This window comes from Brachycentrus maculatus, unplaced genomic scaffold (genome assembly GCF_059751285.1).
Source record: "Brachycentrus maculatus isolate JH-2025_06_01 unplaced genomic scaffold, ASM5975128v1 h1tg000104l, whole genome shotgun sequence".
Lineage (NCBI taxonomy): Eukaryota > Metazoa > Arthropoda > Insecta > Trichoptera > Brachycentridae > Brachycentrus > Brachycentrus maculatus.
The window spans coordinates 691,644-835,822 of record NW_028280858.1 but is presented as its reverse complement, the minus strand read 5'-3'; the positions used below and the strand labels follow the sequence as shown (position 1 = coordinate 835,822).

The following is a 144,179-nucleotide window of genomic DNA, read 5'->3' as shown; positions in this document are numbered from 1 at the left end:
TAATATTAACTATATATAAGCATATATAATATATATATAATATATATATATATATATATATATATATATATATATATATTATATATATATATATATAATTAACTGATATTTCAAGCATAGATGAAGTATATTACGCATTTGGAAGTCTGAGCAAAATATGAATAGTATGGTATTAACTTTATTGTATAAAATCACTTTAAATATTTTAAAATTAAAATTTTACTTAGTTTTGAAATTACCATAATATTTTGTGATAAAAAAGCGGTTAGCTTCGAAACCGGTAGACATTATAATTATGTTATAATAAAATATTTATAGTGATTTTAAAACAAAGTTAAATTTTTATTATAAAATGGAAAATCACAAAGTTAGTGCTTCAAATATAAATTATAATCTTTCTTTTCCAACTTGTTTTCAGATTCATAGGCTGAGTCAGCAGTTAGTGAATGATGAAGTAACTTTTACAGGGATGGGATTCTTCTCTGTCAATCGGAATTTCATGTTGGGTGTAAGTTGCAGATCTTCTTTATTATGTGCGTAGGAATTTACTCACTAAATAGTAATTAATTTTTGCTGCATATTTTTCTAGGTGGCTGGAGCTATTGCAACGTATGAAGTGGTCCTTTTACAATTTATGTAAATCTGTGTAATTTATGACACAATATTACTTCTGCATCAATGAGAAAATTCTTTCGTTGGTCTGTTTATTACTTATAAATATTTTGCAATGTAAATTTGTTGATAGTATCACGAAAACAAAAATTGAACAAATAAAATATAAAATCCATTGGACTCTTATCTATGATTTATTTCTTGTATTAATTAAGAATTTTGTATTGTAATCTTGAGTCACTGCTGACAATTCGTTGGCAGTTCTCGTCTGAACTTCGGGACGCGGCAGGACTTGGGAGGATGCAAGTGAGTTGGCGGCTGACAGAAAAGCCTGGAGACGGTTTGTGGACTCCATATACTCCACCGAGGGATATGGTTTTAATAATAATAAATAATAATCTTGAGTCACATTAATTATTGAACATTTGGTGGCATTTTATTGCTTTAAAAGACTATTGAATAAGAAGTATTGTTTAAATTTAAAATGATTTTATTCTGGCTTATTATAATATATACGAGTAATACTGTCAATTGCTATTCTTCTTTTCCTTTACTTTAGTAATTTCTATTTTTCCTGCATTTTCTTTTCCTTTTTGGTGTAATGTTCTTCACTCTGAGCTCTTTACGTACGTCATATGTACTTTATCAAATATTTCTCTCCTGTATTCATCTGAGCGCAAGACTGAAGAATTTTTGGAAATAAATGTATTTAAAACTGTTGACTAATAATTGTGGATAGTATTTGTAATAAAAATAATACATACAATACATATGATTACGTCAAAAATATTTTAGAAGAAAAAAATCGTTTAACCTTTTCCCTACCTACAGTCTTTTCACAATTATATTACCTCTAGTTTTTTTTATTAGTATTTATTTGGCAGTATATATAATTAAAAAAAACTGTATGTGAACAGACTGTATGTATTTTCTAAACATTGAAAATCGAAATGGAAAAATTTCCAGACTGGTCACAGCTTCTATAATTTATCTAGGAGGCACTGATGCTCAAGTCAAATAGGTACTGTAATATAAAAATATTTTATTACATCTTTAGTATCGCCTCATCTAATTTATTTAACCAAAATAATATTGCGTTCTATTTTCAAAGGCTTCTTTTCTACTGGGAATTCATTTATTTCTGAAGTCTTATTTTCTAGTAATGATTTTTTTATTGTTTTTAATTTTTTTATTGTTTTTATTTTATTATATAGAAATAGTAAATTTTTCTGAATAGTGAATGGTGTATTTATTTATTTTCGATCATGGCTTCCCAAAAAAAAGATAACATAAGCATTTCCAGCAAAAGTAAGTTGTTTTTAACATATATCAATATTACTTTCTTTATTAGATGAAGAAGAATATGTAACATGGGTACCTTCCATATTCTTCTTCATCTATGTTGAGATGTCAAAATGTAAGAATAACTCCTAAGAGGAGAAATTTATGACCCACGTAAAACATTTGGACATTTGGACCCATTTGGACATTTGGACATTTGGACCCATTTGGACACACGTAAAAATGTAGAGAATTACTTTATTGTCATTGATGTTCAATATAAAATGAGTCCTTGTTTGTTTGATACATTATTTTCAAATTGTTTATAACAAATTCCTTATTTTGACATTTATATACAGAACTGGAAATGAATAAATATTATCTGTATAAAAATCCATCTCGGGTAGAGCTGTTAACTACGTAGTGTAGTTAATTTTATCTTTTTTCAGTAATTTTTTCGTCAAGTTCACTTTCGGTAACATTATTATTTTTTTTGAACAATAACTGGTTGTAAAATGACTAGTCATTATAAATAAAAGCAGAGAGACGAAGTTAAAGTTATTTGACTTATTTTGCAAGAACAAAAACGCAATTCATTACACTCCCGATTTTCTGGGATGGATGCAGAAAAAATCCCGTATTTCCCGGTTAATCCGAAAATATAAAAAAAATTGTAAATAAACACAAATTTTAAACTGTGCTTATGTAATACCTTTTTGCTTAGTTCGACGCACGTGTTGACAGCGTGACACGACTAGATACAAGTAACCTGAAAATATATTTTTTTCACTGGAAAATGTTATTTTTTAAAGTATGATAACACAGTATTGTTTGGATTAGAGGTGGGTAAGACCCGATCATTTAGAATCGATTTTAACATTTAATAAAGAAATTAAAATGGAGTTCTACAAACTAAACGCCAAATCTGTGAATAGACATTAGTATCTCAGGTTTTCGCGGAACACATGCCGGGGATAGTTTTTGGAACCCTGCACTTAGGCGAGCACAAAAGATTTTGGAATTGAATGTTTCCATTTTCTAGTACAATTTTTTCCATTTACCAGCTTCTTATTGATTTTTAAAAATGTGTTTGATTTTTAGGTAGTTTGTTACCTCGACTTCTCCCCCGAAGCACTATCAGCAGTCGGGCTCGAGATGCGAGACACCACCTTCGGCCCAACAGTGACACGGCCACCAATTCCAAGCCTACTTCCAGTAAACCTGTAAAGTTTCCTCCTTTTTATAAACTACGCAGACTCCGACTTACGTAACCTGCGACTTATGAAAGCAGGGTGTTTCTAGAAACACCCAATACCTAGGTATAAGGGAGATATGCAAAATAATCCACACATCAAAGAATTATTTAAAGATTTCCTTTGTGTTCGTGAATTGACAAAAATCAATCGTTTCATCATCATTACTCGCCAATAATTTGATATTGATATGTTCACAAATATTGCTTACTTGCATTACAGCCACGCACATCCAATCATACAGGCTGTTGCATATATGAGTAGATCGCAAAGGTCCTTGTTGGGAAATTCGGGAATTCGATCAAGTTAAGACGTTACATCTGATGACATCTATATTAGCACTTATTCGCGCCTTTTGAAATGTAGACAGTTTCAGTATTTTAATCTCCCTTATTTATTTATAGATTTTAATAAGAATATTACCAATTGTCATGTGATCGTTTATATTAATACGTAAAGAGAACCTATTCGCGGATAAGTAAATTGCGAAAATCAACGGAAATTTCCAGAACTTGCCGAGATGAGGGTTTTACCGTCACGCGTCACTTCTGTGGATACGCAATACTTACTATTTGGATATTGGTTTCATCTTAGATATTCTTCATAACCATTCAGCATCAATGTTGAGCTTTTGCAAAAAAATGCATCACGCAACGGACCTATAAATAATCTTACATAATATGTAAGTCGGGGTTATTATTTACTAATTTTACTGGCGATACCTTGCCAACGCAATCTAACCTTTAAATTGTTTTTTTTTTCCTTAAATGTTATTTGTTTTTCTTCAAGATTACAACCATATTATGAATCTGATGCACCAACGTATCTCGGGACTAATGATAACCAGGTCATATGAAATAAAAAAATTAATACAGGAGTTTATTTTTTCAATAGTAAAATTAGGAAAATTCCTGTACTTTGATTTTGAAGATGCAACGAGAATTATAAAAATTAAAAGTTTATAAAATTTATGTATCTGTTTTTCAATCGTTTATACTATTTCAGAGGTTGCGATCCAGGGCTTCATCGGTTACCGAAGAAATGCCAAAATCTCCTTATGGATATAAAGAAGTATGAGTTCTACATCAAATTTATAGTTCTAACAACTTGATTTTGCTATATTATTTATTGGACTAGCCTAACTGAAATCCTGTCTATAAAATTATTACGAAAATAATTCATATTAATAACTACAATAATATAATTTTTGTCGGATTGTGGTCCCTTGATTGGTGTCGCGGACTCTTGAGTCAGAGTTTCTCGGTTCGAACCCACTCTACCACAATTTGATACCCCTTTCTTATAATGAGCCGCTTAGGCTCACAGAAATAGTATTAAGTTAAGCATTTTGTGTAAAATAATAAATTTAAAACTCAAACATTTATCTTTTAAATTAAAAAAAAACAGGTTGCGCGTAAACCGATTGAAAATGTTTAATAGTTTGTGTAGTTTATTCTTTAGGGGATTTTGGAGTAATCTTCGCTTTCTAGTAAAAAATAAAAATATTTCAGAAATCATTTAGTATTGAAGACGATCAGCCGAAGAAAAAAAACGCGGAAAGCAAACATGCTGCGTCACCTAAACCGCAAGAAAACGTAAATTACAGTATAAGTATGAACATATGCATTATCACAAAAAGTATTATAACATCAGGTTTAATTTCAATAAAATATTTGTTTGGTAATATTTTTTTTTTATTTTTCCGAGAAGCCAGCGCAGGCGGTGGAGATGAAGAGATAGTGTATTTGAATAAGAAGAGCGAATTTCAGGTGCTTAAAGAAGATCTTGTAGAGAGACAAGTATGTACTTTTAAATTATACCTTTAAATTTTATAATTCGGGATGAACATCGTATTTAAGACCAGTATCACCCCCCGCCATAATGACGGGAGCTCAACAAGCTGCTCTCCGGCGTGACCATCGCTCAGGGTGGCATCCTGCCCATCATCTTGGCCATGCTCCAGCCCAAGAAGACCGAGAAGACCGAGAAGAAGGCGCAATAATACGACGGCTCCACTTTCCCCCTTCAGACTTAGCTGATCAGATTTTTTTTAAATATATATTTTTTTATCTATTATCATTTTCTTATCATAATCCATATCTGCATAAGCGCCCTTGAGGTAGTGTTTTGCCGAAATGGCGCTATATAAATTATCCAACATTATTATTTGTATTAATATCTCGATATGTGCGCATATCGCTCACTCCTTTCAAGAACGTTATAAATCAAATTTCCTCAATTTTCAGTTTTGCATGTTTTCGGAATGCCCAGAAAATGTACTATGTCCCAGCAAAAGAGGCATATTTTTAACTTAATATTTACCCGCTACAGGGCAGAAAGTGTTGTTTTTGCATTTTGAAGAAAAGGTATTGTTTGATTATTTTTGAAGACATATATGTATACATATATATATATATATATATAAATATATATATATATATATATATATATATATATATATATATATATATATATATATATATATATATATATATATATATATATATATATATATATATATATATATATATATATATATATATATATATATATATATATATATATATATATATATATATATATATATATATATATATATATATATATATATATATATATATATATATATATATATATATGTCTTCATCTTCTTCATGAGCACTCTGACCTCTACTGCTGGATATAGGCCTCTTCCCCTTCTTTCCATCTCCTCCGGTCGGTTGCTGCTTGCAGCCAATTTTTACCCCCCACAGCGACGATGTCGTTGGACCATCTCTTTTGGATTCTTCCGACACGTCTTTTGTTCTCCCAAGGTCTCCATCGTAAAATTCTTGGGGTCCCTCTTGTGGGGTCCCTCTTGTGGGGTCTTGTCTTGCAATATGTCTTGGCCCTGTGTAAATGTACAATTTCTTACAGACCACTATACTCGGGGTGTATTCTTACCTGAAGGAACTTCACGGGAAAATGGTTATAAACGGTCGAGATGTGGACCACATGGAACCGGCCCCCACTATTCTAGACGTCTCCGGACTGGGAGCTTCCGAACTCAAAATGCTGACCACACGAATAGTTGGAGCTGGAGAAGATTTTTCGGGTTCTGTTGGTGGGTATTGTACTTATATTCTTTTGGTGTCTCCTATCTGACCATCTAGGCACTCGCATTTCAGTGACAGGAGCCGTAACGTACTTGGGTAGACGCTCGACTGCGAAACTGGTGTCGCGGATTCGGCTCCCGCCATTTGCGAAATGAATTAATAATATAATAATAAAACCCTTATCCGCATCCCAATGGTGCATAGGGCACTGCTTCATATGAACACAGTGTTATCTTGATCGTTTACACACGAAGGAAAGGTGATCAGCCCTCCGCTTCAGGTACCAGTACAGGGTAATATTGAATAAATATTACAGTGAAAAAATCACTTATATTTATTTGACCCCCCTGGGAATCGAACCCGGGACCTCCAGAACGGTAGCCGAGCGTGCTGACCATTACACTACAGAGGCGGACGAATTACAAGAAAGATTTCTTTTCTATTGGTCTGGCTGTTTGTGATGTATTTTTCAGATTTACATTCCTTATCCTTACTATCTTACCTGCAGACAAGCATCTAAAATAGACGCTTTACGGGTTATTGCTTTTTTTTTAAGTACTCGAAGTTTCTAGTTGCGTAGAGTAGGTGTTATACATCGTTCAGCGTTTGGAGCCATAGAGGAGTGCGGGTCTGACAATTGTTTGGTAGACTTTTCCTTTTATAATTTGCTACACATACTTACATTGATTGTAGATTATTTTTTCAAATGATAACGTTGAAAAAATATTTATAATTTGTTAAAATTAACAGGTGATGGTCTCGAAATGCCAAAGAAGATATCCGAAGTGCCCTCCCAATTACTCGGATTATGTCACGAGATATTGATAAAACGGGCCAGTATCATAGATCATTTGCAAGACGCGGGAAGTAAAAATGTAAAAACATTTGATTTTAAATATAATACTCTTAGAATTATTAATCATGATCGTCGTTTATTTGACAATTGCATTGCTCTTGCAATAGAAATAGAAATAACAAACTTAAACCCTTGATATTTTTATTTTTTCAAGGTATGCGATGAAATGCGCCTTTCTGTCAACATAAAAAATATTACAATACAAATATCATAGTGAAAATATTACAATAATAAACGAATCGTGTCAAAATGACCGAAATGTGTCGAGTTGAGGTCCTGTGGTTAGTGTCGCGGACTCTTGAGTCAGAGTTTTTCGGTTCGAACCCACATTACTACAATTTGATACCTATTTCTAATAATGAGCCGCTTAGGCTCACAGAAATAGTATGAAATTGAAGTATTTTTGTAAATAGTAAAAACAAAAATATTTCTTTAATACATAATAATAAAAATTATCATTAACACATTTGAAAAAATATATATGTAAAAGTACATATATATATATATATATATATATATATATATATATATATATATATATATATATATATATATATATATATATATATATATATATATATATATATATATATATATATATATATATATATATATATATATATATATATATATGCATAAGTATATTTTAAAATTTAATACTGATTTTTTTTGTCATTTTGCTATGATTCATTAACCCACTGTAATATTTTTTTTATTTTATTGTATATTACGTATCATAAATTAATTACAGATTGCTTTATACGCATAAAATTTTAAAAATGAGCACAAAGTACCGTTTTAACTACAAAAAGGCCTATGTGTCACACGTTTCAGAAGTATTATATTTGTTAAATAGTAATGATTATTAGCTTGATCATATATTTTAAATAACGCTTGTAGTCATTTAAAAATAGGCTTAAAAAATATATACGTAGATATAAATTTAATAATCTATTGGTTTGATTATATTGAAAGGAAATGGGTGAAGCAAATTTGGTCAATAAGATTCAAGAATGGAGAGCGGAGAGCGATGGCCTCCAGAGCCTTCTCGAGAATATCGAACAGCAAACTGAGAAAAATGCGGCGATGGTTTCTAACAAAGTATCACAATTACTTCATCAGGTAACGCACATATTTTTGTTTTTAAATATTTGATTGCCTGCGTGTTTTTGTATGTTATGAACAAATATATAGCAATTTTATTATCGCTGAATCATTGAATAAAAATGTATTAGTAAAAAATATGATAACGAAATTTTATATTTTGGAATATGGATGTATAAATATATGAATATGAATATGGAAATTTGATAGATTAGAATATGTATCATTGTCGTACATAATACACGCTTCCCAAGGCTCTAACTAATTTCTCCTTGCGATAGTTTTTGTTATCCCATTGGATAGAAATGTACATATTTGTGTGTGTATATATATATATATATATATATATATATATATATATATATATATATATATATATATATATATATATATATATATATATATATATATATATATATATATATATATATATATATATATATATATATATATATATATATATATATATATATATATATATATATATATATATATATATATATATATATATATATATATATATATATATATATATATATATATATATATATATATATATATATATATATATATATATATATATATATATATATATATATATATATATATATATATATATATATATATATATATATATATATATATATATATAATATATATATATATATATATATATATATATATATATATATATATATATATATATATATATATATATATATATATATATATATATATATATATATATATATATATATATATATATATATATATATATATATATATATATATATATATATATATATATATATATATATATATATATATATATATATATATATATATATATATATATATATATATATATATATATATATATATATATATATATATATATATATATATATATATATATATATATATATATATATATATATATATATATAAATATATATAAATATATATATATATATATATATATATATATATATATATATATATATATATATATATATATATATATATATATATATATATATATATATATATATATATATATATATAAATATATATTTATATTTATATATATATATATATATATATATATATATATATATATATATATATATATATATATATATATATATATATATATATATACACCCCTGGACAAAAAAATTTACGAGTCCTCAAAAAAACTAAAATTGACACATAATGAATTATTCTTGATATTTAATTAGTTTTTTTGTATTGTTTGACATATGTGATGACTACTCGTTACTTCAAGGTTAAAATAAAAGATCCTACTCATGAATTGTACTTGGAAATTGCCATTATATACCAGGTATCAGATTACCCGAACCTTAGAGACCCATAACGGTTCATTTATGGTCGAGTGTTTGTGATGAAATAATAAAAGACATGTTTTTTTTCAATTCATATTTAAGAAGTAGGTTCTAATCGCTTTATTTTAAATTAAGGTATTTTACATTAAAACATATTTATAACATTTAAAAATATTTAATACTTAGTGAATTCACCTTTATTTTTTATAACATGTAAAATTCTATTATTTAACGAAGCGTAAAGCGAATTTAAAATTTCTGAAGTTATTTCATCTTCCCAAACTTGAATCAAGTTTCTTTTTAATTCCTCAATGTTTTTTGATTTTTTTTCCGACTTTTTTCTTCATAATAGCCCATAAATTTTCTATCGGGCTCAAATCAGGACTATTCCCGGGCCACGTCATCGATTTTAAGCCAATTTTATCCTTGAATTCATTGATCTGTAAAAAAAAACCATAAATTATTTATCAAGTGGTCACAAAATGCATTAAAAAAATAAATATTTGTACTCACAGTGCGGGCTCTATGGCACGGCGCAGAATCGTCCTGAAAAATCGGGTCCGCGGTATACTGCGTAATGTCCTCGATTGTTGGAAAAAGATGGTTTTTCAACACTTTTTTGTACTGGATGGCATTCATCGTACCTTGTACAAAATTTAGAGGTCCCAAACCGTACGCTGTCATGCACCCCCAAATCATGACGTAGGGTGAATGTTTAACGGTTCGAGTGACGCACGACGGATGAAATCTTTCCCCAGGTTTTCGTCGAACTATCTTTATGCCGTCTGGACCAAAAAGGTTGAATTTTGATTCATCGGAGAAAATAACATTTTGCCAATCCTCCAAGGTCCAATTCTGGTGCTCCTTCGCCCAATCCAGTCTAGCCTTCAGCATTTTGTTCGTCAGTAATGGTTTCTTTGCGGGTCTTCGTGCTTGGAAACCATGCTCCAACAGCCGCCTGGACACTGTTTTTACTGAAAATGTTGATGTGCTGGTAGAATGCACCTCTGCGTGTATTTCAGATGCCGTTAAAAATCGATCGCGCATAACAATTTTTTTTTAAGCGATCATCTCGGGCAGATGTCACGCGCCCCCGTCCGCTTCCTTTTTTCCGTTCTATGGATCCAGTTTCTTGGAATTTTTTTAATAAAAACCTCACTGCACCTTCTGAATACCCAACTCGACGAGATATTTCACAATTAGATATGTTTTGTTACGACAATGTGATTATTTTGGATTTTATCGCAATCGACATTTTCTTTGCACTTTTCATGATTGTTGTGTTATGTTCACTCAAACGCGGGTAAAACAAGGCTGTTTGAGACATTTTTAAATATAAATATTGTACAAAGGTGACACATAGTGTCCTTAATTTATCGAACAAAAGAAAGAGGTATCGAAAAAGGATTTCTTAGAAAAAGAGTTAAGTAAAGTCAAGGCGTGCGGTAGCAGGTAAACTCGTAAATTTTTTTGTCCTGCGGTGTATATATATATATATATATATATATATATATATATATATATATATATATATATAATATATATATATATATATATATATATATATATATATATATATATATATATATATATATATATATATATATATATATATATATATATATATATATATATATTATATATATATATATGTATATAACAGCATTAGCCAGGACCACATCTTGTATCTTTGCAGCATTTTGCTGTCATTTTCATTTTGTTCTTAGGAGTTTTTTCGTTTGCATGTGGGATGACCGACATAAACTTATTAGTTTATAGCAAAAGCATTGGTGATATTCAATATGTTTTGTTACATCAGGCGATGGATACGAATTCCAAATACAACGAACTCAAAGAACAGCATGCCCATCTTAAGGAACAACTTGAGGCCACTGAAAAGAAGCTTTCAATCAGAAGTGCGATGGACACGGCGCCCAAGACCACATACCGGAGTGATGACCCTAAAAAGGTAAAATTACAAGGGATACTTTCTGCCATTTTGAATAACCCATTGCGTCATATTATAATTAACCAATTATATCTTCTTCTTCCTCTTCTGCTTAGTGTAGGCCTTGTTGCCTGTTTTTAAGAGGGATTAACCTCCTGCGATGTCGATTCCCGGCTGTCGATCCATCTTTTTGGTGGTCTACCTAGGAATCGTCTATCATGAGGTTGGCCGTACAGTGCAATGTCGCGAGTTTGGATGGTTCCATTCTCCTCACATGCGCATACAATTGTCGCTACGTTGCCTACCCCACCTAACGACATCTTCGATCTCGCATATTTCCCTTATCCCGTTGTTCCTTATTCTGTCTCGTAGACTATATAACCAATATATAATCGTCTAAATTAATTTTAGGGTGAATCAGACGGTATTGAGAGTTCGTCTAAAAAACAACACGATCTGGAGGTAAGGTCGCTTCGATCTCGAATACGTACTATGGAAAGGGAACTAAAAGATGCCGAAATGAAATTTAATCAGCAGGCATCTACCCACCAGAATTTAGATTCACAGGTTTGTCGTATTTCCTTTCTTGCGAACTTTTTGATATGGTAGTAGTGTGTTTTGGTGGCAACAGAAATAAGCATATTCGTTTTTATTGTAGAAAGATTTATTCCCGTTTTAGATAAAACAGCGCGAATTGCAACACGAGACTCGCTTGAGGCTGTTGCGGGACAACATGCGAACGACGGAACAAAACATGAACGATGTCGTGAAAGATAGAGATTCACTCCAAGACAAGTATGCTTTTTCAATAACTACTTTTTTCAAACAATATAAATCCCTAAACGTGTCTTAAATATATGATATTATAATATCTACATTACCTTATGTACATAGATACTGCGAAGTCATTGGGGTATTTTAAGTAATTTATCAGTTAGGATACAACTCTTTCCTTGACGATTGGAAACATTAAAATATTTGAAAATCAAACATTTGCAGTTTATATAAGCACTTTTAATCTATTTATATTTTTTAAATATATTGCATTCTTTCCGGTACCCTTTATAATAACCTAAAATAAAATGTATACCGACAAACAGGCCATGTCTTTGGGGGATCTTTTTTGTGTTTTTAATATTGAAAGCATTAACTTTGTGGATCATATTGATATATTATTTCGAGAAATAAAAATACTCTGTGTTCTGATCCACTCACATTTTTATTAACCAACTAGTTTCGGCAACAACCTGTTGCCCTCTTCAGGGTTACATTTATTACTAAATATTATATATATATATATATATATATATATATATATATATATATATATATATATATATATATATATATATATATATATATATATATAATATATATATATATATATATATCTATATATATATATATATATATATATATATATATATATATATATATATATATATATATATATATATATATATATATATATATATATATATATATATATATATATATATATATATATATATATATATATATATATATATATATATATAAGTATTTGTTTAGTAATAAATGTAACCCTGAAGAGGGCACAGGTTGTTGCCGAAACTAGTTGGTTAATAAAAATGTGAGTGGATCAGAACACAAAGTATTTTTATTTCTCGAAATAATAGATCTTTTTTGTATTAATATCTATTTCTATATTTGTAATTATATTTTATTGTGAAATACAATTTAAAAAAAAAATGGAACAAAAATCTACTAGATTTTTTCAAAATAAGGGTTTAAAGATAAATATGGCTCAAAAAGTTTCAAGCTAAGGGGGGGGGAGGGAATTTTGCGAAAACATGTTTCAAACATTTTAAAGTTTTCGGCAAGATTTGGGTTTTTCAGAAACTGCAAGGACCCTTCTTTACACGTAATATTTTTAGGGTTGTCTATCTCCCGACGCACCGGGATGAATAACAACCCTAATCTATTATAGATAATATTTATGGTAGACTCGAGTACTGTTTTTAACAGGGATTGGCCTCCTGCGACGTCGATTCCCAGCTATCGGCCCATCTCTTTGGTGGTCTGCCCGGGAGTCGTCTACCATGGGGTTGACCGTACAGTGCGATGTGGGGCAGTCTGGATGGTTCCATTCTCCTCAAATGCGCATAATACCATTGTCTTCTTCGTTGCCTTCCCCACGTAACGACATCTTCGATCTCGCATATTTCCCTGATCCTGGCATTTCTGATTCTATCTCGAAGACTCTTGCCTGTTATGCTTCTCAGAGTCTTCATTTCTGACACTCTAAGCGCGTTTTTTTTTTCCAGCGGTGTCTGCTCTACTTTCGATTCTATACGTCATGATGGGTCGGACACAGTATAAGTTCTCCATATGGTATATTCTCTGGCACATTTAATGTAAATATTGATATTTCTAGAGTAAATCAATTGACGAAAATAGTTGAAAGTGGAAAAAAGGAAGCAGAAAGCGTGTCGGAAAAAATGAAGCTCAGAATCGCTAAATTAGAAACAGAATTAGAGGAACAGAAACAGGAAAAAGCAAATGCCGCAAAGGAGTTTCATGAACAGAGCAAGGCGTTGGAAGTGAAGAGTCAAGTCATCTTAGATCTTGTCCGAACAAAGGGAATTAAAAAGCAAAGAAGTATGAACATTTTTCCTACTATGTTTGTTGTTTTGTCCGCCTCCGTAGTGTAATGGTCAGCACGCTCGGCTACCGTTCTGGAGGTCCCGGGTTCGATTCCCAAGGGGGGTAAAATAAATATAAGTGATTTTTTCACTATCATATTTATTCAATATTACCCTGGACTGGGTACCTGAAGCGGAGGGCTGATCACCTTTCCTTCATGTGTGAACCATCAAGATAAGCGTTTATATGACGCAGTGCCCTATGCACCATTGGGGTGCGGATAAGGGTTTTATTTTTATGTTTAAAAAATATATATTTTTCTCAATTATCAATTCCAGTGATCCCCTGATGAGACAAATGTTAAACTCTTCAGTTTTGTACAATATATGAAAAGAGCGTTTTTTTAATTAATTTTTTTCTTCTATCAGGTTGATTTCTCAAAATATTTATCTGAATTTCGACTTTGTCGAATTTAAAAGAAATATTGTAAAATATATTTTTTTAATGACGCTTATAATAAAATAAAAAAATAGTATTGTGAATTTCATATAATTTCGTTGATTGATTCGGCAGTTACTTTGTGGTAAAATCTATCCATTTTAATTAATGTTTTACTTTTATTTGAAAAATATGGTGTTTGAAAATGATGCGGAATGCGTCGAAACACGTGCCACAGTAGATTTTAAGAGATAGTGGCATTTACTAAGTAAAACATCAATTAAATTAAATTAAAAATTTCATATAAGTTGAGTTAACAGAACAATTTTGAATTCAAGGAACGATAACATAAAAATAGGGTGAAAATGAATTAAAACAGCAAGCCACTCAATACATGGTTGCTATGAGATGGTTTTAATGCATTAAAACTATTAATGAGTTCACATTTCTAAATAAAGTTGGAATTCGTCAATTCCTAAATCGATTTTCTCTTCGTTTTATTTATTTAATTTACTTATGTACTGTATTCTGTTGATTTCTAAAGACGAAGAAGAAATGGCAAAAGAATATGACCGCATGAGAAAGGTGCTGGTAGACACAGAAGCGGACTTGAGGGAGGCTAAACAAGAGAATGAAGATTACGAACGTCGATTTTCCGCACTATATGTTAGTATTGATTTCGATCTTATTTTTCCATTAAACAAACAACGTAAATGAGGTTGCCTTCGTGTATAAATAACATAATTTTAAATCAGGTTGCCTTTGGGTATAAATAACATGATTTTAAATCAACAGGAATCTAAGGAAAAGATCGAGATGGAGTTGAAAGCAAAAGAGACAATTATAAAGAACCTGGAACATGCACTTGGAACGCTAACGGAAGAGCTCAAAGAGAGGTATTGGTTTATAAATGTATTGGTTTTGGCCAGTTTTTTTTGCTAATTCTATTCACAATTATGTACGTTAATATTATATCCAATCGGAAAAAAAAAAAAAAAAAAAAAATATATATATATATATATATATATATATATATATATATATATATATATATATATATATATATATATATATATATATATATATATGTAGACATAAAAAATCATTCTTTTGTGTATAAAATTTCCGTTTGTCAAAAATGATTTACTTATAATACATAAATATGAAATTACAAATAATTTTAAACTTTTTAGCCAAGAAATTATACAACAGTTGAATCAAAAGAAATCAAATGAACATGAGGGTATGACAGCTCAAGAAAAGCAATTACAAGAGGTATTTAAAAATATAAATTGATTATTGTAATCTGATTATAGCATTGTTGTGATGGAAGAGTGATAATATAGATGTAGTGTTAAAAAATCTAAATAGAAAAAAAAATGTCCAGTGTATTAAAAATATTAACCAGTATGCATGCTTTACCCCTCATGCATTTCTAAAACTTAATTTTTGACATATCGCACACTTAGATTAAAAGAGTACGGGGACGGGACGTTGTGAGGAATTTGATGTTTTTAAATTGTATTTCAATTTTAAATGACTCTTACAGTCATTTCCACTAGTTAAAATGTAAAAACACAATTTAAAACCTTAACCCCTTTTAAAATTCCATAAGATACAGGGGTACCTAAGTCAACGTTGTAGGGGGGTTTACTGTTCTAATTAAGCAAGTAATTCGTATCAGAATGCGAGTATTTTGACTATTTGTCGAGAAGGGAATATGATCATTTAAGTTCCATATGTTGTAACTGTGAATGACAATTAGTGTGGGAATGAACGCCCTCGTTCTAAATAGAGGCTTTTCGATATTATTATATCGTGGGTTGTAATGGCAAAAAACTTTAACTCGAAAATATGTAAATTTGACTTAGTGATGCATATTATAAAGTTTTTAACGTTCTATAAACCAGCACAATACAATAAGTAGTTTGAAATGTTATATTTATGTTGTTTTACGAGTAAATTCAACATTAAGTTTATTAGCGAGTATTTTATTCAACCTAAAAGCTTTTAATAACAGGAATTATTCAAACAGCGATTTTAGAGTTAACGTTTTTTGCCAGTATACCCACGATGTATTTATCCTTGTGTAATTTTTTTACATTTCAGGCTAATAAACTGATTGTATTGAAAAATGAAGAGGCAAAAAGTTTACGAGCCGAAATCCTCAGCAATCAACAGGAGATGAAGGCACTCCACGACCAGCTGGTATTGATAAGGGCGCACCACAACAAATTCGAGTTTCGAAAGAGATCGTACGAAAGCTGGATCGGCACTCTAGAGCAGGAAGTGGCGTCCCTGAAAGCTGCGCAGAAAAGGTATTCCACAAAATGGTCGAACGACGTTATGTCCCAATTTAGCAGTGAATTTCCTCAACCGAACAAGTATCCTCGGAGGTTTGACGACGACGAACCTAAGATTGGCGACCCCTTTCATCCCAAGGAGGATATCTTCACTTCGGTCAGCGAGATAATGGAGCAGGAAAGGAATTTCCACAATCGGAGATACGACTTGAAGTATAATATGCCGAACGACATGTTTTCGAAGCCCAGCGGGTCTGTCGACCGTTCTCAAGTTCTGACCATCCTGCGACCGTACAGAAAGGTTCACCTAACCCCCGAAATGCGTCTACAGCCCATCAACTCTCTGATGTCCGGTTTCCAGAGACAATCATTTCTTTCCACCACCAAGGAAACTAAAACTGAAGACGTCTTCTTAATGTCCAAATTAAAGAATTACTCTAATAAAACGTGTTCGCACGGATATCATTTTTGAATTGGTATAATTTATCCTTTTTGTTATAACTCTTCGACAGAAATGACAAATCTGGTTACGAAGTATGTTAGGTTTAGTCATATTTGGTGTCGGTGATAATTGTTTTAGATAGCGTTACTTCTTCTGACGAATTGATGCCATTTTTCTTGTATTGATACAATTCATTTTCTAGTGAATAATAATAATAATGTGATTATACTTTATACAGTTTTCAAAATCTCACTATAAATTTATTTGACTTAGTTGTGGAAGAGAAAGTTATCCACGATCCAACCGGGTTTTATATTCATTATTACAAAGTGTATAATATCTACTTTATAGTATTGTAGATAAATTTCAATTTTTATGTCATTATTTTTACTGTGGATAACATCAATTTCCCGACAGTATGGATCAACAAACGATTTCAATATGCCATAAATCGTTAGAAAATAAATTTCACAATATTTCTAGTCAATAATCAATTATTGAACGGCTATGAATAACGACTAACGAATAATTTGTAAGATGTAGTAAAAATGCGCCAAAAATACGATTTCAAAGATCATATCGACGCTAACGTATGACGTACTAGTCGCATAATGAAATCTGACTCACGTCGCGTTAGTTTACAGAACGCAAACGTCTAGAACCGACGTGGATTAACCCTAGAATACTAAACGATCGTAAAAATTACGTCGGCAAAATAACGATTCCTGTAAAAAACAATATTCGCGTTTTTCCTGTGCCACCTGTTTCAGTACTTTCATTCTTCCGTGATCTCTAAAACCTAAAAAAAATCCTTTATCTTTTTTTTTATTATAAAAGATAAATATTTGTGTTTTTATAAAAATATTATCTAAAAAATATATATTATTTTACAAGAATACTTCAATTTCATAATATTTCTGTGAGCCTAAGTGGCTCATTTTTAGAAATAGGTGTCAAATTGTGGTAGAGTGGTTTCGAACCGAGAAACTCTGACTCAAGAGACGGGACCACAACCCGACAAGATTCTCAAATGATAAAAAGTTCTTGATTATCTTATTCATTCCTGTTATATTTCTACGTCGTATTTTTTACGCATGTTTAGTAACAACGTCACTCGTAGGATAGTTAATTAATCTAGGGTTAAATTGTTTTTTCTTTCTCTTGGAATACTTAAATTTTAGTCCTTCAAGATAGAATGGATCGAATCATCGAATATGAAACGTCAATTTAAAAAATGACTCGATGTATTTCCTTACTTTTTTCTTACAAATTGTCTTCTTACTTTATATGTGGCTTTGCGAAGAGATGGCAAGCTTTGCATCATCTGATCGCTAGAATAATCAATGACTTTTGAAAGATATGAAACTGAAAGAATTTATAGAACACATATCGCTCACTCCTTTCAAGAACGTCATAAATAAAAAATCGTCAATTTTTAGCTGTGCATGTTTTCAGGATGCCCAGAAAATGTACTATATCCCAGCAAAAGAGGCATATTTTTAACTTAATATTTACTCGCTACAGGGCAGAAAGTGTTGTTTTTGTATTTTGAAGAAAAGGTATTGTTTAATTATTTTTATAAATGTATTAAACATTTTTCAAATGGAGAAAAAACCTTCAGGTAAAAAGATCTGTTGCACTGTAAAAAGTTCAATAAGTGGCTTGATATTAATTTTTAATACATTGTATTATATTTTTAAACTTTAATAACGTTCTCCTGAAAAATCAAGTTTTTATTTTTATTTTTGACGTTCTTGAAAGGAGTGAGCGATCTGTGAGAATTTATTTCAAACATCAGTTTGCCAGAAAAATGTTGGCAATTTGTCGAAGCCCACGCAAGGTCATATATAAAATACTGTTATTGATAGTTTTTTTGTAAACTTATTGCAACAAAATAATAACAAATTTACTTGTGTGGGTTTCAGGAAATTTCTGTTTTTCTGAGGAAGCTGATATGTTTGAAGAAAGCGGCCCGTGGCATGGAATATTTTGGTCGTAATTCACGTAATTTTTTCCTTTTTAAAATACGATTTTATTACTTTATATTTATATTGCACACATTGGTGATTTTTGGAAAAACTTGTATTTGAAAATTATGTACTTAAGTTTGAAAAAATAAAAAGATAACCAAGAAAATATGTTTATTTTATTTGAATTTGAATAAAAAATTCCAAAGAAATGTAAGATTTAGTTAATAACACAAACTCCACGAAGATGTTGAAAATCAGAATAAATTGATTTAGAAAAAATATCAGACATTGATTCTCTACGAATGAAGTTTTTATTTTATTTTATTTTTGAATATTCTCTTTGAATTTCATAAATAATGAAAAACCAATAATTTCGATTACAATTTCATTTGCAAAATTTGCTTAAAGAAAAAAAAGTCATTGTATAATTATGTATATGCATTTTACGATACAAAAAGTTTCCTCTCTAATCAGTTCCCACTCTCAGTGCGAAATACTTGGAACAGGTACCGCTTTTCGGCGGAAACGATACAGTACAGGGAACATAGTTTAAAGTCATGATTTAAGCGAATCCTTCTGTTTACGCGCACTGACGTCACACTACGACGTCACAATATTAGTGTGTTTGTTTTGAATTTAAATGATTAATGAGAAAATAATAATACTACCGAATGTCTTGTCAAGAAAACACCCCATCGTGATAATTCAACAATAGGTACATAAAATCTACAAGTATTAAAACTATAATTAAATTTAATAAAGCTATAGTTTGCTGAATTTATATTTCAACATAAAAGTGCTATTAATTGCGTTTGGGCACCAATTATGATAGAAATCCTTACAGCACACTTGCGATTATCATCAATTCGAAAACTATTAATCTTTCAAGCGTAATTCGACACATAAATACTTAAAAAGCTATTAGAAATTGAGAAAATTATCAAAATGTTTAAGTTTTTGTTGTTTCAAAGAATTTACTTTTGATTGACATGCCAAGGGAAGATAATAAATAAATGGTGTATTATGAAATAAATAATAAATAATTGGTGTATTGGAAATTATGAAATAATAAATGAAAAAAACATGAGATAGTCAAATTTGAAATGATTTTTTTAAAGAACATTTTCCTTTTAAACCAACAGTAAAAAATATTTGTTCTGGGTCTAAAACACTGTTTCTATTGTAAATATATACAATTTCAATATTTTTTCTTCATATTTTGTGTAATTTACAGAAGAAAAAGGTATATTATGGTACCCCCTAATGGTTATAAAATATTTAAAAAATCAAAATGTACATATTCGCTAGTTCAAAAAAGTACCTTAATCAATTCAGGGATTGCTTTGAAATTTTGACACAACGTTCTATCCAATATGCGCGTGTATTTATTCACCTGTGACAGGTATTTTTCTATCTGTGATATTTAAAAAATATTATTAATAAAAACAGGTATGATCGAATTGGCAGCGCCATCTGTTAAAAAGTAGCAGCTGTACTAAAAAATGTTTAACAGCATGCTTCTTGACAGCTGCTTCCACTAAAATTTTTTATTCTTTTCGATTGCATGTATTGTTCGATTCTTCACTGCAGATTGAGGAAACACATGACAAAAATTAGACTTCATGATTTCCCGGTATGCAGAACGAAACGCCAATCCACATTCTATATAATTGTAACGCACTCGCTCGCAAACGAAGTCACATCCTTGGAGGACCTCTACTGGACTCCGAGAAGATGAAGCTCCTACCACCAAGACAGGTCGTGAGTTACATGACTCATGTAGGTCTTGGGAGTGAGCTGTGATACAGAGGGAGGTCACAATAGACCTAATATGGTCGCAGTGACATAAGGGATGCAAGATCCCTTGACCCCAAAATATTTTTTTGCATGTTTCATACATTTTAATATTTTCATTCCTTCACGAGCATTGTGAAATTAAATATATTAGAAATGTGTGATTTCTGTTTTATTTTTCACTTAACCACACTTAGTCACAGCTACGCATCGCCGGGTATAAGTAATATTAATGAGATTTATAAAAAAGACACATTGACATTTTTACCATCCGAAAAAAAATTGAGGCGTATAACATATAGGCATTGCTATCGTCCTAAATTCACTTGTAGGTGTATAAACGTCGCCCGTCGAAAGAGGTACATGAATATTTAAACGACCAATTAAAAATTAACCCTGATAAAATTTGTGTTAGCATATTTTTATATCATACATTTAAAAACAACAAGAAAATCAATTTTTTAAATGTTTCGGACGATGAACATAATAGTTTTCATCCATCATTATCACCTGTGGTTTTAAACAGAAACATCGCTCAAATATTTACTCCATTTTGAAAATATCATTATCGTTTTCCTTTTATCAACATTTCATTCAAATACACATTAACGATTATAAATATATTGAAATAATTATATATTTTTATGTTTTTAGCCTTGGGATTCTTAAAATGGATTTATTTAAAATTAAACAAAGAATTGTATCAGCTCTTGATAATAAGAAAAACGATATTAGTGACATCAATTTCAATAAAAACAAACTCAAATCGAACAGGTTTGGATATTAAAAAAAGGCTTACTTTAGAAAATAATAAAATACAACTAAGTAGACTCAAAAAATCTGTGTTTGATTTAAAATTAATACATAAGTGGATTCTACTTAGTCCAAAAATGCAAAAAAAAACGTAGGTACCTACTACAAAAAAATGTCCCTTACTGTGTTTTAAGTTTGGACAGCCGTATTGTCCTTGGAGAGGGACTTACACGAAATTGATTTATTTTTCATCATACACATAATTACAAATTACATATCGCTCACTCCTTTCAAGAACGTCATAAATCAAAAATTGTCTATTTTCAGTTGTGCATGTTTTCGGAATGCCCAGAAAATGTACTATATCCCAGCAAAAGCGGCATATTTTAAACTTAATATTTACCCGCATTTTGAAGAAAAGGTATTGTTTAATTATTTTTTTAAACATACTAAGTATTTTTCAAATGGAGAAAAAACCTTTAGGATTTACCTAAAAAGATCTGTTGCACAGTAAAAAGAAAAATTCTTGAAAGGAGTGAGCGATATGACAATGATGTGCCCTCACTGAGTTTTCACGTGCCGAGGATATTTACATTATTTACATCTTCTTCTTCTTGGTGTAGGCCTTGTGGCCTGTTTTTAAGAGAAATTAGCCTCCTGCAAATTTGATTCCCAGCTATCGATCCATCTCTTTGGTGGTCTGCCCGGGAGTCGTCTATCATGGGGTTGGCCGTACAGTGTGATGTGGGCGAGTCTGGATAATTCCATTCTCCTCACATGCGCAAACCATTGTCTCCTACGTTGCCTTCCCCACCTAACGACATCTCCGATCTCGCGTTTCCCTGATCCTGGCGTTTCTCATTCTATCTCTTGCCTGATATGCTTCTTAGAGTCTGCATTTCTGACACTCTAAGCGCGTTTTTTGTGCCAACGTTTTTTATTTACTTACTGTACTTAATTAAGGATAAAATACAATCCAGCTTTTTGTTTTTGTTTATTTTTTTTTTTTTATTACTCATGTTTGCATAATCGTTTTTTTTTTTAGTAGTTTTATTTGACGACGAATCTTGTGTTTTCGCAGGTCAATAATTTTGGTACAGGAAAAAAACGAGGAAATAAATCGGAATGGAACTATTTTATGGGACGGTAAGTACGATACGTATTTTATTTTATTATTTTTATTTATTTATGTGGTTATTTAACTTATTATCTTATTTATTTTTATGCCCAGACTTCCATATTCTTCTTCATCTATGTTGAGATATCAAAAATGTAAAAAATAACTCCTATGTGGAGATAATCCAGATTTGCGAAGTATTTGCACACACTCAAAATGTTTTGTATAATGATTGATGTACATATCGTAGTCGTACAGGAGAAAGTGACCAACTACCAAAACGTTAAATGTTTAGGAAAGTCAGAGTCACTTTTGCTTGCCAAAAAAATAAACCTCAATGCAATTAGTCATTTTTAACAAGTCCATATACTCGTATTATACTTCAAAGTTCAAAATGCTTTGGGATTTTTTTCAGGGCAATATTAAGCTAGTAAGATATCAAAGAGTCAATATTCATGTTTTTGTAAAAAATACACTTGGCCTCTTTCTCCTGTATGACTACGATATACAAATGAAAGCTTTTATTGTTTTTTGTTGAAAAATAATAGGGAAATAATGTAAACACCTTCGTGGCGTGTCTGCAATGCTGTTATAAAATTGTAACATTCGATTCCCGACCCGATAACTCGATTTTATTGTTACGATGACGTGTCATGATAAAATGACATTTTAATTCAGCTAGATGTTACACTTTTCAGAAGTTTGTCTTACAACGCAAGGAGTTCTCATCGATTTGTGCACTCCAGACAGTCATGGAAAAAATGAGGATTCTTTTCATAGAGCAATCGGACCGATTTTGGCTCTTGGCCAGTGTTTCGGGATCATGCCTGTTATTGGGGTCATGGGAGACGACGCGTCGTTTTTGAGGTCAGAAAAAAAAATTATTTTGTTCAAATTCACATGAAATTTCTGTTTTAAGTATTGGGGAAACTTGAGTACCAAAGTTTTTCGTTTTCTTTACTCAGAAATTTCTTCTATAATATTATATCGTGCTTAATGGAAATCCAAGGGGGTTCAAAAAGTAGTATTATCATCAGTATTAATTTTACGATAAATTCTTACTTAAGGAATAAAAATTAGTTTTATTTTGAATTATTATTAAGGCCCAATATACGATGAATTGTAACATAATTTTCTTCAAACTCAGGTAACATTTAACATAATTGATTTTTTCGCTTGAAACACCGTTTTTATACTGAAATAATAAGTTTTTCTTCGAAATAAATTTTGGAAATATAAGAGTTCTTAAAAAGTAAGGCGTTTAAAAAATACATAATTAAATTTATATAAATACATAAAAAAAAAAAATTACCATATATGTATATTTAAAAAAAATGGACACGAAGAGACGTGTGGCTCCTCGCGCAGCCGATCGCTTACTGAATTCTATATTTGCAAGTATGGCCTTAACTCTCAAAAATCAATGCATTATGGGTGTTCAATAATAGACATATGGGCAGAATGGTGAACGTTACACAAGTGTACAAAGTGATTTATCAAACCAACCAGTGCTAGGTCCGTAATCCTGAACATTCCCATTAATTTAAAGTATTACAAAATATACTTGGATGTAAAAAATATGTACCAAAATAAATATTTCAATGGGTTCCGGTCTAAAGGGTTTAACCTTCAAAATTACTTCTGCAGCAAAAAATGCCTATTTAATTTCAAATTATATTTCAGATTTCCAGATCATTAACTTTAATCTTTTAAATTACATAAGGACGCAATTTAAATGCAATAATTGTGTCGCCCACTTTCAAAATGCGCCAGATCCATGTAAGTCAATTTTACAAAAAATGCTAAATTCTCCGGGTAACATTTGTGTTTCAAAGATTTGTCTATCTTTAGATAAAATCTTATGAAATAGAGAGTTTTCCCAATTTTCACAATTTAAAAAAAAAAACACGAGACACAAGCCGATAGTGACATCATCTTAATTTTTGACCTATCCCCGCTCTCTGTTTGACCGATATGGGTCAGAAGGCAAGTTTCATAAATACAGCGGAATTTGAAATACAACGCTGTTTTTAAGTATTTTTATCAGGGTTTTCAAGCATATAAATATTTTAAACAATAAAACCCACAATTGGCATTCCAATAGAGTATTTATTTTAAAATCTTATAAAATTGGTTCTGGCGGATTTTGAAAGTAAGCGAAACAATTATCCGTTATTGAAATTCGTTTCTCACGCCGCGCGCCGTAATTTGCCATAATAATCTATCTCTTTTAGATCGGAAGCAGAGATATGCACTTGTGTCACTCGCATGATATTGTGTATAAATTATTATTTCTATCAAGAATTTCATTCATAGATGAAGATGTTTTGAAGAATATAAAAGTCTGTATTTTTTACGGGGCTTGCGACTTGTCATTATCTGGTTTGAGCAATCACTTTATACACTCTGTAATATTCACCACCTCCGCCTCCGTAGCGTAATAGTAAGCGTGTTAAGCTACCGTGCTGGAGGTCCCGGGTTCGATTTCCAGGGAGGGTGAAAATAAACATTAGTGATTTTATACTGTAATATTTATTTCATATTACCCTGGACTAGTCCCTGAAGTGCATGAGTGATCACCTTGCCTTCATATAAATAACGATCAAGACATCACTGTGTCAATACAATGCAGTGCCCTATGCACCATTGGGTACGATAAGGGTTAAAAGAAGAAGAAGAAATAATATTCACTAAATTATTTTACTAAATTTACCTAATTTAGGGATGTTGTTTTTATGCTTTCATCGTGAATAATAAAAATTTGGGCTCTCAAGAATTCGTGTAAATGATCAACTTAGAAGTTCTTAAATACTTAAATTTATATTTTTTATGTTTGAATTATATTGCAGATTCAAATGGAAAAGTTGGAGAATGGGGTACTGCGCAGTGTTTATGACTGGTGGAGCCTTTTTATCAATTCTCTCCTTCGTTTTCATGATACGCGTGGGATTCAGTGTCGATAACGCAGGTAATATAAAAATAATAAACACAAAAAATCTTAAACCCCACTCACACGTATTAATGTTTATAATAAATTCAGTGAAAAAAACAGTGGCTTTATTTTACAATATAACAATCCTAGGAGAGGGAGATTATAGATTGGAAGATATACAAATGTTACAATTTGCGACGCTAAAAACAAATAAATAAAGGGACGCCTTTTTACTAGAAATGACTATATCACTAGCTTGTCAGGTTAAAAATTATACAGCGATCAACTTGTCTAGCACAGTGTACCGCAAACATTTTCCTATTCAAGGTACACCTGTCAAATGAAGAATTTTGGAGGTACACTAAAGAAAAAAACGATGTTTATTTAATTTATTTATTATTAAAATTAATAAATTCTGAAAACATATGTAACATATGATGTTTGATGCGATTGTGAGGCTATTTAACTGAGCACAGGTGATAAAATTTGAGCAATCGTTGATAAGGCTGCTTTCACCTCTACGTTGATCGTCCGCAGGCGTTTTCTTTTTTATTTTATTTTTTTATTAGGCCCAGTCAGAGTCGAAATCCCAATTCGCACTTTTTTTTTTTTTGGAATCTGAGCCCACCATCCACCCGCAGCAGTTATAGAGTCCTGAGGGACTCTCTGTCAGCTGCACATAGAGGAAAATCTTCAAAATATTTCTGAAGAAATAAATATTGCTCTATTCAATTAATGAGGGGGAGGAGGAGGATGTACGGACAGAGGCCGACACTTCGTCCCCACCCCTCGGGATCCCCTCATTACCTCTTTTACTTTTAATAAAATAAAAACAATAAGAAAACAACAAAAAATAAAAATAACAAAATAATAAAATAATAACCAATTCGCACTCTCTTCGTGCAACAAACCGCCTCGCTCGTATAGCTTTCAGCTATTTGTAGGTGTGTTATTTTCACAAAACTAGACGTTTTTTTCCGCGGCACACTAACTAATCACCACGGTACACCAGTGTGCCGCGGCACACACTATGCGAAATCGTGGGTAGAATTGGTGAATGTTACACGTGTATAAAATAATCACTTAACCAAGCCGATGACGATCGTAATCCCTGTAAATGCCTAGACTTCCATATTCTTCTTCATCTATGTTGAGATGTCAAAAATGTAATTATTTGTGTTGCTGAATTATTTTCATTGTAAGAATCGCTTTGTATGCAAAAGCCTCCGTCAATTGTTATTTTTCCACTCAGCTGTATTCCATACTTTTCCTGAAAAAGTTAAGCTGAGCTGCTGAGTGGTTTTCCTGAACTTATGTTGCATTCTTTTACTTCTTAAAGTGAGTGTTCTTCAAGTATTTCAATATCCGTATTCAGAAATCCTGTTGAAATTTAACCGGGTTAGGAAAACTATCATGGGTAGAATTGGTGAATGTTACACGTGTGTAAAATGATCACTTAAACCAGCCTGTGACGGTTGTAAACCCCGTAAATGTCCAGACTTTCATATTCTTCTTCATTTTATGTCCACTATTTATTGTATATGCTTAAAAAAGGCACGACACGTCATTATTTTACATGTGTAATTTTTTTCAGGAATGCTAGTTTTCTACGGCAGCAGTTTCCTTGTCCAGGTTTTGTTCCTGCGTCTCTCCCTGCGGTGGGCAGAACTAGGGCGGGAGATAGCCAGGGTCGAAGGAATATCCGCCCAGACTCCGCGCCCTATCAAATTACATAACGATGAGTATTCTCTAAGAACGAGACTTAGGCTTCTTTCTTTTGTCATACTGTTCTCCGCATTAGGTTAGTTTAGTAAAAAGTAATGAATTTCATCTATATTAATAAATGTTTAATTGTATTCAACAGAAATAACTACTAACTAACCATCACGCTGCTTCGCTATAGGGGTAGGCAGAGAGAACAGAACGCCACACCACCCTGTCTCTGCAAACTTTATTCGCCTCTTACACATTCATGAATCTCTTCACACATACCCGCCGATTAATTCGACTCCTGACCTGACCACTTTCAAGCATTTGACATACGTGATTATGCCAAGTTTTTCTACGTCTTCCTCTGCTCCTTTTTCCTACTACATTTGCTTCGTAAATGTGTTTTACCATCCTTTCCTCATTCGTTCCACGTGTCCAAACCATCTTAACACACCTTTCTTAATTTTATCGATAATGTTTATCTCAGTTTTGCATTCCGTCATTATTTCACCATTCGAACATCCATTATACATCGTTTTGCCGCACATTCGTCTGAGAGATCGCATTTCGACTGCATTCAGTCTTTCATAATTTTTTTGTCAACTCTATGCTTCACTTTCATACATTAGGGTTGGGAATTTTGAATTATTTTTTTATTTTTAATTTTTTGTTTTTGATTTTTTTGGTATAAGTAGAAAATTCATTCCATTAGGTTCAGTGGTTCAGTCGTAATCGCCGAAACAAGTAACAAAGTAGACAGCATCTTTAAAAATATCCCAATGGATAGTTGATAATAACCCAATTGAGTTTTGTGTATTGACCATTATAAAAACAAAACATTTACAATTTTTTAAAACTAAAACACGTATTATTGCTCGAAATGATCTGTTTTAGTGGAGCACACGACATGCATACTGTCTGGGATCGCGAATGCCTACGGTTGTGACAAGATACACCCAGTTTTGGTTGGACATTATATTTCAGCTTTCCCCCAAGTATTCCTTTGGACCGATTACGCTCACTGGAAGGCCTTCATCCTTCAGGTATAAATTTAAATGATACATCTACCTTTATGCAACAAAAGTTCAGTAAAATTTGATTAATAAAGACATCTCAATATGGATCAAGAAGAATATGGAATTTTTTATCTACGTTTTACATAGTAAATACCACTATTTCTAAGTAAAACTTGAATAAAAAAGGATAGATTTTACCAAAATGTGACAGCCGAATCAATTAATGTACAGAATATGGAAGTCTGGGTATTTACAGGGCTTATGACCTATCATAGTTAAGTGATCACTCTACACACCTGTATTATTTACCATTCTACCCATAAAGTACCTTATGTAAAACAACGGTCACATTATAAGCTGGATAAAGTTTGCGAATCATGTTTTCAGGCGTCTGCTAGCATGGATCTTTGCATAAATCCAAATTAAAGGGTCTCTGCTAAATAAATGCTATCCCAAACCAACCATCGATGCTGCCGTGAACCCAGACATAAAGCGATATGAGATTTATGATATATGTATGAGTTTAAGTAGTGTCCATCGTGGGTCCCAAATTTAGGTAGTGTCCATCATGGGTTTGTTACAGGTGAATGTTACACGTGTGTAAAGTGATCACTTGACCAGCCTATGATATAGGTCATAAGCCCTGTAAATAAACAGACTTTCATATTCTTCTTCATCTATGTTGAGATGTGAACATGTTAAAAATAACTTGTAAGTGGAGAAACCCAGATTTGTGAATTTGATCCCACCCAAAAAAATCTGAATAAAAACTATCTCCAAATTACCTTTTAAGATTAGTGAAACTTGTGTTTTGCAGATTATGAACTTGTCAGCAACCTTCATTTGGAATTTCATGGATGTGTTTGTTATGCTAATCGGATTCGGGTTGGCAAATAGTTTTGAGAATCTCAATAAGATCTTGGACTCATCTTTAGGAAAGGTATGAACTATCATTTTGCAGATTTTCGAAAACTATGCAGTTTGAATTGACAAGAATTCGAGCATTTATTAAGTTTTCCCATGTATAACAAGAGTCCGCCTCCATAGTGTAATGGTCAGCACGCTCAGGTACCGTTCTAGAGGGCCCGGGTTCGATTCCCAGGGGGAAACAAATAAATATAGGTGATTTTTTCACTCTTATATTTATTCAACACTACCCTGGACTGGTACCTGAAGCGGAGGGCTGATCACCTTTCCTTCATGTGTTAACGAACAAGATAACACTCCGTTTATATGATGCAGTGCCCTATGCACCATTGGGGTGCGGATAAGGGTTTGAAAAAAAACATGTATTACAAGAAAATAATCTTTGAATTGGGTAAATTACAAATATATATTGGTTTTGTATATTTCGTACAGGAATATAAGCAGTACCTTATTTTAACAGAAAAAATAATGGCAGGAGCGAAAGTGACGGATAGGTAGGAATTATGGAAAAATCTTACAAACATTTCATGAAGGTCTGTGCTAAATAAAATGCTTATTCAACTTAACCATAGATGTGTCGAGAACTCGCACGGGAAAGAAGGCCCTATAAATACCTAGACTTCTTCTGTGGAAATATTAACATAGTGAAAAACGTGTCCCTTTCCAAGCACAAGAGCTTAGTCTCTTTATTGGAGAGAACAGCGTAATTAATTTTAAGATTGTAAAGTAGAGATGAGTAGAAATTTAATTTAATTTAAAAAAAAACTTGCAACCATATTAAATATATTTTCAAAAATTAAATAAAAAAGTGCGTATTTAACTATAAAAATAAAATAAAGCGTTTTCTTAGTTATCTTTCAGCGATAAAATATACAATTTTACGGCTTTGAGATTTGAATGAACGTAGCTGTTTATTGCAAGTTTCTTCATTTCTATAAATACATAGATTTCTTACATTGAAAGTTGTCACATCGCATTCCGCGGTCTGATACAAAAGCATCTTGCCTACTGACAGACCTCTTGCAAAGCATTTTTTTGTTTGTTTTGAAATAATTTGCGATAATTATAGGAAATGTGAAACAAAATTGTATTCCGATTTCATTGTGAATTTATATTTAAAAGCTTTCAATGTCATAGTTACTAGTTTTCTTACAGTCTGCATTAAAAACTTTGTGCTCGCCCCTGCATATATCCATGATCGTCAGAAGGGCTGAGAAGTAAATCAGATACTACACACTATCGAGGAAGGCAATTATTTTGAAACTCAACTTTTTTTAAATTACCTAATGTCAAAGTGACTCTGAAATCTAGCTACGGCTTATGCAACACCGTTTATCATGTCCCTACTCAGGCTTCAACTTTATAAGTTTCATAGCCTATGCCTACTCGGGAGTGGATTTGCTCTTTATGTTTAAAGTTACTATAATCAAATGTAATTCATGAGTGAAATTCTAGGCAAAAACCCTCGCTATCTAGGAACTCAACACCAACGTTTGAACATATCGATGTCAGATAAAACATTAATTGTTAGCAATGAAAAATAATAATGATAATGATTTTTAGGATTTCTCTGAGCACTTTTGGCGCGCTGCACGCAACGAGTATGCGCACTTATGTCAACTCGTAAAGAAGATAGACGAGGCGATCAACCAGATCATCCTCTTGTCTTTCACCCAGAATCTTTACATCATCTGCAGACAACTATTTCATATGCTGAAGTACGTCACCAATGTTAACAGAAATTATTAATCTTTCATACTTAAGGTCCAATATACGATTTATTGCAACTTAGTTTTCTGTCCGCTAGCAAAATTAGGAATTATAATTCATGATTTTAGACTTATTGGAGTATTAAGACTTTGATTAACACGGTGTTTAGGGAAGATTTCTTATGGGTAGGTAACTTCTTACGCAAGCTACAGAGGGCTACACTGGCTATATTGTATAGTAAATCATCTATACGATGCAGTGCTCTATGCACCATTAGGTGTGGATAAGGTTTAGAAATAACCTAAAATGTACTATACTTGTTAATCAGATATAATAGGAAATAATCACACATTTGATCAAAATAAAACACTCAATATGCCCACAACATTAGATTATTAGAAATGTATTAGAAATTAATTACACATTACAAATTAAGTTGACAAAAAGTCATGATTTATTTTTATATTGAAATATTATCTTTTCAGAGCCAGGAATGAAGTCGATCCGAATTCGTGTTGGTTGACCGAAGAGGGGTAAGTTAAAGGTTTAATCAAGAGCGATTAAAACGTCAAACTAGTCAGTTAACGTCTCCAATACAGTTTTATGACATTATCAGATTGACTGAATCCTTAATAGACGACCTTCTTCATTGATTGTATTTATTCCAGATTGCTGGCTGGTTTGATGGGAAGCATATACTTCGTATTCTCGTTCAGTTTCCTTGTGGTGCGCTTTTTGGCGGTGGCCATGTTTGTTTCCCGCCTGAATTGTGCCTCCCGGCAGCCCCTTGCCGCCCTTTTCTACGTTGCGCCGAGATTTTACAACATTGAGGTTAAAAAAATATATTGTTTTATTTTATTTCTTCTTCTCCGTCTTATTCTTCATTACTGAGGGTTGTGCCCCTTGTGGAAGAAATGCCTCTTCTCCAGTTATCCCTTGACTGTGCTGCACGTAGCGCTCCAACCACCGAGGTGCCTGCTGCTGCCTTAACTTAATTGATCCATCGTGTGGGGGATATTCCTCTCCTTCTCTTTCCCTCCAGGCTACCGATCACAACAGTTGTTCCAGGCTATCCTCACTGCCACGCGCAACGTGTCCAAAGAAATGGAGAATCCGTAACATTGGCCAGAGACAAGCCATCCAAGTGTAGTTCCTGGCGAATGAACTCGTTGGTACGTCGTTGTAACGTTACTTTATTTATTGAATATCAATAAAGAAATATGACAAGTATACTGGATGTAGACCCAATTAAAAATATTCATATTTAAAGGTGGACAAGAAATCTTTTAAAGTAAAGTTATTAATATTTTTATTTATTTATTAAATGATTCGGCAGTCAGTTTGGTAATATCTATCTTTATTTAATATATGTTTTACTTGGTGAATACTACTGTTTATTTAAATCGATTGTGACATGTGTTGCGATGCATTCCGCATCATTTGCATCAAACATTGTATACGTCATACGGTGTTTGAAAATAATGCGCAATGCATCGAAACACGTGTCATAATAGATTTTAAGAATAGTGGTATTTATCACGTTAAAATTAAATTTAAAAGAAATACATTTTAGTTCTTAGTACGTAAATATTGTGGATGTACAGGCAAAAAACGTTAACTCGAAAATAAGCAATTTTGACTTAATGATGCAGTATTATAAAGTTTTCAAAACTGGCAAAATACACATAGTATTTTGAAATATTATATATGTGTATGTGGTTTAAAACTAAATTCAACTTTAAGTTTAATAGCGAGTATTTTAATTAAGGCTCAAAGCTTTAAATATCAGGGATTATTCAAACAGGGATTTTAAAGTTAACATTTTTTGCCAGTATACCCACGGTAATTAATGTTTTAATAGTTATTATAACATAAATGTGGAATTGTTTAATTGGCTGTATTTTTATTAATGTAACTGTTTTTGATAATGTTTTTTACTGTTAATGTAACTATTTTTTATTATATACTTTTTAAAATGTAAAGCTGTACAATTCCCGAACAAATAAAATAAAATATTTAAAGCATTTCTTTTGAAATCAACGTTAAAATTGATAGTTTTTAAATTAGATTGACTTTTTGAAACCAGGTCCAAAGATTCATCGATAATGTGACAACAGAAACAGTCGCTCTCACCGGCCTGAATTGCTTCTATATAACCAGAAATCTGATACTAACAGTGAGTTTTTAACTTTTTTTTTTAAATGAGTAATTAATTAATCTCCGAATCTCCCAGCTGCTCTATTCTGATTAAATGTAATGGCCATTTTGGAAAAACCCAGACTGCATTTAGATTAACAAGTTACATAACTGACTTTTTGTTTCAATTACAGATAGCTGGAACTGTCGTGACGTATGAATTGGTGATGGTGCAGTTTTATATACCACACACGTGTTAACAACAACATCTTGTGTGAATCCTTTAGCATATCTGGGAATATATACAGCGACACATTCTACGAATATGATCTGATCTGCTGAATTACCACATTACAGGAGAGTGATATAGACGTCTTAGTACCTTTTTTAATACGAAAAATATTATATACAAATAGCTGGTATTAGAAACATGGCACAGTACCTTCAATAAATAATACAGCAGCTATTATGCGTTCTTATTTTTTTTCGAAATGATAATATGAATTTATTGAAATAAAAACGCTAAAATCCGCCATCGTCAACACAAACGAATTTAAACAAGAACATTTCAAATAAAAAAAAAATCTACTCAGCTTAATTAAAAAAAAATCCTTTAGATTAAAACAGAAGAATAATTTTGAACGATATCTTAAGAGACTTTAAGAGAGGATACTGCAACAAACAATATTAAAAGCTCACCTATTTCCGTTTTTTTAATGTTTTTTTTTGTATTTTTTGAAGATTTCTTTTCGCTGTCGTAAAGGTGAACGAAGCGTTTCCAAAATATCATTTGAAGTAGGTACTTAGTTCTCAAAAATTAACCTAAACAAAATAATAATAATTGCTAAATCCATATGTGAAAATATGTAGGTACTTGGTTTTAAATAAAAATTGCTTAATTAATATTAATATCATGGCTTATGTATCACCACTAAGTATTATTTAAACAAAACAAAAAATCGTTACAACATACATATATGTTTGATTCAAGAAAGTACCAAGTAAGACAGGCGCCGTGGAGTAGTTGGGTAGACGCTCGACTGCGAAACTGGCGTCGTTGGTTTGATTCCCACCAATTGCAAAATTACAAGCCTCTTAAAGTAGGGGCTATGCGGGTCATTCATTTATAAAGACTAATAAAAGTATTTTATAATTGCCTTATAATTTAAGCACATGGTATCCGCACATCACATTTTACGCACATTACATATGGTATCCAGATGTGAAATTATTCGTGTAGGCTCTAGTCTCTAAATAAAATGCTAATATTGATTAAAGAAATACCGACATTCATTACATTTCACATGTACTGAAAACATTGCTTTTACAGATTTACACAAATTTAGAATACACTGAACTCCCCATGTACTCGGTGGGTATGATCCACGTGATGCCGTGTAAAAAAGAATATTAAAATTATGTCAAATAAATAATAAAATAAAAATATGGTGGACAAGCTTACGTGTACATAATACTATCAAAAATAAAATTCATTCTTGTTTATTGCGTAATTATATGGAAACAGAACTGGCAAAGGAAGGATGAAAGCAGAGTGAACGCTGTTGAAATGTGCTCCCTCAGAAGAATGTATGGAAAAATCATTGTATGAAAGAATTAAAAACGAAGTTATAAGGAAAAAAGGTTAGGCTGAACAAGGAATAATTGAAAGGATTAGTAAGAGTTCTTTAAGGTGGTATGGACATGTGGAGCGAATGGACAGCGAGGAATGATTAAGAAAGTATAAGTGGCGAATGTGAGCTTGAGAATAGAACGTGAACGGCCGAAAAAGACTTGGCGCGATCAGACCAATCAAAACATAAAATCCGGTGGTATCAAAAGTCTACGTACAGATGTAAAGATGATGTCGGGATGTGAAGGAAGCTCGGGATGTGATGTCGGGAGTATATGTCAGGACAGAAGAGTGTGGCGTTCCATCCTCTCTGCCTACCCCTGGAGGGAAACGGCGTGATCGAAGTAGTAGTAGTAGTAGGTACATGATAAAGATCAAAGGTAACAAAATTATTTTCTATCACGACGAGTATAAGACAATACAGACGAACCAATTTCCGCATACTTCTCTGCGCATAGTAGGTACTGAGTAATAAGTTTATGCGAGGGATGTAGGATATTCCAAATTATTGTTACGCATTTTAATTTTTTTAATTTTTAATATGGTAACAAAAGTTTTTTTTATTTTTTTAAAAATTCATTCTTAACATATCGTTCACTCCTTTCAACAACGTCATATATCAAAAATCGTAAATTTTCAGTTATGCGTGTTTTTGGAATGCCCAGAAAATGTACTATATCCCAGCAAAAGCGGCATATTTTTAATTTAATATTTACCCGCTACAGGGCAGAAAGTGTTGTTTTTGCATTTTGAAGAAAAGGTATTGTTTAATTATTTTTTTAAATATACTAAATATTTTTCAAATGGATAAAAACCCTTCAAGTTTTAGTCAAAAAGATCTGTTGCACAGTATCAAGTTTTTTTGATATATGACGTTGTTAAAAGGAGTGAGCGATATCTACTTTTGAAATCTTAAGATTAGTAACGCAGTTCTCTCTAATAAAGAGACTAAGCTCTTGTGCTTGAAGAAGGACTTAGATTTATTTTTTATTTTTTACTATGCATTTTTAAATGAATGTTTGATTTTTTATCTTTTTCCACCGTATTATTTTGAATTCGTAAATAAAAAAAATCGTGTAAAAGTGAGTTCATTGTACACATAATATATCCGTCGTGCTGAAGATATACAATTTTCGATGGTAAATATTGATAAAACCTGAAATGGAAATTCCACTGCGCAAAATCTTGATCACACAAGAAAGAGTGTCAGCATTGTTTGTTATTTGAAATTTGGGTAACAGTGTACTTACAATAAAGTTATAATCAATGTCAATTTTTCAATATCGGATATAATTATAAGGAAATACCAGTTAATACAGGGTGGCTCAAAATTAATCACCCCATTGGACGACGTTATAATTTTTGCAAATGGCGTCGTACTTCAATAATATTTGACATTTGTGAACTAGACAGCTGCAGTATAAAAATTGATAAAACGTACACAAATGTATATGAACACTGGCGGCAGCCATTTGACGGATATCATATTTTTCACTTAACAGAAAAAAATTGTAATGGTTCAAATAAAGCTTTTCATTACTTAATTATTTTTTTTTAATAAAAAGGGTAATAAAAAACGAATTAAATGATTAATTTTGCCCCACCCTATTTTTATAATACACTACAACTGTCTAATTATACTAGTCCAACTCTACAATTTGTTTTTTTTATAACCCTTATCCGCACCTAATGGTGCATAGGGCACTGCATCAAATTGACGCAGTGTTATCTTGATCATTACTTACATGAAGGCAAGGTGATCACTCTTGCGCTTCAGGAACCAGTCCAGGGTAATATTAAATAAATATTACAGTGTTAAATCACTAATATTTATTTTCACATCCCCCCCTGAGAATCGAACCCGGGACCTCCAGCACGGTAGCTAAACACGCTGACCATTACACCACGGAGGCGGACAATTTGTAGTTCACAAATTTTAAATATGATTGATGTACGATGCCATTTGCAAAAATTATAACATCTTCCTATAGGTTGATAAATTGTGTGCCACCATGTATTAGGAAAAGTGGGTCTATTATGTAATAAAACTGTACATATTTCGCCCACTCCTTTCAAGAACGTCATAAATAAAAAAAAACTTGATTTTTCAGGAGACCGTTTTTAAAGTTTAAAAATATAATAAAATATTTTTAAAATATCTAGCCACTTATTGAACTTTTTACTACGCTTAAGGTAAAACCTGAAGATTTTTTCTCCATTTGAAAAATATTTAGTTTATTTCAAAAAATAATTAAACAATACCTTTTCTTCAAAATGCAAAAACAACACTTTCTGCCATGTAGCGGGTAAATATTAAGTTAAAAATATGCCTCTTTTTCTGGGATATAGTACATTTTCTGGGCATTCCGAAAATATGCTCAACTGAAAATTGACGATTTTTTATTAATGACGTTCTTGAAAGGAGTGAGCGATTTGTTTCTTGCATTAACTCTTCTTATAATATCTATCATTTCTCATTCTCAAAATAAAATCAGAAATTATTAAATATATAACGGTAAGGCAAACAGTTTATAAAGAGAATAATGAAACAGTGTGTCATAAGCCCCAAGATCCTCGATATAGACTTCAATGGCGTACATTGTATTATTATGTTTCCGACTTCGGAAGCATTTCCAGAAAAAAAGATAAGAGCAGACGTTGCAAAAGGAAATGACGTCACAATTTTTAAGTGAAAAACTAAATAAATACTGCCTGAGTCAAACATTTAGACTAATCTAGAATGGCTCCTAATATTTGCTTAAATGAGAGTTAAAAATATGTTTGTAGATATGAATGATATCAAATGGTTAAAAATAATATAAGTTAAAAAATCTACGTTTTTTGTTTATATTCAACTACCCACTTTGAATTTTTATCCACTTTTTCAAAATAAAAGGAAGCACAGTACCTATTTTGCTCATTTGATGTTCTACGCTTTACCATATCGCTCACTCCTTTCAAGAACGTCATAAATCAAAAAACTTGATTTTTCAGGAGAACGTTTTTAATGTTCAAAAATATAATACAATTTATTAAAAATATATATCAAGCCACTTATTGAAATTTTTACTGTGCAACAGATCTTTTTAGGTAAAACCTGAAGGTTTTTTCTCCACTTGAAAAATATTAAGTACATTTAAAAAATTATTAAACAATGCCTTATCTTCAAAAGGCAAAAACAACACTTTCTGCCCTGTAGCGGGTAAATATTAAGTTTAAAATATGCCTCTTTTGCTGGATATAGTACATTTTTTGGGCATTCCGAAAACATGCACAACTGAAAATTGACGATTTTTGATATATGACGTTCTTGAAAGGGGTGAGCGATATGTAAAAAAAAATATATGTTTGAGCGCTATTGTTTTTATACCTTTTTATACCATACTCATTCAAAATTGCTAGGTAGGGAGAGTAAATAATGATAGATAAATGAAGGTGCATATATGGTATGGTTATAAATTGATGTAAATTTTTTCACTTAATTAAAATTTTTAACATGCGAACGGTTTTTCGAGATTGTTTTCAGAAATGTAAGTGAAAAGTGAAAGCACTTTTTTCATGTCATATGTTCTTTAAACCTTATCTAATTTATTTTGTAATGTAACGTATAACGTTATTTATCATAATGTGTCAATATTGTAGACCAGTTATTTATTTCCACATACTTAGCTATTTGTGATTTAGTGAATATATCAGCACTTTCATAAATCACGATATATTATAGATATCTAAACTGAGATGAAAAAAATTATGAGAGGGGAACATGGAATATCAATAACTTATAAGGTCTACGGCATTGATACGCTGGTTTGACAGAATAAGTTTAGAGTTACGTACCGTTCATTCTTTAAAAATGGTATACATATAATTCTCGAAAAAAAAAATTAATTAATTTTTTTAACCGGTAGGGGGTTTGATAATGGACGATTTCAAAACGATCGTGAAACAAAAAGTATTCAAAACAATCTTCACCAATTTAACACACAAAAAAGGATTATGAAAATTCAACTTACCATAGTTCCATTATTGAAAATCACTAAAATGAAATCACTTTATACCATTTCATTTTATCTATTATTGCCAAACAAGTCGATGTCATAAAATAAGACATCTTAGTTGAAAAATTAACGTTAATATAAACTATTGCACAACATCAATACATTAAATCTCGACTCCAAGTTTATTAAAGTATAATAGAAGATAAACGTAGCAATCAACAATGCTTGTTTCAATGTTCTCCACGCACTGATAAAGGCAAAGCCTAACTAATTTATATAGATAAAGGTATGTCGGTGGCCCCAAGAAAAATTCTATTGCAACAATACTCCTACTGATTTGCTCAATTCCTTTTAAACAAAATACGTATTAAACAATATTTGTAAAAAATATTTTGAAAGGTGTAGGAATTAATTAGGGTTGCGTTTCATGGAGTTACTTTGAGAAAAGAGTGTCTTAAGGCTGAGATCTTAGTCGTTTTAATTCAGAACGCGAATGGCCGCGCTAGAGATCAGTGCGCAATTTTTTAGAACATATATTGTAATTTGACTTTTTTTTTAGAACATATGCTTCAGCATATTTTCAATTTTCAAATTAATTGCAGTTTTTTTAACTCTTTGCATTTTAATATCTCTTTTCTTTTCATAACCATATATTTATTTCGAACAAAATAAATTTCAAAACAAAAATGGTATTTTAAGAAAAAACGAGTGTCTTAAGGCTGAGATCTCAGTCGTTTAAAATCAAAACGCGAATGGCCGCGCTAGAGATCGGTGGTGCTTCCGTGCGCAAATTTTTAGAACGTATATTGTAATTTGACTTTTTTTAGAACATATGTTGATAATTTTTTTTTAACTCCTTGCCTTTCAATAGCTCTTTTCTTTTCAAAACCATATATTTATTTCGAACAAAATAATTTTCAATGCGAAAATGATATATTAAAAAAAATTAAATTACGTCAAATGTTACTTGATTCAAAGGAAATTTGGTCGAAATTTACCGTTATTATTAATTTGAAAATGTTTGAAATTTTACACTCTCATTTTTCGTTGCTGCCCGGTTTTCCTCGTAATCTCGTGATACATATCGCTCACTCCTTTCAAGAACGTCATAAATCAAAAATCATAAATTTTCAGCCGTATATGTTTTCGGAATGCCCAAAAAATGTACTATATCCCAGCAAAAGCGTCATCTTTTTAACTTAATATTTACCCGCTACAGGGCAAGAAAGTGTTGTTTTTGCATTTTGAAGAAAAGGTATTGTTTTTTTTATTTTTAAATATACTAAATATTTTTAAAATGAAGAAAAAACCTTCAGGTTTTACCTAAAAAGATCTGTTGCACAGTAAAAAGTTCAATAATAGGTTTGATATTTATTTTTAATACATTTTATTATATTTTTAAACATTAAAAACGTTCTCTTGAAAAATCAAGTAAGTGTCGGGTTGTGGTCCCGTGGTTAGTGTCTCGGACTCTTAAGTCAGAGTTTCTTGGTTCGAATCCACTCTACCATAATTTGATACCTATTTCTAATAATGAGCCGCTTACGCTCACAGAAATAGTATGACTAATAGAAAAACACATATATTTCTCTTTTTTAAAAAAAAAGTTATTTGATTTATGACGTTCTTGAAAGAAGTGAGCGATATGTGTATTTAAGGTTTAAAGAGATTCAAATTGCGTCATTAGAGAACTGGTATTTAATAAATACGCACCGACTATTTATTTACTCGGCGCCGAAAAGGAATAATATTAGGTATTCTGTATTGGTATAGTAGTACATATTATCGTACAAGTGAGCTTCGCTCTTCAGTGAGTATTTCCACGTCCTACGAATATGTCGTTCTTGTGTGTGATTTTTGCGTCTTTGTTGCTCATGTTCGGAGCTGTGAATGCTCAGGATAGAAAGGACGAAAGCAAATGGAGCGACATAGGATTTCCCGAGTCTTTCCCAGATGAATCTATGAGGCCTGCAGATGTAAGTAGTATTTTTTTTATATCACAATTTAAATACATTTTTCAAAATTAAACCTCACTCTAACAGATTCTTTCTCCGAGAACATACGTTACGAGAAAAAAATACGTTATTTTTATGGTGATTATACATATAGTATATAATTTTATACTACAATATAAACATTTATATATCGTCGTCATACAGGAGAAAGTGACCAAGTGCATGTTTTACAAAAACGTGATCATTGACTATTCGATATCTTACTAGCTTAATATTGCCCTGGAAAAAATTCAAAAGGATTTTAAACTTGGAAGTTTAATATACTGACTTGTTAAAAATGACTAACTGCATTGATATTTATTTTCTTGCCAAGCAAAAGTGACTTAAATGGCCCTCCTTAACATTTTACGTTTTGTTAGTTGGTCACTTTCTCCTGTACGACTGCGATATATACAGATGTATATATAATACATACAGGGGTTTTTTTCATGTAACACGGTGGAACGGCGTTTCGGCACCTTTTTAAACGGATTTTTAAAAAATATTTTAATTTTAATATCAGTTAGACCAAGCAATGTTTATGCCAACATAATTACAATATTTATTTATATAATTCGTCAGAATGATAAAATATGGTATTGCAATGAATATTTAAATGATATTTGAATATTTTTTTAGTAAAAAGCTTCGCATGAAGTGAGTTCCGAGACCTTTTTTTGTTTAAAAAAAGTACACATAAGTATATCGAAAGTGTTATAATATCACTTAATGTTCTAAAAATAACTGAACTGATTACGGTTTACTCAAAATTACTCACTACGTTAAAATAAATTATTTTGATATAATTTTTATTTTTATGGGGTTATCTTCCACTAAACTTAAAAAAAATCCTTTATGTACCTGTTAGTATTTTTTTATAAAAATACAGTGATGGTAAAGTAATGATGGTGATATAATGGTAACTTTGATTCTTTTTCTAAAGAATGTTTAATTAAAATTTGTAAATTAAATAACGAGTATGTACTGAAAAAAATCTTCTTGTGAGATTTTCGTATGAGACCGATATCGTTTATAAATGTAAGCATTTTATCAATTTAATTTTTCTACAGGAAATTTTATGATAAAATGCAACTTTAGAAAACGAGTTTTGTACCATTTAAATGTAAATTGCACGGCACAAAATATGATATTCTCTCGTTTTTATATATTTTTTATCTCGTTATGCCTTGGTAATTTATTAGTTCGTACTCTTACGCGTACTTATCATAAGATTTTACTGGCTAATAACATTCCGACTGCATACCTACTAATTTTATGCCAATATTATACTAACAAATGACCAAGTATATTATTATTACAGTTGTGTCGACTACTGACTAGTCGGTCATTTTTAAGCCTTTTTATAATCGGCTTTTCTGACTGTTTTCTAAAGGATATTCTAATGAAGAAAAAAGAAATTATATAATTTTTTGACATCTCATGAAAGATGAAGAAGAATATGAAGTCTGGGCATTTACGGGGCTGACGACCGTTATGGGCTGGTTTAAGTGATCATTTTACACACGTGTAACATTCACTTATTCTACTGATTGACAACCACAACATTGATTGACAACATCTATATATATATATATATATATATATATATATATATATATATATATATATATATATATATATAAATATATATATATATATATATATATATATATATATATATATATATATATATATATATATATATATATATATATATATATATATATATATATATATATATACATATATATATATATATATATATATATATATATATATATATATATATATATATATATATATATATATATACAATATATATGTATATATAGTTCAATTTCAGCTTTCAGCTTTTTCTTGAGCAGAAACTCTTTCATTTGTATGTGAGAATGTCCGAATTCTGGATTAAAATCACATACATGAGAAACGCCAGAAAATATCATTTCATTTTTATTATTTTACCTTAAAATTTGATATAATCTTCCTTCTTTTACTACAACGTTTGGTGAATTCGACCGAAAAATATTTAATTTTAACAATTAATAAATGGGATAATTTAATATATTAATAATAATTTAATAATAAAATAACGTACATCTCCGTGGTGTAATGGTCAGCGTGTTTAGCTACCATGCTGGATGTCCCAGGTTCGATTCCCAGGGAGGTAAAAATGAATATGAATGATTTTACATTCTAATATTTATATAATATTACCCTGGACTGGTCCCTGAAGCGCAGAAGTAATCAACTTGCCTTCATGTAAGTAACGATCGTAATAACACTGCGTCAATACGATGCTGTGTCCTATGCCCCATTAGGTGTGGATAAGGGTTAGAAGAAATTAATTAATAATAAATTTTGTTAATGTTTTACAGCGCAGGGATCCGTTGTATATGCCTACCCGATGTGCAGAGAACGAGATCCTATATCCTGGAAATCATCTCGGGGAATGGGCTTGTGATTGTAGACCGGGTAAGAAAAATCCACATTATCATAACAATATGGAAAAGATGAAAAAGAATATGGAAGTCTAGGCTTTTGCGGGGTTGACGACCGTCATAGGCTGGTTTAAGTGATCACTTAACACGTGTAACATTCACCAATTCTGCCCATGATTGACAACCCCACTATAATATACGTACCTACGCTATAAGATCTATATTTGTGGAGGTCCTCGCCAAAACGTTACATTTCCATTATAAATGATTTTTAGTGGTCAGGAATTCTAGCTTGTAAAATTGTTACGTTTTGGTGCTATTTAATGATTTCATTTCGATAGATATCTCTAGTGAAGCTCTAGTGATTCAAGAATAAGGTTTCTAAATTGGTTCATATATATATATATATATATATATATATATATGTATATATATATATATATATATATATATATATATATATATATATATATATATATATAAATATATATATATATATATATATATATATATATATATATATATATATATATATATATATATATATATATATATATATATATATTTATTTATAGATCTTTTAAGAATTTGAGGAGAGTGGTTGTCAATAATGGGTAGAATTGGTGAATGTTACACATGTGAGTTACATTCACCAATTCACTTAAACCAGCCTTTGACGGTCGTCAGCCCCGTAAATGCCCAGACTTCCATATTCTTCTTCATCTTTGATGAGATGTCAAAATAAAATATGATTTCATTTTGGTTTACCACAGGATTGGTCACGTTTTGTCGCAACTTTAATTAAGATTTCGATAGAATACAGTAAACAGAACAGATTTGCATTTGTGCAATATTGGAAATGTACATTTTTGGTGAGAACCTCCACATACATGGTCCGATTTCGAAACATTGTACTCGAATCACTAGAATTTCACTAGAGACATCTCTTGGTAAGATGAAAGAAAGAATGCCAAGACTTCTCCATTTATGTTGAGATGTCAAAAAATAATATGAAAAATAACTCCTATAATTAGAGATAATCCAGATTTGCGAACAAGTATTTGGACACACTCAAAATGGTGTAAATATGGAAAAGAACTAGAAATAAAAATTCATTTAAAAAAATATATTTCGTTTATATTAAATACATTAAATTAATATTAATAAATAACTGAGGAGTAAAAATTCGATAATGGTAAAGGAAGACCGAGGAAAACTTAGCATGTTCAAATATTACAAACAAAAGAATATAAATATTACGAATAAAGCTGTACAACCTGCTTCCATTATTTATAAAGTTATTAAAAACAGAAACTAAATATAAAAGTTCTATTATAGTGGATAATGGAAGTGGGTAGATCTGAAATATATCGCTTCTTTCAGCCATGTCATACATATTCGATTGCATAAACAATTTTCTTACATATTTTATTTAATAAATAAATTTCGTAAAGCACGGGAAAAGTCTAAAATATGAAAAATGGGAAAACTCACTATGGCATATTAATGTAATTTTTATTTTTGTATATGATGAAATATAAAACACACAAAATAAAAATAAAACAATAATAATTACAAAAATAAAAATAAACTCAATCACTCACAAACATAAACAACAAATAATTAGTCTCTCTCCAAGCACAAAAGCTTTGTCTGTTTTTTGGAGAGAACAGTATAACTATAAATTTTAAAATTGTCAAAAGTTGAAATGTCTAGCAAAAGAATTAAATTAAACAAAAATCTTATTCAATAAATAAAAACTATATTTAATAAATAAAAAATAAATTTAATACAAAACATTGTTTAGTAAAACTATTAATTATATTTTTCAGGCTACCTCTATCATCCCGTTGAAGACAAGTGTTTCGCGAGCCATGAGCAAGGTCCTTGCGATCCCGGCTACTACCTAGTTCGTCCTCCAGGAAAAGTCATACCAGTGTGTAGACGTAACGGTTGCTCGAGACTAAATCAGTCGAAAGTCCCGCTATCAAAAAACGGGATGTGCGTCACGCTGGGCAGACCGTGTAACAGGAATACCAAGATGGTGTACGGAGTCAACGCTACCACCTTACTGGTGGAGTGCCTAAATCCGCCACCAGACAGATTCAAAATTCTCAACAATTATTACGATTTCAGTAATACGGGTTTGCCCTTGCGAAGGGCAACTCGAAGCCTCGACAAATCTGGGCGAATAAGCTTTGGAGTGCCTGCCAACAGGCACCGAAATACCAGGGTAACAGAATACCAGGGTGGAGTAGTCTGAAACGGACTGCCAAATATGCAACGTGGACTGCAATTTGGACTGCAATTCGCAATACTGCAACGCTAGAAATTAATTTAAAAAATCAAAGAGAGTCAGTTGGTGAAGATAAAATAGATTTTGTCCACTAGACCAGTGTACCGCAAACTTTTTCTGTTCAAGGTACACCTGTCAAATTAAGAAATTTCAGAGATACGCCAAAGAAAAAAAAAACAAGTAAGTATATTGAATACTGATTTATTATCAAAAAATAATGCGAAAATATATAATAAGATGACAAAGTTTATCTTGTTAAAATATCTTGTTAAAATATCTTCACAAAACTACACTTTTTTCCGCGGCAACTAATCACCACGGTACTCCAGTGTGCCGCGGCACACACTCCGGAACATTGTACTAGACAGAAGCTAGAAGGTGCTTCTACGTTTAGTCTAAGGCTAGTTTTGTTCAGAAGCCGATAGGGAAAGCAGATATTAACCGGATGAGGGTAGGAAACAGGAGGTGAAGACTGGCCTAGTATCTTTTCATATGGAGTTTTCGGTCAAGGTCAAATTTTAACAGGACTTGTGAATACGGGTAATGTGCTTCTTATGACTAAATGCTCTTTGACGAATTGTATCTGGACTGGACGAGTCTACACATTTTTTTATAATTGTTCAAATGTTGCACTGTCATAATATATTTTTTCTTCCATTACCTTGAAAAATAAAAAAAATGCATCTTAATCTCTCGAATTTTCAAACGTACTAAACTCAGAACAAGATTTCTCGAGAAAAACTACACTTTCAAACAACTTTTTATTTTCTCTATGAAGTTAAGGAAATTTACATAATTTTCAATGATACAAGTTGATTGAAATAAATCATTCTGTACTATTTAGACTCATTGATTTATTAATTTGTTTGCCATTTATTTTATAATGAAAAGATTTTCCGGGTGAGATATACGAGTAGATTTTTTTTTTGGTTCGAGTAGAAGTCAACATGAGGTTTTAAACAGAGAAATACGCAACATAAACACGATGAAACTTTTGACTGATTCCTAGTTGTTTAAAAAAATCGATATGCTATATATGTGGAGTATATTAAAAGAAATCAATCAATAAAATAAGGAAACAAAACCTACAAGTTTCTATCAGTCTACATTTGTATACGAAGTGCATTTTGTTACGTAAATAACAGAATTTTGTATTTATATATTTATTTTAAGATGAAATGAAATATACGTGTTATAATATGATATTAATTAATTAATATTACAAATTAATTCATTAATATCATGCTCATTATTAATACGTAAAAGATTATTATCTATTTTAATAAAAATGTACCAAGATATTTTAATTGATATTTTAAACATAGAATTCGATGAATATGGTCTTACTACCTGTCATTAACTGGTATACGTGATTTACTTTATATACAATGTATTCACAATTCTATACATGATTGACAACCATACTACTTAAATTTTGCAAATGCTTCGTACAATTCATCTTTACTCGAAATATTAGTAAAAATATCTTGATATAAATTACTGCGGAGAAAATCCAGGATTTGTGATCAAAACTGTGGACGCACTCAAAATATTGTGAACTAAAATGTATATGTTAGTTCGTCCAAAAATTTAAATCTATAGTTGTTCAACGATTGCTTTGAATTTTTGATACAACATTGACTTTATATAATTATATAAATAAAAAAAATATTTTTAATCTGTTGAAAATCTCCTAAAGATTATTTTTATTTTATTTTTAAATGCCTCCAGTCGTTTACGAGTGATTTTGTGATTCTTAGATTTTAAATATTTTCGTCGCCTCATTGTGTGCACTGTGCAATCAAACATATTAGAAATGTTTGCCTTCTATTTTATTTATTTTTCATTTAACCAGACCGAGCCACATCAACGCGTGATAAAGACAAATAACCTTTATAAAAACTAAACAAGCATTATAAACTGTGCCTTCGGGACGGAAAAACCCAGTGAGAATACATTATTGTAAATTTAAAATTGTGATTTTTTATTTTATTTTTTTAAATATGATACATATTCATTTCATATATACATTTATTATGTGTATGACGCTTTTTATAAAATCAAAAATATGTAAATTACCATAATAATAGCATATAGGTAGGTAGGTATACAAATAAAATATTTATTTTGCCAGCATTTTATTGTATTAATAAAATCCCAAGTGCATGTTTGATTCGAAAAATGTCACCTCGAAGTCCCATGACAATTTATTATACACAGGAAAAAACACATTATGGAAAATACACACATTAATTAGAATAACTTTATCAAGACTTATGTTTTATACGATATACTTATATTTTTATAAATAAACTAAATGAATACCATATAAGTATAACATGTTGTGACATGTTATTCAGGTTACACCGTAGACTAGGTTATAAAGGTGGCACAAAATTAATGACCCTATCGGAAGATGTTATAATATTTTTAAATGGCATCGTATGTTAATCACATTTGATATTAATTTTTAACTAGACAGCTGCAGTACACAAACAGATTGATAAAAAAACGGTCACAAATCAATACTGGCGGCACCCACTTGACAGATATCATCTTTTACACTTTACAAAAAAAAATAGGTCCAAATAATAATTTCCATCACTCGAAACCATTTTTTTATTTAGCAAAGAAGTTATTTAAAAACAAAATTGGACGATTTTGCGCCACCCAGAATCTGTTTGTATACTACAGCTGTCTAGTTCACAAATCGGTCACTCCTTTCAACAACGTCATATATCAAAAAACTTGATTTTTCAGGAGATCGTTTTAAAAGTTTAAGGATATAATAAAATGTATTGAATATAAATATGAAGCCAGTTATAGAATTTTCACTGTGCAACAAATCTTTTTAGGTAAAACCTGAAGATTTTGTCTCCATTTGAAAAATATTTAGTATATTTAAAAAAATAATTAAACAATACCTTTTCTTCAAAATGCAAAAACCACACTTTCTGCCCTGTAGCGGGTAGATATTAAGTTAAAAGTATGCCGCTTTTGCTGGGATATAGTACATTTTCTGGGCATTCCGAAAACATGCACAACTGAAAATTGACGATTTTTGATTTATGACGTTGAAAGAAGTGATTTATTAAGTGCCACCCGGTAGAAATAATTCACCATTATGGTTAAAATATATTTTTCAATGACAAAAATCTTTAATTATTTCAATCATAAATTTTTAAACATACAATGAATATATTAATTAGTACTTTGAAGAATCTCGACCTGTTGGTACGTGAAAATGTACGTCAAATAACAGGTAAAAATAGTCACGAATCTTTCTATAACATTTTTTAGATTCTTGGAAATTTATTCATTAGAGTATTCTCGTAATATGTACAAAAGTGTTCAGTACGACATATAACGATGCTAAGTGGACAAAATTGTTATATGTATACATATTTGAAATCGTGAACTGCAAATATGTTTAATTTTTATTGATAATTTTCTTAATATCAATATTATTTATAATATCGGACACTGGATTTTTCACCCTACGGATGAGATGTCAATTTTAAAGGTATCTCAACTTGATGACACATGTATCTTCTTCCATTTTTCTTATGAAAGAAGATGGAAGTCTGAGCATACCAGTGCTAATGTGTAAGTGCTTATTCTCAGACTTCATCTTCTTTCATAAAAAAGGAAGAACGATACATATTTCATATCAAGTTCATATTCTTCTCTGTCTTATTCATCATTACTGAGGATTGTGACCGTTGTGGAAGCAATGACTTTTTCTCCAGTTATCCCTTGACTGCGCTGCACGTAGCGCTCCAAGCACCGAGGTGCCTGCTGCTGCCTTAACTTGATCGGTCCATCGTGTGGGATATTCCTCTCTCTCTCCTCCCCTCCAGGCTACTGATCACAACCAGTCGTTCAGGCTATCCTCATTGCGACGCGCAACTTGTTCAAAGAACTGAAGAATACGTCATGTACAGACATTGGCCAGAGTCTAGCCATCCAAGTGTAAATCCTGACAAATGGACTCGTTAATGCATCTCGCTATCCAAGAAACTAAGAGCATGTGCCTCCAACATAACATTTCGAAACGCTCAATTTTTACTCTTTTCTGCTGTTTTTATGGTCCACGAGAAAATGGAATGGACCAAACTCCTGACAAGCTTTATCTCTTACACCAAGTTGAGACACCTTTAAATAAGATAATTTTCTCTCAGGCTATTACATTGCTATTGATGGAATTTCCACAGGTGTCGTTGAGGGTGATATTAGCAGAAACAGAGGGGAGGGGGCTGTTGAATTGTAGCACCACCAGCTCGTAGGTGACGACTGTGCCAGCGATCTAAAACAGGTTTATTGTGTGAGTTAGCTCATTCATATTTTTAATTGCCCCGCTTCAAGGCTGCTAGAGAACTAGTTCATGCGTATATCGCTCACTCCTTTCAAGAACGTCATAAATCAAAAATCGTCAAATTTCAGTTGTGCATGCTTTTGGAATGCCCAGAAAATGTGCTATATACTAGCAAAGAGGCATATTTTTAACATAATATTTACTCGCTACAGGACAGAAAGTGTTGTTTTTGCATTTTGAAGAAAATGTATTGTTTAATTATTTTTTTAAATATATTAAATATTTTTCAAATGGAAAAAAAAATCTTCAGGTTTTACCTAAAAGATCTGTTGCACAGTAAAAAGTTCAATAAGTGGATTGATATTCATTTTTAATACATTGTATTATATTTTTAATCTTTAAAAACGTTCTCTTGAAAAATCTAGTATTTTGATTTGTGACGTTCTTGAAAGGAGTGAGCGATATGTCAACGTGCATACTGCATATCGCTCATTTGGAGCAACAATGACATAATAATACTTTGTTTGAAAAACAATTTAAATATTTCAAAATGTGCGGAAAGACTATTTACATCGGGAGAAACATGGACAGAATTGATTTTGTGGTGAAATGCTGCGAGGTGGCGCGAGTTGACACTCGACTATGACTCGCGTTTGAATCAATTCCACCACTATGACTAGTAGAATTTATTCAAATGGCGCCATTTCTGTTGTCAACAACATCTGAATTGCATCTCCTGTTATATTTCTACAAGTGAAATTACGCCAATGTTGCACCAAATGAGCGATATGTCGTCTTACTTACTGTTAGTATCAGACCTCGTGTGATTGAAAAAAACTTAAGTCCGGTAAGGGCCACGGTGTCCGATGTTACATGATCTAGAAACCTTTTCACCTAGAACAGCATATGAAGATAAGAACAAAACAGATATAAGAATTAATTAGTATTCTATCAGATCCAACGGATGATATATCAATATTATAGGTGATGATTATAGATACGTTTATAAAATAAAACTCCATCTTTGTTTTCAACCAATTTTATTTTGGTACTTTTTTCCAACCGTTTTCTATGAATATTTCTCAACATTAAGTTTAATACATATCCAACCCTGAATATGACCAGGTGCTTGTCGAAACCAGTGGAAAAAAGTAACAAATATAAAAGTGGTTAAAAACAATGTTGGAGTTTTTTTTAAGTTTAAAAATATGTGCCACAAAGCATCAGCAAAAAATATTCAAGGAACAAAAAATATTTAAGAGTATATAGATAGATAGTGGTTACACACTGTCATAAATAACATAACGTAATAAATGTCTTACCACAAAGTTAATGCTTAAAAAAATTAAAATAATATGAATTGAATTGCTTTAAATCATGTTTTAGTCCACAAAACAAATAGTCAGTTTATTTTTTTATATCTCTAGTGAAGTTCTAGTGATTCAAGAACAAGGTTTCTAAATTGGTTCATATATACATAGAACTTCCAAGAATTTGAGTAGTGCGGTTGTCAATAATGGGTAGAATTGGTGAATGTTACACGTGTGTAAAGTGATCACTTAAACCAGCCTATGACGGTCGTCAGCCCCGTAAATGCCCAGACTTCCATATTCTTCTTCATCTTTGATGAGATGTCAAAAAATAATATGAAAATAATTCCTGTAATTGGAGATAATCCAGATTTTGTGAACAAGTATTTGGACACACTCAAAATGTTGAATAGTCTGTTTAATACTAAAAAATATAAATATATATTTTTTTATAACCCTTATCCGCACCTAATGGTGCATAGGGTACTGCATCTAATTGACGCAGTGTTATCTTGATCATTACTTACATGAAGGCAAGGTGATCACTCTTGCGCTTTAGGAACCAGTCAAGGGTAATATTAAATAAATATTACAGTGTTAAATTGCTAATATTTATTTTCACCTCCCCCCCCTGGGAATCGAACCTGGGACCTCCAGCACGGTAGCTAAACACACTGACCATTACAACGCGGAGGCGGACACGGAGGTGAAAAAATATATACAGTTGTATATTTACAATGTGTAAATAAATACATACGTAATTCTTTTCTAAATTATTCAAGACACTGAATAATTCATCCTATGGATAATTTATCAATATATTGTAATTTATAGGAGTCTCTAATTGAGAGGAAGTATCTATCGAGCAATATAACTTCACAAATTCCAGATCTATAAAAAATTACAAGTTGCATAGCAAAGAAATCCAAAAACAGTGTATGTGTGCATCATCATGTGTGCAAAAAATAATACTACTACTATGTACTACTACTACTACCATCACGCCGTTTCCCCGCAGGGGTAGGCAGAGAGGATGGAACGCCACACTCTTCTGTCCTGACATACACTCCTCGCCTCCTTCACATCCATACATCTAGTCATACATGCCCTTCGATTACGCAGACTTTTGACACCGCCAGATTATAATAAAACATCAGTAAAATAAAGGGTAATATGGTGAACGTTACGCAAGTATATAAAGTGGTCACTTGAGCCAGCCAAATGGCTGAACTTCAATCTTCTTTCGTATAAATAACTATTTTGGTTCAACACAGGCCTTAAGAGCCAAAATGCATATAAATTATATGTACATGTATATTTGAGATATAAATAAATAATAGTAGTTTATAAAATTTAACATCTTTGTTTTAACCACTTTTTTATTATTAGTACACTTTAACCAACCGGTTTCGACAAGAAACTTGTCATCATCAGGGTTTATTAAATTCTAAAACATTAAAATACCGTAAAGTGGGTATACATTGCACCAAAATATTGCATTTTTTCAAAAAATTGTCTATTCAGATCAGGTTTTTTACTTTTTCTGAGGTTTCAACTATTGAAATGTAATAACACATATACCTATAACATGTCTGATATGTTTTTAAATTTTTATCTATTTTGCCTATATTTTTTTTTTATATTTATATTTTGGTGCAAAGTATCCCGGGGTAAAGTACAACTTTGCACCATGATATTTTCTCTACACTTTTCGTACTAGAATCCAAATTGATGCAAAGTAAAGGCTATCCTACAAGTTTTGTTGCACCTTATGAAGGGTTTTGGCTCACAGTTCACTAAATGCAGATTATAATATTGTATAATTATGGAAAAATAAGACACTTGATAGAATTTTTTTTTTAAATATTGAAAAATCTAACAAAAATGTTTTTTTTTCAATACTGAAGGTTTAAAATTATATAAAATAAAAGGTGGATATTAAAACATATCGTACTACATAGGTAATAGGAATTAAAATTAAATTAGGTCTAAATATGGTCAAGTTCCGGGAGGGTAAAGAAACCTCTTTTGGATTGCATTTTCGGTTCTTTTATGGAACCCGCTACATCCTTTCAAGAATATTGAAGAAAGTCATCCTTCATCGGCCACTTCCACGATTTGAGACTCTCCTGCATGGATTTAACAGCTCTGTCTTTCTTTATTTCCAAAATCTGTCCCGGAAATTTTTCTCCTTCATAATGAAATACGACATATTCTCCCACCTTCTTTTTTACTGGTCCTAATGAAACGGAAGAACAAATACGATAACTGATTTCAGTCATCGTTTTTGTTCTTCTCACTCTTCCTTAAAGCTTCCGTGGTAACTATAATCAGTTAATGCTAGATATGCTGGAAGTTTCGATGCGGAAGGTGGGATCATTGATGTAGTTGGTTCAGGTAGCATTTGTGTCTCGTCAACGTTCATTTCGACATTTGGATCGTGAGCAATGCTCTTACCTGGTTCTATCGGTATCGTGATCCTGCGTTTTAAGACCGAATTCTTTGGGTTGAATCTGTTTTCTTCCAAAAATAGTTGAAAACTCTGGCGCACGTCATCGTCATACGCTTTTAATGGCAACCGATTAAGCAACTGACTAGTTTTAGCAACAGCCAAGGTTTTATGTCTTTGCAAAAATGATCTTATCCATTCAGAGCCTGGTACGTTGTTCTTTAATATTCGTACTCTTCTGCCAAATCTATCCAAATAGGCTATTAGAATGTAGCGAATGTTAAAAAAACTCACTGGGAAACCGTACTCACTCATGTCTACTATGCAGTTTACGAAGGATTGCTCTTCGCCCTTGTCACATATCGGAGGTTTTCCCACAGGTTTTGTGTGCTGACCTTTGAGCTTATAGTTAATCGTCCTTCTGGGGATTTTCTTCAGCCTTTCTTTGACTGATTGCACCATTTCGAATGGCCTCCAAACACTGCTCCACTCTCTTCGGTGTAAAATCGCAGTATCGTCTGGCATAAGGCCGCTGTTTGTATGTTCTTGACATTTTTGAAAAAAATATACCATCAGGAATTAAGTAAGTACACAAAACCTATAGATATTTAGCAAACATGTCAAGTTGTATAAGCCGTTTTAAGACTTTTCATCAAATTAATTAACTATGGCCTTTTGTGGATACTTTGCACTTGGTGCAATGTTACCCCAAATGTGGTCAATACAAGTCAGTTCTTAAAAAAATATTATTTTTACAAAAACTTGACAATGTAACTAAAAAATACAGCATTTGAGAAAAGCAGGGCCTATCTACCTACGATTTAGAGACCACTCGCTTGTTGTAACTAGTTTCAGTATACTGATTCCACTGGATTTTTTCGGACACAATTTTCAGACAGAAAACTTTCTTTACGTTCGGACAGGAAAAACGCATTGAAGCAATAGCGACCGACTGTTACTTCCGTAAACTAAAAAGTAGATAGAAGTGCCATCTATCAGAAACAATAGAAAGTAGAATGAAAAATGACATGTATCAGAGATGACCAGCTCTACAATTTCTTTACAGAAGGTGGTGCAAAGTATCACCCATGGTGCAAAGTATACCCACTTTACGGTACTCATAGTTAATTACATTACCTTACCAAAAACTTCCACACATTCCGTACGCTATATGAAAATATTATTTATAAATATGATTTAAAAACTCCTAAATATTAAATAAAAATAACAAAGCTGTTTAGTTTTATAAAGTTTATAAAATGTGCCACAAAGTATCTGCGAAAAACATAAAAGATGTTTCGTTTCAGTTAAGACGCTTGTAATATATAAATACATATATAAGTGTTTACAAGTAATGAAAATACCTCATTGCAATACGTCTCTGAAGGTACAGCATAGAGTGTCTTGAGAGGTTCTTTCGACGCAGTGTAGATTTGGGAAGCTGACAGAGACACGGCGAGAAATCTGACCATTAGAAAGCTGAAGGAGAATACGAAGTAAATTGCTGTAGAAAGGCCCCTGAAAATGAAATCAGTCATATGTAGGCTTTTTTTTATCTGAGTTACTCCACAGGAATTATTTTACATTAATATAGACAGATATCCATATTCTTCTTAATTTATGTTGAGATGTCAAACATGTAAAATTAAGTATTTGGACACACTCAAAATGATGTGAAAACTATGCAAATTTTTTATATTAAAAAAATCGCTCGTAATGACGTGATATTTATTATCTACAATTACTTAATAATTTGAGATGGTACCTACATAATTGTCCACCTCCGTAGTGTAATAGTCAGCACGCTCGGCTACCGTTCTGGAAGTCCCGGGTTCGATTACCAGGGGGGGATCAAATATAAGTGATTTTTTCACTCTAATACTTAATCAATATTACCTTGGACTGGTACCTGTAGCGTAGGGCTGTTCACCTTTTTTTCACGTGTTAACGATTAAGATAACACTGCGGTTATATGATGTAGTGCCCTATGTACCATTAGGGTGCGGATAAGGGTTTGAAGAAGATTTAATAATTCGAGATAGTACATAAATGTATGCATATCGTAGTCATACAGGAGAAAGTGACCAAGTGTATTTTTTTACAAAAACGTGATCATTGACTATTTGATATCTTACTAGCTTAATATTGCCCTGAAAACATCCCAACGGATTTTAAACTTGGAAGTATAATATATTGACTTGTTAAAAATGACTAACTGCATTGATGTTTATTTTCTTGCCAAGCAAAAGTGACTTAAATGGCCCTCCTGAACATTTTACGTTTTGTTAGTTGGTCACTTTCTCATGTACGACTACGATATGCACAATAGCATACGCGATAGCGTTTATATGGGTCATTATATGGTGTGTCGTTAGCATTTCTTTGTAGACGTTTGGCCCTGACCTTGTCAATTACTATGATGACCCGATGATGGTCGATGAGGTAACGAAACGCCGACAAAGAAGTGATAATGACACAAGATTCAATAAACCATATATTCAATTATCTGAATCAGAGGTTCCCAAACATTTTTTGTCTCGTAGACCCCTTGCCATGTTTTTCGATTTTTGGAAGATCCCTCCTTACCTAATATTGTTTTTCAGCAAATTCACTATCTTCTAATGTATTTTGAAAGTCGATGTATGTAGTGCACATTGAAAGATTGAAATTTATAACGTGTATGATAATTTATAAAGTGTAATGAAAATTCAAAAAACACACACATGTTAGGGGTTAATTCAAATTGAAATTACTCTCTGTTAAATTAAATAAATAAGCAAAAAATAAATGCTTTTAGTCTTAGGAATAAACTTGATGTCGTTGACCTCCATTTCTTTTTCATGGACCACCAATTGTTTTTCGCTGACATATACCCCTTCCAAGTCGTCGTAGACCCCTGGGGGTCGATATAGACCACTTTGGGAATCACTGATCTGAATGATTGTTAATCTACAAAATCTAATAGCATACCCATCAGCAAGTTTCCAGCATGGCAGAGTTGGAGCTTTTTCCTTTTGTGCCGAGCTAAAAATAAGGTCATATTTTATATTTGAATAACTAACTTTGTGATTTTCCATTTTATAATTAAAATGTAACTTTGTTTTAAAATCACCATAAATATTTTCTTATATCTTAATTATAATGTCTACCGGTTTCGAAGCTAACCGCTTCTTTATCAAGACTGATTAATACTACTATTATTGTCAGTCTTGATAAAGAAGCGGTTAGCTTCGAAACCGGTAGACATTGTAATTAAGTTATAATTAAATATTTATAGTGATTTTAAAACGAAGTTACGTTTTGATTATAAAAAAGGTTCTTATTATAATAAAATGAAAAAAAAATGCACGATAAATAAAACTTAGGGTTATTAAAAAAGCGTAAAAGTATGAAGGTTGTATTTATGTAAACTTCTTGTATTCTTAAGATGTGGCAGGGACGTTTGCTCAAGCCATCTACATTTCTTTCTTCAGGGACCAATGTGTCTATTTTTGTCCGATGGGTATGAATAATTTTTTTAAAGAAATTCGAATTATTATTTTTGACATCTCATCAAAGATGAAGAAGAATATGGAAGTCTGGGCATTTACGGGGCTGACGACCGTCATAGGCTGGTTTAAGTGATCAATTTACACACGTGTAACATTCACCAATTGTACCCACTATTGACAACCACACTACTCAAATTCTTGGAAGTTCTATATATATTTTTTTAATTTTTTTTATTTATTTCTTAAGTTAGCTTATATTAAAACTAATATAAACTATTATATACTTTTACATCATCTTTATATATTTACATTTCCTTACAGTAACTTAGACATTTATTTTTAAATTCTTTCAGACATTTTTCATTCTTCATACATTCAGGCATCTCATCATACATTTTTAAACCCTTATACATCAAGCAATTTTGCGACTCAGCTCTTTTCAATAATGGTAGTCTTATTTTATCCTTTTGTCTAGTAGCATATTCAATGAACCAATTTAGAAACCTTGTTCTTGAATCACTAGAACTTCACTAGAGACATCTATTGGTGAGATGTAAAGAAGCTTTTTTAGTGAAGTTCTAGTGATTCAATAACAAGGTTTTTAAATTTGTTCATATATATAGAACTTCCAAGAATTTGAGTAGTGTGGTTGTCAATAGTGGGTAGAATTGGTGAATGTTACACGTGTGTAAAGTGATCACTTAAACCAGCCTATGACGGTCGTCAGCCCCGTAAATGCCCAGACTTCCATATTCTTCTTCATCTTTGATAAGATGTCAAAAATAATAAATATAAAATCTTGTAATTGGAGATAATCCAGATTTTGTGAACAAGTATTTGGACACACTCGAAATTCGAATTGTTATAAATTGGTTTTTATCAATATTGAATTCTTCAAATACACTGATTTTAGATTTTATTTTATTTTATTAACTGTTTTAACATTTAACTGTTTCTTGATTTATAACTTTGCCCTAATATTTCTGATTTATTTGACTGTTTTGCTTATTTCTCCACTTCTTTTTTAGTTTAAAATTATTTAAAATTAACTAACTAACTAACCACTACGCCGCTTCTCTACTTGTGTAAGCAGAGTGAATGGAATGCCACACAAATCTGTCTTTACAGGCAATCTCCGCCTCTTCCACAATAAAAATTATTACATACCATATATATTGAATACCCACTTACAGGCCATGCCTAAGTGGGATTCGAATCATATATTATATCATATTTATACAATATGTAATATGTAAACAAATAAAAAATAATAAATAAATTCTTACCTTAAGCTGTTGAAAAGTTGAAGGCAAATGCTGTAAAGGTTGTTGGCAAAAGAGAGAAAAATGATTTCGTTGATTGCATTGTCGACTTTGGAAACCAATCTTGTCAGGTGGGCATATTCATTGCGAGTTGCACTCCAAAAGTTCTCCGGTAAGTTCTTCAAAAGTTACAAACACGAATAAAAATAAGATTTAATAACTAGATACAGTGTAACATCGGAATTCGGTACCCCGGAAATCCGAACCCTGGAAATCCCGGGAAAACCGAACAAGATTTCAAAGATAAACATCTGTAGGAAAATATTTTCAAAACATGCAAAAACTGAAGATGAATATGAACCATGATACACGATTTACACCCAAAGAAGGTTTGATAGAATCAACAGTAAATATGGGAGTCGAACACTTCAATATATCGTTCCAAACATTTTTTATTTGTTGCCGACGGATGTTAGAAGTCAAAATAAAATATGAAACAAAGGCAAAATAAAAGAATGGGTAAATGATCAAGAGTTAATTCTTCACTTTCATATATTAAGGTTGGTACCAGGACTCCGTTGTGTACTGCCAGTTTAACTTCCGCTGATAGACTTTTATTTACTATAACTGCTTTCAGTTCAGTTCAGTTAAATGTATATAATAAATGCAGTAACGCTTTTTCGTATGCAATATTATAAATAAGATAGTTTAAAGATAGATAATTATGACTACGTTATTGTTTCATATGTATTAATGTTTAAATTACCTTTCCAAATGCTACATTCAAAGATTCGTTTAGTTGTCCGAAGCGATCCGTGAGACCAACACTTAAGAGAATGATAAAGAGATCTTTCAAACTCCAGTGGAATGTTGCGGCTAAATTTGTGATCTGAAAAAAACGTCATCATATTTAAATTGTACATAAATAACCAACGCACATTTTAATTCTCGCGATTTTTTAACTGTTCCTAGTTAATTTTTGGCTGCAGAATCCGAAATAGCACTTAGAATTTATCGGATGTATTTTTTGAGATATGCCACATTAAAAAAAAACAAATTTTGAACATTTCATTGTAATTACCACTGTGTCAGCTCGGCTGTCCAAACTTAAAACACAGTAAAAGGCATTTTTTTGTAGTACGTTTTTTTTTGCATTTTTGGACTAAGTAGAATCTACTTAGTCCAAAAATGCAAAAAACGTACTACAAAAAAATGTCCCTTACTGTGTTTGAGTTTGGACAGCCGAGCTGTGGAAAACAAATTTGACGTTTACGAAAATTCAATATTCAACTGACAGAGGGTGGGTCTATGAGAAAAAAAGCTCTTCTTTGTAAGGACAGACTATACATACCTGTAAGCAAACTCCTTTCCACACAGCATAATCAGTGTAAGAGAAAATTTGAGTGAACGAAGCTCTGTAGAACTTTTCATCAGTTCGTTGGTCCTCGTTACATCTGTATACCACTGCTATTCCAGATGCGATGCTCAACAAGTGCTCAACTAAAAAATACCACTAAATATACCAATTATAATCTTGATCTTATCGATCGCTAATGTTACAATGTACAAAAAAAGCTATACTAGTCATTACCCTTGGTCACTAACACATTCCGTTACTATTATATCTGCATCTGATTAGCATTCTACATTCGTATATTTTATGAACTCTTCTCTCATATCACAAACATTCAGACCATCTGAAAATGTTTTTTTTTCAATTTCGCAATATAGTTCATAAAACAAAAACAATACAAATGCTTTGCAAGAGGTCTGTCACGAAGCCTTATATGCTTTTGTATCAGATCTGGGAATGCGGTGGAACAATTATTTAATTCATTTTGCAATTTGCGGTAATCGAACCCACCAGCCAGTTTCTCGGTCAAATTTTACCCAACAACCACGACGTCACGACGCTTTTGTCTTTTTTGCTACGACGCCTGTGTATCTATGTCAAATGAAATAATTAACATTGTCAACAGTATGTATTTTTACAAAATGGCTGACAGTTTTTCACGATCTAATAAATTGTTTTACTATTTAAATTAAAAATAAAAAAAACGCAATTTTTAATTACTAAAGGGTGACAAATATTTGAATTAAAAAAGTTTATCTTCGAGATTATTAAATGATTTTTCAACTCCAAAATGTAAATACTAAACAATTTCAACAAAACTTCAAATATTTGGGAATTAAATATTTCAATAAACTCCCTAAAGAAATTTAAAAAATAAAAGATATAAAAATTCTAAAGAAAAAAATTAATGCCCATTACATATAAATCTTGAGAGAAAAAAAAGACTATCATACCATTAATTATATAAAACATTAAACTTTGAGTGTAAGTCCCTCTCCAAGCACAAGAGCTAAGTCTCTTTTTTGGAGAGGCACAGCGAATCTAAAACTATAAGTTTGCCATATGTATAAATGTTTAGAAATTGTATTGTGTTGTACTTAAAAGTGTAACTATATTAAATAAAAAATAAAATGAAAAAAATTATGCAAGTAATGGGTAGGTAGCCTCGAATAAACGCACCAAGTGCGAAGAATAGTACGAGGAAGCTGTAGATCCCGAATCTGTGGTAGAGTGTTCGCTGCTTTCCGTGACGAAGAGTTCGCTTGATTTCCGCCTTGGCGATGGCCAAGTTCAGCTTTGGCCAGTACGGACAGATGCGCAGGAAAGCCGCGTGCGTCAGGAATGCGCTGAAGTAGAAGACCACATTACCTGGTGAACACAAATGCACAATTCTCATGAAATTATTCGGCATATTGTAACATCATACATTATAAATTGTTTCCGGGGGAATCAAAAAATAAAACACCTTCGAACTATCGTAGAAAAAACTTGAAACACTATTTTACCAAATAAAAATAGGTAGGTACTCGAAATCTCACTTTGAAATGAAGGAGGATTTTTTGTGTATATTATTGAGCGTTTGTCTACCTTGTCTTGCCCCGTAGTCGATTTCCAGAAAAAGGGGCCTGGAAACCTTAACGTATAACAATCGAGTAATTTACAATTTTTTTATGATTATATATTAAGAAATATTAAACAATAGCGATGTACATTATTTAGATGTGACGTGTCTGGGTTCCCTTCAAAGTATTGACCCCCCGACTTTTTTCCACTTTTACGGAGGCGGACTTTATATATTTATTTAATATATTACATTTAACCATATATTTAATATATTATATTTAACTTTATATATTATATTGAATAAATCTAAAAGCATTGATGCTATTTTTTTACATACCACATGAATAACCTGGATAAATACATACCAAAGTTTTGAAAACTGATGTGTGTTCCCATAAAATTGTAAACGCAAGCAAAACCTACAGTGAAAAGCCCAATAAATATGATCATACTGTAGCCCATTCGCCACGAAATCAACTTAAACCTGAAAAATAAACAAATCTTTGTAATTTAGATTAGTTTTGTACTTAGATTTCTTGGTGAAACTGCATTTTATAGAATGCAGTAACAACTTTGTATATATTATAATATTATATAAAACCATATATATGTATATATATATATATATATATATATATATATATATATATATATATATATATATATATATATATATATATATATATATATATACATATATATTATTTTTTTTAATATTAAAAGTGATATATTATTTTGAGAAATAAAAAGACATTGTTTTTTGAGTCACTCACATTTTTATTAACAACCAACTAGTTTCGGCAACAACCATAGTTTATAGTCATAAATTAAACCCTTTTATAATATAGTTTAATTTATAATTATTTTAATTTTTTATTATTTAATTTATAATTATTTATAGTTTAATTTACAATTATAGTCTATAGTCATAAATTAAACCCTGAAGTTTCGGTAACAGGTTGTTCCCGAAACTAGTTTGTTTTTTATAAAAGAATTTAGTGGATCAAAAAACAAAGTCTTTTCGTTTCTCAAAATAATTATATAAACTCATTAAAATGCAAGAAAATTAATAATATAAATTATTTATTATAGATGTCTCACAGAAACGAATCAGTTTGATAAGAATGTCTGTTTTGTCATTTACAGAGTTCATGATCTATCATCGGTCGGCTTAAGTAATCGCATATTATATTTGGGTAGCAATCACCAATATATTCACGCTGTTTAAATGTACAAATTACGAGTATTCACGAGTCCGCCTCCGTAGTGTAATGGTCAGCATGCTAGCCTACCGTTCTGGAGGTCCCGGGTTCGATTCCCAGGGGGGTTTAATAAATATAAGTGATTTTTTCACTCTAATATTTATTCAATATTACACTGGACTGGTACCTGAAGTGGAGGGCTGATCACCTTTCCTTCATGTGTAATCGATCGAGATAACACTGCGTTTATATGAAGCAGTGCCCTATGCACCATTGGGGTGCGGTAAGGGTTTAAAAAAAAATGTGCCTATTATTGTGAGTTTGAAGCGACATTTACCGAGATTCTAATGAATTATTATAGCAATCGTCAGTCATTATATAGCCATACTCACACGGGGGTCGTCTTTAGAAAACGAAATACATCAGCCGAGGCCGTAGTACATACGTATGATATCCAGCTAGGGATACTTTTGAATAATATCATGGAAAATCTCGTTTTTTAAATGTACACGGCAGCCGCGTATTCTGAGATGTCGGTAGTAGGCGCCTATCGCGTACACGGCAATCGCCTAATACTGTATTTTCCCCGAATAAATATTTTCCTTGAGGGATACAGGAGAAAATAGTTGAAAATTAAATTCAGTGATAACGACATTGATGATATATATTGTAATTATTTTTTGACATCTCATCAAAGATGAAGAAGAATATGGAAGTCTGGGCATTTACGGGGCTGACGACCGTCATCGGCTGGTTTAAGTGATCACTTTACACACGTGTAACATTCACCAATTCTACCCATTATTGACAACCACACTACTCACATTCTTGGAAGTTCTATATATATGAACCAATTTAGAAACCTTGTTCTTGAATCACTAGAACTTCACTAGAGACATCTATTGGTGAGATGTAAAGAAGCTCTTTTATTAAGCAGAAACTCTTATATTAGTATGTGAGGTCCGAATCCTGGATTATAATCACACACATGAGAAACGCCAGAAAATACCATTTTCATTTTTATTATTTAAGATTATTGTTTGACCAGATAATTTATTTACAACATTTTGAGTGTGTCCAAACACTTGTTCACATAATCCAGATTTTGTGAACAAGTATTTGGACACACTCAAAATGTTGTATATTGTAATTATTGATAAAAACTAACCGTAATTTTGTTGGATCTGTATCTAGCACTCCAACGATGGGCATGATACCAAAGAATTGTCCACAAGTGAGTACAGGACCAATAGCTCGATAAAAAGTATCCTCTTTTAGATTATGCCTTGGTAAGGGTCCAAAATTAGGCATTAGATTGGGTGCAATCAGTTCTGAAAAAAAATATTCTCGTTAATTTTGCAATACGTTTTAAATTAAGTGTGTGCGTGCAGTGCCCTATCCATTATTGGGTGCGTATAAGGGATAGAAGAATTAAAAGTTTAAGTCACTTTTTATCATATATTTTTTGGTGACTTCAACAAAAATTCACCAAAAATCATCTGTCTGGCTCGCTCTGTATAAAGTGAAAATATTTTAGATTTTTTTAGTGTTTTATAGTATTTATGCATTGTAATAAATTTTCATGTAAATATAACATAAGCTGTCATAAAAATAATATTTGAAAAATAACATACCCTCCATTATGACAAAATCTTTTGAGATATTTTTTTCAGGAATTGTAGGTCTGAAATAATATTATTAAATGTAATTAATTATTTATCTACGCTAAGTATATTATTTAAGAAATTTAGGTGGTCGGGTTGTGGTCCCGTGGTTAGTGTCGCGGACTAAGTAAGAGTTTTTCGGTTCGAACCCACTCTACCAGAATTCGATACCTATTTCTAATAATGAGCCGCTTAGGCTCACAGAAAAAGCATTAAATTAAAATGTTTGTAAAATAATAAAAACAGATGTTTCCCTTTTTTAAAAAAAAAACGTTTCGATATACTTATAATGTGCTAAGAAAGCATTTGATATAAATGATTTTATTGGGTTTTAGTTAAATAGTTTATTTTCAAAATTAAATTATTTTAATTTTATAATTAAAATGTAACTTTGTTTTAAAATCACTATAAATATTTTATTATAACTTAATCATAATGTCTACCGGTCTTCGAAACCGGCAAGTTCCTCAAATTGAAATCATATTTCAATTTTCTTCCAGTATCTTTAGTCCGCCTCCGTAGTGTAATGGTCAGCACGCTCGGCTACCGTTCTGGAGGTCCCGGGTTCGATTCCCAAGGGGGGTAAAATAAATATAAGTGATTTTTTCACTGTAATATTTATTCAATATTACCATGGACTGGTACCTGAAGCGGAGGGCTCATCACCTTCCTTCATGTGTAAACGATTAAGATAACACTGCGTTAATATGACACAGTGCCCTATGCACCATTGGGGTGCGGATAAGGGTTTTATTATTATTCATTATCTTTAAATAAATCCGAAAGTACAAAGAGACCTTCATATTATTTTTAAATTAACTTACTTTGACAGTATTTGTGTGGAGATAGTCAATGGCGGTTGTTGAGAGTTGATTGCTGACCATTCTTCGCCAGATTTCCACAACTTTTCCAAATATTGCTTAACGCCTTTATTCATAATTCAATATCTGAAATACCTTACCAAATATTAAAAAATAAAAAACGATTCTCGTATATTCAGGTAGTGCCAATTTATAGTACTTATCCGCTCAAATATTTAAATTCTTTGCTAACTCCACCTCTCAAGTAAAACTTTGCATTTCTAAAGGTTTGGAAAAACGTAAATTGTATTTATATACGATGTAAAGTTTGCTAGAATGGGCATAGCGATACAATCTATGGGAAATGCATTATGAAAGCTGTATACTCGTACAACAAATTGTTTACTCTCTGGCCATCATTTATCACATCGATCACAAGTGTCATTAAGTTTCAATGTTACCTGTGGTTACTGCTACACGATGGAAAATGATAATGTTTGTTTGAAGTATGAAATGCATAGTTAATATGTTATATTCCTTCGTGTTTGATCAAAGACAGCTGAAAATAAATTAATTTTACGAGTTTTGCATTTTATAAAGCAAGAACTTTCACAATATTTATTTACATTAGTCTAATAAAACTTCATCCCTAGTACTTATTTTTACTAACGCTACACGATGAAAAATGACGTTTGTTTGAGTTATGAAATAATTTATTTGTTATATTCCTTCGTGTTTGATCAAAAAGAGCTGAAAAAATGAATTCTACGTGTTTTACGTGGAAAAAATTATCACAATTTTTATTTATATTAGTCCAATAAAAGCTTCTTTCCTAGTGCTTATTTTCGTTTTTCGTGATGCTGTAATCACTGCAACAATCGTCTACTTTCACCAAAACTTTAGGTGAGTGACGAATTGGTACTTTTCAGGAAACGCATTTTAAGCGTTACAACTTGTAAGGTATTGCCAAGATATCATTTTTCTAATTATTACAGTAAAATTTTTTAATAAAAGAGAGATAGATACTATAAACAAAATAATGCTAGAGTAATTTAGTTATTTTATTAGTGAATAGAAATTCCAAGTAATACATCGCTCACTCCTTTCAATATCGTCAATTTTCAGTTGTGCATGTTTTCGGAATGCCCAGAAAATGTACTATTTCTACTAAATATTTTTCAAATGGAGAAAAAACCTTCTGGTTTTATCTAAAAAGATCTGTTGCACAAATCTGTAAAAAGTTCAATAAATGGCTTGATATTTATTATTTATACATTTTATTATATTCAAACTTTAAAAACGTTATCCTGAAAAATCAAGTTTTTTGACGTATGACGTTGTTAAAAGGAGTGAGCGACATATTATATTGCAAGGCAAAGTGGAGCATAGGGAGAAGGCTTGTCAACTTGAGACATGACTACATACTTAAAATCTGTAAAATTCAAATGTTGAAAGTTTTTACTGTACCTAATAAGAGCACAATAATAAAATAAATAAATTAGCAGAAACCATCATTAATTTTGAGATTAATTTTTGGAAATATTCTATATACCTACTACCTCTATAAACTCTTAGGTACCTACTAAACTATATATTTGAAAATTATAGTTCAAGGTAACGTGTTTGTTTAAAATAAAATATCAAATAATGTTTAATTGTTTATTTTTCGTATATAAAATAAAACATTTGTATTAACTAAACCAATGTTTTATGTGTATTCATAGCGTCAATTGTGCTTGTACGTAGGAACATGACTGATAATACTGAAGTATGTTATATGAAAATAACTCGTGATAGTTTTTGAAATACATAATTGAAAAAATATTTTATTAAAAATAGGGGGTAAACTAACGATCAAGAGTTAATATTGTAAAAATTGTGTCATTAACTTATATTTTACTTTTTTTTTCTTTTTCTGGGTGAATATTATATGGATATATATAATAAATATTAAAAAAGTACGAAAAAAAGAACTACACCGACAAGACAGGTAAGATGGATGGTTGATCTTCGCAACCACCAAAAATATGTATATGTATTTATGTATATATGGACGTATTTGTACTTATATATTTTTAACAAATAAATGACTATTAATACTGCCGTTTCCACGCAGGGATAGGCTGAGAGGATGAAACGCCACACTCTTTTGTCCTGACATACACTTCTAGCTTCCTCCACATCCATACATCTAGTCACACTTGCCCACCAATTACGCAGACTTTTGACACTATCATATTTTAGGTTCTGACTGATTGTGCCAAGTCTTTTTCGGCCGTCCTCGTTCTGTTCTCCCACTTACATTCGCCAAACGCACTTTCTTAGTCATTCTCTCGTTATTCATTCGCTCCACATGTCCATACCACCTTATCTTTTCAATGATCCTTATTCTAAAATGATTACAAAGGCAGGTTTTATTTATTCCTGTTTGTTCTTCACGAGGTAATGCCACAATGATGGTCCGTGACGGTGATGTTGGCAGTAACCGGTGGAGGACTTGCGTTGAACTGGACCAGCACTAACTCATACGTTACAATCGTTCCAGCTATCTAGTGAAAATAGTAAAAAAATCACGTCAAAATACGTTATACAACTTTCAGCAGCATAATTTCCTAAAACTATTTATACAAATATATTTTTAAAAATACTAAAAAGATATTTAAAAAAAACACAAATTGAATTCCATCAAGCATTTTCAATAAATAACTTCATTGATTTTTTAAATCATAAATTTATTAACAGTTTAAATTTACAGAAATGTGACCTCCTGGGGATTTCATATTATATACCTCAATCTCTTCACTTCTCTAAATTTTGGATTCAAATCTATCAAGAGTTTAAATGGGGAACCATACATAATAACCAATGAACACCCGCGGAAATTTCCGCCAGGCACATCTTCAATCATGGATGACGTGGCCGAATGACGCGATTTAAATGGGTTTTTAGCTACAACATTTTGAGTGTGTCCAAATACAAATCTGGATTATCTCCAATTATGGGAGTTATTTTTCATAATTTTTTTTTGACATCTAGCAAAGATGAAGAAGACATATGGAAGTCTGGACATTTACGGGGCTGACGACCGTCATAGGCTGGTTTAAGTGATCACTTTACACAAGTGTAACATTCACCAATTCTACCCATTATTGACAACCACACCACTCAAATTCTTGGAAGTTCTATATATGAACCAATTTAGAAACCTTGTTCTTGAATCACTAGAACTTCACCAGAGACATGAATTATCACCTATTGGTGAGATGAAAAGAAGCTTTTTATTGAGCAGAAACTATTAGTATGTGAGGTCCGAATCCTGGATATAATTTATTTCAACAATTTGAGTGTGGTTTTTAGCTTAATGCATTATTCATTGACTGATAGATCTTTTATACAAAGTTTCGTTATTTAATGATTGTGTGGACAATGAAAGCATGTTAAAGAGCTTTATTGCCCAAATCTCAAGGTTACTTCAACTAAATGTTATGTGTGTTGGATTATATTATTATTATAATCAATATGAAAAATATAAGTTTTATTTTAGTTTTTTGAGATATCCATGAAATAATTATAACAATACTTTGTGTTTTGAACATAATTAAATGTAACTTACGGTAAGGATGAGTCCTCTGGTGACGTAGAAAAAGTTTAGTCCTGTGAGTGCCACTACATCTGTAGTTACTTGATCCAAAAAACGCCGAACCTTTTACGTTATGTATAAAACTTATAAGTGTACATATCGCTCACTCCTTTCAAGAACGTCATAAATCAAAAATCGATAATTTTCAGTTGTGCATGTTTTCGTAACGCCCAGAAAATTTACTAACTCCCAGCAAAAGCGGCATATTTTAACTTAATATTTACCCGCTACAGGGCAGAATGTATTGTTTTTGCATTTTGAAGAAAAGGTATTATTTGATTATTTTTTTAAATATATTAAATATTTTTCAAATGGGGAAAAAACCTTCAGGTTTTACCTAAAAAGATCTGTTGCACAGTAAAAAGTTCAATAAGTGCCTTGATATTTATTTTTCATACATTGTATTATATTTTTAAACTTTAAACACGTTCTCCTGAAAAATCAAGTTTTTTGATTTATGGCGTTCTTGAAAGGAGTGCGCGATATAATATATATTTTAATAACAACTATATAATATATTATAATAACAAGTACAAAAAAGTATTTATTGATTTGGCGTTTGATTTGTAGAACTCCATTTAAATTTTAGTATTACTTTTAAATCAAACACAGATTTTTGAGTCTACTTAGTTGTATTTTACTAAAAAAAAAATATATATATATTGTGACATTGTTTCGCCTTGTTAGGGCATTATAAAACGAATGTGAAGATTAATAAATATAAGGGTACGTACCTACACCCCCATTAGCTACTGTTGTCTCCCATAAATTATTGCTTCACATGTTAAAACTGTCACTAAGAATTGTAAAGCTACATAAGGACCGTAGTCCATTTGATCTTCACATTCGTTTGATAATGCCCTAACAAGGCGAAACAATTGTCACAGTATAATTTTTTATATGTTTTTGTTAATAAAATACAACTTAGTAGACTCAAAAATCTGTGTTTGTATTAAAATTAATGCATAAAACAAACAAAAAAGTAGTTTGGTTTGGCGCTCACCTCCTGGCAGTAGGACTCGGATGGCACGGCGTACAGCGACACAGCCGGGCGGCGCGCCTGGCTGTTGATGCTGGCGGCGGCCATGGCCACCACGAGCGAGCGCGTCAGCAGGAAGCCGAACGAGAACACAAAGTACAGCACGTGCGTGAACCGCCGCAGCGGCCTGCACGCGCACCCGGCGCGCACTTGCGGCCTGAACAAGCGTCGGGGCTGTGGGCGGTGCGGTGCAAAACTGCGGCTAGGCGTGCCGCGTGAAGGCCTATGCCGACGTCCACGCACAAAGCTGCGCTGTCTAGAGCCAATATCAACTGTCTACTGGAATCGCTGATCATCTTCTGTGAATGTCGTCTTGAAGAGGAGGATCTAGATCTCATGTTCTTCGGGTGCCCGTTGAATGACGGCTACCCGAGCTTCCTTTCAGACCTCTCCAGCATAATCGTTCCATTTCCCACTAACATCTTAACCTTATTAACATCCCCTAAGAAACTTGTATACAAAATAATTTGTAAATATCTTAAAATTAATTGTATAAATTTGTAAAGGTGTATGAAAACTCACTAAACAAACTAACATTACTAATAAAACTAACCCCACTAACAGGAATACTAACACTTGAAAGTCAAATGTAAAAGTGTAAATAAAAAATAACTCGACACTGGCTATAACACCCTAAATGGGTGAAAAGCCATCAAAAAGAAGAAGAAGAAGAAGAAGAAGATCGTATTCTGTTATCCTGGGAGCGAGAATTACTGCTGTACCGTGGTGAACCCTAGAGATTTTTTTTTAATTACCTGGCTTCCAAGTGACTCTGAAATCTAGCTACGGCTTATGCGACACCGCTTATCATGTCCCTACTCAGGCTTCAACTTTATAAGTTTCATAGCCTATGCCTTCTCGTGAGTGGATTTACTCTTTATGTTTAAAGTTACTATAATTTAATGAAAATTCATGAGTGAAAATTCTAGGCAAAAACACTCGCACTCTAGAGAGTGTCCCTTAAGAGACGATTAAGAGTACAATGAAGAGTTCACGCATTCGTGGAAAACTGGGAGTAACATACATCAATAGTAAGGCATGGGAAAGGCAATTGAGATAGTATGGCCATAAAGGGTGTAGAGAACCTGAACATGTTGTAAACCTGGCAATCGCCATGGATCTACCTCGAAAGACATCCAGAAGGAGATCGAAAAATTCATGGATGCTACAGAAAGAAAACATGATTCGAAGCCATGGCCTAGGTGACGTTGTATATAGTAGAAGGACCTACAACCTGAGAATAAGGAGAGCCGACCCCAACCAGGAGCCAGGAAGAAGATTATAGCTAGATATATGCAAACAAAACAGTACACTAAACGGCCGCAAGTTTTTGTTTTAGCTGTATCAAATTAGGTAATTATTGTGATCGTGTAAGAATCCTCGATTGAAGCAGTAAAGATTATGAGATGCAGTAATACGTGAGCGACCTCTTTTTAACATGATTCACAAACATGGGTGGCCAACCTTTTCAGCAGCCGGGCCAGATTTTAAAAATGAGATTTCTTACCGGTCCGTAAAACAATATAGCTTTTTTTATTCAACGCAAACATGAATTATATTGTTTTTTTAAAGAAGATTTAACAAAGAGAAATCCGTTTTCTGTTCTGGACACAGAATTTTAACGACACTCTCCAAACATTTCTTAACCATTTCACCATCTGAACATTGCTTCGATTTTTTGCTAGTATCATGGCTATTGCAAAATAGCTTTTGTATATCATTTTGGCTTTGAGTCGGTTTAGCAGCTTGTATTCTTATCAATGTGTATTTATAAGTCGATCGCGAAATGTTGTGATTGTTTGTTAACACGAATATACCATAGAAGAAATTGCCACGATAGTGAAATATACCCAAATATGGAACTACGCACAATGGAATATTCTTTTGGTAGTTTTATGTATACTTAAGGGAAAAAAATTAAATGCTCCGCGGGCCACAAGTAGACTCCCAGCGGGCCACGGGTTGGCTACCCTTGATTTACAATTAATTTAACAAATAATAATAATAATAAATTGTATTAACATGTAAGTATTTCGGCTCAACACAGGCCATGCCTAAAGAGCCGTACTACATATAGTAAAATAATAAAAATGTATGTATCCGTGAAATAAATAAATAAAATAAAAAATCGAGTCGACAGTTGATTTTGGCTGTGAATGTTTGGGTGGTTTTCAGTCGAGTGAAAGAAATCTAACGAAAACCGGGAAACAGACAGCCACTTTGTGTGTGAACGCACTCTTGTTTAAGGGTTCGGAATTAAACCGAGAAAAGGTCTTTAATTCATAAACGGTATTTAAATCTCAAGTTGCACATTTTGTACACCACTCCATATGGCTAATTTTTTCTCCGATTCTTTTAATTTTTAATTCCGAACCCTGGTTAGCTGATAGCTGTTGCGCACCCATGAGGGGATGTAGAAAATAACCCCCCACTAAAAAATATAGCAGCAAAATAATATGATTAAATAATGCACAAATTGATATTTTTTAAATATTACAACTAAAATACTACTGAATTATATGTAACAAGTTAACAAATTTCTTTGAAAAATAATTTATGTATTTATTGATTTGGCGTTTAATTAGTAGAATTCCATTTTAATTTATGTATTAATTTTAAATCAAACACAGATTTTTTGAGTCTACTAAGTTGTATTTTATTAACAAAAACAAATAAAAAATTATATTGTGACAATTGTTTCGCCTTGTTAGGGCATTATCAAACGAATTCGTTTTAACGAACATTCGTTTGATAATGCCCTAACAAGGCGAAACAATTGTCACAATATAATTTTTAATGTGTTTTTGTTAATTAAATACAACTTAGTAGACTCAAAAAATCTGTGTTTGATTTAAAATTAATACACAAAATAATTTATGGGTTAATAATTTGTTTTTTTTTTAAATATTTTCTTGAATGTAACAATTTTGACTGGATGGGACCAATTTATTTTTTAAAACTTTAATCTTGATAAAACAAAACAAACTATTTATGTCTCCATGAACAATGCTGATAACACTAAATAAATTTAAGTTTCATTAACTTTTACTTTTTCCATGAATAAATGCGATGTCACATTGAATACATGGGTGTTTTTTATATTTCTTCCAAAATGATTTTTCATATATGGTAAGCATGATTCATTTTGAGGAGATAATAATGCATTAGCTATATTTCAAGCATAAGATGGCCCATTCCTCACCTATTTTGGTTCTCACACACTTCTTCGTTGTCTTCTACTGTTTGGCTATAAGATCATTGAAGGAAATTCAGATACTTACTTCGTATAAAAACATATTGAAAATTAAATATTGAACGCCTGAATAAAACAAAAGGTATTGTGCATCACAATTGAGGATAACATTTGTGATTTCACATTTATCTACTAAAAGTAAGGTAAATCAGACAAAATTGACTGTCCAAACCACATGTACTACATATTATTTCCTCCAATCTCTTCTTTTCAATTGTTTTTTTATACAATTTTGACAACCTGTATTGAAGAATCTAAAGTATCAGTATCACACACACACACACACACACACACACACACACACACACACACACACACACACACACACACACACACACACACACACACACACACACACACACACACACACACACACACACACACACACACACACACACACACACACACACACACACACACACACACACACACATATATATATATATATATATATATATTTATTTATATACATATATATATATATATATATATATATATATATATATATATATATATATATATATATATATATATATATATATAGATTTCGTAATTTTACTAATTCTTCTTTGAAAAATTAACTTATCCTTCTACACTTTTCTGCAAGTGTTAACACTAACTCAATAATGTCCTTTAAAAAAAATATTTTGGCAAAATGTTTTTTTTGCAAATTTCTAAGTTTTTGGCTGCACGAAACATTTTTTATTATTATTTTATCGGAGGTAAAAATGGATAATCTCTTCAGAGCTTATCTCCTGTACTATTAATATATATCATTCAATCAGCAGTATTCAAAATTGTAAATTACACCTTCTATTCGTTATATACGTACATTACTCAATTTTTGAGTAATGTACATATCGCTCACTCCTTTCAAGAAGGTCATAAATAAAAAAAATCGTAAATTTTCAGTAGTGCATGTTTTCGGAATGCCCAGAAAATGTACTAAATCCCAGCAAAAGCGGCATATTTTTAACACAATATTTACCCGCTACAGGGCAGAAAGTGTTGTTTTTTGCATTTTGAAGAAAATGTATTGTTTATTATTTTTTTAAATAAACTAAATATTTTTCAAATGGAGAAAAAACCTTCAGGTTTTACCTAAAAAGATCTGTTGCACAGTAAAAAGTTCAGTAATTGGCTTGATATTTATTTTTATTACATTGTATTATATTTTCAAACTTTAAAAACGTTCTCCTGAAAAATCAAGTTTTTATTTTATTTATGACGTTCTTGAAAGGAGTGAGCGATATGTAACGTATCAAACATACTCAGAAATAGGTAAATATTAAACTAACACTTAGACAAATAGAGTAGGCTTAGCAATTAAGATATATTTTATGTTACATTAGGACTTACTTCAGGCTATTGAACAGTTGCAGGCAAATGAAGTACAGATTATTGGCAAAGGACAGAAGAACTATCTCATTGATGTACTTATCCACTTTCCGAACTAACTGAGCCAAGTTGGAGAACTCCAGACGTGCCGCTTTCCAGAACTGTTGTGGAAGGTGCTGTTGTAAAATGAATTAATTAAAAGTTATTAAAAATACAATGTAAATTTGATGTGAACGAAGCTAGGGAAACAGTGTGTGTAAATGTGTAAAACACTTATAAGAATCTGCTCAGCAAACCAAATATTATATTCACAACATTTTGAAAGTGTCCAAATACTTATTCACAAATATGGGTTATCTTAACATGAGTTCCAAAAATTTGATTAATGGTGAATGTTGCACGCGTACAAAGTTATCACTTAATCAGCATTTGACAGTAAATACACAGACTTCCATATCCATTCACTACCTGAGTAAAATCAAGAATTAAAATCATACACCTAAGTAAATTCACTGCTAACTTAGAATCATTGAAATGTATAAACTCATGCCTCTAGCGAGATAGCGAGTGTTTTTGCCTAGAATTTTCACTCATGAATTACATGAAATTATAGTAACTTTAAACATAAAGAGTAAATCCACTCACAAGTAGGCATAGGCTATGAAACTTTTAAAGTTGAAGCCTGAGTAGGGACATGATAAACGGTGTTGCATAAGCCGTAGCTAGATTTCAGAGTCACTTGGACGTTAGGTAATTCAAAAAAAAAAAAAAAAGACTTCCATATCGTGTGTCCATACCTACTGGCAAAATACGTTAACTAGAAAATATGCAATTTTGACTTAATGATGCATATTATAATATTTTCAACGTTCTATAAACTGGCAAAATACACTAAGTAATTTGAAATGTAAATATATGTGGTTTTGAAAGTAAATTCAACTTTATTTTATTCAAGCTAAAAGCTTGAAATAACAGGGATTATTTAAACAGGGATTTTAGACTTAACGTTTTTTGCCTGTTTACCCACGATATTCTTCTTCATCCATGTTGAGATGTCAAAAATGTAAATATTATATATCCGTTAGTTACGGCGCACAAATTACATATATTTTTTCATCTGAGACGACTCCCGGGCAGACCACTAAAGAGATGGATTGACATCGCAGGAGGCTAATCCCTCTCAAAAACATGCCACAAGGCCCACACCAAGAAGAAGAAGATGAAATCTGTATTAAATACAAAGCTGAAACATTCTTGTTCGCGTACGAAAACACTTCATTTAGACGATATCAAGTTTTGTTAATGACCGGCGATTTCAAAGGATGGTTTTTGGTAAAACCATCGATTAAAAAACTTCGGAAAAACCGCTCGTAAAAATAGCGTTTACATAAAAATCTTCCATTAGTTGAAGGAATGCTATTATACACATTAAACTTGAAGGCAAACAAAGGCGAGATGAACAAAATAATACAATGTGTACAACAATTTATTTCAAAAATAGTATTCTTGTATATGCTACTTACGAATTTTTTATAAATACAGTAGAACCTCGACATAACAGACTATTTGGGAGGAGGGGTGTCCGTTAAAGCCGAAAGTCCGTTGTATAAAAATATATTTAGTATAAATGAAAATACTTTAAAAAAAATAATAACACTGTATTGAGAAATAATAACAATACAATACACAAACAAAATTCTATTTATAGTCTTCGCACACTCGCTGTGAAGTGACGTAGCTGTTTGATATCAACATACTTGCTTTCGGTTATCCTGCTTTGAAAAAAGGAATCAAATTTAGTTTGAACTTTGAAATTTTGCTGTTTTATTATGTAATCAATTCTCTAAAATTACGAAAATGCGTATAATATAGTTATATATGTATATTGACGTATGACGTGATGACCGTGGGCGACATTTGAATTTAAGCATGTACAATATTACATGTCCGCCTCCGTAGTGTTATGGTCAGCACGCTCGGCTACCGTTCTGGAGGTCCCGGGTTCGATCGCCAGGGGGGTCAAATAAATAAAAGTGATTAATTCACCATGATATTTATTCAATATTACCCTGGACTGGTTCCTGAAGCGGAGGGCTGATCACCTTTCCTTCATGTGTTAACGATCAAGATAACACTGTGTTTATGCTGCAGTGCCCTATGCACCATTGGGGTGCGGGTAAGGGTTTGAAAAATTAATATGAATATGACGTTTTTAATTTTTCTACATTTCACCGGATTTTTGTCCTTAGTTCGTTAAATAGAGGTCCATTATATCGAGGTTTTACTGTATGTTGTTTACCTTCCCTGCCATTGAATCCAGTCGGTCAGCTAGGAGTTCTAGTCGATCCGCCAGGGCAATGCTCACTACCATTATGAAAAGGTCTATGAAGTTCCAATTAAAAGTCACGCAAAAGTTTACAGGCTGTAAAAGAAATATGAATACAAATTTTATTATTCTCTTTTTTTAATGGCAAAAGATACTATGTTCCAGCTTTTTGGTTGCAAAGAACCGTTTGTAGTGTTTACCTGCAAAAACGCCGCTTTGGTATTCGAATAAGACGTGAAATAAAAGACATCCGGAAATGATTTCGAGAAATAGTTCTCCAAAGTCGACCCATTTTTTCGGCAATCATGGGCTAATACTACTCCAGATATAATACTCAACACGTGCTCGACTACAAAGAAAGAAGTATTTTTAAATAAAATCAAAATTATATTAAATAAGTAATTATATAGTATTCCAATATGTGATTGAATAAAATACCTAATGTTATGTTTATTTTTATTTATTGATTCGGCAGTCACTTTAAAGTTAAATCTATCCATTTTTAATTTAAGTTTTACTTGGTTCATACCGCTATTTCTTAAAATCTATTGTGAGACGTGTTTCGATGCATTCCGCATCATTTTCAACATTTTCAATTTCATTTTCAACACCGTATATTTAAAAAGATGCGAAATGCATCGAAACACGTATCACGAGAGATTTAAAGAAATCATAGTTTTTACCAAGTTAAACATAAATTCTAAATTACAATTTTTTGGTTTGGCATTAACTATGTGGAATAACATGATTTAAGAAAAAAAAACACCTGTTTAGTGTTAATAAGACCAGTTTTGTTTTTTTTTAACGTTAACACGACTAGTTTTGAGAACGACAGATGTTGTCATCAACAGGTGAAAATATAAACTGTGTGTTGCTGATTTGATGATGTTTATTAATGTAAACACGACTAGTTTAGAAAGCTAAAGAGGTTGTCATTATCAAATGAAAATACAAATTATTTGTTGCCGATCCGCTGATTTGATGATGTTTATTAATGTAAACGCGACTAGTTTCAAGAACCACAGATATTGTTGTTAACAAGTAAAAAACAGACTGTTTGTTGATGAGAACATCTCAAGTGGTTATTTTTTGACATCTCATCAAAGATGAAGAATAATATGGAAGTCTGGCATTTACGGGGCTGACGTCTGTCATAGGCTGGTTTATCACTTTACACACGTGTAACATTCACCAATTCTACCCATTTTGACAACCACACTACTCAAATTCTTGGAAGTTCTATATATATGAACCAATTTTGAAACATTAATCTTGAATTACTAGAACTTCACTAGAGACATCTATTGCTGAGATGAAAAGAAGCTTTTTATTTAGCAGAAAATCTTTTATTATTATGTGAGGTCCGAATCCTGAGTTGGATGTCAAAAAATTATATGAAAATAACTCGTGTAATAGAGATATTAATATGGAGATAATCTAGATTTTGTGAACAAGTATTTGGACAAACTCAAAATGTTGTAAGTAAAATAACAGACTGTTTGTTGTGAGAACATCTCCAGTAGTTCTCGAATCTAGTCGTGGTTACATTAATAAAAGCAAAAGTGGTCCTTATCAGGTGTTTTACTTTTATAACTAAAGAATATTATCAAGAACGTGAGGTCAAAAGAAACCCATAGAAGAGAAATAATCGATATATACCAAGGGCAAAGAAGAGAACTCCAAAGCAACAGATATTGAATCTAGTTCGAAGAGGTCGCTTTCTCCTTCGGTTCTGACTTTGGTGGAAGAGTGGACTATGGCGGGACTCTCCTTGCGCCAGGGCTCTCCCCAGATCAGGCCAGCGGGGAGCCAGGCGCAGGAAGAGTACCAAGGAAGAGAAGGCGACACTGTAGAACATCAGGCTGACTGAAAATACACAATAATCTTATGAGTATAAGAATATCGCACCCCTAACCCTGCGTAGATCTTTGGATATGCACCCTCCGAGTGCAGATAAGGGTCAGAGAGAAGATCATCAATATGACTTACAGTGAATCTACAGTTATTTTATCTCCAGTTGTTACATTGGCTAACTAAATATATATCACAGGTGAAATAAATATAAACATGAATAAAATAGACAAAAATAAATTTAGAAAGGTGTGTTGAGATGGTTTGGACGTGTAGAACGAATGAGTGAGGAAAGAACGGTAAAACAAAATTATGAGGCGAATGTAATTGAAAAAAAGAGCAGAGGAAGACCGAAAAAAACTTGGCACGATCAAGTATGCCAAATACTTGAAAGTGGTCAGGTTAGGAGTCGAAAAAATCGGCGGGTATGTATGAGGAGATGTATGAACGTGGAAGAGGCGAAGAATGTTTGCAATGACAGAGTGGTGTGGCGTTCTATTGTCTCTGCCTACCCCTGCGGGGAAGCGGCGTGATGGTTAGTTAGTTTTTAAAATAAATATGTATAAATATGTACAGTATAAATATGTATAAAGTAAAATAAATATGAACGGACAGTAGTATGTACTGAGTTCATTAAAAAAATTCAGATTCATTTTGATGCTATTAGGTCTTGTAGACAATTTTGATATTTTTTTCTCTTCTAAAGTCATTTACAAAAGACAACAAGGACAATGTTGACCAGTTCTTCTTCTTTTAACCCTTATCCGTACTCAATGATGCATAAGGCATTGCATTGTATTGACGCAGTTCTAGCTTGATCGTTACTTACATTAAGGCTCAGCATTCGTTAAGTCGCATTCATTCCACCGGAGACCACCGGAGAGAGACCTACCATACCATAATATAATATTCACCCCAATGAGCATAACTTACTTGTTTTGTATATATCAACGGAATTCATGACCATTCTTGTAAAACAGAAAATCATCATCAGAGCAGTGATCGTCATAATTAGAATAGTGTACAATACTCTCCAATGTATCCAAGAAAATCTACAATGAAAATACTTACGATAAAGTTGGCGCAGTGAAAATAAATTACAAAATAACTAAATGATTTTGTTTTCAGTCATTGCATTATATTTCTACCAAATGTTTGCAATAATAACTAAACAAAAACCCAATAAATGCTTTTTAAAGATATTTTTTTTTTATAACCCTTATCCGCACCTAATGGTGCATAGGGCACTGCATCAAATCGACGCAGTGTTATCTTGATCATTACTTACATGAAGGCAAGGTGATCACTCTTGCGCTTCAGGAACCAGTCCAGGGTAATATTGAATAAATATTACAGTGTGAAATCACTAATATTTATTTTCACCCCCCCCCCCTGGGAATCGAACCCGGGACCTCCAGCACGGTAGCTAAACACGCTGACCATTACACCACAGAGGCGGACAAAAGATTTTAAAGATAATGCACTTAAACGTACTTGAGATGTGAAGCGTCTGGCGCAAGCAAGCCCTTTACAGGTAAAACTCCGAAACATTGTCCTACAATAAGTATGGGACCAATAGCTCTGTGGAACGTATTGTTTTCCACCCATGCTGTCTCAAAATCAGCACTTTTCTGTTCGGGAAAAATCTCTGAAAAGAAAATAAAACATCAGCAATTATTTTGATCACATAAATGTATTTATATAAATACTATGCACGCATACAACATGTGTGTATTATTTTTTTACGGATACAACAGTAGAGACACATTTTTCATAAATTACATACATACATCTCTAATTTCTCGTAAGTGCAAGCACTGTTCCTGTACTAACGATTCACAAAAGTTTGGTAAAAATCCAAATACGAGGTTTTAATAAAATAGTATTAGGTTACATAGGTTTCTCAACAGAGACCAATCATATATTTTATACGTAGGGAAATGTTGGTGTACTGGCAAAAAACGTTAACTCGAAAATATGCAATTTTGACTTAATGATGCAATAGGTATTTTAAAGTTTTCAACGTTCTATATACTGGCAAAACAAACTATGTAGAAATATCATATTTATGTGGTTTTACAAGTAAATTAAATTTTAAGTTTTATAGCGGGTATTTTATTCACATCATATTTCCTTTCGTATAAAAAAATACATGCTTCATATCTGTTGATATACCTATAATAATATACCGTATTTGGGTGGAAAACTACGAAAAGAAAATAATGGAAAAAAACATGATTATGATTTATTTAATGCTATCAAAAAATCAATACGAAATCGATAGCCCTGTAAATATCCAGAGTTCCACATTCTTCTTCATCTTTGTTGAGATGTTAAAATTTATAACGAAGAAGCCTTACCGTTGAATACAACTATTTCTTTCGTGGCAGGAACTGACTCTTCGTCCGACAACTTAGGAGTCCTGAAATGTAAGATGTTTTATTTAAAATATTTATAGATAAGTTAATATTTTTTTCAAGATCAAAAATAAAGAGTAACGCTTGTAAGCATTTAAAAAAATATATGTGTGAAATCTCTTTAAAATAAATTGTTTTAAAGGAAACAAGATTCTGGAATGGCTCCCTCGGCATCTCGTCTGAATGTCTATCAAATAATCCTTCCCGGATGAATTTCTAAAAAGAAAATTGATGAAACTTCTTCTTTCTTCTTCTCTATCAGCCGTCTTTCCACTACTGCATGCGGGCGTCTTCTGCATCCAGCAGTTTTATATCGCTCTTCTCGATGAAACTTACCTTTGAAAAAGTGGACTATTTGCTTTTTGATTTGGTTTGGCCCAATGTACCGAAAGAGGATGTATCTTTGGCATGTTCTGTTTTCTTTAGGCAAGCTGTTTTCTGCTCATTTTTTCAGTATCTACAATCAAATGATTACATATTACTCATAGAATTTTTTTTTACACATCTGTGTGTACATTATCTTGTATAGTAAATTTTGTATTTAAAATTTACCATACAAGATAAATAGATCTTTGCTGAACAGTTCTGACAAACAAGATCCCTATTTTATATATGGTAAACATCGTTTTAATCGTCTTTGATTTGTGTTGACACGATGAACCTTGAATTAATATAGACGTTGTAACAAATCAACCTATGCGCACTTCGTATCATTATAAATATAATATTATGAATATATGTAAAAGGGATAAAAACGATTGGTTTAATAACAAAGTTCACACGTTTATGGAGACACGATATAGAGAAATCATAATGGTTTTATATCGTGATTATAGCTAGTGACAAGGGCTGTCCATTTGAGTGGCACCATTGTCGGGAGATCAATGGCGGGATTATCGACTAGGAGGTTCTATTCCTACAGCTCAATTTAAATATGAATACGGTTGATAGTACAATAAAATCGGCAAGAGAAAATGTTTCATTTTCAATTAACCAAATACGGTTATAAAACAAACCCTGAAGATGGCAACAGGTTGTTGCCGAAACTAGTTGGTTTTAATAATAAAAGTGAGTGGATCAAAAAACAAAGTTGTTTATTTCTCCAAATAATTGAGAAAATGCTGTTTAGGCAGACCAAATTCTTACTGGCGAATTAAATACCAGTCCACTTATGAATTGGCGAAATAATGCCCAATTTTTTCGGACTTAGGGCGTTTGTCCACTATACGGGATTTCACCGTCCGGCAGTCCGGTTTTGAAAAATGAAAACGACTACGACAGTGATCGAATTTACGCGCAACGTGTTCACGCACCGATCAAGAGCACCGATCCGAAGAAATATGGACAAAAGCACAAGCCAATCCAAGCCAATCATCGTTTTAAAACGCTAACTGACGTGCCGGACGGTAAAATTCCGTGTAGTGGACTTATTCAGTAGGAAAGTACCCTTTTTTAGATTCAAGTTTTGTACTAACATTTCTTAGTGGAACTGCATTTTATGGAATAAAATAACAACTATATAGTTTTTTCTCTATATATATTTAATTTGACCAGAGACCAGAAGTCACTGGTCAAACAAAATATATGTGGAAGAAATAATATAGTTGTAATTTTATTATTTAAAGTAAGTAACTTTTGACAGATGTTCGCCAAAAATTACTTTGGAATGCAAGCAATGCTTAGAAGCCAATTTTAATAATTTTTCCAACTTGATTTCAAAGGAATGATGGGAGATAATTCAAATCAATGCTTAATATAAGTATATATTACATTTACATTTTTTTTCGTACCCTATAAAATTGATGCAATGAATTTCAGCAATCGTGTATCGATATTGCCCGTATTTAAAAAAAATATCGTGATTTTATTCGTGTTGAATTGAAAAATATGATAATAAACACCTTTCAGGCAAGCCACTTAACATCTGTTAAAAACTTAACCGAACGTATAGAATAGCAACCGTATTGAGTGTAAATAAAACGAGTACAAAATTTTCATACAACTTAATATATGATCACAAATACGTCAAATGAAATAAAATATGTATTTTTTTTTTGTCAAGGGCTTAACTCAAGTGTGTAGGGGTGAGACACCATCTGAGGTAGCATTCAAAGGCGGAAAAAGCATAAAAAATAATTCATCATTATTTTAATTATTTTATTATTTAGATGATAATTTTTTTTTTAATAACATAAATTGTGTACATAAATCCATGAAATCAAAATATAAATACATTAAATCACATTTTTTAACATATTTAAAAAATATATTTTGCAGAGACCCACCAAGCCACCTTGTGTGTTTTGTCGGTGGAGTTCTTTTTAATACATTTTTTATTGTTTTTAACCATTTTACCCTAATATACACACAAAAAAGAGAGAAAAAATAAGAATATATACATTTTACAATTTTCATTAAATTAACTCTTGATCATTCACCCATTCCTTTATTTTGCCTTTGTTCCATATTTTCTTTTGACCTCTAACATCCATCGGCAACAAATTAAAAATGTTCGGAACGATATATAACGATTTGTAAAAAAAATCATACCTACTGAAATGCCAACAAAAGAACATGCGCCAAAAGAGCCCCGCTCTTCTTCTTCTTTTTATCACACACACACACACACACAGACAGATCCACAGGATCTGTCTGTGCCTCCGCCTGTCGTTCTTGGGATGTTGACTGCCAGTTATCTCTCCAACTTTTTGAAGGTCTGCTTGGGGGTCTACGTCCCTCAGGGTTTCCTTGAAGGGCGATTCGTGGAAGTCTGTCTTCTGACATTCTGCTTACACGGTCATTCCAGTATCTCAAATGTCAAATATTATTGACGTACGACGCCATTTCCAAAAATTATAACATCTTCTGATAAGAATGATTAATTTTGTGCCACCCTGTATTTGGTACCTGTGTATGAGAATCAGTGAGTATTGTTACAAAAAAGATAGACATACCGTTTTGGGAATTGTTTTTATAAGGTGCGTATCCTATGCCTATTGTAATAAAATTAGAATCAGTTATAGTTTATGATAATGGAACAAAAATCAAATAATCCTAAATCTAGTGTAATTAGTGCAAATTCGATACATTTTGATAAAGAAAATATTTGTGTTAAAGCCAAAAATATGCATGTTGTTAAAAAAGCAGTGCTTCAAAGTAGAGCTGTCTCACATGATAATGATGTTGAAAACAGTATTGGTAAATCCAAGAAATGTGATGGGATTTCAAAAAGAAAACCTTTGCAGGAAATCTTACAATCTCAAAATTCGCTTAAGAATAGAGAGTACAAAAATGATAAGGTGTGTGATAACCTCAGTTATCAGTATTCAGAACAAGCCGAGTTATCGAAGATCGAATCACCAACAGAAACAGATTCTCCCACTGATGATTGTTCTAAATTAGCAGCTATTTCTAGAGACTCCTTACCACTCTCTTTGGACAGACTGAACATTAAGAAAAAGGACAATTTTAATGAGAATACATTATCTGAATCAAATTTTAGACATGTTACTACAGAAAGACAATATGACTCTTTAATGATAGATGATTCTCTTATAGATAGTTTTGCTCAATTTGAGGATGAAAGTATACTTTTTGATGACAGTTCTGATTATGGTGGAACAGATAAAAGTTGTGAATCTCAAACTAAAGCCAACAATGAATTGGGTACGATGGTATTGAAAGTCCCAAAATATGAGGATATTAAAGCTACACCCATGAATCATGGAGCACCCGAGTTTCCAGGTATCAAAGTAATAAGGAAAAATGCAGCAACGCAGCGTGTCTCGGACGAATCTTCAAGTTCAATTGATAATGGTACAGATTTGTCGTTTGGAATGTTCAAGAAAGAAAATTTAAGTGATGAAAATATGGTCTTAAAATTTTTAAAAAATAAAAAATATTTCATCTCCAAAATTAATGATGTGTCATCAAATAATAGACATGTGTCTTCTCCATTGCTTTATGTAGAACAAAAAGAATTAGATAAAGCATATACTTCCGCTTTAAACAAAGTAAACGGTGCCGTTTATTTTGATGTCAAGGATAATTTTGGTAGGATTAAAAAAAAATGTAAATACAAATATGTATATTAAAATTGTTTGATATCAAAAATAATTCATTCGAATAATACTTTATTTTAGTGTTTCACCAAGTGCTTTACTCTACAATATATTTAGAATTTATTGTTAAACATCTATTGCGCAAGGAGTTAAATTATCACCTCTCCAGTGATTTTCTAAAGAAATTTTTCGTAACTGATCTTAATCGTTCAATAGTAATAAATTGGTTAATAAAACTTCAGGTAATATCATAATTATATTATTGAAATAATTTTATTTAACTAAAAAATTTTAAGTAAATATCACAGTAAATGTACATATGTTTTAGACTTATATGAGAACAGATCATGTAATGGTTTATACTGCAGTAAGACTGATGGACCGAACAATTGATTCATTTGAGATACCATTAAAAATGTTACAGCTCGTAGCTCTTGCTTCTTTCTGGATATCGCTGAAATTCCATTCCACAAGTCAAAAAGAGGTGAGAACTATTCGAAAAAATTATGGAAAACTTTTACCGCTAGATACTAATAAATATGTTTCTACAGGTAAAGTGGATGGTTAGACAGTCTGGGGGTGCATATACTGCAACAGAACTTGCAGAAATGGAGAGATTGGTATTTCAAGCCAACAAATTTGATGTTTACGCTATTGACTCCAGTACACTAATACACTTTTATATATTGAAATTGGGTCTCTCCAATGCCAACGTAAGTATTTTGGTGACAGTATGAAGCCTGTCTGGAGATCGGATTTATACTCGGTGAAGACCAAATGCAGCCTATACAATGCCTGCATTGCTCCTGTTCTCTTATATGGCTGTAAGACATGGCACCTTACAAGGGCCCAGAGCAGCCGTGTACTAAGCTTTGAGAATAGGTGTCTGTGGAGAATTTTAGGCGTGCGGTGGTTTGACTTTGTGAGGAATGAAGAGATAAGGCGTAGGATGTAGCAAATCTTGGTCACAACTGTCATCAAGAAAAGGCGATTCAGTTGGCTTGGCCATGTACTCCGCATGCCTCCTGAGAGCCTTAATCAAGCTTGCATCTTTTACAAGGCATCAGGTTCACGCGCCCAGGACGACCACTGCTGACAATTTGTCGTCAGTTCTCGTCTGAACTTCGGGACGCGGATCTGACTTGGGAGGATGCAAGGAAGCTGGCAGCCGACAGAAAAGAATAGAGACAGTTTGTGGACTCCATATGCTCCACCTAGAGAACGGAAATGGTTTAATTAAATATTACATAAACTTATATGTAACTATTTTCAGAACTGACAATTTACTTTTCAGATAATAGCTCAATGTTCACATTATCTTTTGGATTGCGCTTTACTTAATAGCCGTTTTGTTCGAATATTACCATCAATGATGGCTTCTGCTGCTGTTTTAACATCGCTACATTTGATGAAACAATACACTGATCAATTATGGATGCAACTCTGCTTTTACGATGGGTATGTGTGTGAATGACTTTATTTTAAATTTACTGCACGAACATTAAGGTATGGGTCTCAATGTTTAGTTAGTTTAATTAATGTTAGCTATATAAATTTAAGGATAATATGTTAACCTCTCAGAAAGTATGATGGAACCTTATTATGGAAAAATTAGTCCCAAAGAAGTATGGACAAGATGTGACTTTCAGGCTTATGTTATAATTATTTTATTGCAATGATTTTTTTATTAACTCAATCCATGATATTGTAAAAAAAAAAATTCTTCTGATGGTTGAGTTTGCAAAATACTCACTCCCTGATAGTTAAAATGAAGAAAATGTACAAAAATGCATTTGACAATGATATTTTTTCTGCAATTACATAAAATCTTTTTTTATTTTTTAGATATTATACCCCAGGTGAACTGAATAAATTAAAAATGGATTTGATTGAAGTTTTAAAAGAAGTAAACAATCCTTCATTTCCCTGTAGGGAACCATACTATAAATATTGTAGCAGCCGGTATTGTGGTGTTTCTAACATTGTTTTAGATGCACTTGTCAATGATTTTTAAGTAAAATAACAATCACACCTCATATATCATAATGATTTTACTAATTGATTCTTTTTGTGGTTGTGAAATATGTAATATGTTTTGTTTTAATAAAATAAAAATGCTGGCAATTTTAACAAATAAACTTTTGTGATATTTTTGGTACCTTAAAAAACCAGCTAAAGCTGAACTAACAGTAAACAATGGAGCCCTGGTTCCAACCCTAATTTATGGGAGTGAAGCGTGAACTTGGTAAAAGGAGGATGAAAGTAGACTGAATACAATCGAAATGTGATTCCTCAGACGAATGTAATCCGTTCGACTTCGAATACAGTTGTACACCACTCCATCGAATCATATTATTCAGTATTAATGATATTATGATTCAATGGAGTGATGTACCTTGCGCATCGCTCCATCAAATCACGACAACAGGAATGATTGTATGAGTTCACAATATTTTGTTGTCCTGTCAGTTTGACATGCCAATCTGTCGATAGCCAGTGCTAGGTAGGTACCTAGATTCGCAAAAATACCGGCAGGTACCGAGGTAGCTTTTTTTTTATTATGGTATCATTTTAGTTGACAATCGGTTTATCGCCGGATTGCCGCTTTTTGGCTTGTCGTTCAGCTACAGTTCTATTTATTAAGCTAACTATTGTTTTATCGACTTCTTTCTCGATAACTTCCGAATTGTTTATCAGTTCAATAACCAGCAAAATTAATAATTTCAGCAGCACCAAAATGGGCGTAAGTTTTATTCGACTTTAGTTCAATTATAAACACATGTTTTATACTTAATTTTGTATCATTTAATGATAAAGCCGGTTGCTAAAAAAAAGAATAACAATGATGTTTGTTTAACCTTCAAATTTTTTGCAATGTAGAGAAAGATTCCTACAAATAAAGGAAAAGAGAAGCGATTGGCGCGAAAAGAAGAGCGGCAAAAGGTTGCGCAGTCGATGGCTGCTGTAGCCAAAGCCAACGCCATGGAGGACCCGCTGAAACCGTTTCCCGCTTTTCGGAAGTTTGACAGAGATGGGCTCACTGCCGAATTAACCTGCAAAAAAGTCGGCGAACTTGACACTGAAACACTTGAATGGGTTATTGATCTTACTGAAAGGAATATGAGAAAATCGTAAGTGAATATTTATTTTAAAATATTTTGTGCGTTTAAATCTTTATTTTAGATACACAAATACTGAATTTCACCCAAAAAAGAGTTGTATTCTTAAAAATATAAAAATATTTTAAAAAAGTAACTAACTAACTAACCATCACGCCGCTTCCCACATGGGTAGGCAGAGAGAATAGAACGCCACACCACTCTGTCTTTGCAAACATTCATCGCCTCTTCCACGTTCATGCATCTCCTCATACATACCCACCGATTTTTTTTTTTATATAGTCAGCCTGGAAAAAAGAATTTCAAAAAAGAAAAAAATATCAGGCTTTTTTTATCATGTACACAAATGATATCTGAGACCTCCACACCTTTTATAATAAATGGCATGAAAAACAGTGGAATTTGATATTATAGCCGTTCAATACATTATCTATGTCACTCCTGAAATTGTCACTTTAAAAGTATCCTAAAATTTAGTCAAAATATGAAATTTAATTTTTAAATCTTTAAAAATAAACTTAAAAAGAATCTTTTTTTTTATATTATCCACTGACACTTCGTGATGGAATTGCATTTTTAATTTATTATTAGATTAAAACCAATATTTTTAGCTTTTCCACTTTTTTATTTGACCAGCGACCGGGTTTCGTCGTTACCGACTTCACCAGTTTGATGATGTCGGTAACGACGAAACCCGGTCGCTGGTCAAATAAAAAAGTGGAAAAGCTAAAAATATTGGTTTTAATCTAATAATAAATTAAAAAGAATCCATATCCGCTCTCATGCTTTTTTGTCGACAGCTAGCTCCTTTGCGTCCACCCAAGTCAGGCTCAATGTTGCCATCAGACACTCTTATTTGCCAATATTGTTTGGTTGTGCCATTCGCTACATTACGCATGTCACCCCTAATAACTTTGAAAGTATCTGAAAATTTAGTCAAAATATCGCTCACTTCTTTCAACAACAACTTTCCCGCAACAGCAAAGGCACGCTTGCCAAATTTAGTGCGCTGGTAAGATCACTTTGCCCATTGCAGTTGTTGTAGCCGATGGAAGCGTGAGACGTCTATCACCCAATTCGTCGGGTATACACAGCTCTTCTGGATACTCTGGAGCCATATTATGTATTGATTCATACATGAGTTGACCAAGTTTATACTCAACCCTTTGGGGAAAGCGTAACCAGTGCAGTTGGTGAAGTAGTGGGGTGATGCGACTGACAAATTTATATCAGTAAGCAGAAGAATCAGAAGCAAGCTTTAAAATATTTGAATCCTGAAAAACTAAATATAAGGGTGAAGACTGACTGGATCATTTCGTCAAGCAACGTAACATGTTACGATGCGAGCATTCAGGCAGTCAGTACAGCGAGCCGAGCGTTCCATCCATAGTTTCGGATGCTCGGTGATGCTCGCCGCGAGCGATATTACGACGTTATGTTACGACGAAATGCTCCGGTCAGTCTCCACCTTAAGATTTTTGAAGCTAAAATTAAGTATCTGTAGTGTAGTGGTTGGAAATGAAAGGGTATGGAAGAGCAGATCCAGCAGTGAAGGACAGAAGGCTAAAGAAGAAGGAGAAGAAGCAGTGTAGTGGTTCTGTGTGGACTTGGAGGTCCCGGGTTCGATTTCTAGGAGGCTCAAAATAAATATCAGTGATTTTTCACTCTACTATTTATATCACCCTAAACTTGTGCCTGAAGCGCAGAACTGACCACTGCGATGGACATAATTAACAATCAAGAAAACATTGTGTTGATATGATGCAGTGCCATATGCACATATTTCGGTGAGGACAAGGGTGAAAAGAAAAAGAAAATTAAGACTTTTTTAATAAAACGTGTATTGTTTATTTTATTTTCTTTATTTACAAAAAAAACTTAACTAACATACTTATTTTAAGAACTAGAAATATGCTTAAAAATCATAAATATTCTTAAACTAGTGTGATTCATTAAAATAATTAAAGGTACATGAGTTTGGTGAATGAAATGCTGAGTATTCCGTAAACACATTCTTGTAGACAGTGAACATGTTAAATTTTATATGCTCTTTTAATATTTCAGTTTAATTGTAGACATTTTACATTTCCACTGTTTACTTTTTAAAATTTTTACATTTTTCGATTGATAAATTCCATGACATAACAAAAAGAAATGAAAAGTTTTATCATACATAAATATCGCCCCGTTTACTTTTTTATACACTGTGAAAGAGAAAATATAGTATGCAATTATTAAATATGTCAAATTCTTAATAATTCTTCAATGAATCAAATTAATAATAATTAAAAAGGTTTTAACAGTTGTTGTTTGATAAAATAAATAATTATGTAGTCCAGTTACTACATTTAAGATGAAATATGGGGAAAATAATCTTCATCTCATTAATTTAAATTTTTTTACCCTTGAAATCTTCATTTTATAGGGTAAAAATGCATTTTGTACATCATTTCATCCCCATTCTGGCAAAAGTAAGTAACAAACACGTTTAGCTAGATAATGGTTTCCTCTTTGTCAGGTATGAGCAGTGCTCCTGGGGCTGGAACGGTGAGAACAAGCGTCTGGAGATGACGGAGGATGAGGCGTGGTACCTGATCGCCAAGGATCCGTCCGGAAAGAACCTCGGTTTCTCCCATTTCCGCTTCGACATGGACTACGGGGAGGAGGTTCTCTATTGGTGAGTCATAACTAATTAAACTATTTGAAAATATTCACTAATACTGGATTTGTTCCGTTCAAACATTCCATACGGGTTTTTAAGTCTTCATCGCCTTCGGATATCGGGTTTGTGCAGCAAAGTCTATCGGGACACCTTCAGTCTTACAATGTCGGACTTTCAAATCCTTTGTTTTCTATTTTGTACAGGTCACAATATATTTTACAATAATTTCCCTTACAATACTGAATGTGCCTTATCGTATTGTTCCACAAAATATATTCAATTGCTAGCCTTCAAGTGAGACTTTTGTTTATTTTTTATTTTTTTTACTTTTTCCGTGTGCTTTTTGTTGTATTGTTTGATTCAATAGTAAAAAATACTTCTTCACATAAATACTTATTTTTTATTAAATGTTGCCATCAGACACTTCTATTTGCCGAGATTGTTCTTATGAAGTTCCTACACCCGATGTCATGTTTGTGCGTATTTCATTCGAACACATTTTTCTATATCTAATCACTTACTACTCCCATTTCTGGTGTCCTGTTTCACAAAATTGTTCTATCGAATTGATAATTTTTCCTATGCTATTCTGAAATAAATTGTTACCATCTTTTGAATATGTTTGCGTTAAATCATTTTGAACCGGTCTAACTTCACCGTTCTGAAATGGTTTCACTTCGCCGTTCTGTAATGATTTCGGTTCACCGTTCTGATATGGTTTCACTTCAGCGTTCTTTATTTGTTTCGTTTCACCATTCTGATATGGTTTCACTTCGCCATTCTTTAACTGTTTTGCTTCACCATTTTGATATGGTTTTATCTCGCCGTTTTGATACAGTTTACTTTTACCATTCTCATGTGGTTTAATTTCGCCATTCTGTAATAATTTTGCTTCGCCATTCTGGTATAATTTCACTTCCCCATTTTGTATCGGTTTGGCTTCACCATTCTGATGTATTTTAATGACTCCGTTCAGATATGGTTTTTCTATTCCATTATCCTGTGTTTTTACTACTCCATTCTGATACGGTTTTGTAATTCCATTTTGGTATGACTTCAGACAAAATCCATTAGTTTTTAAATAACCATTCTGGTTGTAAGTGATACTATTGTTATTTGTTCCATTTTGACGAATTACTTTGGATTTTTCTGCCACCGAGAACATGTTTAAGATTTTCCTAAATATATATTTTGAAATGAAGATTCCGATGAAGGCTAGCGCTAGTATAAATGAAATGATGTCGAGCAGGAGGTATTGGTACCACGCTAGGTCCAGAGCGGCTGACCGCAAGTGACGCGCTCCCTTGTACTTGATTACATATTCCAGCCAGTAGATAGCTGTGTCCATCGGATGTTGGGGTCTGTCCGTGAACAGCTGCGATAAATGATTCATCTCTTCTGAATAGCTGTAAAAGAATATGTCCCTTATTTAATTTTTGCTTATCATGTGTGTATTATATGTGTGTGTTGCTGTTAGTAATTTGGCAGTAATATTATCTTAATCTTTAAAAAATATTATCTTATTTTGCTTTACATATTTGACCCACTTTTTATGATTTTCTTGATATTGTTAGATTAAAAACACGCTTTTGTTTCGCTTATATTTTTATCAATAATAGCTTTAATATGGGAGGATCATGTTAGTTTGAAAACACAGTGAACGATCATGTAAAAATCTTTTCCTTATATAAGAAATAGCATACTATTCAAAAAAATAATAATAAAATAATAATATAATAAAAATGAAAATGGTATTTTCTGGCGTTTCTCATGTGTGTGATTATAATCCAGGATTCGGATCTCACATACTAATATAAGAGTTTCTGCTTAAAAAAAGGCTTCTTTACATCTCACCAATAGATGTCTCTAGTGAAGTTCTAGTGATTCATGAACAAGGTTTCTAAATTGGTTCATATATATAGAACTTCCAAGAATTTGAGTAGTGTGGTTGTCAATAATGGGTAGAATTGGTGAATGTTACACGTGTGTAAAGTGATCACTTAAACCAGCCTATGACGGTCGTCAGCTCCGTAAATGCCCAGACTTCCATATTCTTCTTCATCTTTGATGAGATGTCAAAAAAATAATATGAAAATAACTCCTGTAATTGGAGATAATCCAGATTTTGTGAACAAGTATTTGGACACACTCAAAATGTTATACTATTCAATGTATCCATCTTTGTTTGAATATATAAGTTATCATTTTTATAGGCAAAATTATTCAAAATTTGAAATTTAAAAAAATTAATTAAACACTTCCTGAAATGTAATTACAAACTAAGCATGAAAAATAACAAAATGAGCTGACTAGTCTGTCATATGGCTCTCAATTTAAGGTATTTCGTCTATCTAATATTTATTCAATATTACTCTACAATAGTACCTGAAGCAGAGGGCTGATCACCTTGCGTTAACGATCAAGATAACACTGTTTTCATATGATGAAGTGCCCTATGCACCATAAGGTGCGGATAAGGGTTTGAAGATGAAGTATTCTTATTTATTATTTTACCTGTCATCGTTGAGTAGTTTGTCCAGGGCAGTAGTGAAGGTATCCTTGTTAACGTTATGGTAGTTGATGACTTCGGCCACTCCCCTCCTCTGCAACTCGGCGAGGTTGAGGGCCTGGTCTGCGAACAGCGGCACTCCCAGGATAGGCACTCCGCACGTGATGGCCTCCTGACTGCCCAGAAGGCCTCCGTGACTGATGAATAACTTGGTATTTGGGTGACCTGGTAAAATAGACACATGTTCATCATACAACTCAACTTTCTTCAGTTAGAGTAATGACTTAAGGCGGGGTATTCTATAGCCCGCAACCTAATTTTCTATAAACCCGAATTTGAATTGAAAAAATATGTTTTTCTTTGAAATAAATATATGATTTTGAAAACAAAAGAGTTTTACAATATGCTTTCTAAAAATATTTTATTTCAATTAATATTCTTAAAAAAAAATTGTCCGCAGACAACACGTCTCGGTTCTCGCGCAGCTGGTCGCATTCTGAATTTGTACATTTGAGATCTCGCCCTTAACACTTTTGTATATTTTTTTTTGTCCAATTTCGCTACAAACAGGGTTTGAGAAATTGTCTCCAATGTTGATTAATTTTATCCTAAAAAAGGTTTTAATTTGATCATATCATTCCTATTTATAACATTTAGATTAAGTCTCGCTAAGACATTCTTTTAGCTCGCAAAACAAATCTTTTTGTCAGACTGTATATATGTGACGTAGTGAAACCTCTATCTATTATATTGACGAAACTTGTTTAAATGATAAACATTGTAAAACAAATGAGAAGTCATATAAAAAATATTTAAGTGATACAATATGAGAAAACAAACATTTGTGGAAAGATGTATTGAGGATATATTCTGTACCGGGGTGATCCTTTCTTTAATATATCCGTGGGGAAGTGAATTGATAAGAAGGAAGACCAAGGAAAAGTTATGTAGATCAGCCAAAATAAAGAATAGGTATGGCGAAATCAATAGTAGTTATTTAACCGACAAGAACATAGTTCTTAGATTTATGATGATTTATTATTTCTGTGTTCGTCATTATGAGGATCCACCGTCTCTTGGTAAAGTCAATAGTATAGCTTACATAAAACTTCCAACTGCGGCATCCAGGTGGCAGTTTTGATATTTGGCGGTAGTTTGGGAAGGTACGCCGCGTCCACCTTCCACAGGACTCTCTGCTTCAGGCGTCCCAACACCGACACAATCTGCTGCAGCTTCTCCCACGGGATGGACTCTATCTTCAACATGGACCCGAAACTGAAGTACACCACTCCGTTATCTGACTCGTCCAAGAACTCCTGGATGTCCTGTAATGTTCAAATCGGTCACAATAATGACATTTTTTTTTTAAAAACGTTATATGGAAGAATTACTCTACGTATTCTTGTTCAGTGGTCGGCAAACTTATTAGCCAAAGAGCCAAATATGACCATCAAAACAATTTTAAAAAAATTTGAGAACCTAATTGATTTGCTATTCTAGGGCATCTTAATTATAATTTAAGACCTTTATTAAATTACCAATATATATATATATTTTTTTTAATTGCTAAATGTTCACGGAACCATAGTTTTTAAAAATAATTTATAATACATACTTGTACACTAAAATAATATCACTCATGACAACAGGTTTTAATTGACGGAGCAGATTATTTTATATTACTATTTAATTCCAAGAAATTTAAAGTTTAGATTTCTCTTATCTTCGTTTCATATTATAAAGTACATACGCACAATCACAATAATATTATGGTACTGATTAAATTATTGGTGTCAATCTCTAACATGTTTTAAATTAATTATTATCGTTAAACGATTATCTACTTGAATAAATTTTAAGATAATGTAGATTCCGTAATGCCTTTCAGATGTTGGAAGGTATTATTATGATCTAAATCAATGCAAATTTGGAAAACCATCACCAAATTTCTAGAATTGACATTATTTTTAAATGAAGCCTGACGCAAAGTTTTGCCATCGGTGGCCACGGTCAATGAGAATAATAATAATTTTGGATGATTTATATAGCTCCATTTTCGTAGAATATTATCCCAAGGCCGCTTCATTGAGATTGAATTAGAGAAAAGGAGATAGTGGAAATGATTTAGCATACAAATAGTTTTTTTAAAAAAAGATACTCTCACTTTCCTTATTTCTAACTACTGGTGGAAGAGCATTCTACACCGTGGGCAAAGGCACGCTGGTATACCTTTACAATAATTCACTCTAGATACTACAAACGTATTTATCAATTCATGGACAGTATCGACTGGCGGATTTTTGCAAATGCTTTTTAATTTGCCTTAGCTGATAAAAACATGAACTTGATACAAGGAAGCACCCTAAGCAATGGCTTTACCTCTGGTGGTTCCCAGGCTGGCTAATAAAAACATGAACTTGATACAAGGAAGCACCCTAAGCAATGGCTTTACCTCTGGTGGTTCCCAGGCTGGCAAATAAAAACATCTACTTGATACAAGGAAGCAGTCTTCGTAATGACTTTACCTCTAGTAGTCTCCCAGGCTGGCTAATAAAAACATGAACTTGATACAAGGAAGCACCCTAAGCAATGGCTTTACCTCTGGTGGTTCCCAGGCTGGCAAATAAAAACATCTACTTGATACAAGGAAGCAGTCTTCGTAATGACTTTACCTCTAGTAGTCTCCCAGGCTGGCTAATAAAAACATGAACTTGATACAAGGAAGCACCCTAAGCAATGGCTTTACCTCTGGTGGTTCCCAGGCTGGCAAATAAAAACATCTACTTGATACAAGGAAGCAGTCTTCGTAATGACTTTACCTCTAGTAGTCTCCCAGGCTGGCTAATAAAAACATGAACTTGATACAAGGAAGCACCCTAAGCAATGGCTTTACCTCTGGTGGTTCCCAGGCTGGCAAATAAAAACATCTACTTGATACAAGGAAGCAGTCTTCGTAATGACTTTACCTCTAGTAGTCTCCCAGGCTGGCTAATAAAAACATGAACTTGATACAAGGAAGCACCCTAAGCAATGGCTTTGATAAAAACATGAACTTGAATCACGGAAGCGGCCTAAGTAACGGCTATAGCATACCTCTGGCAGTTTCCCGGGCTTTTTAATGTGGAGTCCGCCGACCTCCACGATCTGTGGCACCCACGGCCGCACTTGATTGATGCTGAAGTGGCTGTTGAGCAGGATCATGCTGAAGTTCCTCGCCATGCTGGATATGGCGGGCAGCGGGCCCAGCGCGTCCTCGACCAGCCTCTGCGCGGGCCAGTTGGCCAGCACCTCGTACGAGGCCTTGATGATCACGGTCATGACGGTGTTGTACAGCCGCTCGTAGAAGTTCATCCACTGCGTCAGCGGGTAGAAGTAGAGCGGCACGTAGGCCGGGTTGTCGGGGTTGGCCACCATGTCGTTCACCCAGGGCAGGTTGACGCTGGACACCACGCCGACGGCCGGTATCCCCAGCTTGTGCGCCATAGCCAAGAAGCACTCCGACCCGAATATCTCCGTCACGAACAGGTCGAATTTGTGAGCCGGATCCATCAGTTCCATCACTTGGGGGTGATTTAGCCCTATCTCGCACGATTGCAGGCAGTCGTTGATGGTATCCAAGTGGTTGCCGATCGGCGACATGGAGAGCGGCACGTCTATAGAGATGTTGTTGGACAGAGCGGGCAGCGTCCCGTCCAGACTGATGTCGACGAAGTTTTTCATGGGCCTTTTCTGGAAATTAAATTGAAATCTCATTTATTTCATTTCCTCATCATAAAGCGACTTGTGGAGCACTGATGGGGCTGGACATGTGGCGGCACTGGAGCACAGTGCTGCGTTTGCCAGCGAGCTAATCTTCGTCCAAAAAAAAAACTTTATTTTTAATTGTTTTTCTTTCGCGGTTTCTTTTCTTTATTTTTGATTTCTTTATTATTGTAATTTTGATTTCATTGTATAAAAAATGTTGTGAAACATAGATGGCTGACTAAGTATTGCACCCACCACTTAGTCAAGCTGGAATAAAGAGTTATTATTATTATTAATAATTTTTTCGACAGTCACTTTTTTAATAATACGTATATCTATCCATTTTTTCCAGTTGTACACAGTTAAATACCACTATTTTTTTAAAATGTGGAATTTTGTAACTGGAATAGTACAAGTACTTATTTTGTGTAACTCATTTATGTGAATGGCTTTATTGGTATAACTATTCTGTAAAATTCCCAAATAAAACAACGACAAACAATCTATTGTAACACGTGTTTTGATGCATTCTGCATCATTTACGGTGTTTGAAAATGATGCGTTGAAACGCTTGTCACGATAGATTTATAAAAAAATGGCATTTACCAAGTAAAACTTAAATTAAAATCACTGTAATACCACTTGAAAAGTCTACTTTAAGACTACCGGTTTGGAAATAACCATTCCATCATCATGTCGAATGTAAACTGGCAAACTGTAAACTATTTGATTTATTTATGAAGAGGGCAATAGGTTGTTGCCGAAACTATGTAGTTGGTTACAACATTTTGAGTGTGTCCAAATACTTGTTCACAAAATCTGGATTATCTCCAATTACAGGAGTTATTTTCATATTATTTTTTGACATCTCATCAAAGATGAAGAAGAATATGGAAGTCTGGGCATTTACGGGGCTTACGACCGTCATAGGCTGGTTTAAGTGATCACTTTACACACGTGTAACATTCACCAATTCTACCCATTATTGACAACCACACTACTCAAATTCTTGGAAGTTCTATATATATGAACCAATTTAGAAACCTTGTTCATGAATCACTAGAACTTCACTAGAGACATCTATTGGTGGTAGTTGGTTAATAAAAATGTGAGTGGATCAAAACACTAAGTATTTTTATTTCTCGAAATAATATATCAATATGATCCACAAAGTTAACGCTTTCAATATTCAAAACAGAGTGTATTGGCTTGGGAAGTGTGGGAATTTACAAGGCCTGAAAGTATTTTACGTTTAAGTACGACAAAATATTCAAAATTATGTATAGTCGCATTCAAACACGTTCGTAAAACCATATATAATATTGCTCACTCCTTTCAAGAACGTCATAAATAAATAAATTGACAATTTTGAGTTGTGCATGTTTTCGGAATGCCCAGAAAATGTACTATATCCCAGCAAAAGCGGCATATTTTTAACTTAATATTTACCCGCCACAGGGCAGAAAATGTTGTTTTTGCATTTTGAAGAAAATGTATTGTTTAATTATTTTTTAAATGTATTAAATATTTTTCAAATGGAGAAAAAACCTCCAAGTTTTACCTAAAAAGATCTGTTGTACAGTAAAAAGTTCAATAAGTGGCTTGATATTTATTTTTAATACATTGTGTTATATTTTTAAACTTTAAAAACGTTCTCCTGAAAAATCAAGTTTTTTTATTTATGACGTTCTTGAAAGGAGTGAGCGATATATCCCCAATACACTATCTTCTAGGCCGGCTCACTGCAGACAAAATAAGCTGTGCGAATTTTGTGACAATGCTTTAAAAGTTTTTCCGATTTGATTTCACTGAAAAAATAATTACATTTTACTAATAATTAAATTACACGTATGAAATGCCGCTATCGCGTGGCATTTAATTTGTCTGCTTCTCATCCTTTTGTCATTAATTTTAATTAAATATTTATTAAGCATATTCATTAAATTCCAATAAGAATTTCCCTCGGGCGCGTCATGTTGACAATCACACTTTCATAATGTTGACACATGCTGATGACCTAGGAATTAATTGTATTATGATTGGTAACGTAGATGCATTAAGTCAGTAGCGAAAAATCACACGAAATCGTATTAAAATTTTATTGAATCGATGAAATTCGCTACCTATTTATGGTATATACTAGCTGTACTCAGCCACGCATCGCTGCGGCTCAGTCTAGTTAAATGCAAAATAAAGAAATGAAAAAGCACACATTTCTAATACGTTTCATTTCAAAATGATTGCGGATATTCAATATTCATAAAATTTAATATTTTTTTTTAGTTTCTTATTTTCTGTTAGTCAAGTATTTGTAGTTTATATTAACACTTTTATTATAATTTTACTTCTTATAATATCTATTGTATTCTTGCCAGTGCCCTTTACTATGACCTAAAATATATTATATACCCCCACACACAGGCCATGGCTTTGTGAGATCTTTTTTGTATTTATATTATATATATTTTTGTATTTGTATTTATATTATGTTGTAAAATGCAAAATAATTAAAAATTAAGAGAAAAAAAGAAAGGTGAGGGATAAAAAAGTAGGATTTATTCTTATTTTTCAGAAAAAGAGCCAAAAGATAAATTATGTTGTCATGTATAATTTTTTTTATTGTTTTTTAAAACATTTAATTTTAATTGCACGCATCGCTGTGGCTCAGTCTAGTTAAATTGAAAAGCAAGCAAACAGAAAGCACACATTTCTGATTCGTTTAACTTCACAGTGTAGCACACTGCGCCACGAATAATGATTAGTACCATAAAGCGTGTATTGCCGTTACGTTCAACACACGGCGCTGCAAAAAAATGTTTTTACCTGCCAAAGGTATATAAAAACACACGCGCGTTTTCGAATGCACAGTGTGTCGAAATTTCAAAGCAATCGGTGAAAACCTTTAGGCGATTAAGATCTTAAATTAACGATACTTAATATTTTTATTTATATTGATTTAATTCCATCAAGAATATTTAATAAATAAGCCCCAATAATTGTTTGTCATACTTATATTTACAATTAAAATTGACAGTAATTTGTCCTCACTGGGATTTCCGGTAGCAATGACAACTTTTTACAATATTTATTTTTTAAATATTTTTTAGTTTTTTTTTTAAGTTTACCTTAAAATGAATGCTTCATATCATCAATTCGCTTACTCCTTTCAAGAACGTCATAAATCAAAAAGCGTCAATTTTCAGTTTTGCATGTTTTTGGAATGCCCAGAATTTGTACTATATCCCAGTAAAAGAGGCATATTTTTAACTTAATATTTACCCGCTACAGGGCAGAAAGTGTTGTTTTTGTATTTTGAAGAAAAGGTATTGTTATTTTTTAAAATAAACTAAATATTTATCATATGGAGAAAAAGTTAAGTTTTACTTAAAAAGATCTGTTGCACAGTAAAAAGTTCAGTAAGTGGCTTGATATTTTTTTTCAATACATTGTATTATATTTTTAAACTTTAAAAACGTTCTCCTGAAAAATCAAGTTTTTTTTATTTATCTGAACGACGAACTGACGTTCTTGAAAGGAGTGAGCGAATTGTAAAATTGTATTTCTTGTCTTGAATTTATTCGGTTTGTTTTAAAATAATAATAAGACAATGTTATAGTGTTCTGATAAGAATAATATTTACAATACATAGTAGTGTAGTAGTAAGTTTATTGAACTTCAATATTATTTTGGGGCCAGATAGTGTTCCACGAAGGAAGCGCCAAACAGTCTGGTATTATATCATACGGCAATAAAATGTGCCGTACAAATTTATTGTTTTTTTTTCTCAACAGACGATCTTTATTACATTTATCTATAATAATAAAAATACAATAAAATCTAACACTTCAACGCTCAGATGTCCATCTTATCAATCGAGGAGTGTCTTTTCAAATTGAGTTTTCTTTTTTTTTAAAGAGAAATATTTGTGGTTTTATTATTTGCACAAATATTTCAATTTCATACTAATTCTCTGAGCCTAAGCGGCTCATTATTAGAAATAGGTATCAAATTGTGGTAGAGTGGGTTCGAACCGAGAAACTCTGATTTAAGAGTCCTCGACACTAACCACGGGACCACAACCTGTCACAAACGATACGTATTCAATTTTTTTAAACACTGAAATACACTGACTACTAAATTGGCACACTAGCCGGCCATTTTGTTTTATAATACGATCAGTTGATCAGCGGTTCATAGGGCACTGAAAGGCTCTATTATCAGTCCTGCGTGTCAGGTATCTGGCAGGGGCGTGCATTCCATATAGGCAGAAAAGCAGTGCCTATCCTAACTTACATATAAATTGTATTTTTTTATTACTTGTACTTATTTTTCCTTTTTTCATTGTTTTTATTTTTATTTTATATCATTTATTATTATTTTCTATGTAAGTTTCTTATTATTCATTCATTTATTATTATTTTCTATGTAAGTTTCTTAATTTCTAATTTCTATGTTATTTTTTGTAAAAGGCAGTAATGCCGTAAATAAATATTGTGAAACAATCTATGCCGACGCTGTCTGAGGTAACTATCGGGAACATACAGACCAATGCTCCGGATAATTTCAGGATTATCGATCATACCGCGCAACAATCGATAAATATGCGTAATCAAAATACACATTCCCTCTTGTCTCAAGTTGAGACACCTATAATATTGATATATCAACCGTAGGGTGAATAATCCAGCGTCTGATATAAAAAAAAAATATAAATACTATTGGGAAATATTTATTTGAATACGATTATACATAGTTCTTTGAACGATATCGGAAATAATTTACTTAATAATATTTTTTTGTACTTAAATTGAAATACTGTGCTTTTGTTATCTACTTTCAATTATATTTATGTGTTTCTCTTATGTTAACGAGATAACCTCTGCTTTTTTAACTGTCATTGTACCTTACTAAAGGTTATTCATTTTAAACTGTTTACAAAATTTAATCACGGTTTGAATTTATTGATTAAACATTAAAAATGTTGTTTTTTTTAAAAATTACATACATATCTGATAATATTCTAAGTCCTATTTTATATTGCTGAATTATTTATTATATAGTAAAAGTATTATTTTTGTACAATATTTTGAGTGTGTTCAAATCTTTGTTCACAAATCAGGGGTTATTTAAATATTGAACAGTACATAAATTACTCATAATGAGAAAAAACTAATTTATGTTTACTTTAACTTTTTCGTCGTTTTTATTTTATTTTATTTTTGTTTTCTGTTAGCCAAGTATTTTGTATTTTATATTAACACTTATTCTAATTCTACTTCTTATAATATCTATTGTACTCTTGCCAGCCCCTTTTACTATGACCTAAATTATATTGTATACCCACACACATGCCTTTGTGGGATTTTTTTGTATTTATATTTTATATGTCCGCCTCCGTAGTGTAATGGTCAGCACGCTCGGCTACCGTTCTGGAGGATCCGGGTTCGATTCCCAGGGGGGGTAAAATAAGTATGAGTTATTTTTTCACTGTAATATTTATTCAATATTACCCTGGACTGGTACCTGAAGCGGAGGGCTGATCACCTTTCCTTCATGTGTAAACGATCAAGATACCACTGCGTTTATATGACGCAGTGCCCTATGCACCATTGGGGTGCGGATAAGGGTTTTATTATTATTTATATATTTTATATATATTTTTTGTATTTGTATTTATATTATGTTGTATAATGCAAAATAATTAAACAAAGTATAAGTTTAATAAAAAAATAATTCAAAGCGTCTCCTTGTACGTAAATAATTCGAGAAGAATCTTGCATATTAAAAAAATAATAATAACAAAAAAGAGAAATATTGGTGTTTTTAATATTTACAAGAATACTTAAATTTATAATATTTCTGTGAGCCTAAGCGATTCATTATTAAAAATAGGTATCAAATTGTGGTAGAGTGGGTTCGAACTCAGAAACTCGGACTCGAGAGTCCGCGACACCAACCATGGGACCACAACCTGACACTAATCGGTCTCTTCAATGTTTCATTAAGGTCTCTGTTAAATAATAAACTTAATTAACTCCACCATAGATGGTGCCTAGAATTCGCATGTGCTAGAAGGTTTCAATTGAAGAATAAATACTACTTCCGAAATTTGATTTTTTCAACATACATTTTATTTCTGTTTAATTGGTGGATTTCAATCATTTTTGTACTATCTATATCATTTGATAATTGCCTAGAAACAAATTTGTCTCAAACAAATTATTAATATTAATTACTGATAACAAGATTCAAGGTTTAATTTATTGTATTTTATTTTAATGGTATCTTAATTGAATAAATGATTTATAATTATTTAAAATTATTATGTATTCACATTATGTGAATTTTAAAACAAAACTTTGGGGCCCAAAAAAATCTACAATCTACGGCACGTGGTGGTCCCGGGCTATATTTTCAGAGAGGGAAATAAATATAAGTGATTTTTTTACTATAATGTTTATTTAATATTACCCTGGACTGGTATTCAAAGTGCAGAACTGACCTTACCTGAGAGTGCCATATTTATTATTGAGTTCAAAAAAAAATTGTTATTGGCAATATATTTATTGAAAAAAAATTCAGGATGTTTTTTCTTATACCAAAATCGACTTGCTGTATTTTCAAACGTATACTTTTTACCATTTAAACCTATCCCCCTTAAAAACCTATCATTTTAATTTAAAATTCATTGATATTTATAGTATAGAGAACTTAAAAGCACCTTACTGAAAATGAATTCATGGCTGTAATTTATTTTTGTAGATAAATCATTCTTAGAAAACAAATAATGGTACAAGAAATATCTATCTATGAAAATACTACGTTGCGATCTTAAGATGTTTTATTAATTTTATTAATTGATTCGGCAGTCACTTTGTGGTAAAATCTATGCATTTTTAATAAATGTTTTACTTAGTAAATACCACTATTTCTTAAAATCTACTGTGACGCGTGTTTCGGTATATTTTAGCAATAGTGGTATTTACTAAGTAAAACATTAATTAAAAATGTTTTATTAACCCTGCCCAATACTTAATGTATGTACAGTCTGTTCACAGTTATTTTACCTCTAGTTTTTTTTAATTATTTATTTGGCAGTATAAATAGTAAAATAAAAAATAATAAACAAAACTGTGAACATTTTTTAAAATTATTTATTTGGCAATAAAAATAATTAAAAAAAAAACAGACTGTACAATAGAGTTAACATTTCATAGTTAATGAAATCGCGGATTAAATGCGAAATTTAAAAAAAAAATTACAGATCATGATTTTTTTTTCTCCAAACCCTATTCGCACTCTTTAGCGCATAGTTCACTGCAAGGCAAGGTTATCAATTCTGCGGGTCAGTTAATATTAATAAAAGCACAAAATATATTAATATGTATTAATAAGAGTAATAATTTAATGAGTATTAGAGTAAAAAAATCACTTATATTTATTTCTACCCCCCATGGGAATCGAACCGGTACATCCGGCACGGTAGGCAAACGCGCTAAGCATTTTAAATTATATTCAACGATGGTATGCAGTTTTTTTTTTAGAATTTATTCAGCATTAATTTTTTTTTATTATTATTGTTTTTCATGTATTGTATTATGAATTATTATACTCGTATAAATGAGAACAAAATTTATTGAATTATTTATTTGTACATACTTAAAATCACTATTGGTTGAAACAATTAAATATACAACGTTTAGTCAGCAAAAACTTGAGCCAGACTTATTTAACTGACGTTTGGAGGAACGAGATTCTGCACCTAAAATCTCAACAGTTTTCTTTCATTCTCTGTATAAAAATCATGCCCCTTTATACGGCATTAAAAAATATTTGAATATCATACCATTGGAAAGTGATTGACCACGGTGACGTGATGTCCTCTGGCGGCCATCTCCCGCATGAGGCTGCCGTACATGACGTAGTGGCTCTGCGTGTTCGTGGGGAACATGCCCAGGATGCGCGCCCCCCGGACGCTGGGGAGGCCGCACGTCGCGGCCAGCACCCAGACAACCAGCAGCAGGGCTCTCGGCATAGCTCACTTGTTAACAGATCTCTTTATCACTTCTGAACTCCTGGCACTGAATTTACAATTATAGTTATAAAATTCAATATTTGAAATAATTAATTAATTCATTAATTTTAAAGTACAGTTTGGTACAGTTCTTAGATGTGGATAATTATAACGTTGAATAATTAATTAATTAATTAATTTTTATACAGTTTTTAAATGTGGATAATTATAATGTTCAATAATTATGTTAAAAAATTCATTAATAAGTTAATTATAGTACAGTTTTTAAATGTGGATAATTATATTGTTCAATAATTATGTTAAACAATTAATTTTAGTACAGTTTTTAAATGTGGATAATTATAATGTTCAATAATTATGTTAAACAATCAATTTTAGTACAGTTTGGTACAGTTTTTAAATGTCGTGTCCACTCTGAGTTTGTTTGAACGCGGGTGAGATGCACTTTTTGGGTTTTTCGATGAAATTATCGCACGATTCGATGTCGGGGTCCAGCAAGGGTGACCAGTAGCGGGCGCGGGCTTTGGACCCGTTTGGTCCTCGACTGCTGCCGCGGTTCCACTCGCCTCTGAGGTCGGATCGAAACTGTCATCAGAAAAGCAAAATCGTACATCTTATCGACACACGGCGGGGAAATGTTTCACTATTCCGCTTCGTGTCATTCGTCTCCGGGTGCCTCCGGTGATGTAAGCGGACTCGACTTTTAATCGGTTCGCCATTTCCAATACGACCGCGTCTGCCGCGAACGTTTTGTTTCATTTTTCATTCAATCACCCTTATCAGTCGCGTACGGTCTACTCTCCTAGCTTCTCTACCGATCCATTCATTCCTTTAATTAAGTCGGCGGCAAATTTGCGGTAGGTTTCGTTCATTTTAGCATATCTTTCACGAACGATCGGATCTTAATGATCCGATCGTATACATCGATTGAGTAACCAGATCCCAATTTTCTTGTGAATATCATTCACTATCGCTGATCCGTTCACTGGCTAGACCGGATCTTATCTACCCGTAGTCGCATATCCTCCTATCACTTTAAAAAAGCTTTAAGTCATAATCCCTACTCTACAGATTCATCGATTCACTGTTTTATATCACTATAATATTCGCTGAGCTAATAAAAATTAAGGAAAAAGTCGGGTTTCACTATAGCAAAATCACTTAATGACTCTTTTTTGGTTGTTGTTTTTTGTTCTCGATATGATTCGCATTGAAAATTCTACCATTTCCCCCTCCTCCCACCACCGATATCAGAAATTTCTCAGTAAATGTAAAAAAAACCTCCTCAGGAAGTTTTGGAGAAGTAAGTTAAGTTTCGCGATGGAAAATATTCCCAGCAACATTTAAAAACTTTTTATTATATTACTAAAATATGTTTCTTTTAAAAAAATCTACCTCTCCGTTGTTATTTGTTTGACTAAAGATCCATATTTCGATTGATCCGGTCTTAGTGAACGGTTTCACTGAACCGGATCTTATCTATCTGTAGTCGCATACCCCCCTATCACTGTCGAAAAGCTCGTGTTGCTAAAAAAAAAACCTAAAATCAAATCCTCGTGTTGATAAAAATTAATGTATCAAAAATAAACATTAATTACATACATTTTTTGGTTAAAATTTTAACGTCACAGAATTATTTTGAAAAAACTCAAATTTAAGGTGTTCTTCTTTGTTTAATGCTATCGAAGCAGCGTATAAATTATTTCGTAAACTGAATATTCTCAATGTCAAATAGTCCAAGGTTTTTGGTGCAGTATATCGACCCTTTCACAACAAATTATCGTAAACATCAGATATGTGTAGAATAGCTTTGTTTTTGTAAATTTAGTCAAAATAATTACGCGTTAGAACGATTTGGAGGATCGCACACCTCGTAATCGGTCGCTCCTAAGTGCAACAAACTTTGGAACAATATAAATATAAGCAGATTTACTAAATACATACTTAAGTGACATACTTAAGCGTTTGTTTACAATAATTTTCCCGGAATGGGTCGTTGTACTTGTAGATATTACGCACAACATCGTCTTCATGAGTTCCTTCGAAAATTATGGGAAAACCCAAGTATATATAATATTTTAAATGTTAAATCAAATATTGATTTTTGAGTCTGGTAAGTTGTATTTTATTGTTAAAAAAAACATATAAAAAATCAATTTTGTTACAATTCGTTTGAAAATGCCATAATTAGCCGAAGCAATTGACACAAAATTTATTTTTTGTGTTTTTTAACAATAAAATACAACTTAGTAGACTCAAAAAATCAGTGTTTGATTTTAACATTTAATATATGAATTAAAATTGAGTTCTACAAATTAAACGCCAAATCTATAAATAAAAACCAAAGTTGTTAAATTAATCGGGAGAAATCCTAAACATGCGAATAGGGTAAAAAAAACATAAACGAATTTACTATACTTCCATGTCCGTTTGTTCACTTATCTGATTTTTTTTATTTCATGGAAAATCAAATACCCTCGCGGTGGTGATCTACCCCAAGTCCTTGACATTAAGCCGGATTTAAATTTTGTCAGTTACTGACGCCAGTACTGGCGCGGAGAACTTGCTTTCACTGTGTTTACACCGGGAATATAGAAGTCGGCACTGACGCGACAGCGCAGTGTACTGACGTGAAAATCAATTTATACGATAGCAGTATCAAGATAGGGTATGTCAGGAAGATGCTTCTGTAACAGATCTGGGAATGCGGTATGACAACTATCAATGCGTTTGAAGTCAACTACTAACTCAATGTAAATATAGCCTTACCAAAGTGCCACAACCCGAGTGTATTTTTTTCGTTTTGTTTGCGTCGGATATTACGTTTTTTTTATTTGTGGTTATTTTTTTTTTTAATTACCCAACGTCCAAGTGACTCTGAAATCTAGCTACGGCTTATGCAACACCGTTTATCATGTCCCTACTCAGGCTTCAACTTTATAAGTTTCATAGCCTATGCCTACTTGTGAGTGGATTTACTCTTTATGTTTAAAGTTACTATAATTTCATGTAATTCATGAGTGAAAATTCTAGGCAAAAACACTCGCTATCTCGCTAGAGGCATGAGTTTATACATTTCAAGAAAATTGGCAAACGTAATGTAATTAACTGGTATTTACAATCTTTATTTATCGTTCGGTACAAATATATCTTAGAGAAATACAACATCTGAGAGATTATACCTTCGGGAGGGAGACGCACACCGTTTTCCACATATGTACAATATGAATGTTTAGGTAAAACAAATTGTTATTGAAGTAATATGTACTTCCTCTAGAGTTGTTCTATATAAAATATTATTTATAAATAGTGTCGCATATGTGAAAACTGGAAATAAACTGAGTTATAACAAGGCATCTGTTTCGAAATATCCATAATTCGAGAATCACAATTGCAAAATTGTTGTGAGCGTCTTGAAGTTTTGCAAATAATTTACACTTGTAATTTTTGATTTGCGGTTTTTTGTTATTTTTCAATAAAAATCTACAACATTTTGAGTGTGTCCAAATACTTGTTCACAAAATCTGGATTATCTTCAATTACAGGAGTTATTTTCATATTATTTTTTGACATCTCATCAAAGATGAAGAAGAATATGGAAGTCTGGGCATTTACGGGGCTGACAACCGTCATCGGCTGGTTTAAGTGATCACTTTACACACGTGTAACATTCACCAATTCTACCCATTATTGACAACCACACTACTCAAATTCTTAAACCAGCCGATGACGGTCGTCAGCCCCGTAAATGCCCAGACTTCCATATTCTTCTTCATCTTTGATGAGATGTCAAAAAATAAATAAAAATCTACACTCAGTTAATATTTATTCGGACTTATGTGTTTTTTCTCTAACAAACCTGTAGTATCTATTTTGGAAAGAAGTTCTCCTATGCTTTTATCATCTACGTTTTAATCGACTTCCATCTTTGAGCTAAGGTTCGTACACACAAAATTTCTCACATTTCGTTATTAAAACTATTTTTCTGCTTTTTATTCCTACCCTCATATAAGATGGCAAGGTCATGCGTCAGTCCTGCGTCGGATTCTTGGATGTAGCAGTGACATTTCGCTCACTCCTTTCAACAAAGTCATATACTTATCAAAAATCGTCAATTTTCAGTTGTGCATGTTTTCTGAATGCCCAGAAAATGTACTATATCCCAGCAAAAGCGGCAAATTTTTAACTTAATATTTACTCGCTACAGGGCAGAAAGTGTCGTTCTTGCATTTTGAAGAAAATGTATTGTTTAATTATTTATTTAAATAAACTAAATATTTTTCAAATGGAGAAAAAACATTCAGGTCTTTCCTAAAAAGATCTGTTGCACAGTAAAAAGTTCAATAAGTGGCTTGATATTTATTTTTCATACATTTCATTATATTTTTAAACATTAAAAACGATCTCTTGAAAAATCAAGTTTTTTGATTTATGACGTCGTTGAAAGGAGTGAGCGATATGTTTACTAGGTATTTTACGTATGACATAAGCGAAGGAATAATATCCTGGATCCTGCATGTATGTGAGCCCCTTGAGAACTATTTTATTTTATTTATGTATTCATTCCGTTACCGGCTACCGTTCTGGAGGTCCCGGGTTCAATTCCCAGGGGGGTCAAATATTTATTTAAGTGATTTTTTCACTGTAATATTTATTCAATATTACCCTGGACTGGTACCTGAAGCGGACGGCTGATCACCTTTCCTTCATGTATTAACGATCAAGATAACACTGCGTTTATACGACACAGTGCCTTATGCACCATTGGAGTGCGGATAGGTGGTTTATATTTTATTATTCATATGTACCCTTACAACTCTTTTTTTATATTCCTTTAACATAAAATCTTTTTTTGTTGTTACAATATTGTAATCATATTTTTTTCCAATTATTTGTAACGATACGATAATTCTCGTAGTTTCGTCGCAATCTTTAAAACATTTAATGCCCTACTTATAAGAAGTAATCTTAGTCATAAATCTTAGTTATGTATGAATATCGCCGCCCATCGAGATATGAGTTTTCCGGTCCCGAGACGTATCCGTCTCTTCGTCAGGACAATCACTACACCAGCATGTAAGTCACCACACACTACTATTTATACACATACGCGTACACAAAATAATCATCATTGACAACATCGCTGACTTAGACCAACGAATAACGCATGTGATGAATATTTTAAAAAGGTGTAAGTGAGTAGTGGTGTGTAGTGTTACTTGTTGGTATAGTGATTTTCAAAGATATGAGGACGTCTCGGAACCGGTAGACTAAAAAAGTGGCGATATTTTTCTAACATTTTGTTGATGGTATGACGACAAAGTTGATGCTTTTAAACAATAAAAATGTTCATAATATTTATGTTTGAATTTAATTTAATTATTTACTACTAATTATACTAGCGTGAACGATTTACAAACATATCCGCAAATCAAACACTGCAATTATTTACAATTTCCGTAGCGATGACCCTTTCTGACTTACTATGATGTTATTATGTAGAAAATTATAAATTTATTGAATGATTTCCGCTTGGATATTATAAATTACGCCTCACAATTTTAATTCATGATTCTTATCATATCATATGTGTATTTTTTCTACTTTTTTACATAACTTGTGGCGTGTTTCTTTACTAAAAATTATTTAAAAGATATTAAAATTCTTAAAAATTAATTGAATGTTAATTGAAAAAAAAAACACAAAAAATAACACAACAAAATACTGTTATATCATAAATTAAGTATAAACAATGAGAAGTCAAAAAATAATATGAAAATAACTCCTGTAATTGGAGATAATCCAGATTTTTTTGAACAAGTATTTGGACACACTCAAAATGTTGTAAATAAACAATAAACATTGAGTAGTGTCTCTCCAATTACAAGAGCTTTTTTGGATAGTCACAGCGTTAATACTATAAGATATGTACAAAATTAAATATAAACTCGTGTGTATATAAATATATATATATATATATATATATATATATATATATATATATATATATATATATATATATATATATATATATATATATATATATATATATATATATATATATATATATATATATATATATATATATATATATATATATATATATATATATATATATATATATATATATATATATATATATATATATATATATATATATATATATATATATATATATATATATATATATATATATATATATATATATATATATATATATATATATATATATATATATATATATATATATATATATATATATATATATATATATATATATATATATATATATATATATATATATATATATATATATATATATATATATATATATATATATATATATATATATATATATACACATATTAACGAAACATCTCTGTCAATCATTTATTTGCTAAGTAGGTAGTTACACCTTTTATTTTTTTACCATTGAAAACCATTTCTCGTGCAAATATTTTGATAACGAGATTATAATATTGATAAGTTTTTAACGTATTTTTATCTTAGGATAATAAATAAAAATATATTGTAAATGCATAAATATCAAAACTTATCATTTGCGTCAATACAAAACTGTCCCAGTTTTAAAAATGACCTTCAAATGTGTATTATATCGTCTTAATCCATCTGGGCTTACCGTACAAAAGAGAGTAATAACACGATATCTATCTTTTGAACGAAATGTATAGATTCTAAATAAATTTCAAACAAAAATACATAATTATCCGATATCAGAGTCAATGTGGGTCAAAATCGCGATTATTTTTGGACATTACATTGATAACACATAGCTCAACTAAATTGTAGGCGGGGCGTCTTACCAAACACGAATTTTTTACTTATATTGTAGTCTTTTTTGGTGAAAAGAGACGATTTTTGGGAAAAGAAAAAGGTAAAATTTTTGGGAAAAGAAAAAGGTAAAATATATATACACAAACATTGTTTTCATAATTCTGTAGAAAAAAAAAATTTCTACAGAAATAACTCAGAAAATAATACGAGAGTATTTTGGTTAAAATACAAAATAATATATGAATGTGTATAAGTATATAAATTTTATTTTAGTTAAGTTAATTCTGTAGAAAAAAATCATCTTTTTTCTACAGAATTATGAAAACAATGTTTGTTGTATGCATACCTGATTTTTTGCCATAATAGGTGCTTTTATGACGGAACTGATGCACTTTTTTGTTGGCGTGTTCCCTCTCTGTCTCGCATTAAATATTTTTGGCACAGGGTTAGCGCAATGGTGCGGAAAAAAGACGCGTATCGTATGTGTAGGGCGGTTAAAAGCATTATCAACGTGGAATGTAATATAACACTCTCCTTCTGATTCATCGTTCACTTTTTGCAATATAACTTAACATAAGGCCAATAGGAATATAGATGAGCAAATAGACATAATTTTGATTTACAAATTGTATTACAGACGATTCCGCTTAATTGGACCTATGGTTATTTTGGGCAAACGCATATATGACGATAAGTCCCGCATTATTTTGGGCAAACGCATATATGACGATAAGTCCTTACTCGCAAACACCGAATTCAATCACCGCTCGACCACCGGAGAAGTCTCTTCACGCCCGATTTTTTTCAAATATACATATATAGAAAAAATGTTTTTACATATTTTTTTTAACTCTTTGCTTTGCCTTTCAATAACTCTTTTAATTTCAAACCCATATAATTATTTCCAAGAAAAAAAAATTCAATGCAAAAACGGTGATTTAAGAAAAATATCAATTATATTTTAATTTGTTGCATTTTAATGTTAGAGGTCAAAATAAAATATGGAACAAAGTAAAATAAAAGAATGGGTAAATGATCAAGAGTTAATTCTTCACTTTAGAATTCAGTTAATTTAGTTAATTCTTCACGAAAGAGTTATTTTTATGAAAATTGTAAAATGTTTATATTCTTAATTTTTCTCTCTTTTGTGTGTGTATATTAGGGTAAAATCGTTAAAAACAATAAAAAAATATTAAAAAAGAACTCCACCGACAAGACACAAAAGGTGGCTTGGTGGGTCTCTGAAACAACAAAAAAATGTTCTTAATATGTAAAATTGTAATTTAAATAAATGTAAAAAAAAAACTAACATGTTACCTGGATTTAGAGAAGCTGCGACTTAACGAATACTGGACCTTAAGATGTTTATAATTTTCACTGACGGGCTGTTGTCAACTCTTTGGACAGAGTTTTATACGCATTTATCACAAGTTTTCCATCAATTTTCGTGATTCTGTAACGACGAGGAATAGTACGCCACATGTGGCCTAAAGGAATATGGGGTGGGCGAATAGACATAATTTTAATTTACAAATTGTATTACAGACGATTCCGCTTAGTTGGGCCTTTCGTTATTAGGGACAAACGCTTGACGATTTTAATAGATGCAGACTGGTTGCAGGGTGTCGGAACTTGCCTAATTAACTTATTGCGTGGTATTCTCGTTATCAGGTCAAATACTAACGGGATTTGTAAATACGGATATTATTCTGGTTCTATTGGTGTATAAAAGCTAAGACAACAAACATTGTGAACCTGTTTATTTGTGAATTTGATGAATGGTGGATTATTTATTTATATTTTTCATTAGTATGTGCTAATTGGGTTTCTGTTGACGATTTACACGTATGCCATATATATCTTCCTGGTAAATATTTAATATTTAGATACAAATATTGTTTGTGTTATAATGTGTTTATTTGAAGTGCAAGGTGAGACGTTTCGTATAAAAATACTATTATATGGTCGCCTCCGTAGTGGTCAGCACGCTCGGCTACCGTATTAGAAGTCCCGGGTTTGATTCCCAGGGGGGGGGGTCAAATAAATACAAGTGATTTTTTCAGTCTAATATTTATTCAATACTACCCTGGACTGATACCTGAAGCGGAGGGCTGATCACCTTTCCTTTGTGTGTTTAACGATCAAGATAACACTGCGTTTATATGATGCAGTGCCCTATCCACCATTGGGGTGCGGATAAGGGTTTACATTCATGAAAATATTTGGCCATAGGAAAAAAAGTTTTGTTACTTTATCATTATTATTTGATTGGATTCTAGGGTAAATTTTTAAAAACCTGTAAGATAAACTTTAAACATGCTTCTTAACTTATTTTTTTATTTGCCTATTTATTTCACCCGTTTATTGTTATATGTTATTGTTATCTGTGTTAGTTTTGTTTAATTTTTTCAAATACTTTTTTAACTTTCTTATTTGTGTTTCTTGCTAACCCTAATCCCATGTCCTAAAATGAGAAATGTAAATTACTCACCGGGAATATAATCTATGACTTATGTGTGTAATATGTTTTAAAATAAATTAAGGTTATTTGTTATATTTGGGTAGGAACGCGATGTTTGACAAATCTCATTTTTTTTATTTACATCTATCTTTTTCTTCTACTTACATGTATGCCAGCATATGATGGGAGACAATGAAATTCCCGAAGTAAAAAAAAAATGCATACCGCAGTTAAATCTTACCTCGCATATTGCTATCTAAAAATATTCGCAATATATTCGGTTGCGAAAAAAACAATTATTATTAAAATATTTTGATTTTAATAAATTGCAGTAGAAATAAATTCCTCGTTCTTTTTCATTGACGTACATTCTCATCATTATTTTGGTCACAAAACATAATATCTCGTCGAATGATTTATTTTGACATTATTTCTAGTCGGAGTTTTAATATTATTTTTAATTGGACCGTTTTAATCGCATGTAAGATACAGAAAATATTTTCGTTGCAATTTGTATTCTTAATTTCATCACCAATTTTGTGTTTACAACTTTTTACTGTATTTTACGTAACCGTATTTTAATTTGGAAATACGGATTTAATGTGTTCCTTTTATATTCGTATATTTAGATACTCAAACATTATCTACTGATCTTCCTCGTTCTAAAAGAACTCGATGATATCGCTCACTCCTTTCAAGAACGTCATAAATCAAAAAACTTGATTTTTCAAGAGAACGTTTTTAAAGTTCAAACATAAAATACAATGTATTAAAAATAAATATCTAGCCATTTATTTAACTTTTTACTGTGCAACAGATCTTTTTAGGTAAAACCTGAATATTTTTTCTCCATTTGAAAAATATTTAGGATACTTAAAAAAATTATTTAACAATACCTTTTCTTTAAAATGCAAAAATAACACTTTCTGCCCTGTAAATATTAAGTTAAAAATATGCCTCTTTTGCTGGGATATAGTGCATTTTCTGGGCATTACGAAAACATGCACAACTCAAAATTGACGATTTTTGATTTATGGCGTTTTTGAAAGGAGTGAGCGATATGAGAATTAATTTTATAAGTATTTTCGTGCTTTTTTTACCAGTAACCCAAAGAATTACGTTTTTTGCTTAAAAATTGGATCAGTAACTTGTATTTCTAAAATACACACACCATCTTCAATGACGTATATAACGCCCGAAAGATAAATGCACATATGAAGGAGTAAAGCTCTATCGCATTCCCCGTGAAAAACGATTCTCAGTGAGAAGCGCCATCGCGCTTCTTAGTAGTGTAATTGTTATTTATTATTTTAATATAATTGAAAATGTAGTTAAAATTTTTAATAGTATGTAGGCTAAAAAGAAATCAGGGTAGTTATTAGCACCATCCCTTCAGTGATTACTTTGGCACATCTATTGATTTCATATATCGCTTACTCCTTTCAACAACGTCATATATCAAAAATCGACAATTTTCAGTTGTGAGTGCATTAGTGCATTTTCGGAATGCCCAGAAAATGCACTATATCCCAGCAAAAGCGGCATATTTTTAACTTAATATTTACCCGCTGCAGGGTAGAAAGTGTTGTTTTTGTATTTTGAAGAAAAGGTATTGTTTAATTATTTTTTAAATATACTAAATATTTTTCAAATGGAGAAAAAACCTTCAGGATTTACCTAAAAAGATCTGTTGTACAGTAAAAAGTTCAATAAATGGCTTGATATTTATTTTTAATACATTTTATTATATTCTTAAACTTTAAAAACGATCTCCTGAAAAATCTAATTTTTTATGATGTTGAAAGGAGTGAGCGATATATGCTTATATTATCTGTAATTAGACACAAATAAATACATATTAAGTATCCCTTTTTTGCCATGAAAATTCTGCTGATGTGAGCAACGATAATTTTGTCTAAATTAAAGTTTTGTATCACTGTTTTCCGTGTCCAATTTTTCATTTTTTGTGTCACAATTTTTAGCTTTATATTTTTCAATTGATATTTCAGTTGGAAATATGATATTTTACCATTTGTCTACATTTTAATAACCTAAAAATCAACGTGCACATTGACGGACGTATTGCTATGATCAATATCTTCCAACCAACCAACCAAAAACGTACTAGTGATAGTGGTTAAGGTTTTTTTTTTACCTCGTGGATTATTTTGACTAATGTAAAATATGTTATATACAGCCACACGGCCACACGTTTTCGTCACACGTTTGAAATCCGTAATAATTTGTATATTTTAATGTTTTTTTTTGCCAAGCCTAAGAGGAGAAAAAATCAGGCAGTACCGAAGATCCACATTAAAAGTTCTTAATACAGTAATAACATAATTAAAAGGTCAATACGATTTAAAAATTTCGTATATCACCTTGACACTGACGACTACCTATTCGGTGACATTAATTTTATCATGAACTTGAGAGAAAAAAATTACGATTTTTCGTTCGGTTAAATATTGATCGTTTTGAATGATGCAACAGTTTCACATTTTACATAAGCCTCTTTTCAGGTTCACGCTGATATTGACGGGTCATTACATAATATTCGCCTTGATTACAAATAAATAAACATATCTCATCACCGACTCTTATAGTCGCTAACTTTTTAAAGGTCTACGAACTAGAGTGATGTTAGCAACACGTTATTATATGAAAAAAATACGTCATTATATGAAAAAATACAAATTAATAATAATTATAACTATATTAAAATAACAATATACTGTAATGGCCCTGCCATTTCTCATTCGCACTTTATTGTCCCTTTTAGAAAGTCGAGGGACTCGTCATTTGCTTGCAATATGTTGTCCGGTCTTAGGTGCGAGATGCGTTCCCATGGCCATAAATCGGTACAGCATTTTATAATTCTCTACCCTAAAGCAAGAGGGTTTTTAACATAGTCTTATTTGGTATTTCGTGAGAGTCGGGTGTAACATAACTTACTGAGCTGTTTGGAAGCACATGAGTATTGACTGCCGTGTTGTTTGTTTTTAAATAAACATAAATCGTCGATACCGTGTTATTATTTAATACTCGCTTCAGTCCAACCTGCCTCCTGACAAAAAGGGGACTAAAGTGTCCTGTTTAATGTGGACGTCAACAAGTGCACGCGCACGCTGATCACAAAGTGTCTTCGCGCACGAGCACGCGTCCGTCCATGCTATTACAATACATATGTACGATGGCTCGTAAAATAAGGTTCCCATAGTTAAAAAAAATATATATTTTAAAAGCTTAAAACTTACTGTATTTTTCTACATAATCGCCGTTTCTGTCTAAACACTTTTGCAGACGATATTTCAACCTTTGTATTCCTAAGTCATAAAATTCAACATTATATACAGTGTCTATGTATCTTCGCTTGGTATAACAAATACCTGTTCTGAGGCAGGCAAATTTTTATTCATAAAATACGGCATATTTAGTCTTAATAATGCCTAGAAATGATTTAAATATGGATCTTATAAAAAATATTGAAAAACATAAAAACATAAATGATGGACCCTAAAAAAATAAAACTGGCTAAAATATACATATAGAAGAAACCTCCATAAGGTAGAAACCGGTTGAAAGTTAAAAAATCTAGTGAAATTTTGCCATTCATAAGAATCAATGTCGTATAGGATGTCTTGCGAGCATATAGCGCATTTAATATAATGATAATCGGTTCATTGACATATTCCTTTATTGTGAGATAAAATTGTATTTATTATTAAAATATTATAACATAAACATTGGGTCATAGGTTTAAGAGGTGGCAGAATTAAAAAAAAATATCGATGCAAATAACTCGTGTGTGGAATTATTGATAAATGTTTCCCAATACAAGAAAGCAAGTGTTATAAGTAATATATATAAAAATCTCTTATTCATTGCATTAATTTTTTCCACTGTTTCTTTGTAGTTACTTACAAAATATACTCTTCTTGTTATATATATATATATATATATATATATATATATATATATATATATATATATATATATATATATATATATATATATATATATATGTATGTATGTATGTATGTATGTATGTATGTATGTATGTATGTATGTATGTATGTATGTATGTATGTATGTATGTATGTATGTATGTATGTATATATATATATATATATATATATATATATATATATATATATAATAAATAATAATAAAAAAGGTAAACATAACATAATAATAATAATAATAAAAACCCATATCCGCACCCCAATGGTGCATAGGGCACTGCGTCATATAAACGCAGTGTTATCTTGATCGTTTACATATGAAGGAAAGGTGATCAGCCCTCCGCTTCAGGTACCAGTCCAGGGTAGTATTGAATAAAGATTACAGTGAAAAAATCACTTATTTATTTTACCCCCCTTGGGAATAGAACCCGGGACCTGCAGAACGGTAGCCGAGCGTGCTGACCATTACACTACGGAGGCGGACAGAAATAACATAAGGTGCTACATTTAAAAATACACTCGTAGTTAAAATATATTTTTTGATGATTTTCTATCAAGTTCGTAATCGTGCATCGTTTGTCTTTCTCGTTAGGACTATTTAATAAATATTAATTACTCAACAATTTAAACGTCCGTATATTTTACTTGTGACACTAAAAGTAAATCTATAAAAATTAGTTTACTACATTTTTCTGTTTAATTTCATTTTAAAAGGGTTAATTTCCAGGGAGGCCTTGTGTAATTTTGTGTCTTGGCCATGGGTCAGATGAGTTTGGGAAACTATGATTTGATATTGTAGAATTTATATCACAAGTCCTATCGACGATGACAGCCGACAAAAAATTGCTCGTGAAACCACTTTTTCCTTAAAAAATCTCTACGATAATTCAATTGATCTGCGTATTTGCAGGGTAGGCGCAGCTTGTGTCCCTAACATATCGCTCATTAGGTGCAACAATGACGTAATTACACTTTTTTGAAACAAGTTAAATATGTCAAAATGTGCGAAAAGTTATTTACATCGGGAGAAACATCGACAGAATGGATTCTGTGGTGAAATGCTGCGAGATGGCGCGAGTCATTGTAGAATTGAGTAAAATGGCGCCATTTCTGTTGCTACAACGTCTGAATGGCATCTTCTGTAATATTTCTAAAAGTGTAATTACGCCATTGTTGCACCAAATGAGCGATATATGGAAATCGAGTAAGGCAGGGTAGGCCTGCTTTTATGCCTATATGGAATGCTCGCCACTGATAAGAAATAAATTATGAGACTACATACCCCCTTTTCTCGCTCACTGAATCCGAATTCGGAAATCTTCCTACAACTACGGATCGGAACAACGAAATAACCACTAATTCGTGACGGATGTTTATATACATAAAGCATAACGATGTAAACATTAATTCTTCTCAAAAGATAGGAAATCTGGTTTGAATGATGCAGGTGTATGCAACGCGTTTTTATTATATTTTTGTCTAAGTGATGAATTATCCAGAAAAATGCTCGGCGAAAAGTGTGTTTCCAACATTTTGAGTGTGTCCAAATACTTATTCACAAAATCTGGATTATCTCCAAGTACAGGAGTAATTTTCATATTATTTCTTTGACATCTCATCAAAGATGAAGAAGAAGCTGTTCTTCATCTTTGATGAGATGTCAAAAAAATCATATGAAAATAACTCCTGTAATTGGAGATAATCCAGATTTTGTGAACAAGTATTTGGATAAACTCAAAATGTTGTAATTAAATTATCTGGTCAAATTAAAAGCTTAAATAATAAAAATGAAAATGATATTTTTTGGCGTTTCTCATGTGTGTGATTATAATCCAGGATTCGAACCTCACGTACTAATAAAAGAGTTTCTGCTCAATAAAAAGCTTCTTTCATCTCACCAATAGATGTCTCTAGTGAAGTTCTAGTGATTCAAGATTAATGTTTCAAAAATTTATTTATATATATATATATATATATAGAACATCCAAGAATTTGAGTAGTGTGGTTGTCAATAATGGGTAGAATTGGTGAATGTTACACGTGTAAAGTGATCACTTAAACCAGCCTATGACGGTCGTCAGCCCCGTTAATGCCCAGACTTCCATATTCTTCTTCATCTTTGATGAGATGTCAAAAAAATAAGTATGTTTCCAATGTGTGGTATGTGCGTATAAAAGTTTTTTTAAAAACCTTTTTCATAAATTTACTATAAAAATATAGACTTTTAATACTTTACAGATCCTATAGAAAAGTCCGTTAAAATGCTTTTCTATCTCCACAGAAAATAAAGTTTAAAATAAAATAAAATTCATTAATTCAATAACAAAAACATTGTATGGAATAAAATAACAACTTTACATTTTTTTCCACATAAATTTTATTTGACCCGCGATGAAACCCGGTCGCTCGTTAAATAAAGTTTACGTGGAAAAAACCATATAGTAGTTGTTTTTTTATTCTATAAAATGCAGTCCCACCAAGAAATATCAGTACAAAACTTAAATCTATCAATAACATTGCACGATGTACTAACCTTTAAAATTATATTTTAAAGAAAGGATGGAACGCCACACTCTTCTGCCCTGACATACACTCCTCGCCTCCTTCACATCCATACATCAAGTCATATATGCCCTCCGATTGCGCAGACTTTTGACACCACCAGATTTTAGGTTCTGATTGATCTGATCGTGCCAATTCTTTTTCGGTCGTCCTCGTTCTCTTTTCCCGCTCACATTCACCACATATATTTTCTTAGTCATTCTCTCGTTATCCATTCGCTCCACATGTCCATACTACCGTAAAGAACTCTTCCCAATATTTTCAATTATTCCTTGTTCAGCCTTACATTCCTTTCAAATATCTTCGTTTTTAATTCTGTCATACAATGATTTTCCACACTTTGGTCAGAGGGAGCGCATTTCAACAGCGTTCACTCTGCTTTCGTCTTTCCTTTGCCAGTTCCATGAGGGAAAATGATAAATATAACTCAATAACCACAATAACTGTATACGAAACGCTAAATATAATTTTCGACATATTGAAAAATTTTCTTGTAGCTTTATTATTATTTGAAGTTGATAAAGCCAATGTAATAATAAAACAATTGGTTGTTATCGCACTGTAAAAATAATAAGTCGTTGAACTTGTGGAATTTGCTATGTGATGTGATGTTTTATTTTTTTCATTATTATTAGCTGCATTTATTTTTCTTAAGCTGCTGTACTAGACACAGGACAAGCTTATATATTTTCATAATCGTTCACTGAAATTAGAGATGGCACACAATTTTCCTCAATTTTGTTAAATTGTTTACATCTGATATTTATCATATACTTATAATAATTATTATTACTATCGCTTACATGCTCGTTAGAATATGTATATACGAGTATTATGAGAAAAGTAATAATGAATCTCTTTTAAAAACCAGTTATGTAATAATATATATCTTATTTTGTTATGATATTCTATTATCATACTCATGTATGTAACTGCGGGAATGTATATTATATATTAATCAAATAAATAAGTGAAGAAAAATTTCAATATTTCCTAATTTGTGTTTTTTTTGCCTATTTAATAAATCTAATCTTTTCAAGATTAGATTTATTAAATAATTGAAAAGATTAGAAAGAGCTCTTTGCGGTGGTATGGACATGTGGAGCGAATGGATAGCGAGAGAATGACTAAGAAAATATATGTGGCGAATGTGAGAGGGAAAACAGAACGTGGACGACCGAAAAAGACTTGGCACGATCAGATCAATCAGAACCTAAAAGCTGGCGGTGTCAAAAGTCTGCGTAATCGGAGGGCATGTATGACTAGATGTATGGATGTGAAGGAGGCTAGGAGTGTATGTCAGGACAGAAGAGTGTGGCGTTCCATTCTCTCTGCCTACTCCTGCGGGGAAACGGCGTGATGGTAGTAGTAGTAGTAGTAGTATTTAATAAATAATCATACAAATTGACATAAAAATAAAATTTTCTTAAAAAGTAGTAAGATTTGTAATGTGTGTCTTTTCCCTTATTCCCTAATTTGTATTTTTCGCCTGTTTAATAAATAATCATACAAATTGACATAAATTTTTTTTTTTAAAAATAGTAAGATTTGTAATGTGTGTCTTTTCCCTTGTTAATTTTTTTTTCAACTTCTTTTCGTCATGGTATTTCTGTGTCCCCCCATCACTGTGGATATGTCATTTATTTTTGTATCGTTAATTGATGCTGAAATTATGTAATATTATAATTTTCAACAAAGTAGCGTTTATTATGATTTGCTTAGAAAAATTGTTTTTACGTGACCTTATATGTTTATGAGCCGAGGGCGAAAAAAGCCCTTTTATAATTACTCCAAAAAGTTTTTAAAAAATGTATACAGTTATGATGGACGTAGTATTTTAGAAAAAAATTATTATATAAATATTCCAAAAATTTTATTACTCGTATTTTATTCTCGATACAGTCTCGATATTTTATTTATTATAAAAGTGACAGTGGTCACTTGAGATAAAAAAAATATGTATGACAAATATGTATATAACAATTTCTAATAAATTAGTTTATCATCGACTGCTGGACAATATATATATATATATATATATATATATATATATATATATATATATATATATATATATATATATATATATATATATATATATATATATATATATATATATATATATATCATATAAAACCCTTATCCGCACCCAAATGGTGCATAGGGCACTGTCATATAAACGCAGTGTTATCTTGATCGTTTATACATGAAGGAAAGGTGATCAGCCCTCCGCTTCAGGTACCAGTCCATGGTAATTTTGAATAAGTATTACAGTGAAAAAATCACTAATATTTATTTTACCCCCCTTGGGAATCGAACCCGGAGCCTCCAGAACGGTAGCCGAGCGTGCTGACCATTACACTACGGAGGCGGAGAAATAATATATGCATAATTAAAATGTAACTTTGTTTTAAAATCACTATAAATATTTTATTATAACTTAATTATAATGTTTACCGGTTTCGAAGCTAACCGCTTCTTTATCAAGACTGATTAATACTCATTATTATTATTATATATTAATTATCAGTATAAATCAGTCTTGATAATGAAGCGGTTAGCTTCGAAACCGGTAGACATTATAATTAAGTTATAATATAATATAATATTTAAAGTGATTTTAAAACAAAGTTAAATTCTAATTATAAAATGGAGAATCACAAAGTTAGTGCTTCAAATATAAATAATATATACTTACGTACTAATATTACATATATACAGAGGACTACCGAGAAAAACATGGCACGATCAGGTATGCCAAATACTTGAAAGTGGTCAGGTTAGTTGTCGTAACAATCGACGGGTATGTATGAGGAGATGCATGAACGTGGAAGAGGCGAAGAATGTTTGCAAAGACAGAGTATTGTAGCGTTCTATTCTCTCTGCCTACCCCTGCAGAGAAGCGGCGTGATGGTTAGTTAGTTAGTTAGTTTATATGCTTACGTTGGCCGGTCACAATTTATGATATATTTCTGCAACGCCTTTTTTTACAAAAAAAGTTGACTTATGTTCAAATCGATTAGTCAAAGGAAAGCGGATCAAAATCGCGATCATATTTGGACGATAGGTTGGTACCCCATTTTTTCATTAATTGACAGTCACTTTGTGGTAAAATCTGTCCATTTTCAATTTCAGTTTTACATAGTAAATAGTAAATATGTACCACTATTTAATTACACAGCTTACACGTACAGTGTTCGATTTTTTTTTATTTATTTTTTTATTTTTTATTTATTCGGGAATCGTACAGCTTGCATATAAAAAATATATAGTAAACAATAGTTACATTAACAATACATTACATTAACAAAAATAGTTTCGTTAAAAAAAAGCCAATTAAACAATTCCACATTTATGTTATAAAACTATTTAAAAAATGTTGCGAAATGCATCGAAATACTTGTTACTATAGATTTTAATAAATATTTACTAAGTAAAACTTAAATTCAAAATTATACTCCTTGTTGAATAAAACAAAAGCCGTTCAAAATAAACAAAACAAACACACGTGCTTTGTTGAGTCGTGCCCAACGAGAGATAAGGGCCCGTGCGCCCTGACATACTGACCCTGGGCCTGGCGCAGAATGCAGACCCGCACTGATAGCGGACACGGGAAATGCCCTTTGCACTTCACGCCACACACTGCGCGCTACGCACTACGCACCACACGCTCGTAGCGCGCATCGATGTCATAACGCCGACGTAACACTCGCAGGGTTCAATGTATTGTCTTATCACATTTTCTCAACTCAACATAGTTGAAGAAGAAGTCTGGGTATTTACAGGGCTTATGACCAGAGGTGGGCTGCTAATTTTTTAACAAGGGGCTCGCGGGTGGGAAGGGGTAGGTTAAGAGGGAGGGGGGAGGTGTTTAATTTTATTGAAAAATATAAGATAATAATAATAATAAAATCCTTATCCGCACCCCAATGGTGCATAGGGCACTGCGTCATATAAACGCAGTGTTATCTTGATCGTTTACACATGAAGGAGGTGATCAGCCATCCGCTTCAGGTACCAGTCCAGAGTAATATTGAATAAATATGACAGTGAAAAAATCACTCATATTTATTTTACCCCCCTTGGGAATCGAACCCGGGACCTCCAGAACGGTAGCCGAGCGTGCTGACCATTACACTACGGAGGCGGACAAATAATAATAATTAAAAATAATAAAATTACGATATAATATAGATTGGTAGAAAATTCTTTAATTCAGCGAATAAAATATTTAATATTAGTTGTAAATATATTTTTCGAGAAATTTCAAAAGGCGATAAAGTTTTATGTATCATAATACATTTAAACCAACCACTGAAATTGAATTTGTGTACTAATTTAATCAGAGAATATTGATTTCTCTTAATTTAACAAGGGTCTCGCCGGCCCAAGTCAAATTTAACAAGGGGCTCGCGCGAGCCCCTCCGAGCCCCCTGCAGCCCGCCACTGCTTATGACCTTTCATAGGGGCTGGTTAAGTGATGGCTTTATGGTGGGGGCTGACCTGAGCATTTCGTCGTAACATCGCTCGCGGCGAGCATCACCGAGCATCCGAAACTATGGATGGAGCGCTCGGCTCGCTGTACTGACTGCCTGAATGCTCGCATCGTAACGTGTTACATATAGTCTTCGCCCTAAGGTGGGGGCTGACCAGAGCATTTCGTCGTAACGTAACATCCGCGGCGAGCAAAATCTGTGATTGTGTATGATAGAGGCCAGTTATAAGAATGCTCTGAGGCCAAGCCAAACAGCCGCAACTTGAGTTACGGCTGGTTGCCCTTTACACATTATTCAATGTGCCTATATGAAATGCACGCCACTGGTTTATACTGTATGGTTCCTTATGCTTACCTATAACTTTAGCAGAAGGGTTTGAGACTTGCACCATCGACGAACTTATCAACATTCCGAGAATTTCATATCGCATACTAATTAAACACACTTTTGTGAAACTAATGTGTGTGTAGTGGTTTTTCGATTAAAAATCTAGTTAAATCGGGTTTCCCTCTGTCGGCAAAATGAACCGAGGGAAAATGCTTTATTTATTTACTAAAAAGCAATATATCTATATGTTTTTATTTATCTCTCGGACTTTATCAAAAGTTTTGTACATATAATTTTATTGAAGCGTTTTGATAATAATAATAAAAAAAATGGAACTATGAACGCGGAACCACGATTGTTTTAATCTAACCACACTTTGCCTGTTCGGGGATCGATTCGGCTGTGCATTCGTCCCAATCTGCTTTCTTGACGATAAAAATCAGGAGAAGTCAGATTTTGTACTTTAAAATCTGCCCCACCGCATTCCCAGATCTGATACAGAAGCATCTAGGCTTCCCGACAGACCTGCTCTTGCAAAGCAATTTTTTGTTGTTTTTATTTTACGAAATTAAGGTTTTTTTGTCCGCCTCCGTAGTGTAATGGTCAGCATGCTCGGCTACCGTTCTGGAGGTCCCGGGTTCGATTCCCAAGGGGGGTAAAATAAATATTAGTGATTTTTTCACTGTCATATTTATTCAATATAACCCTGGACTGGTACCTGAAGCGGAGGGCTGATCACCTTTCCTTCATGTGTAAACGATCAAGATAACACTGCGTTTATATGACGTAGTGCCCTATGCACCATTGGGGTGCGGATAAGGGTTTCAATAATAATAATAATAATTAAATTTTATTTTATGAACTAAGCTGCGAAATTTATAGAAAATGTGGAACAAAATTTGTACCCATTATTGACAACCACACTACTCAAATTCTATATATTTGAACCAATTTCGAAACATTGTTCTTAAATTACTAGAACTTCGCTAGAGACATCTATTGGTGATATGTTGAAAGCTGTCTCACCGCGTGCCCAGATCTGATACAGAAGCATCTAGGCTTCCTGACAGACCTGCTCTTGTAAAGCAAATTTTTTTTCAACTAAGTTGTGAAATTTGTTGAAAATGTGGGACAACACAAAATTGTATCCCGATTTTACTGTGAGTTAACATTTAAAAGCTTTCAATATCCCTGTAACTGCCAATCTAAATAAATACAGGATTGTTAATCCACCACCAAATTTTCTAGAAGTACCCCGGTGTAGGCAGTGAAAGGGATTAGTATTTAGTTAGTTCAGTTAGTCAGCTAGATCCTAGACACGACGTTGGCCGGTACACAGACGTCCTACACAACCCCGACCAGCAGAGCAGACAGACACGGAACAGTGCAAAGACATTATGCCGATTGACAGTTCACTTCTTAAATCTTTCAAAAAAGCTCAAATGCTTTAAGCTTTCAAATCAATTTTTACCTAGTAAATACCACTATTTCTTAAAATCTACTATGACACGTGTTTCGATGCATTCCGCATTATTTTCAAACACCCTGTTTGTAGATTTTAAGAAATATTGGTATTTACTAGGTAAAGCTTTAATTAAAAATGGATAGATTCTACCACAAAGTGACTGCCGAATCGATTAACCCTTTGGACGCTTAAATCTACTATAGTCCATGGCTTGTACTTACTGGCTTTTACAAGCCATGGACTAAAGTAAACAAATAAAAGGAAATAAAAGGATTTTTTTAGAATACTTTATTTTTTATGCCTACTCTACTTTCTTACGCGATATCTTTTGATTGTAATCCCAATCCTGTTTCAGAATTCGATTTTTCTCTGTACTCGCGATGTAAATTACTATCGGTACTATTTAAAAAAAATCAAGATACTTATCATTTAATGATACGATTGCAAATAATAAACAAACAAGCGATGAGTGGGTATTCGAGAAATGTAATATTCGTGATTTATTTGAAATGATAATGCTTTTCGGTGACCCACTTTGCAGTACACTTGGCGTATTTTTCACAACAAGCGGCGATGGATGGTCCGAAGTCTCTCCAAATATGTAACGCGCAATTTTCTCTCCTTTTCGTATCTTGTAGCATTGATAAATATTTTATCCATTTTTGAATCTTAATTTTAGTTTTCGTACTCTTATAATGCGATATTGATTGATCCTCTTCAAAATGGCCGCTGTAATAGATCATTCTCATGGTGTGTTATTATTGTCTAGTAAATTATTATGAAAAATCACAAGACTATCGGTAGCATTCTTATTAAAATATGTAGATAAGTAAGGGAGATATGAAAGTTTAAACTTTAGATATTTTAATAAAACGATAAAACGGACACCGGTATACGTCATCTATTTTTTTTAATTTTTTTTTTTAAGAAAAATATTTGTGTTTTTACTATTTACACAAATATTTAAATTTAAGCGGCTCATTATTAGAAATAGGTATCAAATTGTGGTAGAGTGGGTTCGATCCGAGAAACTCTGACTTAACAGTCCGGGACACTAACCACGGGACCAAAACCCGACACTGCTGTGTTTTACGTCATCGGGCGTGTTATGGGGCGTATCCCAAAACGTCTCTGCTTTATAGAGCTATAATAGTAGTAGTGTGGATCGTTTGTCTACCACTACACTACCATTTGTGTTATACAAATATGAGGGGAGGGGAGGATTGGGAGGGTGGACCATAGACATCAACAAATAGAGCCGCCAATAATTTAGCAATGTTACCAATATTAAAATAACTCTGTGACGTTATTCATTACCAACTTACGAAATTAAGGTTTTTTCGAAGGCGAATTTTCCAAAAGAAAAATGATGAATGTAATTATTAATTATATCGGCTGTTATAAACACATAACGAGTCTAATGCAATCCTTTATAGGTTGAGTATGTTAAATTAGATATTCCTCCCGTCTGACAAAGATCCATTACTAACGACTTACACGACGTTATAGAACAACGGGAGACGTTCGAACGGTTCGAACCTTGTGGCCAGTTTTTAAGAGGGATTAGCCTCCTGCGATGTCGATTCCGATCTGTCCGATCCATCTCTTTGGGGGTCTGCGCGGGAGTCGTCTACCTTGGGGTTGGCCATACATTGCAATGTGGGGGGGGGGGACTCTGGATGATTCCATTCTCCTCACATGCGCATACCATTGTCTCCTTCGTTGCCTTCCCCACCTAACGACATCTTCGATCTCGCATATTTCCCTTATCCTGGTGTTCCCTATTCTGTCTCGTAGACTCCTGCCAGATATGCTTCTTAGAGTCTTCATTTCTGACACTCGAAGGTGTCCGCTCTACCGTCATGATGAGTCGGACACAAGTTTTGTAAATCCTAATTTTGCTGCCGATCTTCATCTCAGGATTTTTCCATACATAATTTTTCAAGCATCCTGAGATGGCTGCAGCCTCGTTTACTTGCCCCTTCACTTCGCATCGCAGCGAGCGATTTTGGCTATAACTAATCAAATACATTGTAATAACAATAAATAAAGCATATAAGAGGAGAGAGGAGAAAACACAATAACAGTAATAATAATAATAATAAAACCCTTGTCCGCACCCCAATGGTGCAAAGGGCACTGCGTCATATAAACGTAGTGTTATCTTGATCGTTTACATATGAAGGAAAGGTGATCAGCCCTCTGCTTCAAGTACCAGTCCAGGGTAATATTGAATAAATATTACAGTGAAATAATCACTCATATTTATTCTTACCCGCCCTGGGAATTGAACCCGGGCCCTCCAGAACGGTAGCCGAGTGTGCTGACCATTACATTACGGAGGCGGACGGATTAAGCTAATTAAGGAAAATATAAAATTAACTATTCGTTCTACATGAATAAAATCATATTAAAATATCGGCTTTTGCGTTGGACGTCCTTAAAACATTTTTTTATTATTATTAACCAGTTTCCAATGAATTACACCCATTTCATATATTGAATGATAATTTTAAGGTTTTATAATTTTATTTTATTTTATTTTATTTATTCGGGAATTGTACAGCTTACATATAACTTTTTTTTTATATAAAACAATAGTTACATTAACAATAATAAACATTACATTACATTAACAAAAAATAGTTAGGTTAAAAAAAAAGCCAATTAAACAATTCCACGTTTATGTTATAAAACTATTAAAGAACATTCAGAGATAAAACAAAAAACAAAAAAAGGGTATTATATAAAATAATAGATTTAGCAGGAAGGAGAAGGAAAGGAGAGGAATTAATAAGGGTGGTTAAAGGGTTTTTTTTTTCTAGGTAAGAAGTTTAAAAATATATTTATAATTATACATAGATACATATACATACGCATATGTACACACACACATATATATATATATATATATATATATATATATATATATATATATATATATATATATATATATATACATATACATATTCATTATATATACAGAAAAAAAATTGTCATGCACCGTTCACCCCCCACCCATAACATAACTAGGTTATTGGTGGAGAGTAAACAGAGTATGGCAACTTTCTACCAACCTCTTTTTTATTATAGCTATACTTTTCCCGAAAATATCAATATCATTAAATGTCTTGTTGTATGAGTCTATGATTCTATTTAGGGTGGTATTTTGTGAAAAAACTGTGTTGCACTTTGGTACATGAAGAAGGTGAGTAGAACGCGTACGTCTTTGAGGTATAATATTTATAATTTTTCGATTTTATTACCCCCTATTTTATTTTCTCGTGATAATTAATAATTTTATTGGTCAGGGCTTAGGACTGTATCTTTAGTGGAACAAGCTGGCATATGTTTTATGCGTGTACATAGTTATTTTACAATGGACTTAAGGTGAAATATAAAATACCTCGTTTATTCGTCAGTGGTCCACAACAGGTGGCACAGCGCAATGCCTACAGTAGCTTTTTTTTTAAATTACCTACATTTAGAATTAGAGCAGCATATCGATTTTCTTTTGTAACTAATGTCAATGCATCTGGCTAACGTAGCAGTGGTCTCGGATTCGTTTCTCGGGGGGGTTAAAATAAGTCATGTGATTTTTTCACTCTAATATTTATTTAACACTCTGGACTGATACTTGAAGCGCAGAAGTGATCACCTTGCCTTCATATAATTAACGATCATGATAATACTGTTACAATACGATGCAGTGCCCTAAGCACGATCGGGTGCGAATAAGGTCAAAAATCCTGCAGAAGCGCTTTCTCTCCGGAATTTCTTACATTTTGACATCCGAATAAAGATGAAGAATATGGAAGTCTGGGTATTTACAGGGCTTACGACATTTTATATGCTGGTTAAATTATCACTTTACACACGTGCAACGATCACCGTTGTTCTACCTATGATTGACAACCACACTACTCAAATTTTCAGAACTAGATATATTGATCGATCTCTTGACACAGTACATATTTTTTATCTAATTTTTTATTTATGGATTTGGTAATTGCCGAAGGAAGGTCTTCAATAGTGTTAACTGATAATTCCAAAAGAGGTCTCGAAATAAACAATTTTTTTTGTTTATTGTTTTTTTTTACAAAATACATATTTAAATAATACAAATTAGTTGGTAAATATACAAAACATTTCAAATATAACATTTCTACCTCTCTAATAAAGTAGATACTTGTGTTTAGAGAGGGAGTTCGTTTTACATTATTTTTTTTATCTTCTAACCCTTATCCGCACCCAATGGTGCATAGGGCACTGCATCGTAGTGACGCATCTTAATCGTAAATTGCATAAAGGCAAGGTGATCAGCCCTGCGCTTTTTGTACCAGTCCAGGGTGATATTAAATAAATATGAGAGTGAAAATCGGCCAAATTTATTTTGACCTTCCTGGGAATCGAACCCGGGACCTCCAGCACGGTAGCCAAACGCGCTGACCACTGCGCTACGGAGGTGGACAATTTTTTTTATAAACAAAGTAAATTGAAAATGATTAAGATGAGAAAATGTTGCGAAGCACTGTTATATTATACATTATTTATCCTGGATTATACTATTATATTGCTGATATGCCCTAGAAAATGAGATTTTTACGCAACAACTTCGCCTAAATTGGGTTATACATAATTATCATTTGGGAATTAAAAGCCTATCTTCAAGAGGTCGATATCTCTCCCGTTCACGTGAAAGCGTTGTGCTTGGATCGTACGCGTAATGCCGTATACAATTACACGATCGTTATATGTTCGGTATCATTATCACGCATCGTCCAAGTGTCTACTCGAGTCTCTGTCGGCCGCCTCATATGGTGGACGGACACACACGACGCCAGAGATAACATACCTGATAGATCGGGTCCATTCTCCTTCAAACTATGACTGGCCGGAAACGCGTCATCATTTGAGTAGTCCGCTTGCAGACCACGTTATGTTTAAAAAAAAAATAGTTTTTCTAAGCCAAAGGCGCCGATCGATAGAAAATATAAAATATCAACGTCATGTTTAACATAATCAATGATTAAAGAAAACACTTGTTTTATACCACTTGAGTTTTATTAAAGACTACATGTTTGAGAAGTTAAACTTCCATCATTCAGGTCAGTATAATAACTAAAATATAAAATATAAAATTGTTATATAAATAAGGAGAGGGGAAAGTTAGGGGGAGGGGGTTAGTCAAGGGGCGGAGTTTTAAAACAAAGGGAAAATGGAAAGCAAAGGTGAAGAATTTTGAAACAATACATTATTTTATTTATTGTTTCGGCATTAACTTTGTGGTAAGACATGTTACAATGATTAAAGAAAACACTTGTTTTTTACCACTTGAGTGGTATTATAGACTACATGTTTCAGAAGTTAAACTTCTATCATTCAGGTCTGTATAATAACTAAAATATAAAATTGTTCTATAAATAAGGAGAGGGGAAAGTTAGGGGGACGGGGTTAGTCAAGGGGCGGAGTTTGAAAACAAAGGAAAAATGGAAAGCAAAGGTGAAGAATTTTGAAACAATATATTATTTAATAAATTATTATTAGAATTTAGGTTTTTTTTAACATAATCTGCCAAAACCAGCCTATGACGGTCGTCAGCCCCGTAAATGCCCAGACTTCCATATTCTTCTTCATCTTTGATGATATGTCAAAAAATAATTAGCTGCCAAAACTCGTTAACTTGGGAATAAAATGGAATATAAAAATCGATACATACAGGCGGACCTCAACATTCGCACATGATTGGTTCCTGAAAATCTGTGCGAAAGCTAAATGTTCGAAAGTAGAGGGATGTAAAATATAATAAAAAAAACACCTAAAATTGTACTTTTATATTTTATATTTATCAAAAATTACTAAGTACATATTGAGTAAAAAATATATTTCCTTAATAAACTTGTCTTGTTTAAATGAGTTAGTTGTACAACATTTTGAGTGTGTCCAAATACTTGTTCACAAAATCTGGATTATCTCCAATTACAGGAGTTATTTTCATATTATTTTTTGACATCTCATCAAAGATGAAGAAGAATATGGAAGTCTGGGCATTTACGGGGCTGACGACCGTCATCGATCAGATTTTGTGAACAAGTATTTGGACACACTCAAAATGTTGTAAATAAATTATCTGGTCAAATTATAAGCTTAAATAATAAAAATGAAAATGGTATTTTCTGGCGTTTCTCATGTGTGTGATTATAATCCAGGATTTGGACCTCACATACTAATATAAGAGTTTCTGCTTAGTAAAAAGCTTCTTTACATCTCACCAATAGATGTCTCTAGTGAAGTTCTAGTGATTCAAGAACAAGGTTTCTAAATTGGTTCATATATTAAGAACTTCCAAGAATTTGAGTAGTGTGGTTGTCAATAATGGGTAAAATTTGTGAATGTTACACGTGTGTAAAGTGATCACTTAAACCAGCCGATGACGGTCGTCAGACCCGTAAATGCCCAGACTTCCATATTCTTCTTCATCTTTGATGAGATGTCAAAAAATAATATGAGTTAGTTGTATTTTACTATTTTTTTCTATTCTTCATAAAGAGTTATGTAACATGAACAGACGCCTCCACAACTCCAGCACAGCAGACAGACACTGAACAGTGCAAAGACATTATGTCGATCGACAGTTCACTTCTAAGATCTCTCAGAAAAGATCAATGTTTTAAGCTTTCAAATCGGTAGCAGTAAGATATAATATATTTTTTAAAACAACGTGGTTTGCAAGTGGAATTTTAGCGGTTTTTTGTTATTTTTAAATAAAAATCTACACTCAGTTAATATTTATTCGGACTTATGTGTTTTTTCTCTAACAAACCTGTAGTATCTATTTTGGAAAGAAGTTCTCCTATGCTTTTATCATCTACGTTTTAATCGACTTCCATCTTTGAGCTAAGGTTCGTACACACAAAATTTCTCACATTTCGTTATTAAAACTACTTTTCTGCTTTTTATTCCTACCCTCATTCAAGATGGCAAGGTCATGCGTCAGTCCTGCGTCGGATTCTTGGATGTAGCAGTGACATTTCGCTCACTCCATTCAACAACGTCATATATCAAAAATCGTCAATTTTCAGTTGTGCATGTTTTCGAAATGCCCAGAAAATGTACTATATCCCAGCAAAAGCGGCATATTTTTTACTCAATATTTACCCGCTACAGGGCAGAAAGTGTTGTTTTTGCATTTTGAAGAAAATGTTTTTTTTTTTTTTTAATCTATTAAATATTTTTCAAATGGAGAAAAAACATTCAGGTTTTACCTAAAAAGATCTGTTGCACGGTAAAAAGTTCAATTAGTGGCTTGATATTTATTTTTAATATATTTTATTATATTTTTAAACTTTAAAAACGATCTCCTGAGAAATCAAGTTTTTTGATAAATGACGTTGTTGAAAGGAGTGAGAGATTTGTGTCCTCTTTGACCGGCGCGCGGCGCTGGGTAGTCACCGGCCACTAATGACGCGCTCCGTGTTCAAGATCAAGTTCAATATTCCGATCGTAATCCCAATCACCTCTGTGACAGGTCACGGATGCGGCTGGAAATTCAGCCGCGCATCGTGAAAGCTACCTTTTTTTTTTTACTGCGCTCATTGATATTCTCGATTATCCGCGACCCCGTTAACCGATTGCCAAATAATTGAGTAAAAAGTCAATTTAATTTTTGAAATTCGTGTTCTAATTTTTTTTAACCCTTTTCATTTACTGTGTAATTTTACTCAACATCAGTTGTGATTTTTTTACAACTTTATCTATTTTTTACGCAAAACAAATAGCCATTTTTTCGTGTTTTGCAGGTTTATTTTACAATAAATAATTAAGTAGGTAATTTTCACACACTTTGTCACTTTCAATTTTCCAACTATTTAGTTTTCATTATTAATTTCTTATTATTATTTTTTTTAAATAAAATTTAACCTCAAAATAATGCGTAGCATATATTCCAACATTTACTACAAAAATTTTAGCCTTCGTTGGTTATACACATACACCATTTTTAATAAAATTAGTAGCCAAGTTTTACTCTAAAATTTTCATGTCTTCATCTTTCAAAAATGAACATTTTTTTAAAGGACTTTTATTTATGGTTGCGTATACTCAAGTTCTAAAAATTAAAATAATGTGTATGTTTAATCATCTGATTGTTGAATATTATAGGGTGTCACTTAAACCAACGAATGACAGATCATTAAGCCTGTAAATTCCCAGACTTCCATACTCCCTTCTTCTCTGGAGAAATGTTAACATTTAGCCGCACAGTGGTCCTTTACGGGACCGCGGATTTGCGTCGTTCAATGCCCACAGGTCCCATACAGGACCGATGATTGCGAGGCATTTCTCTACACCGGATTACACTGATTTATGACAATAGTATTCAAAATATTAATATTACGTAAATAATGTGTTTGAGATACTGATTCATTATTTTATTTTTGGTTCTGATAAATATTTTAGTAGCTACGCATAGGTAGCAAGTCACGCAAATATTTCACAAAAATGCTTGTGCAGGGCGCTACCATTATTGCACGCGGCGCATGTTATTGCATGCGGCACATGAGCGTCTAGAGGTTAATATCCACTAATCTTGCTCATTGCGTTTATTCTAACGTATTGCGATATCTGTTGAATGACTGCTTAATTACTCTTTCATTTTTTATGTTGTTTCACTAGACATAAACAATACTCCAATCGCGTACTAAAGCCTACATGGTAAATTGAATAACGGAGGCAATATATGGCCGGATTTGCTACACGCATGATGTGATATGATATGATATCACTATAAAGAGGTCGAGTCACAGATCGATCCGGTGACCCATTGCTCTCGACTCTGCAAATTTGATTGCGTGCAATTATCTTAAAAGTCAATGGAGACAACTGCGTAGTGGAGGCAATACTCTACGCTCAACGGTCACCCGGGTGCTGTGATAACCAATCGCCGGCCGAATAGTACTAGCGGTGGTTTCTATAAAATTAAATATCAAGTTTGTTATTATGAACGGACATTGTTATCCAATCCAGGATGCTCGGATAAGACGCCTTGCCAATAACCGAGATTGTTAATTTAATTTTTAATTAATGTTTTACTTAGTAAATACCACTATTTTTTAAATCTACTGTGACACGTGTTTAGATGCATTCCGCATCATTTTCAAACACCGTATGACGTAGATGCGGAATACATTGAAACACGTGTCACAGTAGATTTTAAGAAATAGTGGTATTTGCTAAGTAAAAGATTAATTAAAAATGGATAGGTTTTACCACAAAGTGACTGCCGAATCAATTAATGAAATTGTTAATTTCATTTCCAAATAAAAAAAAATTATATATTAAATTATTGTACTGAGTATTATATAAAAGTTAAAAGAAAACACTTGTTTTTTACCACTCAGTTTAATATAATAATTAAAGAAAACACTTCGTTTTTTACCACTTTACTCAAGTGGTAAAAAACGAAGTGTTTTCTTTAATTATTGTAACATGTCTTACCACAAAGTTAATGCCGAAACAATAAATAAAATATCAGTTTAATATATATATTTTTTTAATATATATATATATATATATATATATATATATATATAACTGAGTGGTTATAGTTATAGTTCTACGAAGATAGAAGCTACAGATGCTTTCATCTTCGGGTCTTAATATGGAAGCATCTGTAGCTTCCGAAACTAGTCATCAAAATAAAATAAATATAACTCAGGTGATAAAAAACAAGTATTTTCTTTTCAATTTCATCATGTCATGTCACAAAGTGAATACCGAAACAATAAATTGAATATTATAAACTCAAATTTAAATTATTTTTAGCTGTATGTTGTCTCAATTTTACTAGCCGGCTCATTTGTTTTTAGCTCCTTACCTTTCAATAACTCTTTTCTTTACAAACCATTTATTTATTTTGAAGAAAAACTAATCATTTCACTACAAAAAAAAAGTGTTTTAAGAAAAGAAAAACAATTATGTTAAATGTTACCTGGGTTTAATGAAAATTATGTTGCTGGCAATCGAATATCCCACCTCAAGCATGCCAATATATGGCATTTTCAATTACATTTTCTAAAAAAAAAACAATCTATAGCATACATATATTTATGATATAATTATCCTTTCCAGGGAATCTTCAATCGCACTCTATATGTCGGAATTACTTGATTAATTGCTTTTAGGAATCAATTGGAGTCTGCAGTTTCAATACAAAAAAATAATTTGGCATAAACATAATTCAGAGAGTTATTGAGGTCCTCACCAAAAAGTTACATTTCCAATATTGCACAAAAATCCTTTTAATGCAAATCTGTTCTGTTTACTGTATTCTATCGAAATCTTAATCAACGTTGAAACACCTTACACACCTTATTACACCTTGTTCCATATAAAGGCCAAATAATGAATTATCTTGAAAATTTAGAAATCCAAAAAAACCTGAATTCTAATAATGATTTATGAAATAATACATTGTTTCAAAATTCTTCACCATTGCTTTCCATTTTTCCTTTGTTTTCAAACTCCGTCCCTTGACTAACTCCTTCCCCTTACTTTCCCCTCTCCTTATTTATAGAACAATTTTATATTTTATATTTTAGTTATTATACAGACCTGAATGATGGAAGTTTAACTTCTGAAACATGTAGTCTATAATAAAACTCCAGTGGTAAAAAACTAAGTGTTTTCTTTAATCATTCTTAATCAACATTGCGACAAAACGTAACCAATCCTGTGTTAAACCAATATGAAATCATTAAATCGCACCAAAACATAACAATTTTGCAAGCTAGAATTCCTGATTAATAAAAATCATTTATAATGGAAATGTAACTTTTTGGTTAGGACCCCCACAGCTGTAATCTGACAGTTGACCAACATTTGACTTGCTTCTTTCATTTGTTTTATTTTCGTTTATTTTTGTTTCAGTTACGAATTGCAGTTGGAAACTAAAACACACCGGAGAGGCCTGGGAAGCTTCCTACTGCACACTCTGGAGCTCATAGCCTTCACTAACCAGATGAGAAAAGTAATCCTCACCGTTCTCACCAATAACAAATCAGCCGTTTCCTTCTTCAAAGCTCTGAGGTATGTTTAGTTTTTTATTTATATTTTAATGTTTCTTCTTCTTCTAAAGGTGGTGACTGACCAGAGCTATTTCCTCGTAACTTAACACGTTACAATGTGAGCATTCGTATAGTCAGTACAGCGAGCCGAGCGTTCCATCCGTAGTTTCGGATGCTCGCATAGTTAAATAAGATCTAGTGTAAGTTGATTTTAGGGTCAGTTTATTTTGTTTGATGATAATTGATATTTTTTTATTTTAAGGAATGAAAAGTGCATTTGATTGACTGTGTCACAAAAAGTTCCCATAAATACTTATTTTTATTTTACATGTCTCTTTATTTCATATTTAAATGTGATTTTGTACTTAGTTTAATAATGAAATAAGACAATTTTGTGCAAAAAAAAAGTCTTGTGTACCTATATTTTTTTTCAGTTTTATTTTTGGGAGTCTCTGAGACCTATAACAGTGGTAACGTTACAAAAACGTTTAACAGTGCTTAAGGGTTAATATTATAACTTGAAGCGCAGAACTGATCACCTTGTTTTTATGTAATTAATAACTAAGAAAACACTGTGTGGATATATTACTGCGGCTTATATTTCATTGGGTGTGGATAAAGTTTTATTTATTTTTATTTCATAATTACAAATTACAATATTCTATTCGAGTTTTCCTGTGCCGAGGTTATAAGAATAATTCTCGTTTATAATTATGATCCTAGAAGTTATCCTTCGATTTTTCCGATGTAACAAGAATTGACAGTATTTTATTTATTATTTCGGCATTCACTTTGTGATAGACATGATTAAATTGTAAAAGAAAAACACTTGTTTTTTACCACTTGAGTTAAATTTATTTAATTACAGTGACTAGTTTCGGAAGCTACGCTTCCACCTTCATATCTTTGAGTTTATATTTAGACCTGAAGATGGAAGCATAGCTTCCGAAACTAGTCGTTATAATTAAATAAATATAACTTAAGTGGTTTTCTTGTGATTTAAAGTTAATCATACTACTCTATTCGACAATTTAAAATCAAAAACATAAGCTGGGATGAAATAAAATCTGAGAAAAAGTGGCAAATACTAAAGTGACAAATACCCCATGGTAGACGACTCCCGGGCAAACCACCAAATAGATGGGTCGATAGCTGGGAATCGACGTCGCAGGAGGCGAATCCCTCTTAAAAACAGGCCGCAAGGCCTATAATAAGAAGAAGAAAAAGAAGGTTTTCTTTTATAAGAATTGACAATCCGCATTTTAGAAGTAGACTTTTCAAGATCTATAATTTTTAATTGACCTTTTTTTTAAATAGATACACTATTGACGAAACCAACCCGGATGACGAAGAGGACATTCCCTACGAGATATTGAGCAAACCGAACCCCAAGATGAATCGCCCCGCTCCGGTCGCCAACCAGGGGCCTTCCCGCCCCCCCATCACGATTGGACCCCACTCGCACCAGTGTTGCCAGGGCGGACATCATCACTGACCAATCGCCTCTACGCAGCATCACACTTCTCTCGTTCTGATCGCCAAATTTAAATACGGCCCGGGCACTTCCGCCTCCGTTGACAACGCTGATAAGTCAGAAGGTTAACAATCAAAGGTTAACCTTTCAACTGCTCGGCTGTCCAAACTCAAAACACAGTAAGGGTAATTTTTTTTTGTAGTACGTTTTTTTTGTAGCTTTGGACTAAGTAGATTGTACTTAGTCCAAAAATGCAACAAAAAAAACGTATTACAAAAAAAAAGTCCCTTACTGTGTTTTAAGTTTGGACAGCCGTGCTGGGTAGGTATTAAAATGGCGGAGTCCGATGCCCTGCCAATTTTCCAGCAATTTTTTTCATATCTTAGTATAGCATAACTACCCCGAGAGATTGCTCCGCATCTTACGTTTTAGTATATTATTACTACCGCTGTAGTGGTCAGCATGCTCGGCTACCGTTCTGGAGGTGCCGGGTTCGATTCCCAAGGGGGGGGGGGGGCAAATGAATATAAGTGATTTTCATCACTCTTAATATTTATTCAGTATTACCCTGGACTGGTACCTGAAGCAGTGGGCTGATCACCTTTCCCTCAACGAGAGTTCCATTGTGTGTCTCGATTTAATAGGTCATTGAGCATAATATAGACATATTTTCAACCATTATATTTAGTAATCTCACATCCTAGAGTATAAATATACCTTTAAACAATATAATGACTTAATTTAAAAAATCATGTACATCAAGTATTCTCTCATTAGATCTATACATAGCATACTTAGAAATACGATTTTATTAAATATATATTAAATACATATTGCTCACTCCTTTCAACAACGTCATATATCAAAATACTTGATTTTTCAAAAGATCGTTTTTAAAGTTTAAGAATATAATAAAATTTATCAAAAATAAATATCAAGCCACTTATTGAACTTTTTACTGTACAACAGATCTTTTTAGGTAAAACCTGAAGGTTTTTTTCTCCATTTGAAAAATATTTAGTATATTTAAAAAAATAATTAAAAAATACTTTTTTTTTAAATGCAAAAACAATACTTTCTGCCCTGTAGCGGGTAAATATTAACTTTTAAAATATGCCGCTTTTGCTGGAATATAGTACATTATCTGGGTATTCCGAAAACATGCAAAACTGAAAATTGACGATTTTTTATTTATTACGTTACGTGAAAGGAGTGAGCGATGTATTACATACATATATATTTATTATTAATCTCTTCCTGAATCGTCGTAAGTGTCAGTTTGAGAAGATTTATTTTAAAATACTGTAAAAATCCTAAATATTTGTACCCTAGGAAAAACTTTATATTTTTACAATCATGTTTTGCGAAGGAGACAATAATAAACTTATTTTTTCATATATCCGAAAATCTTGTGCATTTTTTACAAAAACTACTTTTTCACATAAAAGGAGATTTTTACCCCTCTGATGTTCTGCCGGGAAAAGTTTGATTGAGATGGAAGATTTGATGTCTTTTTATCACAATTAAGTTGCCCTCTCGAGCTTTTAACCTAAATTTAACTACGATTAATCAAAATAAATTAAAATTAGTAAATATAAGAATATTTTAAACAGATATCAAGTGATTTTAGATTTTTAGCAAATTGGTTAGTACAGAGTGGCGAAAAACTAATCACCTATCGGAAGATGTTATCATTTTTGCAAATGGCTGCAACGTCAATTATATTAGACATTTGTGAACTAGACAGCTGCAATATACAAACAAATTTAGGGGGGCGCAAAATTAATCATCCAATTCTGTTTTTGAATATTTTTTTTTACTTAATGAAAATGGTTTTACTTAATGTAATGGTCAGCACGCTCAGCTACCGTTCTGGAGGTCCCGGGTTCGATTCCCAGGGGGGGTCAAATAAATATAAGTGATTTTTTCACTGTAATATTTATTCAATATTACCCTGGACTGGTACCTAAAGCGGAGGGCTGATCACCTTTCCTTCATGTGTAAACGATCAAGATAACACTGCGTTCATATGAAACAGTGCCCTATGCACCATTGGGGTGCGGATATGGGTTTTATTATTATTATTAATGAAAAAAATGATTTTGAGTGATGGGAATCTTTATTTGGACCTTTAAAATTTCTTCTGCTAAGTGGAAAAGATGATATCCGTCAAGTGTCTGCCGCCAGTGTTGATTCACATTTGTGCCTGTTTTTATCAATTTGTTCGTATACTGCTGCTGGTTTAGTTCACAAATGTCAAATATAACGACGTACGACGCCATTTGAAAAAATTAAAACATCTTACAATTGGGTGATTAATTTTGCGCCACCCTGTATATTTGTTGTTTCCACTCGGTGTGTTTTAGCAATAACATTTTATAGGATATGTTATGGTATCATGAAGCGGTATTACCATGGTATTGCACAGCCCTAAACTGTGGATATCAACATATTACGCCGTGTATTTTAATGATATTAATACTAAATGTGATTTTTAATAAAAATAATGAAATTAAATTAGCATTATCGTAATTATATTACTGAAACAACAAAAAATAAATGTTATCACAGAAGAATTTATTGTATTTACTGTGGTTTTGCTGTCAAGGATTTGTGTGTTATCGTGTGTCCTAATCTTTTCAGGCAGTAAAAAATTGAGACAAGCGTATATAGGTGTTGTGCCACTCTTGAGATATACTTATTTAATTGAATGTGTATTTTAACTTCTATGTAACTCTTATTTTACTTTATTAGTTTTTTTTTTACAGATTTGTCTCCCCCAATACCCATTTAGGATTTCACTTAATGAGATGCATTTAAAAAAAAACTGCGTCGAATATGACAAAGAAATTTGTGCTTATAAGACGCTGCGAATTATTACAAAAGCTATCCCAAATTCTAAATATGTAATTGTAAACCTTTCACTCTAGTTTTGAGTCAGTTTTCTGTTTACTGCAAGACGGCGAAGAATTTCAAATCATGATTTTATTTATAAACTTTTATTCTGTAAATTGACTATTTTTTTAATAGAGTGTTATAAATGTTGAATAGTAATATTATTATTGTATCGTAGTGAACTTGTAACGTTTTGTCTTTACGGCATCATAAGTTTTTTTTGCAGAAATGTATTATTTTAACGGAAATAGAGTCTTTTGTAATGAGAATAAGAATAAATACTTAAGACTGCAATTTTGTCAATGTATGTATGTATATTGTTGATGCACATGCAACAATAGCCAATGTGATGTTTTTATATATATATATATATATATATATATATATATATATATATATATATATATATATATATATATATATATATATATATATATATATGTGTGTGTGTGTATACATATCGCTCACTCCTTTCAAGAACGTCATAAATCAAAAAACTTGATTTTTCAGGAGAACGTTTTTAAAGTTCGAACATAAAATACAATGTATTAAAAATAAATATCAACCCACTTATTTAACTTTTTACTGTGCAACAGATCTTTTTAGGTAAAACCTGAATATTTTTTCTCCATTTGAAAAATATTTAGTATATTTAAAAAAATAATTAAACAATACCTTTTATTCAAAATGCAAAAATAACACTTTCTGCCCTGTAGCGGGTAAATATTAAGTTAAAAATATGCCTATTTTGCTGGTATATAGTACATTTTCTGGGCATTACGAAAACATGCACAACTCAAAATTGACGATTTTTGATTTATGACGTTCTTGAAAGGAGTGAGCGATATGTCAAGTACACATCACGAAGATACTTCAAAAACTGACATTAAGAAGTTGATATGACAGAATACTTCATACTTTCTGAATCATGAATCTGTTTTAAACCATTTTATTTGATTAATATTATTTTTTTTTAATTGGGAAACAAAACCACAAAACGACCAGAATTTTCAACCATTCATATGTTAAGATTACATAAATTGACTTGGCCACTTATTATTATATATATGTATGTATTTACGATATGACACAGGCCGAAATTATATTAAGCCTTTTCTAAAATGTTTGTATTTTTATCTCTGTTGTCAGAAGCCAGTTTATTGATCACATCACATAATTGTGTTATTTTTAAATAAATTAATTTCAAATGACTGTTTTGTTTTTTATTTGTTTTAAACTATATGTTATGGTATAGTGGATGGAAGTATGAAATGATGGAATATTGAGGTTTCGCAAGAATTATTTGAGAATGCAACTGTAAAAAATGTACTCAGATTGTTCCTAACTAGAATATTAGTAAAAATTCACAAGAAAAAATATCTTGGTTTTTTTAAATAAATTTTTTGATAACCTACAAAGAGAGAGGCATTTATGTTCTATTTTGGTTTATGGATATGTCATGAAGAAGATCATCGTAGAAGAATTAAAAGAGCTTCATCAAAAATGGTGACAGAGAAGATAGATCCTTCAGAGATAGATTAAGTAAGG

General features: G+C 32.2%; 8 protein-coding genes across 9 annotated transcripts in view; 6 read left to right on the top strand and 2 right to left on the bottom strand.

The window, feature by feature from the left end:
* The window catches only part of LOC148310213 (gustatory receptor for sugar taste 64f-like), a 10,095-nt gene extending 9,347 nt beyond the window's left edge, over positions 1–748 (top strand). Inside the window, exons 10-11 of the mRNA XM_088258840.1 lie at positions 419–508; positions 590–748. Coding sequence (XP_088114966.1) covers positions 419–508; positions 590–640 — 141 coding nt within the window. The 3' untranslated portion in view covers positions 641–748. The remainder of the gene's footprint in view (positions 1–418; positions 509–589) is intronic.
* A 1,047-nt stretch (positions 749–1,795) lies between these two features.
* On the top strand, positions 1,796–19,441 carry LOC148310212 (uncharacterized). 2 transcript variants are annotated; one of them, XM_088258876.1, is made up of 17 exons: positions 1,796–1,920; positions 2,995–3,116; positions 4,152–4,217; positions 4,658–4,757; positions 4,857–4,945; positions 6,063–6,249; positions 6,992–7,116; positions 8,073–8,219; positions 11,367–11,516; positions 11,907–12,062; positions 12,175–12,290; positions 13,912–14,135; positions 15,103–15,224; positions 15,354–15,454; positions 15,752–15,833; positions 16,668–16,876; positions 19,229–19,441. In XM_088258876.1, exons 1-17 carry the CDS (start codon positions 1,878–1,880, stop codon positions 19,245–19,247), a joined length of 2,058 nt encoding a protein of 685 aa, XP_088115002.1. In that variant the 5' UTR covers positions 1,796–1,877; the 3' UTR covers positions 19,248–19,441. The 2 variants fall into 2 exon arrangements, with proteins under 2 accessions (XP_088115002.1, XP_088115001.1); XM_088258875.1 differs by lacking the exon at positions 19,229–19,441 and having other exon boundaries at positions 16,668–19,212.
* Positions 19,442–22,813: 3,372 nt separating this feature from the next.
* LOC148310211 (gustatory receptor 5a for trehalose-like) lies at positions 22,814–33,804 on the top strand. Its single transcript, XM_088258874.1, has 11 exons — positions 22,814–22,966; positions 23,636–23,804; positions 25,787–25,905; positions 27,464–27,670; positions 28,474–28,622; positions 29,413–29,535; positions 31,086–31,240; positions 31,718–31,765; positions 31,901–32,063; positions 33,319–33,408; positions 33,563–33,804. Exons 2-11 carry the CDS (start codon positions 23,761–23,763, stop codon positions 33,626–33,628), a joined length of 1,164 nt encoding a protein of 387 aa, XP_088115000.1. The 5' UTR covers positions 22,814–22,966; positions 23,636–23,760; the 3' UTR covers positions 33,629–33,804.
* Positions 33,805–40,805: 7,001 nt separating this feature from the next.
* LOC148310210 (uncharacterized) lies at positions 40,806–47,017 on the top strand. The gene is made up of 3 exons (XM_088258797.1): positions 40,806–40,972; positions 43,366–43,462; positions 45,261–47,017. Exons 1-3 carry the CDS (start codon positions 40,832–40,834, stop codon positions 45,689–45,691), a joined length of 669 nt encoding a protein of 222 aa, XP_088114923.1. The 5' UTR covers positions 40,806–40,831; the 3' UTR covers positions 45,692–47,017.
* Positions 47,018–49,901: 2,884 nt separating this feature from the next.
* On the bottom strand, positions 49,902–87,518 carry LOC148310208 (gustatory receptor for sugar taste 64f-like). The gene is made up of 19 exons (XM_088258891.1): positions 87,219–87,518; positions 83,549–83,905; positions 81,335–81,455; positions 80,942–81,003; positions 80,076–80,229; positions 79,515–79,633; positions 78,390–78,596; positions 76,931–77,079; positions 76,704–76,826; positions 74,426–74,580; positions 69,778–70,069; positions 68,748–68,837; positions 67,587–67,683; positions 61,104–61,273; positions 59,318–59,440; positions 58,576–58,730; positions 55,163–55,316; positions 50,844–50,933; positions 49,902–50,030 (listed from the first exon to the last, which is right to left on the bottom strand). The coding sequence occupies exons 3-19, from the start codon at positions 81,406–81,408 to the stop codon at positions 49,902–49,904; spliced, it is 2,343 nt and encodes a 780-aa protein (XP_088115017.1). The 5' UTR covers positions 81,409–81,455; positions 83,549–83,905; positions 87,219–87,518.
* LOC148310209 (G2/mitotic-specific cyclin-A-like) lies at positions 83,901–87,197 on the top strand. Its single transcript, XM_088258839.1, has 6 exons — positions 83,901–85,051; positions 85,141–85,301; positions 85,388–85,543; positions 85,611–85,772; positions 86,354–86,517; positions 86,905–87,197. Exons 1-6 carry the CDS (start codon positions 84,025–84,027, stop codon positions 87,071–87,073), a joined length of 1,839 nt encoding a protein of 612 aa, XP_088114965.1. The 5' UTR covers positions 83,901–84,024; the 3' UTR covers positions 87,074–87,197.
* Positions 87,519–87,636: 118 nt separating the features above from the next.
* Naa40 (N-alpha-acetyltransferase 40) lies at positions 87,637–143,000 on the top strand. Its single transcript, XM_088258883.1, has 5 exons — positions 87,637–87,802; positions 87,940–88,190; positions 90,697–90,855; positions 138,126–138,284; positions 139,580–143,000. Exons 1-5 carry the CDS (start codon positions 87,797–87,799, stop codon positions 139,755–139,757), a joined length of 753 nt encoding a protein of 250 aa, XP_088115009.1. The 5' UTR covers positions 87,637–87,796; the 3' UTR covers positions 139,758–143,000.
* Positions 89,999–105,724, bottom strand: LOC148310207 (UDP-glucosyltransferase 2-like). Its single transcript, XM_088258881.1, has 5 exons — positions 104,940–105,724; positions 96,443–97,078; positions 94,452–94,674; positions 93,355–93,574; positions 89,999–92,246 (listed from the first exon to the last, which is right to left on the bottom strand). Exons 1-5 carry the CDS (start codon positions 105,126–105,128, stop codon positions 91,361–91,363), a joined length of 2,154 nt encoding a protein of 717 aa, XP_088115007.1. The 5' UTR covers positions 105,129–105,724; the 3' UTR covers positions 89,999–91,360.
* Positions 143,001–144,179: the final 1,179 nt, after the last annotated feature.

What these genes read in the sequence shown, in the direction of transcription:
- LOC148310212 (XM_088258875.1), top strand. Translation starts at nt 1,878, where the DNA reads ATGGCTTCCCAAAAAAAAGATAACATAAGCATTTCCAGCAAAA. An exon ending in AAACGTAAATTACAGTATAA is followed by an intron (nt 4,758 to 4,856) that starts GTATGAACATAT and finishes TTTTCCGAGAAG; the next exon opens with CCAGCGCAGGCGGTGGAGAT. An exon ending in AAGAAAAGCAATTACAAGAG is followed by an intron (nt 15,834 to 16,667) that starts GTATTTAAAAAT and finishes TTTACATTTCAG; the next exon opens with GCTAATAAACTGATTGTATT.
- LOC148310211 (XM_088258874.1), top strand. Translation starts at nt 23,761, where the DNA reads ATGCCTGTTATTGGGGTCATGGGAGACGACGCGTCGTTTTTGAG. An exon ending in ATTCAGTGTCGATAACGCAG is followed by an intron (nt 25,906 to 27,463) that starts GTAATATAAAAA and finishes AATTTTTTTCAG; the next exon opens with GAATGCTAGTTTTCTACGGC. An exon ending in GGAAGGCCTTCATCCTTCAG is followed by an intron (nt 28,623 to 29,412) that starts GTATAAATTTAA and finishes TGTGTTTTGCAG; the next exon opens with ATTATGAACTTGTCAGCAAC.
- LOC148310210 (XM_088258797.1), top strand. Translation starts at nt 40,832, where the DNA reads ATGTCGTTCTTGTGTGTGATTTTTGCGTCTTTGTTGCTCATGTTCGGA. An exon ending in AATCTATGAGGCCTGCAGAT is followed by an intron (nt 40,973 to 43,365) that starts GTAAGTAGTATT and finishes AATGTTTTACAG; the next exon opens with CGCAGGGATCCGTTGTATAT. An exon ending in GGCTTGTGATTGTAGACCGG is followed by an intron (nt 43,463 to 45,260) that starts GTAAGAAAAATC and finishes TATATTTTTCAG; the next exon opens with GCTACCTCTATCATCCCGTT.
- LOC148310208 (XM_088258891.1), bottom strand. Translation starts at nt 81,408, where the DNA reads ATGCCAAAGATACATCCTCTTTCGGTACATTGGGCCAAACCAAATCAA. An exon ending in CCGAGTCCTACTGCCAGGAG is followed by an intron (nt 68,838 to 69,777) that starts GTGAGCGCCAAA and finishes ATAACGTAAAAG; the next exon opens with GTTCGGCGTTTTTTGGATCA. An exon ending in CAACTTTTCAACAGCTTAAG is followed by an intron (nt 55,317 to 58,575) that starts GTAAGAATTTAT and finishes TTTCATTTTCAG; the next exon opens with GGGCCTTTCTACAGCAATTT.
- LOC148310209 (XM_088258839.1), top strand. Translation starts at nt 84,025, where the DNA reads ATGATAATGGAACAAAAATCAAATAATCCTAAATCTAGTGTAATTAGT. An exon ending in ATTCCACAAGTCAAAAAGAG is followed by an intron (nt 85,544 to 85,610) that starts GTGAGAACTATT and finishes ATGTTTCTACAG; the next exon opens with GTAAAGTGGATGGTTAGACA. An exon ending in TGGGTCTCTCCAATGCCAAC is followed by an intron (nt 85,773 to 86,353) that starts GTAAGTATTTTG and finishes TTTACTTTTCAG; the next exon opens with ATAATAGCTCAATGTTCACA.
- Naa40 (XM_088258883.1), top strand. An exon ending in GGGGAGGAGGTTCTCTATTG is followed by an intron (nt 90,856 to 138,125) that starts GTGAGTCATAAC and finishes TTTTTGTTTCAG; the next exon opens with TTACGAATTGCAGTTGGAAA. An exon ending in TCCTTCTTCAAAGCTCTGAG is followed by an intron (nt 138,285 to 139,579) that starts GTATGTTTAGTT and finishes TTTTTTAAATAG; the next exon opens with ATACACTATTGACGAAACCA.
- LOC148310207 (XM_088258881.1), bottom strand. Translation starts at nt 105,128, where the DNA reads ATGCCGAGAGCCCTGCTGCTGGTTGTCTGGGTGCTGGCCGCGACGTGC. An exon ending in TGGTCAATCACTTTCCAATG is followed by an intron (nt 97,079 to 104,939) that starts GTATGATATTCA and finishes TTTAATTTCCAG; the next exon opens with AAAAGGCCCATGAAAAACTT. An exon ending in AGCCCGGGAAACTGCCAGAG is followed by an intron (nt 94,675 to 96,442) that starts GTATGCTATAGC and finishes TGAACATTACAG; the next exon opens with GACATCCAGGAGTTCTTGGA.